At 37.2% G+C, this 144,179-nt stretch overlaps 1 protein-coding gene and 1 non-coding gene across 7 annotated transcripts; both read left to right on the forward strand.

Moving 5' to 3' along the window:
* Positions 1–15,472: 15,472 nt before the first annotated feature.
* On the forward strand, positions 15,473–92,509 carry LOC149072490 (uncharacterized). Of its 6 annotated transcripts, none has more exons than XM_089246765.1 (10): positions 15,473–15,577; positions 25,778–25,850; positions 34,835–34,915; positions 35,413–40,054; positions 47,383–47,455; positions 55,061–55,178; positions 57,696–59,607; positions 64,893–64,994; positions 65,193–65,321; positions 91,623–92,509. In XM_089246765.1, the coding sequence occupies exon 7, from the start codon at positions 58,339–58,341 to the stop codon at positions 59,125–59,127; it is 789 nt and encodes a 262-aa protein (XP_089102891.1). In that variant the 5' UTR covers positions 15,473–15,577; positions 25,778–25,850; positions 34,835–34,915; positions 35,413–40,054; positions 47,383–47,455; positions 55,061–55,178; positions 57,696–58,338; the 3' UTR covers positions 59,128–59,607; positions 64,893–64,994; positions 65,193–65,321; positions 91,623–92,509. The 6 variants fall into 6 exon arrangements, with proteins under 6 accessions (XP_089102891.1, XP_089102892.1, XP_089102890.1 ...); XM_089246766.1 differs by having other exon boundaries at positions 57,696–59,412; XM_089246764.1 differs by having other exon boundaries at positions 57,696–64,994.
* On the forward strand, positions 71,326–71,399 carry TRNAT-AGU (transfer RNA threonine (anticodon AGU)). Its single transcript has one exon. It is a non-coding gene; the product is annotated as a tRNA-Thr (tRNA).
* Positions 92,510–144,179: the final 51,670 nt, after the last annotated feature.

The raw sequence follows: 144,179 nt of genomic DNA on the forward strand, positions 1-144,179 counted from the left end.
TCAGATCCCGTGTCCTCTACCGTTATATCACTCGGTCGTGACTCGGGCTTCTTGGCAGCTTTTGCCGAAGTTCGGGCAGCTGGCTCTGCGGAGGCTCCTACGGTTCGTTCGGGGTTCAGCGTGTGCCGTGGCTGGCCCTTGGTCGCTCGGGTCTGTTTGATAGCTTCGCTGCTTTTTTGCCCCAAGTGTCCTTTCGGTTCGGTAGGATGCTTAAGGTACGTAGACTTGGTTTCCTTCGGCAGTTCTTGCTGTTCCGTAGGTCCAGATTGACCAATCGCGTTTGATTTAGTTATTTTTCCGTTCTCAAGAAAAATTCGCTTTTTTCGGTCGTAATACTGCTTCCAGACACTTCTCGGAATATATGAAAAGTTGGAATATTTTTTCCGGGATTTTCGGTATTCCGTTGGTAGAACTTTTTCGTGTTCTACTTCAGGCGTTGGTAGAACTTTTTCGTGTTCTACTTCAGGCGTTGGTAGAATATTCCGCGGATTTCTAAGTTTTGCAAGTTCTTTTTTGTATGCTTCACAGCCGCGATAGATACTGATATGGTCCTTTCCACAATTGCAGCAGGTCGGGGGATCAACACCTTTGACGTTGCCGCATTGTTTGACTTTGTGCGGGCCCGTACAAACCATACATTTGACGGGCTGTTCGCATGTATCTTCGCTGTGGCCCCATTTCTGGCATCGGTTGCAGATGCTTAGAACAGGTCGGCCGGGATTTCCCCGGTATCTTTCGATCGAGATTTCGATCAAGAATAGATTTTTTAGATCGAAAATGCGCTTCGATTCATCTAGGGCCGGCAGGTCAATTTTCCAGAGGGGTAGAAATTTTCCTCTTATTTTTTTCCTGCGGGAGCGAATTTGTGTGACTGAAATCGGTGAGAACCCTTCATCAATGAGTTCGATTTTGATATCATCAACGGGTGTTGATGCATCGAGCCCTCGTGAAATCACGCTGAGGGCTGGGGCGTCCGGTGTGGATCGCTTTATGATTTCAGTATTGCTGTTTGCAAGATACTGTAGAACCTTGTCGTAGTCGCTCGTGCTGTGAAAGTTAATTTTATACTCGCCGTGAGACAGTTTCACCCGCACAGTCTCTCGGCTGATCTCACGGATTTTTCGAGCTGTTGTCCTCCAGTTACGATCGGCCCGCACCACGATCGAACATTTGCCGCTGCACTCGCTTTTTGGTGCCGGTTGTTCACTACCGTGCTCGTTCGCTTCTAGCAGGGGCAATTTCAGTTCGTTGCTGATCGTTCGCGATTCGTCAGCTGATGCTGGCTCGATTTCATGGGCGGGGCTTCCCTGGTTGACACCTTCTCCGTGGAGACCGTCGGTGCTCCCGTCTGTGTTTGGCTCGCCGCCATCGAGTAACACAGATTCCGTCGGCTCTTCGCAGCTCGGTTCGTCGGCATCCATCAGACGAAGGGGCGGGGCTTGGTCCATGTCTCTTACGCGAGATTGGCTCACCTCCGTCGGCTCGTCTGCTGGGGCGGGACTCTGGTTCTCCTGGGTGGCTTCCTCGGTGAGAACGGGATCGTTGGTCTTTTCACCTTCGTCTTTTTCCTGAATAATTCCGGGAGAGCTTGGTTGTTCAAAATTTTCTTTGGGATTTGGATATTCGCTTCTTTCGTTCGTTTCTTTCGGAGGGTCCGCATTCTCCAGTATTGGTGGTGAGGTGCTAAGATCTTGTGGGACCGCTGGATCCGGGACAGGCTTTTTTCGCATGAACACTGGAATTTCATCCCATTTCCTGGCCCTTTTCCAGATGCGTTTGTTGATCTCATTCACGTAATCAGACCAGATGGCCTCGTTTTCCTCCTCATCAAAGAAGCAGTCATCGCCTATTACGAAGGCTTGGCTAATATTCCACCTTAGCTGCTGCTTGAAGAGGGGGATCTCCGGGTCATCCGGCCTAGCTGTAATGGCTTGGTGGTTTTCCATTGCCTTCCTCAAGAACTCATCACCCGTGCAGTAGAAAACTTCAGTTTCTGGGCGCCTGGTTCTTGGGTGTGATGCTTCCCAGCAGTCATAGTGATCCCTGATGGAGTCAAGGAAAGCGATGGAGGCCCGGTTCAGGTCGGCATTTCTCGCCTTCTTCCGGCTGTATTTCGCTAACAGCTTGTGCCATTCCTCGTTTTCGTTATCCTCATCCAGGATCACTTCGTGCAGAAAGCATACTGGTTGTTGGGCAAGAAGTTTTCGGTCTGCCATTTCCTATGTACAGTTTGCAATCTAAATTATTGTTGTTGGGAATATTTTGTATAGGGATCCGACTGAGTACGGATTCGTGCCTAAGCTTTGCTGTACTTCACAGCATTTCGATTTTCCCTAACATGTGAATTTTTGGGAGCTCGAGCGGAGCGTGCTTGCTTTCTCGTGTCTCACTCGAGGACGCTTCCTTCCGACCCAGAGACCCCTAAGAGTCGCGTGAAACCCCTGTTGAATGACATATTCTCTGCGGAGAGAAAACCAGTCCAATCAAGATCAAAATTCACGTTTGTTACTTCAAGGCCGATAATTTTCCGATTTGTTGCTACCAAATTAGAAAGACAGGTGGCAGCACTTTTCGAACACTATACATGTGTTTCAAAAATAATGATCATTAAATACACGTCACTTTTCGATGCCGCTGTGGTGGTCATAGTGGCAGACTCGCATCGCGAGGACCCGGGTTAGAACCCCGACGTCGCCATAGTGGTGATCGGCTAAAGTAATTTTCTGTGGTTTCCAACTTCGAGGCTCGAATGTGAGCCGATTTCCCCATTTAAAAAAGTCTCGCTGCAGAGAACAGCAGGCCTACAACGATATACTGTTCAATCATTACACTTCATGCATAGTTGAAAAAATTGATGGCAGCACTACGCATAACAAGCATCACACAGAAACAAACTTCACGGAAGGTTCACTACACTCACACGCACATTCCAACAAGTATTAATTCGTTAGAAGGGAATATGAACGAGGTGCATGTCTGGTTTAGTAGTACTTTTCGATGAGCTCCAATCAGTTTATTAGAAACTACTCGGAGAATGGTAATTGAATGAAGTAAAAATTAAGGTTCTTCAAAACCTTTCTTGGGTCGTGAGCACTTTTTATAGTGCTCATGAAAGGAAGAGCAGCTCCAGGGAAACTACGAAATACGCTAAAATTCAAATCGGTATAATTATTCTAATCTTTGAATGTGACTTGATTGGGAGTATAAAATCATGCCCCATGAACATTTAAATGCTTCATATATGGTTTCAGGGGCGTTTTATCATATGGGCCCCTACCCAGTATTTGTGTTTGCTCTCACTATTATTTTCAAGAGTATGTATGCAGATTTGTAGACTTATTGTCAACTAGTTAGAGCCCCCGAAGCATCACTTTTCGAAGGAACAATTATATTTTAGAGATGGCTACCTAACCTGCGCTTTATGTTAAAAATATTTTGTGGTAAAAGAGCTGTTGTCCACATCTGCAACAGACATTTTCGGCTTAGACAGGAGCGATGTTCTTGCTGTCCAGAGATCACCGAGTACGTCGTGCCTAGTCTCAGTGATCTCTGGACAGCTGAGATCATATCAGCTCGATTCCTGTCTCTACTGAAGATGTAACTTTCGAAAGCCCAGATTCTTCTGAACAACGGGCGTTAAGCTCAATATTTTACTTTGAGATGCCTAGTCTACTCTTCTAATGCAACCTATGCAGGATTTCTTCTTGCTCGAGTAGGGTCCGACTGCCTTTAATTTGTCCTTCCAAAAGACATCCTCGTGACATTCCCGTGAACTCTCATCCTGTCGGTTTCAAGAACATTAATCTGACTGAGATCTGCTTCTCAATCTCTTTACGAACACGGACGAAATATTTTGTCCACAGGCCAGTGGGATAAATTTGATCTAGTTCTCTGCGTTTTTCCCCCTCTTCCCTCATCATCGCTAAGCTTTATTGTAACTCTATGCTCCGAAGGTTAGTGATTCCCCCCCCCCCATATAATGTATTTTTCTACTATATACATGTAGGAGAGAAAGAGAACACGTAGGGTGTGGATGAAAAGAGAAATCTACCCTCTTAGCTACTTCTCTATATTATACTGTTTTTTCCTTTTCTATTTATTTTTTTCGTTTCCTTTTCTTCTTTCGTTTTTTAGCGTGTGGTTAAGAGTTAATTGTGAGCTTTGGATTAGGTCTGGTTGTCCATGTACGTCCCAGTTCAGCGCACACGATCTCTAAGGAAAGAGGACTCGTTTCTTTTGCAAGAAACCATACTTGGGTCTTAAGGTCGAAAAATTTCTGGGAATTGATGACCCTCTTCACAAGGCTGCAACTAGATACTTTGTCACCTGGGGCAAGCCGGAATTTTGGCGCCCCTTGCATGTAGAAGAAGCAGTTAAAGGGTGAATTTGACTCCCATTCTGGTCCAGCGTAAGGAGCTCCAGACCCGCTTCCCTCCCTCATTGCGGCCCTGCTACTTCCCATGTTCGAAAACAATTTTGAAATCAGAAAAATTTTGAGACATCCCTAAATTCTGATTTAGCAATCACACGTATACAAAATTTTAGGCACTAATACATATACAAAATTTTCGGCGTCAATACTTTTCTAGTCGCCATGGCGACTTGGCGCTTGTCCAGCCAGGGAATAAATAAAGATGTATATACTGTATATATTTTTACTTCATTTTCTTTTTCTCTCTCTCTCACCCCGCCCAGGGATTTCGGGATTCGTAAGATCTGGAGGGGGGGGGGACCCGGGGGATTCAGGGGGATATACTCTGATTCACGGCACAACTCGATCTATAATATGTAAATTGCTTATAGCGATAGACCGGAGTTTTACTCGGTTTTAATGTGAGAGAGAAATAGGAAGGGAGAATGAATGTATATTTTTACTTGGACTGTGATCAAACTAGAATGGGGCTCAAGGGCAGAGGCGTACGCCATCAACAATTAAATAAATTTTTGTTAATTAAATGCTTTTGGAAAACTGGCACCAACTCAAAATTTCTCTGGAAAAATTCCGTGCTCCCCCATAGATCGGTCTTGGGTACGCTCCTGCTCAGGGGCGGTCCCATTCACTTTGGTAACAATACGTGAAATGAGATTGTAATGATTAGAGCCCGAATTTTCCACTAAAAAATGGCAAAATATGAACTAAAACTGAGAAAATATATGTTAAAGAACAAATAACCACGCAAATAACGTTTTGTAAATGCATCTTTTCTATTTGACTCGGTGCATATTCATTTGCAAATAAATATTCTCATGCAAATGACTTCTACATTTATTTTATTTCGGAATTTCTAGTTACTAGTACTGTAGCTGCTCACTAATAGAAAGATAAAGTTACTCGACAAAGAAGCAAACTACACGTGCACACAAGTAACAAAACATGAATAATGTCAAAAAGTGGACGGATTTTTCTCCTGGGAGATTTTACGTTTTACTTGAAAAAAAAGGAAAAGAAATGACAAGCAAATAAAACACCCAGGCTTCAGGTATGTCCCATTGTAGCTAGAAGTTCCTTGGAGTTGAGCAGCCAAACATCAAACTATTTGTGTAACTAAAAATGTCGAATTTCCAATTCGATGGAAAATGTTGACAGATCCATATGTCCATGGAAGTGAGCGTGAATGCAGTAGTTCAGACTTTTAATTGTTCAGTTGGTCGTCTAAACTGCTTTGATGATACGAAATTCTATGAAAAACGTTTTATACTCTTGAAGAATCACCTTCTTTGAGATCAAAAATCAATTTCATGACTAGAGCTCTGTTCATTCGTTAATATTAGAACGAAATGATCTCAAAGACGTTCCAATGCAGATAAAGCAGCAATTTACAGTAATTTTTTGTCCTTAAAAACTAAAAAGTGAAAATTCGTTTATAATGAGAATTACGTTACAACGAAAATTTTTCTCGTTGTTGTGAGCTGTCGTTATAAAGAATTTTTATTGTGTTATGAGCAATATTAATTTGAAAGATTATAAAAATGTAATTAATCTTCCGTACAACTTGAAAACATGCACTTATTCTGAAAATTCTTCAATTACATACATTTATAGATAGATAGATAGATAGATAAAACCGCTCACAGCCCCAGACTGATGCAAAGCACCTTATTTCCGTTACCTCAAAAGAGGCAGAGTTGTGTCGGAACAGTTAGCAAAGATTTATAGTAGTGGCTCCTCTTGCCCCGTGCTCGCAAGTTTCGAATTACTCTCGTCGTTCTCCCCATAAAGACAGCCATACATACATTTATACACACATGAATTCTAAAAAGAGGTTAAAATATGTAAATACAATAAACAGGACTAATAAGAAATTTCTAAAGAGTGCAAAAAAAAAAAATCAAAAATAAAAAGGCCAATTTCCCGTCCGCCGCTGAGTGACCTTCCATTAAATTAAGTTGTATAATAACCAAGAATGGCCACTAAAGCAGTGTTTTCCAAAGTGCGAAATATCGCCCCTTGGGGGAAGGGGACGATGCAATAGTCCAGTGGGTCGGTAGAAGCTATGGGTTTATAATAGGATCCTATGGGTGGGCTTGAGTTAGGAAAGATGGGAATTTCTTTTTAAAAAAGAAGGGCTATGTGAAACATAAAGTTTGGGAAACTTTTCACTGAAGCAGCGGTTCTCAACCGGTGCTCCGTGTGCACTTCCCGGGAACTCCGCAGCCACTCGAAGAAAATAAAAAAAATCAGTTAAATTTTTGATAAATAAGTAAAAGAGGAGCCTACGGGGTTCCGCCATAGAAATTTTACGCCAAATAGAGGCGACTACTGAAGCATATTTGTGTTTGAGTACAGGTGATCATCTGTGGAGATTTTACTGCAAAAACGTAATGGAATCCTTTCTATACGTCTCCCTATTACGTTTCTGACCTTACTCATTTGTACGACGTTTGGCTTCAGTTGCGATACATTCCTATACATTATCCCTGTATACAGGGCCTAATTTCTGCATGGGCAAATGAAGCCTTTATAACTTTGAGCCCCCGAAATTCAAACAACATACATTCACTGACCAATTAACTCCCAAGTCTTTGGAAAACACCATTTGTATCAATCGAATCACAATTTTTCAATGGTAAAAACGCGTCACTGAAATTTGGGTTTTTCCCGGTTTTCAAAAACACATCATGAAGAAACGTTGTTAGCGGAAAAACTAAGCGGGATCGACTGTAGTTTCTCGTGCATATTTTTTACTGAAAAAGCCATAAAATCTAAGATGATTGACTGGTTCAATGGCTTTTGACAGGTACTGAAATAATTATTGAATGGGCTATGGTATGCGCTGATAGCAAGGGCCGTAACTATGTTATTCTTGCCCAGGGGCTCCGCGGCTACTCGAAAATAATATAATAAATCAATAAATTTGATAAACAAACAAAAAAAAGAGGCCTAAAGGGTCCCGCCATATAAAAAATACATTAAAAAGGGCTCCGTCGTAGAAATTATACACTGAAAAGGGCTCCCGAGTCATAAAAGTTGAGAATTAATGATCCAAGCCATTCTCTTAGGCTCGAATTCGTTCACGTAATCTGATGACGAAAAAGTAGACCAAGTTTGAAACGTATTAATTATTAGCAAAAATTTCTATATTATAAAAGTGACGTTTTATCAAACTAATTTTAATTTTGAGTAATTGTTAATTCGATGACAAATTACAATTTGTTTTTAGTTCTTTTCATTAAATTGTAAAAAATCGGTCTTTTTTAATCCCATTTGGTTACTATACTATACGCTCCGAAAGATGGCGCTCTACTACTTGAAACAGTCTTTCCACAGCGAATTTTGCGCAAAATACCACACAGTAGATTATTTGCGGGTATGACCACGGCACAGTTCCATGTCACACAGGGGACCCGCGGCACATTTACAGATCATCGGTATCACATGATTAAGTTTACTAATACATGTATGTTTGCCTCCCCCAACTGTTCAAAAGTAATTTCTGGCTACGGCCCTGGGTTATGGGGGGACACAGATAGCCGAGGAAAAAAGCATTCAAGTTAATATTGTGGGAAGAAGAGAATACTTTTATAATCCAGCCAGAACCATAGGCGTAAAGTTATTGAAAATGTTGGGGGAGGGCTCAGGTCTCATACAAAAAACTTCATTTATACGACTCGTCATATAAACGAGGTTTCAATCACGCCGCCGAAACAGCGGGTCAACGCGTCGTATAAACGCAAAAATCGTATAACTGAAAACTTATTGAAAATACCGCCCCCCCCCTTCCTCTTCCGTAAACTTTCCCTTGGGAAATCTCGAAATCAAAAATTAAAAACTATTGTAATTTAAAATCATATTTCATAAAATTAAAATCAAGAAAAAAATTGGATTACAAAGAAATTGCACTGAAAACACAGATTGACATAACATTACTGTTTCTTAAATCTCAAACATTCTTATGATATTTTTGATCAGTTTTGAACATGTTTTGATAAAGATTTAAAATTAAAAAAAATGCGTTATTTAAAAGCTCCAACAAAAAACCGTGTGTTATGCGGTTTCTATATCCAAGCAAAACAGTCAATAAAGCATTAAACCCGGCTCTATTGAAAAAAAAATCAGTTTTTTCAGAAAGAACAACGTTAAATGCGGCTGAATAGTTTTTTCCGCATTTAACGCTGTTCCTTCCGAAGTTTCCTCCGTTTTTTGCATTCGAATATTTTTGTGAATATTGCGCTTAGAAAAAAATGGGATTTTTTGGCATCAGGAGAGACAGGGCAACAACTTTTTTACTGGAAGTTAGAAGACAAGGGGACCGTATAAAAATTTGGATTTTTTATTTTGTATTTCAGCTCTCGAAACTAAATGATCGATATAGAGAGCAAAACAAACAAGTATATGATGTTTTACATAAGGTTTAAATAACCTTTTTTTTTCCTGTTAAATCTTGAAATGAATACCGTAAAATATATTGCTTGAGACTTTAGCAACAGTAATGTTATGGTAGTATAATATTTCTTCTCAAGCATAAGATTTTGAATCAAAACGACAGATTTTTTACAATTTTTTTTTTTTGGGAAACGTCTGTAGAAAAAGGGGGGGGGGTAATTTTCGAAAAAAGTTCGTTATACGGTTTTCGCATTTATACGACGTGTCCTATAAACGAGGCTCCATTATTTGACCCAGGCGCCCCCCCCCCACATTTTCGATAAGTTTACGCCTATGGCTTCTTTGTGCCTTGAATTGCATGGTAGGTAATGACATGATTATCATAATGTAACATCATTTCATGTCATCAGATTTGTCTTTGGCATAGCTGACAGACGATACCAATGTTTTCTATTTGCGTTGCGAACTTCTCGAGATATAGCGTAAAACGATTTCGTTACGAACGCGGGCCGCGAGCCTGGTGCCCAGACTATAGTGGTGCCCAGAGTAATAATCAGATTTGTCTCAAAAATACCTATCCACCATTGGCTTTTATTTGCGTTGCGAACTTCCTGAGATACAGCATGAAACAATTTCGTTAGATGCTGGATTACTGGACGAGCCGGACTTGCGCACGGCCGGATTATTGAGAGTTTAGTCTCTAGTGTATTAAAACAAAACTGTACCTTTCAATTTGTTTTAATCAGATCTACCCGTAGACATCAAAAACACTGATAGATTCTGAATACTTCCTGAGATATGAGCGCTTAAATGATTTTGTTACGAAACTATTTGCGAATGCACCCAGTATGATTTCAAAGACGTATTCCCTCCCACGAAAAAAAATATTCCCGTTTGAACAAACCTTGTTGCATAATCCGGCAAAGCTCATCCCAAAAAATGCAGAAACCGTTAAAAAATTCATTTAAAAAAGTGGGAAAATGTTCTGTTTTGAAAAATAAGCTACTCAAATATAAAATTCGTAAATAATATTGTACCGCCCCCCCCCCCGTTTGACTCAGACCCCTAAACCCAGCTGGACCCACCACTAGAATTATCGAGCGGTCATTCTGACCACTTTTTGAACTTTGATTACCCACTACATCTTTATTTTTTCAAAATTTACAATTTCGCTCCTAATTTGTCAAAAGGAATCTTTTGGCATTAAAAGAACATTTCAGTCATTGCATTGATTTTACCGAGCGATCATTTTGACCGCAGTTGGGAATTTTGTTGTTTTTGACCAGATTTTAAACATATACTATTTACGCATTTTTTAGAAAATGAAACCATTAATTTTCGCTTCTAAAAAAAGAATCGTTCATGATTCGTTACATTTCAGATGTAAGCAAATACACAGGGTGTTTCAAAAAAGTCTGGATAATTTTTCTAAAAGGTGGGAGAACGCATTGAAATCTATTTTTTTCGTACAAATACTTTGTCGAAATGTGTATAACCCTATACAAATTCTCCTAGAAAGTGTGGGACTCGCGTGACTATGAGTGACCAAAAGAACGACGTACAGAATTTGCAAGCACGTGAGTGACCAAAAAAATGACAAAGCATGTGTAAACCGGTAAACGATCAAAAGAGTGACCTATGAAGAAAAGGAACCATGTCAGTGAGCAACGAAAAGAGTGACCTAACGCTTGTGTAAGCATGTGAATGATTAAAAGAGTAACTTAGAGACAGAGGTGCATTTTCAGGAGTGAGGAGAGACCAGTGGCGAGTCGAAGAAAGAGTAGTCAAGAAAATTAAACGAGAATAGAACCAAAATTCGTGTAGCCCGCAGGCGCAAGACCATATAAATGTGCCTCCTCAATATTTTTGAGCTGTCCTAATATTTTCAATAATTTTACGCCCTTTTCTCAGAGGAATCGGAAAAGGGTCATTTTTTACTGAACAAAAAAAAGAAAGGAAACTTCTCACACAAACCTTGCATGGCCCAGGTTCTATCAACATTTGTCAGTTTTAGCCAGTGCCCAGGGGCAAGACCGTGCAAAAACACTGAAATTTCGGCTCAAGGAGGCCTCATCTTAAGCACGCCAGTTGATGTTTCAGACTCTGCTACGATGTCGGAGTGGAAGATGTCTCGGCAACTCAACAAGTTCAGTCTCGGCATAGACTAAGGATAAACTTTAGAATATTTATTCTTTGTCTATGGGTATTACAGCTCCAGCGTTTGTCATGTCAGTCTATGAGAGGCTTACGCAGAGACGTATTTACAGGGGGGCTAAGCGGGCTACTCTAATCGGTGATTAAGCCACGCATGCAGCTCGATCATATTCTTCTGCGGAACTTCTAACGAATTGGTACATGTTGGAATGTGCGTGTACATGTTGGAATGTGCGTGTACGTGTTGTGAACCTACGGTGAAGTTTGTTTCTGAGTGATGCTTGTTATGTATAGTTCTGCCACTGAAATCAAATTTTCTAGCTATGCATGACTGTAGTGTAATGATTGAATAATTGTACCGTTGAAGATCTGTTGGGGCTAAGTGGGCTATAGCCCAGGGAGGAAAATTCAGACGGGCAGCAAATTTGAGGAATGGGTGGTTAAGAGAATTAGAATAGAATAAAAAAAAGGCGGAAAAACCATAAATCCGCTTCTAACGGGAGATCGAAGGACTGGTTAGTGAGTGACTACAAGAATGACCTGGAGAGTGCAAACATGTGAGTAACCCTATGCCGCGCACACTCCGGGTGCCTAAGGAGAAGAGGGCCTCACAAAAATGAGATATTGTTAATATTTCCGAAAGACTGTAAACTTGCCAGGTAAAGCCTCAGAAAAATCACTTTGCTCGGGACCGCATGATACTCTAAAAAGGCCCTGGAATGATCACAAGATTCACCTAGAGAGTGTGCAAGTATGGGAGAGACCAAAAGAGTCACCCAGAGAGTGCAAGCATATGTGTGACCTAGAAAGTGTGCAAGCATGTGAGCGACCTAGAGACACTATGAAGATGGGAGTGACCTATATAGAGAGAATGTGTGAGCATGGGAGTCACGTAGAGAGCAAGTAACCACATCAGTGAGCGACCAAAAGAGTGAACTGGAGTGTGAAAGTATGTGAACGACTACGAGAGTGACTTAGAGACAGTGCCATATTTACGGATGGTCAAGAAAATTAGAGTAGAATGAGTAAAGGGCGACAAAACCCTAAACCTGCCTCTGGGCATACGCGGAAGGGGTGTGGCGGGGCACAGAAGGCTCATGCGCCCCCCCCCCCTCCTAAGACGATTGAAAATTAAAAACATCTTTAAATATTTTTATTAATTGAAAGAGAAAATACCCTTTTATATGCTATTTTAAACGGCGAGCACTCGCGCCCGACTTCAGAGATCAGGTCGTTTCGAAATATCGCCATGAAAAAAAAGGAAAAATTGGATCCTTGGGTCACTCATAGTGCTAACCCGAGAATCCGTGTTTCATTTTAGTATATTTTGGGATTATTGCCTGTGCAGTCAAAATGATCCATAATTTAACTTATAAACAAGAAATTAAACGTTTACAGACGTTGCACTGAAAGAAGTATCTATTGATGAAGAACTGATTAATGAAGGTGGTGAAGAATTTTTCGTCATTAAACAGATTAGTGATAACGACTCGTCATCTGGTGTCGAAATGGAATTTGGTCACGGTAATCTGACTTGATCTGGATTTTTTTGGAAAAGATGGGTTGTCTATTCCCCCCCCCCCCCCGTACTTTTCTGAACATGAAAGCTTTGGTTGACGTTTTTTTAACCTACAATCACCAACTCTTCGAAATACAGAAGTCTCGATGATTCGAAGTGCACGAGACCGAAATCACCTCGGATTACTGAAAACTCGGATAATCCAAAAGTAATAGAATGCGACTTTTCAGAGGGGGGTGTTTTTACTCCCATGGGGTCGTAACTAGGACTTCTGTGAGGGTGGAAAACATGATTCTGCCGCCCCCATCCCACTGCAAAATTTAATGCTTTTATAATGTCATTTTTGTACCCCCTTAAAATTTGTTACTCCTAAAACTTTGCAGCGTGGGGAATTTTCCCTCCACCCGTTGGAACCTGCCAATCCCCTACTTGTTTTGCCCTTAATTCAATACGCAACCGGCAATGGGGACTGCATAAGGGATCATTCAAGTAATACGTCAGCATCGATGGAGGGGAAAGGAATTTCCGATTCGCTGACTTTTGATGACAAGGGGGAAGGGGGGGGGGTCTGGATGATGCTTATGTCATCAACCACCCTTTATAAAATTATAAACTATTCTTATGGCATCTTACTCGGTGCACTTATGGTACTTATGGCATCTTACCAGAAACGAGAAAAACTTTTAGCGTATTTTCGAGTGTGGGCACCTGAACTATCCTTCTCCCTATTAATAAGTTCCCTACAGAGCCATTTTAGTGATCTCTAAATGTTTCGCGAATCCCCAAGTGAAATGTTTCCGGGCCGCTTAAGTGCTCTGGAACTGTGCCACGCATTTCAAGGGATCCGTAATTATGTCGCGGATCACTTAAGTAATCTGGGAATGTGACGCGGGTAACTTGAGCGATGTAAAACCGCACTTGGGGCCACTTGAGTGCTCTAAAACTATGCCACATGTCACTCAACGGGTTTCTAAATCTGCCAAGACCCGCTTAAGCGATCTGTAAATGTGCCGCTTAGTTCATTTTTACAAAATTAAGTTTGAGGAGGCAGGCCACATTAGATAACGCCCAGGGCCACATTTGGCCGTGGGTCAAGGGTTTACCATATATGGCTTATAGGGTGGGCCGCAATGAATTTCTTAAAAAAATATATATTTGAGTTTTTAGCCTTCAAATAGCATTGAAATTAAGAGAAATTGTAATTATAATAACAAAGGTTTTTCTTCCGAAATTTTAATTTGTTTAAAAAATATTTTTTGCGTTAAAAAGAAATTCTTGATCGTCTGGGGGAAAGCTCGAGCCCTCTATGCCCCCCACACGTAAGTCTCTGATCCCACCATTATGAGTTAGGAGGTAGGGTTCAGGGCGGACCAAATTTTGCTGACAAGGTGGGGGGTCAGTTTTGCTGACTTGTGTTGGCAGGGGCAATCAAAAATGGCTAAAAATTTGCTGACGTAATACTTGAACGGCCCCTAAAACCCATGGATTGTGCATAAAGGTAGTTGACTGGGCCTCCAGGCTACGGCGCCCGGTATGAATGTTGTTTCAGTTTTTATTTTTTACTCTACGATAACTCCAGGACAATTATGGCCTGGAGACCCAAGTCTAGGGATCAAGACCTTCTCCTAACTGGAATTACTCGCGTTCGTGGGAAAATAACACAAATAGAAACAAAACAAAACTCGACCCCACCCCAATATTTTAAATAACTTTATGCAACCTAATTGCTTAATTTTTTTTCTTTATCATAATACTTTTATTTGTTTGTTTCCAATTCGACACTGAACTGGAAAACCGTGTACAAGATCAACACCATCTTTAGGGTAGATATAATTATTTATAGTGGGTGTTGCGCAATCCCAGGCGTTACAGTGGAACCTTCCCTAACGGACAATCCCCGTTAACGGACACTTTTCTGATCCCCGGTCCCGTGGCATAGGGCTTCAATGTATTTTACTACCCGTTAGCGGACACCTCCAAAAGCGGACAGTAAAATCAGGCAAACTAATTGTTTTTCAAACTCTAATTTATTAATTTTTGCTCATAAATCGAGAATTTGTATTCAACTAAGATTATATGTTTAATCCCAAGCTCGTATTAGTAAACAGAGGCGTAACCAGAAATTTCGTTCGGGAGGGGGGGAGGGGATCAGACCCCTAAGTCCCCCCGCTACGCCCTTGTTAGTAAATATGATAAATCGTCAATTTTTTTAATTATTTAATTAACTAGACATAACTATGGTCCAGGATGGTGAATTCGAATAGTAATTTTGGTTTTGTTGATGCGTGTGAAGAAAGACAGCAATACAAGACTGATAGTTGTTATGAATGTGTTTTCATCATCTTCACTTATTTTAATTAAATTTATTTTTTGTTGCAAAATATGTGTTGTGCATATATCATGTACGGGCGAAAATAACTAATTAGTTTAATGAAGATTTTACTTTCCGATTTTATTTGAGAATTATGCATAATCTCGCCGGGGGGGGGGGGGGTAAAAGTGGTAAAATGTAATGAAATTTAATCAAACTTTCTTTATCTAGACGATTGGTGATTTTGCATAACCCCATATTAAAATGTATATGAACTAATTGCGACCGAAGCCAAACATCGTACAAATGTGAATGTCGTATAAACGAGGTTCCACATTTATTTGCCTCTCCATTAGCAGACATTCCCCGTAAGCGGACAAAAATTTGGGGGTGTCCGTTATCAAGAAGTTCTGCTGTATTACTAACAGGTAATTTTGGCTACTGCTGTGCAGTTCGTCACTGTAACGCTTTCTGAGAAATATTTTTCAAGATATTCCGGGGTTTTTATCAAAGAATTTGCATTATGTCCCGGTTTTAATTGAGTTTTGTCCCGGGTTTTTGATTGCATTATCTGGTCAACAAACTTTTAATGGACTGCGCTGCCAGGTGACATGCTTTGTGTAAACATTCTATTTTTCGTGTGGCAACAGAACATCTCTTTTATGGTTATAGCCGTCCTGCTACAGTTTTTGTTGTCGCGTTATTTTTTATGTTGTAGGGCAGTGGTTCTCAACCTTTGAAAGCCCGCGGCCCGGTTTCATTTATTTTTGTAAGTGGAAGGCCCGGTCAAACACGTGATTAACGGAACATGAATGGGGGAAAAGGAAACGGCAGATCAGTCGCGGCCCAATATGAATGATGTCACGGCCCGGCGGTTGAGAAACTGCTGTAGGGGGACCCCCCCCCCGGATAAATAATGTTACGAAGGGTAGAATTTGAAAAGGCTTGGTTAACGCATGCAAGGTTCGCGTGGCACGCGATTGTGATAATAGAAGAACGAGATTCAAGATGGACTCGAAAAGTAGAACGCGAAGGGAGAAGACGTTCGGAAGGCTGCTCTAGTTTAGCAGTAGTTTTAGCAGCTCATGTAAATAAAAGCGAGTATTTGTTCTCGAATCCTCGTTCGTGTGATTGTCTACCCATGTTCAAGTCCTCGGCGAAGAACCCTGGAGAGATCCGCGCGACGGGACGGGTCTGGTGAGAAGAGGTTCGACGAGTGACCCAGCAGCGCGACGTAACAAAACTGGTGTCAGAAGTGGGATGCTGTAAGGACTTGAATGGTCAAGACAAGAGCATGGAGAAGAACGAGACGGGAGAACAGTTCAAGCAGCTGATGGTCCAGATGAAAGTTAGCATGGAGTCCAATATCGCCGCCGTCAACACATCCATCGCTGCTGTCAAGGAGGATATTGTCAGCGGTGTGAGGCAAACCATCGCCGCTGCTTGTGAAGGAAGCGCCCTAAGTCGAGTGTACCATGGCTCTCAGCGGCATGGTGGGGAGAGTAGACTGTGCAAGGAAATTGAGTTTCCATGCCAGATGGACATCGACCCTGGAGTCACCGCCAGAATCGATTTGGAGAGACCTGGATCGAAGATTCCAGCAACTAATTCTGTACGTGGCACCGTCGTTGACCCTACAGACAGTCATGGGAGAGAAGGTGACTGTGCATGGAAAGTTGGAAGTCTCAGCGAGGTTGGTGTCAGTCACCTATCGTCATGCCGTCTTTGCAGCCGACATCCAGGACACAGGCATCCTCGGACTGGACTTCCTGAAAAAGCATGGACTCTCTTTGGACATTCGGAGTGACCAGTTGTCTACAATGAAAAAACAAAACGTCGTCCTACTTGGAGGTTGTCACGACGAAGTCCTTCAGCGAAAGTGATGGCTGTTCCAGAAGCAGGAATCCCAGACGGGAGCATGGACGATGGTGGAATCGGAGCCGTTCTCTTGAGAAGGCTGGGTAGCTGTAAGAGAAGGATCCAGCATCGTGAGGGAGCATCACGGAGAGATGCAGTTGCCATATCGAGGAAACCATGCCTATGAAACTGCCGTCATTGTCTCAAGGTGGAAAGGAAATACAGGATTGCAGAACCTATTGTGAGGCAGCTACAGTCTCAGGACTTAAGTGATGATCCTTGAAGTAACGAGCGCACTCGAAAGGCACAACTGGAAGATCCGGACGTACGAGTGGTCATACACTGGAAGGAATCCACTGAGAACAGACCAGGGTGGCAAGACGTCGTTTCTTCCAGTCCAACTACAAAGAGATATTGGGCCCTCTGGGACTCCTTGGTGATGAGGAACGGCATGCTCTACTGCCGTTGGGAGTCAGAGGTTGGGAACACTTTCAGATGGCAACTCATCATACCCGGAGGCCGTGTGGAAGAAGTTTTGAAAGAGTCTCACGGAAGTGAGAGTAATGGACATTTGGACATTATCAGGATGCTACGGAGGATTCGTGTGTGATTCTATTGGGACAAGCTCGGGACCGATGTAGAGAAGTGGTGTGAGAACTGTGACACATGTGCCGCCCGAAAAAGACCTCTGAAGTGGACTTGTGGCCGACTTCAACGCTACAACGTTGGTGTGCCATTCAAGAGAGTTGCCTTAGACATCTTAGGACCGTTACCTGAAACCCACGATGGTAACAAGTCTATACTTGTGGTGATGGACTGTTTCACCAATTGGATGGAAGCATTTCCTGTTCCCGATGAGGAGGCCGTGACTCTAGCACAAGTGTTGGTGCGGAATTGGGTGTCTCGATTCGGAGTCCCCATGATGATCTATTCCGATCAGGAACGAAACTTTACGTCAGCGGTGTTCCTTGAGATGTGCAAACTTCTGGGAATGGAAAAGACGCGTTCTACTCCGCTCCATCCGGAATCCGATGGGATGGTGGAGAGATTCAACAGGACCCTTCTGAATCACCTCTCGTTGTTCGAGTCGAAATACAAACAAGATTGGAACTCAAAGTTACTGCTGCTTTTGCTGACCTATAGGAGTGCCGTCAACGAGGGCAGTGGATTCTCACCGTCACAGATGATCATAGGATGAGATCTTTGGCTGTCGAGTGACCTGCTGTTTGGGCGACCGCAAGACTCTCCTTTTCGTATGGAAGAATACGTCGAAGAATTCCGGGAGCACCTTGAGGATGTGCATCAAATCGCCAGAGACAGGATCGACATCGGCCCCGAGAAGATGAGAGTTTGCTACGATGCGAAGGCCCCATCTCACGACTTCAAGGAGAGAGACCTTGTCTGGCTTTGGAATCCGAAACGCAGGAAAGAAGGACGTCCGAAACGACAGGAAGGGTGGTGCCCGAAGCTCCGGAAAGGAGGGTGTCCAAAACAATGGAAAGGAGGATGTCAGAAACTCCACACTTCATGGAAAGGACGTCACCGTGTCAGGAAGAAACTGTGTCCGAAACTTCAGACCTCATGGGATTATGCCTATGGCTGGTTTTTTTTTACTGGCATTCATAAGGTTATCTGTAATTACCCTTAGGAATTTTTCGACTCACTGTTTGTTTCTTTGCACTCGTATCGATTGCCCAACCATGTATTTACAACACATAAACCTATGAATTTCACAAAATATGGGTAAATCTGATATACTATTTCATTTACATGACTTGCATCAAAATATCACCTGAAGTATTGCAGAGCTGTTTTGTCTTCACTGAAACAAAATTTTGTTCAAGTTGGTGAGATTGGATGAAATATCTTGCTTCACCCAATCAAATATTCTGGTGTTCTTCTGCTTTGCTTTTGTGCTGTTTGTCAGTGCATGTGTCTGTAAGGAAATAATTTCTGAGAGTTCATCGCTTTCTGAACTAAAAGTATTTATTAGCTTCCTTGATGAAAAAACTTTTTTACAACCAGTTTTTTTTTTAATAGCCTCATCCAAGTCTAGACTAATCTTTTTTTCTCTTGTTTTACTCTTCATTCTTCTATGAGACTATCAGACTTGTTTCCCAGGTTTCTGCCTAGACAAGATCTTTTATTTTCTTCCTCTTTTTCACAAATCCAAAACATACCCATACTCCCTATCTGGGCCGTCTTCGGGTGTTTTGGACTTTATAGAGTTAAATTTGTCTGGCCCTGGTTTAGAAATACACATGAATATTTCTCCTACACATTTTATATTTCATTCTGAAATCTTAGTTTAACAGCAGTCCTCACTTGACATATCCAAAATTAGGAGATAGGTGTATTTTTGAGCCATCTACTATCGATTGTAGAAACTTTGGGTGCAATTCACAAGTGAAAATCAATCAAATCGCCAATGCTGAAAACTAGCTCAAAATATAAAATCTCTTTACTTCAAAAACATTAGAAAACTATGTTGCTTGAGAGCAACACGGCCACAAATAAAGGGTTAAAATCTTTTCAATCATCTTTGGGTTGCCCCACATGATTTTCCTGAATTTTCATCCTGGGTCAGCCCTGTTTTTGTTGCATAAAATATTAGGTGGGAAACAAAGTTCTTGCCAGAAATTTGTTTGGAAAAAAGGATAGAGAAATAATCTTCATTATCTATAACATTCAACCATCTCTGTTTGATTTTTTGGAAAGGTCGTTCAAAAAAATCAGGAGTTTTCGAGTTCAGAAAAATAAAGATTTCCTTTTTTTCTTTTTCAGAATTATTTGGTTTGCTCTTGTTCAAGTGATTCTGTATACACAAAAATACGGTCACAACCAGAGGGGAGCAGGTGGGTCTGGTGCCCCGGGCCAGATTGGGCACAGAATTAACCCTCTACTACTTCTACATTCAAGGGGCGTCAAAATTCTGACTTCCTTCAGATGACAAAGTATTTAGTTGCTGCCCTGGGTGGAAGTTAGTGGGAGCAAGGTCTGGAGAATATGGAGGGTGGTCCAGAAGCCAGAAGTTGCCAACTCAAGTCCTGAATCTTTATCTTCGTGGCTTCCACGGTGTGCGGCCCATCATTGTCTTGGAGTTAAAGAACGCCCTTGCAGTTCACACGAGCAATATGCTTTTCTGCTTCAAAATTTCATGAATATCATCTGAATAGCCACAGTGTATTCCGGCACTGATTGTTCCTCCACTGGAAGGAAAGTAATAGAAGATTATATCACTTTGAGATTCCACCAGACAAGACAATAGTACCTTCTTGTGTGTAATTGTGCATGTGGCCACTTTTTTTGCCCTTGCACCAGCTAGGTTGTTGAGGACAATGTCCATAGTGTTTGACTGTTGTGGCAAGACAGAATTTATTACGATTGCAGCCCTGAAACACTACGTTTCAATTTCCAGTGTAACCAAATGATGTGACGAATTTTTGATTTTTCTACAGACAATTTACACATCCTGCATTACACCTGAAAGTTGCAAACAACTAACAAAATTTTGTGTACCACTAAAACACACTTTAATGTTTCTAAAACAGTCGTAATTATGTGAATTAGACTGTGTGTGAACACGACTATTGTAGCTCATCTGCTGCCACCTATCATTTCTGACAAGAACTTTGTTTCTCAGCTAATAGAAATTTACAAAACTCCACTTATTGCTGAGTATGTAAAGAGACATTAAATCTGAGAAATGTGGGAAAATTAGCTTCATTATCTCATTGCAGGGTATCATCGTGCATTAAGGTTTCACAGATTGTTAGAAGAATAACATTGTAACTTTTTCGTATATTGAAAAGTCCCACTTTAAAAATGAAATTTTGTCTTCAAAAGTAGCTGTTTAATGTAATTCTTCAAAGTGTAGTTGTTCTCATATTAATTTGAATAACTTTGTTATGTAATGAAGAATGTTTTGCACAAAAGCAGAAATGTGTTGTCTTAAGGAATGTATCTGATTCTATGAGGGCCCCAAAGCAGAATATGGCAAAAAAAAAAAACTGACGTACATCGTCGAACAATCTGGATTAATTTTAAGAAAAGTGCAACACTATTGTGGGAATTTTTACCGCAGAACATTTCCAATCAGCTTTGCGCTCACCACACAATACAAATATTCTGTTTTGAAACTTTGAGTTCCAAGGCCAGAGGGAGTCCACACTTCCTACCATCAAGTCAGTGATTATACTTCCCAGTGGTGGACCTTGTTAACTCAGTGTTCAAGCTGGAGGCTGTGTGGAGCTTTCTCTTGGACAATGACTTATGCACTCGAGGCTAAAGCACCGACTAACAAACGTGGGTTAAAATTTAATCCTCAGATCATGAGTAAGGTAGTGAGTAGGCTACATCAAACTGTCTTCACATACAGTCAAGCGACGGCCAACTGCATATCTTATAATTTTTTTTAATCCATTATATTATTTCGTTATCTCCATTTTTTTAATACATTATATTTTCGTGTTTGGTATCATTCAAAAAGAGGAATAATGTGGCTTTGTATTAAATATCATATAACTGTTATCTACTAATCTCTCGTAACTATTATATTATTTTCAATTATCATATTTTATTGTATATGTTTTAATGACACAAAATTTTTGAAACTTTTCTTTCACATTCTTTGAACGTTTGCTGCTTAACATTTGTTCCTGAGAAATGATCATATCCACCTTTCTTTCCATGGAGGAAGTGTTGCTGTGCCAGAGCTTTTAGAGGACCACACTAGCTCATGAAATCTTTCAACAACTTCTGTTTCTATTTTTCGTATCTTCTCTTCACCTTCCATGTGTGTTAAAGGAAGAAGGGGACCAGTTGCCGCCCTCTCTCAATACCGGCTTTTTTTATCTCAGGCCTTAGTCTGGTTTTTATCTCTATCAACACTTCATTGTCATAATTATAAGAAGGATCTTTAGGTCTTCATTTCATTTATTTGTGTACAATATCTTTCATTATGAAGTTATATATGTGTTTGGAAGGTTGGTCATGACTGAGTTGGAGTTGATGGCTTAAGAGAAGTATTCTTTTCAAAACTCAAAATTTTCTTTAAGTCTAAAAGAAACCTTTCTTGAGTGTGGTATATCTTACAGAAGTTTTTCTTTTCTGTGTCCACAATTTTGAATTTAAAATATCCGTAATTTTACATCATGGTATCGACAAGCAGAAAGACTTTCAGTACTGGACGAAGAAATTGAGGAGGAACTCTTACCGGAATATGATTTGGGAGATATGAAAGTGATAGTGACGAAGTGATTGGTGATCATTCTAAATTGGATACGATAAATAAAAATAGCGATGATTTGAAGGATATACCAGAAAAAAGCTTTTTTGGGAGGACGTGAAATTACGTGGGAGAAAGAGAAAAGTTTGTTGATAGGTTGATGGCTCTGGATAGGTCAAGGAAAAGCTTCATTGGTGAATGATATTTTAGATGCCTTTAAACTAGAATATAATTTTGAACTGTGAATATCAGCAGATTCCCAATCCTTTAGTATCCATCTAATAAATTTTTCATCTTTTCTATCTGGGGCAAAAACATGGATAGTTTCTTTTCCCTCTTATTCGAGAGGGTGCTTACAGTCCATCCCAGAGTTTTTGTCTTGGAAGCTTTGATGCCTGAAAATGCCTCGTTTTTTTGCTCAATATGTTAAAAAATAAAAATATATGTGCATTTAATGAAGATATATTTTTTTTAATTATTTTTTAATTGATGTTGCCGTTTGAATATTGGCAAACCATTCAGTAGATATCTTCCTAAAAGCAAACATCCTTGGCCGAATTTTTTCTCAAAATGTAATTGAAATATAATGTATGTAAAATATGAAATGTAGTGAAAATTCTCTGTTTGGATCTTATGATTGCGGAATGGTAATTGGCTAAAAATGTGATTTTCTAAGTTTTTCAACTTTTTAGTTGCTATTCCTTTGAAACTTCTGGTTGCCACTGTGATCACACAGACCTATAACACATATGTATATATTAAACTTCAAATGCACGCATTGCTAGTTTTGAGGATAGTAGATGCAGGGTTGCAACTGGGAGGGACAGGCAAGTCCTGGCCTGCTTTATGATTGCTTCTACATTACATTGGTGTGCCAAAATGTGTGCTTGCTCTGTTTGAGAAAGTATCTAGTTGTGGCGCTAGATAGCACCATCTACTGAACACAAAACATGCCAATTGCTGGGCGCACACACACAAAGCCCCCTGTTAAGTTTCACCAGCACAAATCTGACAGCTCCTATATTCAGGTGTAAAAATATGTGCCAGTTAAATGGCGACAGATCAGAGTGGTGGACCATCAGGGAGGGAAAAAAATCATTATTTATTCAATATTGATTGGCCGAGGCCTATACAAGAGGATGCGGAATTTATATATGGCGAAAGTGACGATTGATGGTACGAGAGAATTCGGAAATCGTGGTGCAATCTACAATATTTGGTACAAGATTTGATGGTTCCAGTCGATAATAGTTCTTGGGAAAAAGCTAAATTTGTGACAATCTGAAGAGGCAAAGATATGCTGTAATTTTTGGGAATGATTAGGTGTAACAGAGAAATGTGAAGGTTTGATTAGAATATTGGATGTGTCAATATTAAAAACCCCATGGAGGATTTGAAAGAAAACCAAAGTATGAATAGGGAATCAGAAGATAAGTGTCTGAGAGGAGAGAGGGAATATGATTTGCTTTAAATTTGATCAGAAGATATTGAAAGTGCTAAGATTTTTTTTTATGAAATAAAAAATCAATCGGAAGGGAATTTATATATAGATTTATTAGTAAATATATATAAATGTGTGCTTCCTGTTAATTAAAGTAGATCCTGCTTATAACGTTTTTCAAAAAACTGCCATAAAAAACGTAAACAGAAAAACACTTTGAACGAGAAGTCTTAATGAGAATTACTTATTGTTGGGACCACGGAAATAAGTTGTACCAAGTGAAAAAATGTTCTAAATGGGAGGAACGCGTTATAAGGGGATCAACTGTATATTTGTTTTAGATTTATTACATGCGCGGAAATTCCATATGTTAAATTCTCAGTGCTAATGAGCTATTTTGCAAGTTTTCCTTACTAGTAGACAATGAAAGTAAATAAACCTTTAGATAGAACACATGTTTTTAGACATGAATTATACTTGATTCACAGATATCTTCTACCCAGAACATGACCCACCGCTTGGTCTCAAAAAAGAAATATAAGCAGATGATTAAAGACGGCATGCTGGAAGAAAATTCATAGATACAGTGAATTATGGGAGGCATAATTTTTTTCAAGATACTTTTTTTTTTTTTTGAGGAGAACCGACTTTCACTCAAAAAGGAACCAGATTTTTCGAATAACCTGGGCCCTGAGGTAAACTGAAAGTACAGCGGCATCTCTGGTTATTATCATTACAGAATGTGTGATGGTGAGGTGGCCTTTTGTGCATTTGCACCTATACTGTATGTAACACCTAGTATTTTACATTAAAATGTTAAATTTCAAAAATTTTATAGTACTACCTAAAAAGCAAATGTGTGATATGCAAGAGTTGCTTTGCATTAAATATTCGAAAAAAATCTGATTTTTGGCAGCAGTAGAAGAGAAAAAAGTTTTACCAAAAAACTCAAGTAATACTTATGTATTTTCTCTGTTCCAGTCTAGTAATGTTGAGGTGCAAGTGCCATAGTGGTAAGAAGTCTACCACCATGAAGGCAACTATCAGGGGCTGGATTCTCCCCTTGTCCTTAGCAAGGTTTTTCTCCTTAAGCCCTGCTGTTTGTCCTTAATAAAGGAAAGGAGAAAAAAATCTGTATTCTCCGCTCGCTTTTCTTTAAATAAGGAAAACTTTACTTCCTTACTCAAGGACAAAGAGGGTGCTAGTGAAAGAGTGAGGAGACTCTCTCCTTAAGCTTGAAGACAACTACATTTCCCGTAATGGCGGCGGCAATGCGTGCTCTAATGGAAGATATATTCACATTCAAACAATTGTTTTCGTGTTTTTCGATGCTATTAATGCTTGATATATGGATTTAAGATGATGCAAGGAATTTAGGTTAACGAAAAATACAGTAAGGCGGCTATGTGGGGAGTTGCAGCAAGAGATGACAAGACATGCTGTTGAGCGGAAGAGAAGTTAACGTGATGAAACCGAATATTTTTTATTTTTCATAATATTTTTTGCCATGACATATCACTCACTTTGCATGTTAATATACATTAAATTAGTCAAAATTTTTGGGAGAAAAATCCTGACTGACCTCGTTATAAAATGTGCTGATCGCAAGATGATCTATGTGTGTGTGTAAGAGACATATTCGTAAATAAATTCCCTTCATAAATAGGAATAGCATGTATTATAGTAATATATTATGTTTGGCCTACCGATAATGCCGCATCTTATGTTTGTCTCATTAATGCTCATTTTCGGGCCGTCTTAATGACATGAAACAGTTCAAGGCTCTCTAAACCCTATCATGAAAATTCCAATCGTATATTTTGGAGGTAAAAGTTGACATGCAAATGTGATACACACACTCACGCTATGTGCAAAAAAAAAGCACTTAAAAATACCTGCATAAAAATATAATGCATCCTAAAAAAACTACATGCCACCCAGTCAGACCCCCCACTGTATATTTTGTTGAAAATTTATTTAATTCAATGTAAAATGAGTGCCAAATTCTATATTTAATTCGCATACTTTCCTTAATTGCTGCAGGTTCTATATGTATCATGATTTTGAATTTTTTTAATGGCTGCATGTATAACATAGCTTATTAAGCACTTTATTAATGTATTGTGTGAGTAATTCTGTGGTGTTTGGTCAGAACATAACTCCAATATCACATTTTTGAGATATGAGCATTTTCATTGCGATTTGAAAATCAAAAATAAATCATACACAGAAATACAAATAAAAATATCATACATCAGCATGTTTAGCAGTACGCGCATGTTTGCTCATTTATCTCACTTCTAATTAGTTATAATTCTCAAGACTTTCTTTTAGATCAAAAAACTATTTTTTGGAGATATCATGTTCTGACCAAACACCACAATTAATTTTTATGAGTGAAGCTTCAGTTTGAGTGGTATTAATGTTAATATTTTGTACTACAGAGCATGGAGAGTCTGGTGTATTCTAAAGGAAATGACAGGCAGATCTTGTATGATTTTTAAAATTTCTTTAAAGGTAAGTCTAATTTTTCTACATTTTGTTTGAAATTTTTCTGTATCTGACCATTTATAATTTTGTAACATTAAACTCACATAGGAAATAGCATTATAAAGTTGATTGTAATTTAGTTCTTGAAATAATGTGTATTTTATATTTGAGAAGCATGCATTAAGGTGACTGACTACGTGTGAGGTAATTTTTCAAAAACTTAATTTTGGATGAAATGCTTGTTTTCAATTTGAATGTGAAATAAAACTAAAAGACATGTTTTTTAACATATCAGGGTTCCCAGCGACCTGGAAAGTCAGGGAATCAGAAAACGGTCAGGGGAAATATGAAATATTTGTCAAAAGTCAGGGAAAATTCTAAATATTTATAGGATCATTTTTCAGATCCCCAGGGAGAGGGAAAAAAATCCTTATAAGAATTTTCCTCCAAATCCCCTACTGAGAGAAATGTCTTATCAGTTGAAGGGTGGGATTTTACATACTGGAAAACAATGTTGACCAAGAAACAATCTGCTCTCTGAGTAAATAGATGAAGGGATCTAAAGTGGAGAGACCCTCCTTTTTCCATTGTTGAAAACAAAGCCAATATACCAGCTCTTAACTTCTTTTCTATTTCTTCTGAAAAAACATTGTATTTTCTTTTTTTTTTTCCTGCCTGTGGGTGGAGAACCTTTAGGCCCCTTTCACACGGAGCAGACGCGGGTTCGGATCCGCATGCCCTTTCACACGAGCACTAAAGTTCTAAAAAATCTTTGGTTTGAAATTTGTGCATAAAACTTTTCCCCCAATTTTTGTAATTATTTTTCTCCTTCACCCCTGATTCAGTGCTCATAGGCAGCCTAGAGCCATTCCTTGGTGGTTTAATCTAGAGCCCCATAGAATAATCTTAATAGTTTAATCTTAACATAAAGATGCCTTCAGTTCGATCGTCGCAATTAGTCGTCTATTCTGTCTTTGTCTATCTGTCTTTTTGGAAAATATGAAAGAAAAATTCCAAAAACATCCAATGATGTTTTAAAAAAAAAAAATTCAGGAGATATCACAGACTTTGCAAGTAGAAAAGGGGGAGGGGGTGGAGACTTCCAAAATGTCTGTGCTTATAAAGAATTATACAAATGCAACGCCATAACAGGCAAAATGCCCAACGAGATGGCTGAGAAATTTAATTGAATTTTAAAAAAATGTGAGCTTTCGCGGCAAACCTTCATGTGTCTCTTTTAGCACCATAACTCATGCTATGTATGTAGAGGCCACTTGTGAACTGGGTCAAGGAAACACAAAAGGAACTGCAGATTGAAACAAGTTGTCACTATGGAAGCATATGCTGTGACAATGTGACAGGTGATGAATTTAAATAGGGATTCGTCCCGATGTGTACATTTCATCTCAGCATCTACAAAAACCATACAAAATTATAATCACAAAACAATGCAACAGTATAATGCAGTTAGGGTCCTGCTGAACTAATTGTAATTTTTTTTCAAAATGTCAGACAGCCAAGAAGAAATGTATATTATTTAGTCTGTATAGAAGATAGAACTCTGTAGCTTTTAATGAATGCAAAAATGCTCGGAGCAAAATCCACAATAACATAATGGGGAAAAGAAATTTGTTGTAGTGCAACAAAAAAAGGCCACAATACGACAGCAGAAATTTATGAGGCCATGTACAGTGATTGTCAAACTTTAATTTGTTTTTGTTTTATTCACTACAATCAATATATATATATAATATGCCAACGATACATATAAATTGTGACTAAGAAATGACACTTTTTTTTCACCTCCAACTTTTGGAGCATAGGGCTGGAAAATGAAACCTCCCCCTCCCTCCTTATATATCAACAGACTTTTCATGAGCTATTACAAGACAGTATGTCTACATAGCCAGAACTACAGAATTCAACTACAAGAATGTGATGCAAATGAGTCGATGATGAAAAGCTTAAAGACTTGGTTTAATCTTGATATAATTAGAAATATTCGCATCACAATTCTGTCTTAATCCTGGATTATAATATAAAAATTTTATAATTCTTTTACAAATGTAATCAAAAAGCTGATCGGTTGCATTTGCTCGAATGTAACCTAGAAATTTATTGGTTGCATTTTTCAAGTTTTATAAAATAACTTTCATAAACTTTTTAGAGTGAAGTCCCATCCGTAGATTATTCACTTCTGAATTATAAAATTGCACTTTTTTTAAAGTTTATAGACTCAACATTGTGTAAAATATATATGTAAGTATCGGGTGGGGGACACACACCGAAACTATTCAAGTGCTTAGGGCCTTCAAACGTGTTAATCCAGCCCCGAGTGAACGCTGTACATAGATAACATTATTTAATAAAAGTATTTAGTTTTAAAAATTAAAAAATAAATAATAAAAATAATTTTAAATATTGATAGTTTTTAAATAATTTTGAAAATTTAAAAAGAAAAAAATTAAAAATTTGTAATTAAATTTAAAAGTTATTAAAGTATTCAGTCAATTATATTTGTAATGAATTACAGAACGGCTTATAATTTTGGTCCCGTCAGTGTCTGTTGTTGGCAGGTTTTATTATATAAAATTGTAAAGTATAGACAAAAAGCAATTAAAGTTGCTATATCTCCTTCATCTTAGAAGGAAAGGGAAGGATAGACGTATGTGGGTACATCCTATTGATGAACAGGGACCTTCATATGGTGTTTTTAAGGGTATTTATGTCAAATAATTAAAAAAAATTCTGTGCAAAATCATCTTGAAAATATAGCCAAAGATGTGGACGAATTCGACCAGCATCAACGTCGTGTGAATAGCTCCGAATAACCTAATGTACAAAACTTGTATGTGCGGATGCGGAGCCAGCACTTATGTTTTGACATATGCTGACGCCATCCGGACCCACATGAACACTTCAAAGGTGCGGGTTCACCTTTGAAGTGCGTCCGTATATGCCAATTGTTAAAAGTTCTTCCAGACCCGCATCCGCTCCGTGTGAAAGAGCCCTTAACCTTTATATGTTGAAGAATGATTTGAATTCAATTATCTCTGTGTGAAATTTCCAAGGAAACTAGTGTTGTGTGCAAAATCATATGCACACTTTGATTTTGTAAAGAGTGGTGGTGGCGAAATATTAGCATTCTGTCTCTAATGTGTTTTTCAATGGTATATTACCGCAAAATGATATACAGTTGCCACACCCTGTATTCGCATTTCCCGTATTTGTGTTTTTTTTTTCCTTCATTGGATGTTTTTTCAGCAATCGTCGTTTACGTGTTTGGTTTACAAAATTTGAGTTGTGCTTGTTTAGGATGGCTTATTTGTCTAGTGCTAATGATAATGCTCCGAAAACACAAAAAAAAGGAAAAAGTTTACAAAAAAAATTGGATATATTGACTATGCTTGGCAAAAGTAAGTCAATTGCTGCTATTGCTCACCACCAGATTATTTTCATGATATAGATCCCTCTATTGTACGTTCTTCACATGTAAAAAAATTGATAGAGGAAGTCTTGTCAACATACTTGATATGAAGAAGAAACGGCAAACAGAAATCACAATGTTCTTTCAGAAAAATCACCAACAATCAATCGCTGTGCCCTCTTTTACATTCCCTTATACTTTTGCGTCACCCTGCTCTTTTCATGATGTTCAATAAACAAGATAAACAAAAAGAAACTATGGTTTCGGTTATTTGCAGATTTCACATATTTTTCCCAACCCCAGAATGTAATCCCCATGAATACGGGGGAGGGGATGTAATTTAGAGCATAGTTTCCCAACCTTTTTTTGTCCCATCGCCCCCCCTTCAGAAATTTTTTTTCTCCCATAGTCCCCCCCCCCCTCCAACGCAATCTAACCCATAGTATCCTATGTTAGGTTAGTATAGCTATACCTGTAGCTTATACCGCCCCGCTGGAACATTCCATCGACCCCAAGGGGGCGTTAATGTCCACGTTGGGAATCACTGATTTAGAGTGATATTAGATGGTTTAGAATTATATATGCTCGTGACAGTGTACGTGGATTTGGTCAGGAAGAGTCAGGGAAATGATCCAACAGATTTTGCTGGGAACCCTGCATATGTAAACATAAGAAAATGTTTTTTCATTAATATTTTGAAAAAAAATTGTATATTGCCTAGAGTAATTATACGTCTAAAATTAGCATAATTTCAGTATTTATGCAAAACATTGTTTGTGAAATACTACTACTTATGTCAACTTGTTCTTCACACAGTATGTTGCTATAATATTGTTCTGTTCAATGAACTAAAAGTTTTGAATTACAAAAAAATGAAAAAATTTTGAGATATGGTTGTTTACGTGAAAAAAACTTTCTTTAAAAAAAGTCAATATTTTTTAAATTCAAAATCATGTAAATCAAAAAGTTTCAAAGATATTGCTTATATCCTAGTTCATTGCATACTCATAGCTATACAGAACCTCCGGAAAAGATTTATATCTTGTAAAGTTTTGTAGGCATCAGGTTTGCAGCAGACAAGGATGATGTAAATCAGTAAATGCATTAACAAAAATGTTTCACATACACTCCTAACATTCAGAATTCTCCACGTTTGTATGATAGAACTTCCTTTGCTTCAAATATCTCTAATTTAGACTTTCTTGCTCTTTTTTTTTTATTCTGGTCATTTTTGCCAGTGTTGTATGATATCTCGAACATGTCACACGCGCATCGCCCAACCCAGAGTAAATAAACACTAGTTCATCAACTAGGATTCCTAGGTTTCAAGTACAGACAGTATGTCTACATAGCCAGAATTAAAACGCAGAACTGCAGTAGTCCCCAAAAGCATTGTTTGCAGTTCGATAAAAGTGCCCCTAGAGGCAAAATTGTCCAAATCGCACTGTTCTGCAACGTACCATGCAAGCACTTTGAAACAGGGATTGTGCACAAGGACTCATGTATGTTGGTTTTATTACATTTATGCTGTTATTAGAGAGGCCAGCAGGAGATTTCAGTAATTTTATGTCATTCACATGCAGCTTTCTGATGCTTACACTAACTGTCAGGTCCTATTGGACATTATCCACGCGTGCTCTTTATCACTGGAGGAACAATGAAAAAATACAGCTGTAACTGTAGACTACTAATAAACCACACATGTACCTCGTCCATGTTCCTTTGCGGATCTTATAAAGAACTGGTACATGTTGGAATATACGTGTAGTGAAACCTGATGTGGAGTTTGTTTCGGTGTTTATGCTTAGTGCTGCTATCTGTCGCTAGTTTTTCTAACTATGATTGAAGTGTAATGATCAAGTAATGGTATCATTGTAGGCCTGTTGCTCTGTGGCGTGACTTTTTTAATGAGGAGATTTGCTCACATTTGCACCTTAAAGTTAGGAGCCACAAGAAACCAACTTCAGCCGGCCACCACTATGGCAATGGTGGGGTTCGAACCTGGGTACTCATGATACGAGTTCGTCACTATGGCCATTCGACCACCACAGACGCTGTAACTGCATATTTTTTAAATTTCCCACATTGCTACGAATAGCAACACCATAGTAATTTTGTAGTTTATCAATAAGTTTATCGGTTAATTTACCTTTACTACACAATCCTTTCATGGTTTTCTTCAGTTAACTCAAACGTGCACCAACCATCTTCTGAACATGGCCAATGCATTCCAATTTAGGAATGTTAGTTTTGTGTTAAGGAAGGAAACTATTCATCCTTTTTCCAACCAGGGTTGTTTGGTTTAAACCAAGTGGTTTTTATAAAAAAAACCAGTTTGGTTTTTTTCAAAAAATCCAATAAAAGTTGCCTAAATATAGTTTTATTCCTTGAAAAATATCATATTGGTTCATTATTAGCCAAAATGTTTCATTTTTACCACATTTTATATCCTTGGGGTACATCCTGATGGTATATCTTTAAATGACATAAGATTTTATAAGTGGTTTTTTTCAAAAAGTCTCATAAAAGTGGCCAGAATATATATATATTTTTCATATGAAGTATCTTAGTCATTTAAAGTTATATATAAAAGCCAAAATTTCTCATTCTTACAACATTTTCTAACCTTTGGCTACATTCTGATGCTCTATCTTTAGCAAATTCATGAATAAGGATTGCATCACACATCTAAATGTAGTGGTGTATTATCTCACAGGGTTTCTTTTTCTTTTCACAAAGAAGAAGCAGCAGCAGTAGTGACACCATCATGCTAGGGGCAGGTGGTCCTATAATCCAATAAAGACACCAGCTGTCCTTAAAGGACAAAGACTAGTGTACTAGTTGTTACATTACCTCACATACATTTTCATTTTCTTTCCAATAAGAAGTAGCACATCTCCTACTGTATATCTCCCAGTCTTAATATTCAATAGTAGTTTTTTTTATACTTTCACACTGTTAAGCCCAGTTAATCAGGGTTCTACTGAGTAATAATAACAGATTTATGAAAAATAATCAGCTATATACAGGGTGATTATAATTTGAAGTTTTGATTCCATAACTATTCAATAAGAACTACTGGTCAGAATGACTTGAAAATTTGCATGAATATTCCTGAAGCAATGGAAGTTTCTTTCGCAAAAAGAAAAAAAAATGCAAGTAGTACAAAATGTGCAGGTAGATGATGCTGTACTTGGCCAGCAATATAATCTATTTTGTGCAACCACATCATTTTGGCACTTCCACAGCATCAGTGTGTGGATAGAACTTCTATCAAGATGCACATTGCAATACCAGCAAAGCAGCTGCTGAAAACCCATTTTGACAGGATGCACCCCTTAACCCTTTTAACTTCTGGCTGTGAGGGGTACCTCAAAATGTCATAAACAGTGGTCAGTTTGCAAAATTTGGTGAATTGCAATCTCCAGCACATCCCATATATGTTAGAAGTTCCTGAGGAATATTAACATGGGGGCGCGTTTGGTTTAATAAAGCTGAATTACAAGCACCTCCACATCATGACCATGGCATACTCCGATTCTGTTGTTGTCAACCTGAGGTTGGACAACATATTTAACATTTCTTAATTAAGTTGTAGTTATTTGTTCAATTACTTCGTTTTTTGTGATGTTTCCATGAATTATGAAATCGTGGAATGCTATAATTAAGGTATCATTTTGCCATGACTGGCTATCGTTTCCATTCTGCGAGCAAATTTCCCACATGTTGGATGATGTCATTAATTTTACATTTTTAAGTACACTGCTGGCCACCCAAATTGCAACACCAAGAAAGACAAGAGATATCACAACAATATTTATTTTGTACATAACATGTTGACCAAGCATCAAATGATTAAATTTATATACTTCTGTGAAGTGTGGTTCCTGCCAAAATCAGTAGCCAGAGCAGCCGCCATTGTTGGAGATCACCGCTGCCACACGCCTCGGCATTGATTCAAAGAGACTTTGGATGTGTTCTTGGGGTACAGCAGACCTAGCAGCTTCCACGCGTTGCCAAAGTTGATCTGGTGTGGCAGCTGGGGATGTAATCTGGATCAATCATTGAGCAACCATGGACCACATGTTTTCTATCGGCGAAAGATCCGGAGAGCGAGCTGGCCAGGGAAGCAATTCAATCTGGCGATTGACGAAGAACCTTTGGACAATGCGTGCCACGTGTGGTCGCACATTATCCTGTTGAAATATGGCTGTGGGCAAGCCCTGAAGGTAAGGAAGGACAACTGGCTCCAACACCTCTGAGATGTAGCGCTGGCTTTTTAAAGTACCGGCAATGCGTACTAGAGGAGTGCGAGAGTGATATCCAATACCGCCCCATACCATAATACCCGGTGCAAGACCAGTGTGGCGGTGCATAACGCAGCTGTTCACCATCCTCTCTCCACGGTGTCTCCAGACTTGAATCCGACCATCGTGGTGTTGCAGACAGAAGCGTGACTCGTCAGTAAAGACAATTTCATTCCATTGTGCCGTCCACATCCTTCTTTCATCGCACCATTGGCGGCGGAGACGTCTGTGGTTCTGTGTCAAGGGTAAAAGAAGCAATGGACGTCTTGCGGACAGACCACTCTGCTGTAAACGGTGTCGAATGGTACGCGCAGACACTGGATGATGCGGTACAGACTGAATGTGCTGTGCTATGGTTCGTGATGTGGCTGAGCGATCCGTCACTGCCATACGCACAATACGCCTGTCATCACGTGAAGTGGTGCACTGAGGTGGATGCGATCGAACACGTCTGTCCGTCGTGCCCTCCTGCATCCAACGATCACATATCCGCATTACAGTTGTTTGGTTTCGTCCAACACGACTACCGATTTCCCTGAAAGATAATCCACAATCTCGGTAGGCCACTATCCTTCCTCTGTCGAACTCGGATACTTGATCAAAAGATGATCGCTGTTTTCTACGAGGCATAATTGATCGTTTTTTTGAAAAAACCACAAGAAAAACACAATTAATGTACTTCAAATCGTCGACGGCATGCTGGAAGAAAATTCATAGATACAGTGAATTATGGGAGGCATAATTTTTTTCAAGATACTTTTTTTTTTTTTTGAGGAGAACCGACTTTCACTCAAAAAGGAACCAGATTTTTCGAATAACCTGGGCCCTGAGGTAAACTGAAAGTACAGCGGCATCTCTGGTTATTATCATTACAGAATGTGTGATGGTGAGGTGGCCTTTTGTGCATTTGCACCTATACTGTATGTAACACCTAGTATTTTACATTAAAATGTTAAATTTCAAAAATTTTATAGTACTACCTAAAAAGCAAATGTGTGATATGCAAGAGTTGCTTTGCATTAAATATTCGAAAAAAATCTGATTTTTGGCAGCAGTAGAAGAGAAAAAAGTTTTACCAAAAAACTCAAGTAATACTTATGTATTTTCTCTGTTCCAGTCTAGTAATGTTGTGGTGCAAGTGCCATAGTGGTAAGAAGTCTACCACCATGAATGCAACTGCATTTATCGTCATATTTTGTTTAAATTATTCAAGTTTTTAATATTTATTTTACTATTTACTTATTGTTACTCCTTTTTTATTTGTTGTAACACATTAGCGGGAAAAATTTCGTTTAAATAGTTGTGAAAAGGAGCCAAGAACTTCGATAATCATCTGACGATGGGCAAAAAAAAAAAAGGTATGTAGCTATTTGTACACTATTCAATCAGTACATTTGAAATATTTATTTTTTCTGACTTTATTTTGCGTAATTAATTTGAAAGTAGATATGTTCGCTGCTGTTTCGTGTCGAAATTTTATTTCCTCCTGCGTTGAGAGCAGTTTTTATCCACTTGTTTAATCATGAGAGCATATTTTTCAGATCTAATGTATAAACATTTTTTTTTAATATTGTGTAAATCACATTTCTCAGGTCTGTAATTAATTGAAAATACAAATATTAATGTGCTGAGTGACGTGAAATTTAATGAAGGGATAGGCTACTTTTTAAATAAATAAAATAGTTTGTAAATTCAACTTAAACTCATTTAAACCATTAAATTTAAATGTGAGTCATTTCCCTGTGTAAGCATTCTTGCACTATTCAGACTATTTTATAATTCAATAATTTTGTTTTGCCTATATGCTGTATATTATAATAATACTACACCTATAACATTTTACATTTTCTTGTAGGTGTCTCGGTGCTCCTGTGTTTGCAGCGGTAGGTCAAACTGCAAGGGAAGCGAAAGACCGAATGGAACCCTTGTCCTACTGAGGAAGGAACAACAAAGTTACCAATTAAAAAAGTCACCAGAGGAAAGAAATAATGAAAGTCTCGTGTCACTGTCACACTCAATAATCATCTTGTAACTGAGTCTTATAAGTGGTTCCTAGGAAAAAACTCAGTGTACTTCATGGTAAAATAAGTTCATTTATCCTTTGTGCATGAATAGTTGGAACTGAGTTTTATGAAAGCTGCTTGCGCTAATCTCCAGAAATGATATTGTGGACATCAATATTTTATTTCACCAATCCAGCTTCAAATCGCTTTGTGAGGAATTCAAATAAACTGATACTACCCCATGCATATTACTTCAAGTATTGCTGCAAAAAGTAGGTGTCCTAGCATATGTGCAGAATTCAAACGTGAAACATCTAACAGGAAAAGTGTTGAAGTTGTGAACTTCTTGTAATCGAGAAATTGGTTTGATAATGGCCAAAATTTATGTAATTATTATTTTAAGCTTGAAACATTTTATAAGAAAGGTTCAATTAAAAGTTTTACATTAATACAATATTCAAAGGTAAAATATTCAAGGTAAGTCTCTGTCATGACTATCAAAATAATATCTAACGTATTCCTGAATAATTGCATAAAAACTGAAAATGATAACTTTAATGCCAAATCTTCAATTAAGGAATCTTGTACCTTTTAACATGGTGAAAACTATGTGTGTGATCTAATAGAATTATAATTTAATATACTATTTAACCATCGATTTATTCCAAACTTTTTACACATGTTCTTGGTTGTATGTGCTATCCTATGCTGCTATAAAATTTTACATATCTTAGATACTTAATATTTTGTAAATTTTCAAATAAATTGCATTAAAACAGCTTGCATGCATGATAAATTACCATGACATCAATGTGATTGAATAAAAATTGATTAAAAAGTCCTTTAAAAATAAAGGAAACTGTTCAGCATGAAATGAAGCAAAAGGTTAGGATTTCATTGCCTTAATCTTATTTGAAATTAAATTTTAACTGTAAAAATATTTTGAATTTAAAATTTAATCTTAAATAAGATTGAGTCAATGAAATCTCAACCTTTTGCTTTATTTTTATGAATTGAACAGTTTACTTTATTTTTATTCAATTACATTGATGTCATGGTATTTTATCATGCACGCAAGTTGTTTTAATACATTTTTTTTCTGAAAATTCACAAAACATCAAGTATCTAAGATATGTAAAACTTTATACCAGCATAGGATGACACATACAATCAAGAACAAGTGTAAAAAATTTAGAATAAATCGATAGTTTAATATAAATATCATTAAAAATACTATTTGAGTATAGTTTTTCGCCATGTTAAAAGGTATAACACCTCTTAAAAGAACTTTAATTAAAAGAAACTTGTTTTATAGAAGCAATCTTAATTGCATTGAATAGTTTTTTTTTTTAATTTGGAGTATTTTCAAAAAAGTAATAAAAGTGTGTGTGCTCATTTTGATTAGGCGTATGAAAAATTTATAAGGAATATTTTCCAATGTTGTCAGGAGATGTGTCTTTTTAATTTTGAAATTTAATATTTAGAAAAATAATTGATCCCATATTAACATTTTATTTTCAGAATTTTAGTTGAAAATATTTCTAAGTGTTCATAATTCACCATTTAAAATTAAAAACTAAAATTTATAGATGAAATGAGTGCAACAAGAGTAAGACTTATCATAATGTTGTAATATCAGAATTTTGAAATGTTATGTTTTCGAAGTTCCCCTCATAGATTAATAAATTTGAACATTTACAAAAATTTTATGTTTAGAGCAACTAATTTCCCTTTAAATTAGAATTGATAATATGAATGCGTAGAATAAAATGAATAAAAATTAATGTCAGTGAATAAAAATATTCAGTGACATTATTAGTGACATTGTTGTTCTTTTTATTTTTGTACATTGCCTGTGTATCCTTTTATTTTTAATACAAATTCTAATAAGTCATATTATATAAATGAAAATGAAAAGTCACTGAACAGTCGAATGTATTGTCTGATTTTTCAAAAATATTTGCTTGGGAACAAAAAACATCTAGAAATACGTGTTGGCAGAGAATTTGTGAAACCTATCTGTTTTTATAATTATTAAATTACCTCTTTTTTTATTATTCATTAATTTAACATTCAGTGTTTTCCATATACCATACTTAATAATAATTGTAATAAAAAAAATTTAAATTTGTCAATTTTTCCTCCCAATTGTCAAAAAATACATTTTGGTTGCGAGTTTTAAATGTGAAGGTTGTACATGGTAGGACCCGGGTTGTGACGTCATGAAGATATGTTTCAGGCTTGTAGAATTCAAGTATGTTCAGGCCACTAGAATAGGGGAGGCCGACTCGTCTGCCATTTTGTACCTTTCCGCAGCGATGCGCAATGTTATACTACCGTAGGCTCTCTATAAATTCTTCCTTTTTTTATTATTATTTTTAGAGCGTTTCGAATCATTTTTTATGAAATAACTGAGAGAATGCCTTTTTGTTCGGCTTCTGTAAAGTTTAAATTCAGATAAAAAGATTTCCAGCGTGATAAACATATATATATATCTCGATGTGAGAAATAGATGGTGAATTGCATTAGCGTCAAGTTCTCACCGAGAAGCGGAGCTTGTCCGGGAGAAGTGAAATTTAATTATTTTGTGTGTTAAATTTTTTCAAAATCATATTTGTGGTAATGTTTTTAATAAGAATAAGAACTAAATGAAAAAATGGGAATAAAAAAATCGGTGAGAAATAGCAGATGACATTTGGCGCCATAATTTTGTGTTGTGTTTAGGCACAAGAGACTCTATTTTAAAATATGAAATCATTTTCTTTTTATATTCCGCATGGTTTAGAAATGCGGCCACCTCGTTGGGCATTTTGCCTGTTGTGGTGTTGTATTTGTATAAGAAATGATGCATAACTAGAGGATTTCTAACTAATGGAGCTAGTTGAATCTTGAATTAATTATGAATTAATCCTGAAACATTCCTGATCGCTCACATTTTCTGTTCCAAGTTTGGCGAATTATTGCGACATGGCAGCGATCTATCACTGTTTTATTGAAAGAATCGTAACTTATTTTATGTATTGAGGGGAAAATAACATGTTTAAATTACAAATATGCTTATTTTATTATTTTTAAGTAGCATATCAAAGTGAATTCAAATTAATTTTAAATCAGCTCTAAAATCGGGCTTGATTTCTCTGAGTTTTGCTGATTTGGCAACTTATCGCTTGTAGATTAGGAGTGATTGGCTCAAATTGCATCCGCATTAAAAATCAAAATGTAGTGGAATTAAAAATAAATATAATAGACGTAGAATTTTTTTTTTTTTCTGTCCCTTAATTTATTTTACAACAGGCAACAAAATTGTGTTTGTTAGTGATCATTAATTTGTGTTGCTAGCCAAATTTAATATTTATCTTTTTAGTTCCAATGTTCCTAATTGGGAACATCAGTTTCAATAATTAGAAGAAAAAAAATTTCATGAAAGGTGTGAAATTCCAAACTTAATTTAGAAAACACAAATTTCATACATTTCAGCACTTATGCCATAAATTTGATTTTTTTTAAATTGCCCATTTTTGAGGAAGAATAAAATGTAATTTTTTGTTTGTTTTCCAATGCTCTTTCTATGGACATGGGTGGGTTCAGAAAACATGCAAGAAAATTTTTGTTTATAGTTTTTTGATTGGTATTTTTAAACTGAAGGATCAGGGAAGGAAATAAAGGAAAAATAATAAAAATCAATCTAAATCTGAATGATGACTGACCATGAACTTTTAGTACACCGCCAATCAACTGCTTTTACAAGGGGACACCAGTATCGATTGGTGAGGGACAATGCAAGGTTATGGTGTCGCAGGGAATTTTTCTCCAATAGGGTTGTTAATAAATGGAATAGCTTACCCCCGGAGGTAGTAAATTGTAACACAATTGACACGTTTAAAAAGAAATACGATAAACATGTTGGGGTAAATCGAGAAGCTATCCATTCTTAGAATAAGACAACCATAAGTATTCTTTATGGGCATTGTATAATATTTTATCATGTGTATATATTGTTTGTAATTTGTGTTAATTGCATTTTTAATTGGGTTGCTGTGTTTTTGAAACATATGACATCCATATTTTTATGGGCATCTTTTTATCAGTCACCTCGTTGGGCATTTTGCCTGTTGTGGCGTTGTATTTGTATTTGTATTTAGCCATTAAAAGGTTAATTGAATCTGGGGTAGAATCTTTTCAAAAAAAAAGAATCGTCCTCGAAAGACAAGGTTCTTCTTAAAAAGAAAATTGGCAGTATTTTAGTTGTTACAGATCAGTATCTTATGTGAATGTATCACTTAATAATATGTACCATCATTCATTCGTAAATTTCAAGCAATGTGAACTTGTGACATTATTTTGAATTAGGATAAACAAAAAAAGATTGTGTGCTAATTTCATTTTTATTATATCTACAAATTAGGTGTAACTGTATTGTTCACACTGGCAGCATCCATACACATCAAACAGCACAGGATACTGTGCATGAGGAAAGTTATAAAGATTCTAAAGGTGCGTGGGGTTTTATCCGAACATGTTTTTCATTGGTGAATTGGTCTATTACTGTTTAAATTTTGTTTGATGCTTGAAATTTGATGGTAAAATTTTGAAAGCTCAAATTCTGCTTTATTGCTCATGGGCTGCCATAACACCACAACTTAGAAATTGCTAGCACACACATTTTAACATTTTAAAATATTGATGAGATCCCACACTGGTCATTACAATTTATTTAGATCTGCTGATTAGTCCATTTCTCCATTTTTTTTTTCTTTCCCTCTTCTGCAGATGGATCATCATCACACCCTAACATTTCAGAACCCCTCCAGTCATTTCCTCTATCCTCCTCCTGCTATGTGTGGGCATCCCTTCCTCCACCCCTATGCAGTTTTTCCTTCCAAGTTGCAATTCTTATATCTCGTACCTCTTTGCTCCACTATGAGCTCACCCTTAGGCCGTGGTCGATTTGCAATGAATGGCCAAAAGACCCCTAAAGCGTGTACAAGCAGATGAATGGCGGAAGTGGCCTAGGGAATGTGTGAGCATCTGAATGATCGAAAGAGTGACTGTGTATGTACCTAGAGGGCAAAGAACCAAGTCAATAAGCAGCCAAAAGAATGAACCAGAGCGTGTGCAAGCATGTGAGTGGCTTAAAGACATGAACGTATTTACAGGCATAAGGGCCAAGTGGGTTCAAATTCGAGGGATGGATTGTCAAAAAATAGGCAAAAGCTGCAAAATTCATGTAGCCCTCATGTGGCAAAACCATAAATATAATACTACTCTTGGGGCAGTCCCTGAAAAAAGGGGGCCTAGTCAAATACTACTTTTAATTATTGGATCTATATTGAACTATTTTAAGAAATGCGGATAGCTCTGGAATACTTTTGTGTCTGGTACTTGAAACACACAAAAAGAAAAACCAATTTATGTGCTGGAACTGCCAGTCTTCGAAGTTGGGAACCACAAAAAACCCAAATTCAGCCGACCACCACTGTGGCAACATGGTGGTCGGAACCACAATGGTTCCCAACTTCGAGGTGTGAATGCAAGCCGATCTTCCCATTAAAAAGTCTCGCCACAGAGAGCAACAGGCCTGCAACAGTAAAATCTTTAATCATTACACTTCACTTCACTCATAGTTTGAAAAATAGGAGGCGAATGGCCTCTTATAACAAGCATTACACAGACACAAGCTTCACTTTAGGCTCCCAACACGGACATGCACATTCCAACATGTACCGATTCATTAGAAGTTCCGCAGAAGAATATGGACAAGTTACATGGATCGTTTAGTAGTAGTAATCTTCATATGCTTGAGCAAAAGAACAAGCGCAAGCTTTTCTCATAGCTGCCAAGTCTCCCGAATTTTTCGGGAATCTCCCGAATTTTAGCTTCATCGCTCGACCTCCCGAAAAGTTCTTAAATCTCCCGAATTTTTACGAAAATCACAAAAATCTCTAATTGTCCCTAAAAATTCCCTACTTCGTTAAAAAAAAATCCCCGTTCATGAAAACAATCCCTAAGAAATTTCTTGTGGGGTATGAAGCCTCTTTTTTTCCCCTTTCGAAATGACGTCACACGTCGTAAATGGGGAAATTCCCTTTTTAAGGAAGTTTTACAAACCCTCTGATGGTAACAAGAAAGTTGTTTGCCTCATCGTGCAGGGAAATGGCTTAGCAGCCAATAGTCCTGGATAATAATCGAAGATTCTAGTAACGCGCATGTGGTCAAAATTTCTTTTGTTGAAGTTACGTACGTGCGATATAACAAAGCATGAATAATGATAAGCAAAAACATATTTAATCAATTTTAAAGATACTTATACCCCGATGAATTTCCTTTCATCAAACGTTCCAGAAGAGGGCCGACTTTTCCTTTTTGTACAAGTTGTGTTACGGACTAAGCATCGGTCATGGAAAGACTGCCATCATCAGTCGTGAAGTGACAAAAAAAAGTCACAAAAAGTCAGTGTTCTTCAAAAATTGACGGTGTTTTCCTTCATCTTCCGATGATTTTGGGGTCATTCGCGCACAATGTTTGTTCACAGCATTTCTGATTGAACACAATATTTATTTTTACATCATTGAAGTTTTGGCCTCCAATTTCACTTGTTTTTTGCGTAGGAAGTTTATTCCCAAGGGTTTAACTTCCATGTGTGTAAAATCCTTATTTTAATTTGACTTCAGTTTTTGAGTAGGGATTTTAGTCCCTACGCTTTAACTTTTATGTTTGGAAAATCCCTATTTTATTTGGAAAAATCCCTATTGTATTTATTAGGGAGTGGTTTTAGCATAAAATACGGGTTTGCGCGAAAATCTCCCGAATTTTCATTTTCAAAAGTTGGCAGCTATGTTTTCTTATTTCTTCACTTTGGGGGGGGGGGGGGGGAACTTGGTTGGCTCGCCATTGGCTACATGCAAAATGTTAAAGGAATCTAAGTGTAGTTTTCATGAATATTTGTTGAAATATAGTTATACTTTTATACATTAAGAACTTTCAAAGATTAGTTCATATTAGTGTCCTATTACGGGAGTCTCAAATGAGTAATTATGGATATTTACTATTTGTGCATGTACTATTTTTTTGCCATAATTGTTGCAATTTTCATTTACAGTTTTTGGGCTTTTGTGGCTCATACGAAGTGTTGATTTTAAATACAATATATACTTATTTTATTTCACATTTTTTCAAATGAATTGCTGTTAGGTTACACAGCTAGGGGAAAAGGACTAGATATTATCGTTTATGCTCAAAGCTGTAACTCTTATTTACTTATAAATAAAATTCCTTATCTGTTGAAGATTTTTCTGTATTTGTAAATTTGAAGGTTAAATCCCCATGCAGTAGCTTAGTTGTTGAATATTGTACATTTAATTACAATTTCATACAATTACATACAATTATACATTGTATCAAAATATGTGCTGTTTTGAATATGATACTTATAAAGGTGTGCTTCCATGAGATATATATATTATGTTTACATAATTTGTTTGAAAAAGTAAATCAATTTATACCTTGAAATAATTCAACCTGTGTTTCTGTGTGTTATTCAGCAGTTGAAGTATATTCAAGAAAATTCTCGTGAAATGACAGACTAAGTTAAAATTATCGTGAACTGGCAGAAATAAATTTCTAAAATATAGAGGTAGAGATGTAAAATTCTCAAGAATAATCTTCAGTTACCGAAATCTTTCCAGAGAGTATTATTCCTCTCTTCCTGTCAAGAGGATGGGAATATTGAAGTTTGTAGACCACAATATTATATATAAAGTTTGAAAGCAAGAAAATTAAACCAACATGGCTGAACTGCACAACTTTTAAAGAAATGTGAGTGATACAGAATTTAAGTGTATGTACAATGAAGAAAACAGTTCTGTATCTTTTTAGAATGAAGGTGATTATATAAGAATATCTTTATCAAATCAACTTTGATTTAATTTCTTTCGTTGTGAACTTATTTCTGAAAATTTATGTAATTTTAAAATAATTTCTTAAGGTTTTAATCTAAAGGTTTCTAAAATCTTTATAACCAAGCTTTTAAAACCTCTCATCATGACTTGAAGAATATTCTCAAACTAAAAGTTGTCATTGGGGGTGATCAGGCAATGAAAACTGATTTATATTTAACAATATAAACAAAAATTAGTAAAAACATTTAAATTATTTATTAGAAAAATGAATATTGTCCAATTTTTACATCCAGGAGAATATTCTCACCTCATCTCTATATAGAGGCATATGTGTCTTAATGGTGGTCCCAAAGTTATTAATTTTTCCTACCTCTGAATTTTTTCAATGACTCCAAAAAGTTATTTCCTTCATTTAATCCAGTATTTCCAAAGTAGAAGCTAGAAACCTCCAGATGTAGATGGACGTGTTGCTTTTAGACTCGGTCTAAACGTAAGACCATCTGACACGTAAGCACTGCTAATGCAGTGGCATGGCAAAAGAAGGTAACTACGATAAGAAGAGGCACCGGTGTTGCGGCGATAGCCGTTACAAAGGCATCCTTATCCGTTTTGTGGTCGAGAGCCCTGTATAATTTTTATTGTATTGTTTACGTTTTGTGGATGTTCAGTTTAAAAAAAGGACGCCGCACGTCTTGAGTCTGTCTCATTGTCCATATATTTGTCGTTATTGTTTCCAAATCTAAATATACCACAAATGGCGCAGTCAGTTCTCTCTCTACGCGGCATCGTATAACGGAGCTCGGTTTACAGTCTACGCAGGGTCGTGATACGGTGATCGTCTCGGTTTCTGTTCCTTCCTATCACTGGCTGACGGGAAAGCATCTCCAGTTACATTTCAGCATTACGGCGTCTTGCCATTCCATGTAATTACCCAGAAGCTCAGCTGAAGGTGATGCTCAGAGACGTCTTCGTTAGTAGATTATTAGATGAAATCATGCTCGCGCGACCGAATGTTCGAAGATGATCCCGATCTGGATCAAGCACAGTCAAGTAGTACTCAAGATATTCTTCATTCAAAGAACACTGCTTTCAAGTCCGTGAATGAACTCAAGCCATCTACGATGCAAGAGGTAAACAAGAAAGCTAAGGCCAAATTACCAAAGGCTAAAGCTCCTTCTACAATGAAAATACAATGCTACTGATGTGGTGATGAAAATCACAAGGCTCCTTGCAGGAAAAAAAAAAATCTTCATTGTAAACTGTGTGGAAAAAGGTCATGTTCAACAAGTGTGTCGAAGAAATCTAAGCTACACAAATTAGAGGATGTCGATGAGACTTTTTTGTTGAATCACATCAAAAGTGATCATCCGCTGCTTACTGCAGTATTGATTGGAGGTCATCCAGTTGCAATGGAAGTTGATACGGGTAGTTCAGCTATTCTATATTTCGGACAAGCCTCTCGGCAAGACCAACGTTAAATTTCACACATACAGTCAGAATATTATTGTTCCCATGAAAGTTGTCAAAGTCGCTGTGTTGCATACGAAAATCAGCAAATGGAACTGTCTGTTTATATTGTGGAATAAGACTTTTTCTTCAATACTTGGATGTGAATGGATAGGTTCTGTGCGTTGAAGTGGGACCTCATCCACCAAGTAAAAAGCTACAAAAGAAGCTGTTTTGGATCTAGTTAACTAGTACAGAGATATTTTTGCTGAAACTTCGGGGAAAGTATCTAATTACACTGTTAAATTAGTTCTCAAAGAACATTCACAGTCAGTCTTCCAGAAGGCTCGACTGTTCCTTATGCATTACAGCCCATGGTGGAAAAGGAATTACAGCGCCTTGAAGTAGAAGGTATTTTGCAAAAAGTAGAAACTTCTGACTTTGCTACACCAGTTCCAGTCAAAAAAACCAGATGGTTCCCTTAGACCTTGTGCTGACTATTCTCATACAGTCAATCCTCAATTGCAAGTGCCACAATATCCTGTACCAAGAACAGATCTCTTTGCCAAGTTGTCCAAAGGAAAAATTTTTGCAAAAATGGACATTCGCACTGCATATCACAGCATACCTGTTGATGAAGCTAGATCGAAGCTGCTCACATTAAATACACATAAAGGTCTTTATCAACCGAAAAGATTGATGTTTGGAATCAATGCTGCCCCTGCTATCTTTCAAAAGTACATTGATTCAATTTTACTCAGTGTCCACATTGAAGGACTGTGTATTTTATTTGACATTCTGTTAGCTGCTGAAAATGAGCACGAGTTACTCTGCAAGTTGAGAACTGTTTTCCAATGTTTACAGGGAAATGGGTTACCTCTCAATAATCTGAAAATAATGCAAATCTGAAACAAACGGAAATGCAGATTGTCATGATTTCCACTAGCTTGTGAAGAACTGCTTTCAATGGACATTGTTTCATTGCATCACCTGGAACACACGTCAAAACTTCCTATGAACTACAAAGAAATAGCTATCACTTTTTCTCAAGACCCTGAATTGAGGCCGACATTGGAGAAATTACGCCAAGGTATCACTTTAGGTTCAAGAGATAGAAAATTTTCCTTACAAAGTGGGTGCATCATGAATGGACTTGGAGTCTACATACCCAAGAAATTTCAAAATTCAATCTTGGAAGAGCTACATGTGGGTCACCTGGGAATTTTGAAAATGAAAGCGTTAGCAAGGTCATCTGTGTACTGGCCAAAAATTGACACAGATATCGAAAGACTTCGCAGTCTCAGTTTAAAGATTCTTTATCTAAAAATGACGTTCATTACTGGGAATATCCTTCAAAACCGTAGGATTTCATATAGATTATGCTATGTATGGGAACAAGACATACTTACTTATTGTGGATGCTCATTCCAAATGGCCAGAAATTTACATTGTTCCTAACATGAACTCGAAGACATTGATCAGTATTCTGGACTCTTTGTTTGCACATTATGGAATGCCAGGTACCATAGTCTCTGTCAATCAAAGTGCATTTTTGGGGGAAGAGATGCAACAGTTTTTGAAGTCATGTAGAATACACCTCACTTCACCACCTTATCATGCAGTTTCTACAGTATACTGTATCGGTACAAAATCAGCTATGGAAAAGACAGTGACCCGATTCGTCCAGTTGGGCCAAGCATAGCGTTAACTCCAGCGATAAGATAATACCAACACGATGAAAGAACTGAACCAGTACAAGCACCATCACTTCAAGACACTGATGTTCCATCACCAGAGGTGGGAAGTTCAACCACAACACAACCAACTCCTAAAGGACATGATCCTGGGGCTGGATTCGCCCCTTGTCCTTAGCGAGGTTTTCTCCTTAAGCCTGCTGTTTGTCCTTAATAAAGGAAAGGAGAAAAATTCTGTATTCTCTGTTCGCTTTTCCTTAAATAAGGAAAACTTTACTTCTTTACTCAAGGACAAAGATGGCGCTAGTGAAGGAATGAGGGGATGCTCTCCTTAAGCTTGAGGACAACTACATTTCCCATAATGGCGGCGGCTTAATGCCGTGAAACAGTTCAAGGCTCTCTAAACCCTATTATGAAATCATATATTTTGGGTTGACATGCAAACGTGATGCACACACTCTCTATGTGCAACAGCGCTTAAATATACCTGCATAAAAATATAATGCATCCTAAAAAAACTACATGCCACCCAATCAGACCCCACTGTATATTTTGTTAAAAATTTATTTTTTAATTCAATGCAAAATGAGTGCCAAATTCTATATTTAATTCGCATACTTTCCTTAATTGCTGCAGATTGTATATGTATCATGATTTTGAATTTTTTTAATGGTTGCATGTATTACATGTATTAAGCACTTTATTAATGTATTGCATGAGTAATTAATTTTTATGAGTGAAACTTCAGTTTGAGTGGTATTAATGTTAATATTTTGTACTACAGAGTATGGAGAGTCTGGTGTATTCTAAAGGAAATGACAGACAGATCTTGTATGATTTTTGAAATTTCTTTAAAGGTAAGTCTAATTTTCCTACATTTTGTTTGAAATTTTTCTGTATCTAACCATTTATAATTTTGTAATATTGAACTTACATAGGAAATAGCATTATAAAGTTAAGTGTAATTTAGTTCTTGAAATAATGTGTATTTTATTTGAGAAGCATGCATTAAGGCCAGTGGCGTAGCCAGGTTTTGGTCCATGGGGGAGCGAAATTGGGAAAGGCGGCATTTTTTTGTTTGTGCTCAAGGCGCAAACTTAAAATTATGCATTAGTGGAAAGAACTTTGAATTTCCCAATTTTAAAAAAAATCTATATTGTTTTCAGTGGATGTTATTTTTCAAATTAAAAGAGTTGCTTAAAACTCGTTGCTCACGAGTTAATCTAGTTAATTTTTTCTTCTTTTAGACCATAGTTTCCCAAACTTTTTTTGTGGTGTCCCATCGCCCCCCCCCCTTTCTACAGCATATTTCTCTCATCGCCCCCCCCCCCAACTCAAGCGATCCCACCATAGGATCCTATGTTACAGCCGTTGCTTCCATCACCCACTTTGGGGAACACTGTTTTAGACATAGATTTTTTTACGTAAATCTGAATTTTATATTTCCATAATTTGCGTACATTAATTTCTTCCAACCTTAATTGGAATTTTTTTCAATTAGATTTATTCATCTATTAGTAGCCAAAGAGATGCTTCTGCTACAATTATAAACTGTGATATACTCATAATAGGTGTTTACGTAGGAGTTTCCTTTTTGATGTTTGGATTTTTTTATGTATATAAATCTGAATTCCGTATTTGTAAACAATCTCATTTCACACTCCTGGAAACTGAAATTTTGGAATAATTCAGTGTAATTAAGTATTCCAATGTCAATTTCGAAAAAAAAAAACAACTTTAGTATTACCCTAAGAGAGATGCTATTCCTAAATTTCATATAACATGCTCTTATTCATAATATTCATTAAAAGTTAGCAATGTGCCCATTTCTGCAGCACTGAAATCAAAAATACTTCAGAAAAAATTTATTACAAATACACACTCCAAACATGTTTTTTTTTTATTGTGTACAAAATAACATGATCTAAAAAATGTTCATGTGAATTTACAGTCAAATTCAGTTTTAACGAAAAACGTTATAACAAAAATCTCTTTTTAACAAACACTTCTCTAATCTCCCAGATAAGTTTACATAGGAACAATGGAAAAACCTGGAATTACTTTACAATGGAATTTTGTTTTAACAAAGCGCTTTCTCCAGTCTCTTCAAGTTCATTATAACACGATTCAACTATTATAAAAGTGTCTGTAGTTTTCTTTTCTTTCCTTTTACATTACTTGGACATGAATTTCCAATACTTTCAGAATCTATAGGTTCATTTGCATTTAATTTATATTTGTGCAACTTAGAAGTCTTGGGTGCATCATTCCTCTTTTTGCAATAATTTTTCAGAAATATGTTAGTTGATGCAGATATAATTTGTTTAAGAATATAATTTGAATAGTGACCATTTGTACATGTATCAGGAAAACATTCAATGCCAAATAATGTATTAACCGTTGCTTAGATAACAAAATCATAATGGTTCCTGATTTCAAAAAATTCCTTTTCAAACTCTTTTGAGACCAATTTAGAAACAATTATATAGCAGTGCATAACAACTAGCAAAACAGATTGTTTTGGATATTTTAATCCACCCCTATCAAGATTTTTAATTGAATCGTACTGTTCATTAAATTCTAGAGAATTATTGAAGGTGAGGTTGAATTTACAATCAGTACACTTCAATTTTTTTAAAGTTGCATGCACACAATAGCCTGCAATATAAGTTAGCGCAGGAAGTGAATTATCGAGATCTGTGAGCTCCTTTTTAGAAACAGTGATCTGTTTTAGAAGCAAATTCTCTGTATCTGGAAGTTTCACAGAATCTGGTTCATTGATTTGAATACATATTGATTGATTAAATTCATTGTTTGGAATAATACAATATTCGTCGAGAGGAGCTAAGGAAATTTCTGTTTGAGAGTGAGAGACTTGACAGAGGCATCAAAGAACGAATCCTCAATTTCATTTCAGTTTCATAGACTTGAACCAAAGACACATTATACTGACAACCTGCAAGTTTTCAGTATTGACCAAAACATTCTTCGAGGGAATCAGTTTGGAATTTGCCTGTTAATATGCATTACAACTTCAATTCATCACAGCAATATTTTACAATTTCTATCATTGCATATGTTGTATGTTGCAAGGCAAGAAAAGTTTCCTTGGTTAGAAAGCCAGATGTGCAATTTGCACTTTTCCAATAATCTAACCAATCTAAAAAATCATATAAAAATTTCATTTTCTCATCATCTGGAGATGATGTCAAAGGTTCCTGAAACACGTTCCTTTTACATTTACCTTTCAGGACTGTGCGAACGTTCATTATGTCAAACCACATACATATTAACGTTATGTAATTGGCTGTATCTTTGTGGTTTGCAATGGCATGAATTTCACCACCGCACTTCAGGCCTTCAGAAACTGTATAGTTAAATATTTTCAAAGCCAAGCGAACATTTTGACGTTCAAAATTATTGGGGCAAAGAGCTTCTTCTGTTAAAGAAGGGGCAAACTTCACAATATTGTTTGCTTCAGCTTCATGAAGCTCTTTCAATGCTAAAAAGGAAGGTGTTTTCAACAATGTCTCTCCATTGATGCCCGTTGGTGGAGCTTTGAAATCTGGGAAATACGTACATTTTCCTGTATTCTTTTGGTCAAGCCAATTATTTCGGATACATTTTAATATATGGACAGAATCAATAAGATAAAACAGAGCACGAAGAAAATCTAAAGGGTGTTTATATACAATGCTTAGTTCTGGAGGGCTACAGAAATATGAAACAGCCTTTCGGTTTATAGCATTATTATCTGAAACAACTCCTATAACTAAAAACCCAATAGTTTCAAGACCAACAATTATTTTGTTAACATATCAATATAATACAGCAGCAGATATTGTTTTCACTGGCAGAATGTGTATTACATCTTTATAATTAGACTCAATATTCTGAATCATGAAAGCAAAAGCTGAAGATGCAGCTTTTTCATTATTATATGCCATTCCTAAATACTCCCACCTTTATAGTCTAAATATGATTTTATGTGGATTTCATCCATCAATAAGTAAAACATGCTTATCTTTACCACCAATCAATGCAAATTTTTCTTTAGCATAAGCCAAAAAATTTTCATCATTCTGTTCAATTTTAGGATTTACATCATACATAGAACATAGCTTTGTCAGGGTAGATGAATGTGGCAAAATAATATAGTTACTGCTGCGTAAGAATTTGTACGCATGTGGAGATATAGAAAATAATAGGCAACATAAAATTAAAAAATTTCCACTGTACCTGTAATGGTTTTTGTGACAAATTATCAATTTCAATTGCTCATAAATAAATTGAATCATTTCTGTATTTACATTCTGCTCAATTAAATATTGTTCGAGTGTTCGAAGCATATCACAGATTGACTGAACAAGTGCTGAAGCATTTTGGCACATTTCATTGATGGAGTTTTTAACATCGCACAGAAACTTATGTAACATATTCACATCAGCTAGCTTTGTAGGTAATGCACACTGATTAACGCTGGTCAGTTTGCAATCTTTATGAAAAGCAGTAACCATCAAGTTTTCATCTACAACAACTGGAGAAAGTATTATCGGAATTGGTTCTGCTTGGATGTGAATGAAAATTTTATTTTCTTCCTTCACAAGAACATCCCAATCCTTAGGAACGGGACAGTTTTTCAAGCAGTCTTTCAATTCATTTAAAAAGAACTATAGGAAATTTTTTTATTGTAGAGCTCTTCTTCTGCTTTGCTTTTCTCTAACGCAGCAGCGATTTGCTCACTTTCAATTCGAGTTTTTTTTCCCAATGGGCTTTCCCTGCTGGTACAAGGTGTGGACAAATACAAGGGACATCCATGGAAAACACGGGGGAACTGCACCATATCTGGGCCGAGGTTGAGGAAGGCTAGAAACAAGGCATTTTCCAGTCTTTTCATCATAATACGACACTTTCCTTTCAATATCCTCTTCGATAAAATGCAGCTCGCAAACCTGAAAAGAATTTGGTATTCAGATTTTGGCTTTACCTATACAAACATATTTGAGTGAGAAACAAAAAATCCTTCAGAGAACTAGTAATTGTAACAAGTGACATTTAATGCATGTAATAAATTATCTATAGTTATATTATTTAAAAATTAATACTATTATAATGAATATTTTGTTACAGTACAACAAATTTCTATTTTATTAAAAATTTACCATATCTTTAATGTTATTCGAAGAAATCTGACTACCAAGAAATAATTTCTGAAGCAAATTAAGGAAAAATTTAATTTTAACTTTGGAATAAGAATTTGTGAAATATTGTGAATTGTAAAAGCTATAAATATCAGTTCTAACAATGTTTTTAAGGATGTATGAAAAGATGAAATATCATGCAACTAACTAATACAAAATTTCAAAGAGGCTCCCTGTCCTCAGGCCTATACATTTGAATAGAACAACTTTGTGATATATAAATACCACCAAAAATAGTACTTACTCTGGAACTTGAGGTTGGTTCGAAATCCTTTCGCGGTATGGCTTTGATACATTTCCTTTTCAGATTCTCTTCTTTTGGAAACCGGAATACTGAAACCTTAGGCCCAGTTTCATAATTGCCCTTGCAGTTGGCAACACAACACTTGAAAGGCATGTTGTTATTCTGCATGAAATGGAAAGATTGAAAAAAAATTAAATTTCACATTTTAAATTAGAAATTATGAAATGTTGTGAATCTTAAAATGTATGAACAATTTATTTTCATTGCAAGTCATGGCTTACAGCAGAGGTTCTTAACCTGAACTGTGTGAAAGAATTTCCAGAGGCAGGATAGAAGTGTATAAAACTTCAATAGAAATTAAAAGCATAGTAACTATTCGTAAAAGTATCATGAATAGGTAATGATGTAGCCATGAAAAATGTAGATATATGCTCGTATATAATATCCCAATTTTTATAATGTAAAATATTCATAAAATTTTTATAAAACTTACATATATTTATTATATTTTATTTATTTTTTATTATATATATTTATTATATTTTATTTATTTTTTATTATATATATTTATTATATTTTATTTATTTTTTATTATATTTCATTTTTTATTATATTTCATTTATTTTTTATTATATATATCATATAGATTTTATTTTATATTTTAGGTATGTATATTATTTATTATAGGCCTATATACAGGCCCATCATTTGGGGGATCAGAGTGGGGCGCTTGCCTCCCCTTGGCTTTGAAAAATACACATGTATATATACAAATATATATATTCATTGAGTACATGTTCTTTGCCCCCTCCCCCTTTGAAAAAGTTGAAATGACAGTTTTGCCTATATATGATTTATTTTGTTACTTCAAAAAAATTTTATGTTGTGAAAATGTTTTATGTTTCAAGTCATTCAAAATAATCCAGCAATATTGGTAATTTCTACAAATTAAAGAATTAGAAATATTTGATATTCAAGAAATATGGGAATCTATTTTTAGATTAGATTCATTCATAAATACTTTGGGTTCTAAAAAAAAAATTATTTTTTAATTTTAATGCATTCTTTTTTCTAAAAGTTTTAAAAAAATATTAAGTATTAGAGATATATGAAGCTTTGTACTGTCACAGGATAGCATATATAATCAAAAATATGTATAGTAAATTTGAAATAAATCTATGGTTAAATGATATTTTTAACGATATTTCTACCAGACTTTATTTTTTTCACCTCGTTAAAAGGCAGGAAACTCCTCATGGTAGGCCTATTGCAAGTAGTACTGTACTTACAAAAACAAGCAATATTTTAAACAAGTAACCGTGTTGTTGTCTGAAATTCATTTAAAAATATACAAGCTTAAACGATTAATTTAACGAAAAATTCAAAATATACTTACTCTGAAATTAGAGATTGATTCAAATTTTCTTCATAACCATGCTGTATCTGAAATATCACACAGCATCACCATAGATGGTTTCTTCCTTCCCTCTGCCTTCGGATAGTCACGTGACCACGTCAGCTGTGACGTGTGCAGGGGCTTTGTATATAGGAGGTAATACTGTTACTCTCTGTGGCGAGACTTTTTTTGATGGGGAGATTGGCTCAAATTTGCACCTTAAAGTTAGGAGCCACAAGAAACCAACCTCATCTGCCCACCACTGTGGCAATGGTGGGGTTCGAACCCAGGTGCTCATGATACGAGTTCGTCACTATGCCCACTTGACCACCACAGACGCTGTAACTGCATATTTTTTAAATTTCCCACATTGCTACGAATAGTAATACCATAGTAATTTTGTAGTTTATCAGTTAATTTACCTTTACTACTCAGTCCTTTCATGGTTTTCTTCAGTTAACTCAAACGTGCACCAACCATCTTCTGAACATGGCCAATGCATTCCAATTTAGGAATGTTAGTTTTGTGTTAAGGAAGGAAACTATTCATCCACTTTCCAACACATGCCAATCATGTTAAATTCCTCAGAGAAATGTGTATATGTGGTTCAGTAGTAAAGTGGAACCTTGATAACTCAACACTCTTATAGGATCGAGAAAATTGCCCACTTAAGCAGGTGTCAAGTTAGCAAGGTTTCCATTTTATCTCACCTTCAGTGATTTTTAAAAACTGTATGTATGTACCTGTTTATAATTATTGTGAATAGGCATCTTTAATTAGGCAGAGTAATCATATTTTGATTGTCTGAAGATCTTATAATGACGGACTCGCGATGCGAGGATCCGGGTTCGAACCCCACAGTGGTGGTCGGCTGAAGTTGGTTTTCTGTGGTTCCCAACTTCAAGGCGCAAATGCGAACCGATCTCCCCGTTAAAAAGTCTCGCCACAGAGAGCAACAGTCCTACAACGATAAATCATTCAATCATAACACTTCACTCATAGTTAGAAAAACTGGTGGCAGATGGCAGCACTACACATAACAAGCATTACAGAGAAACAACAAAAACTTCACGTCAAGTTTCACTACGCGTACACGCACATTACCGCATGTACCGATTCGTTGGGGGGTTCCGCGGGGGTGTGGGTGGGGTGCAGTAGTGGTGTAGTAGTAGTAGTAGGTAGGGCCTCCAAAAAATGGCTCGGGGATCCATGATGTTCTTAAGTCAGCCACCTCGTTGGGCAATTTGCCTGTTGTGGCGTTGTATTTGTATTTATCTTTTATCTCTGAATGAGCAGTACAATTGTCCAAAATAAGCAAAAACTTACTCTTTCTCATTTAAAGTGAGGTTGGTCTAGCTTTCCCAAACATCTCCTGCTCAAAAAGTTTCAGAAATCATTCACCCTACCCAAAGATGTGAGAGAATCTGACACATAATCAATTGTTGAATGAACATTGAAAAAAAATTTCTCGAAACTAATCAACAAATGAGCAATTTCTAGAAACTATGCAGAAAGAAAATATGAAGAGGAATGTGTGTGAAGTGCATGTATGGTTGTTAGTAGTGTTCCATCACTATGGATACATTGAAATATTATTTGCAACTATTTAAAATGATTTTAGGTTTTTGACTTTGCTGAAGTGAGGGAGTTATAAAAAGGAAGAAATTACATTTCTGTTGACGACATAGAACTCAGTGCTCATGAAGTGTGCTGATGGATTTAATCCATGAATTTCTCAAGTAAGTTGAACCTTCATTTTTAACTCTGTCATTTTTATGACACACACACAAAGCTTACAATATTCATTAATTTATCGATTTACCCACTTCCTCCATTCAAGATTAAAATGCTGAATGAAATGACCTTTCAGTGCTGACTTGGAAGTTGATCATCATGTATATTCATATGTAGCATGATCATATATGTGCATGTGAAATGCTTTTGATGATACTGTGTACAAGTGTATCTAATAAATTTATTCATGAGTTGTAAATAGGTATTTTCTGTTTGTGATTGCAATTTTTAATTCTAAAAAATCTATGGATGTTACATTATTGCAGTGAATTTAACGCAACAAACAGTTGCATAGGAAATTCAAGTGTATTTTTAACAACTGGATGGAATAAATATCAAGTTAATTTATCCAAATTAGAGTTACAATTTATTTTTTGATTAGATGCAGCTGAAAAAACAAAATAAACAGTTCTAAATAACTTTATTCTAATAACTTGTGTGTAAATACATTATAACAGATGTAATTACATAGTTGATAACTTGCTTGTTATGTTTCAGTACAGTGAGGATCCTACCTAAGAAACCTCTGGTGAATACATTTCCCTGAGTGAGAGATCACACTTCTCTCGAGAATATAGTTTTTCCAACTGACCTGCTGATATTGCAAGGGCGCAATTGTACGTAGCATTTGTTCAGGAATATGACACATAAATCCGAATGGCTTTAACATTGACATTAAATTCATGGAATTGGAAAATGTTCAACATCCCACCCCGATGATTGAACATAACTGCTGTGTCAATCTCTAAGTGGTTATGCTATGCAGCATGCGTTACATTTTTTTAATGAATATAATTTAGGTGTCTTTGATTCCCTTGGGTTTTTACCTAAGAGGATATATACATCTCTTATTAATTTCCTCATACTTCTTTAAGGTTTTTATATCATAAATGAAACTCAACATTCTGATTTTTAAAAAAATCCGAGTAAAACTAACAATCATGTAGTAAAAAATTTCTATTCAAAAAAATTGAATCTAAACATTTAGTCACTTTCGTGGATATTTAATTTTTTTGTTACGTAATCATTTAAGGCCGGGAAATGTTTGAAAACGAATGTTTGCTAAGTATCTCACCCGCAAGGGTTAAAGAGATAAGCTGTTTAAAATTTAATGGAAATAAAAAAATATACATAATTTTCAGGAAAAAAAACTAATATGAGATATCTAATGAAAAATTTTTCTGAAAGAAACTACTTATTCAAATGAAACCTAAAAATTAACACGTAAGAGCAAATGCGCATGTAAAAAAAAATAAAAATGAGGGGGGGGGGGAAATACGCGCGAAATTAATGTAAATAAAGCAATTGTTGCACTAATGTAGAAAAAACATTGATTTTCGATACATATAGTTGTAGTTGTAAAATTTTTGCTTTACATTAATTGGTCAAACGATGAGCTGAGCCGAAGAACCGAACCGAAAGACCCGTTTCTTCTCCGCAACCAGTCACTTGATCCTAAGGAGCAGGGGAGAATGCATCTCGGGGAATTCTCCTTGAAACTCTCTGTTGAGCAGCTCCTTAAGTTAAGTACAAGCGCTGAGCAGGCGTTTTCTAAGGACAAGGGAAGAATCCGGCCCCTGTGTTGAAGTCCCCAGACATACCATTAGCTTTGCGACGAACCCGAAGAAGTATAAAACCTCCAGACAGGCTCAATTTGTGAAAGGGGGAGGAATATGATGTATCTCTATTATGATATATTGATTGTATCGATTATGTTGTCATCATAATTATTTACTATCATTTAGTTGCAAGTGTGTGGCAATACAATGTTTTGTTTACATTTTGTGGAGGAAAGATGTTCAGTTAAAAAACTGACGCGGCACGTCTTGATTCTGTCTCGTCCATATATTTGTCATTCTTTGTTTCTAAATCCAAATATACCACAAAAATGAAAAATCAAGAGATTGAAATTATTTTCTGTTATAGGCAGGTTTCCATTTTATAGAGATGCACATAAAAATATATGCAGTGATTTATTTCTATCGTTTGCAAACTTGTTTTGAGAACATCACCCTAATTTCTATAACAAATTAGTATTAAACAAGAGACAGGCATATTATTTGAATTTTTTCATGTTTGTGGTTCCAAATAACTATACCTTCAAAATTTCATATGTAATGTGCTAATAGTTGAACTTCAACATAAAACATTCTCCTGAATAGCAATAGAATGAACTTTTGTCGAAAATGAAATTTTTTTTAATGCAGTGAAATCTCTCGATATAACGGTATTCTGCAGACCAAGAAAAAATATAGTTTTAGAAGGATTATCGTTATCAGGGTTTCCCCTAAATGAGAATTTCTGCCCGCCTATTCTCTGGAAATTTTTATGATTTCCTGTTCCCGAAATCGCGAGAATTCAGGAAAAATACTGTTGCAACACAGTATTACTCTTGCAATGGAATATAATTTTTTTTTTAAACAATGGGAAATATTGTTGAAAAATGAATTAATTTTTTCTAGGATTGCTTGGACAAGAAATAGAGAAAAGAAAGATATATGGGAGAGCTTCCAGTTTCCAATTCTTAAAACTGTACAAGTGTTGTGTCTACTATAACATCCCAGCACTGAAAGAACTGTGGTGTCTCACGCAGACGACCCCCCAAGAGTCGGGTCAACGACCTCGAGTGTGTCACGTGATCCCGGGTACTGGAGACGACCGTCTGGAAAACAGCAGAGCAGAGAGTCACTGCACACGAAAGCGTGAGGTTCAAAAATTTCTATGTCTGCCTTCCTTTTAATTAACCCAGATTATCATGTTTGTGTCGTCGTAATAAATGTTTATTAAGAAGCTGTGGCTCTGTGTGGTGACTCCGCAGTGGTGACCAGCGACGTTTAGGAACATTAACCATCAAAAAAAGTCCATCTTCATTGAAGATTTAATCTCATGCATTTTCGGAAATTTTCTTCTTTCCGAGCCTCCATTATGTCTGTGGTTACGACGATTCGATTCTTCCCTCAAACAGGCCCCTGAAGAACAGACCCCTCTCGCCCACGCATCATCGTCTGCTATTCTTCTCTTCTGGTGTGTGACCTCCTCCTCCTCTCTCTCGTCTTCTCTTCTTTTTTTCTCTCTCTCGTTGGAGCTGAGCGATGGCGGAAGAAAATGCTCAAGTTTCGAGGATTGGACTTCGATTACCTCCGTTTTGGAAATCCAATGTCCAACTATGGATGCAACAGTGCTTTTCAACTCAGTGGAATCACTAACGATGACACGAAGTATGCAGCCTTGGTCTCTTCCTTGGACGGAGAATGCTTGTCTTTCGTCTCGGATCTGATATTAAATCCTCCGGCAATCAACCGCTATCAAGCCTTGTCGGATCACCTCATAAAGGAGTTCGCCGCGACGGAACATCAAAAAGTCAAGGAACTTTTTAACGAGCTACAGCTGGGTGATCAAAAGCCAAGTCAACTGCTGCGAAAGATGAAAGAACTCTCCGGCAACAAAGTCACTGACGAGTTCTTGCGCACCTTGTGGATGCAACGCTTACCGCAAAATATTCAAGCAGTGTTATCGGTTTCCAGTGAACCATTAGATCAACTTGCTGTCCTAGCCGACAAAGTGGCTGACGTCACTACCCAAAATTACGTGTGTCGAATCCAGCCATCGTCGTCATCTCAAATGCAGTCGACTCCAGATCGAACCGATTCGACATCAGCCATCGAAACGCTCACCAAACAAGTAGCAGAGCTAACGGCTACAGTGAATCGACTCTCTAGAGGGAGGTATCGTAATAGCTCCCAACAGCGACGAGCTAGGTGTTCAACATCTCTTTCAAGTCGAGCACAGGATATCTGCTTCTATCACAACAAGTTCGGTGAGAAAGCCCGCTACTGCCGTCAGCCATGTAAATTCCAGAAAAAAAACGACGACCTTCCATCATCGCTGGTATGATGGAATCGGGCAACAAATCCAGCAGGCTCTTCGTGAGTGACAGAGTTACGGGTGACCGTTTCCTTGTTGACTCTGGCAGTGAAGTTTCTGTTATCCCGCCTAAAAAAAATTCGTCAGCACTACATCCAAGTTTCCATTTGTTCGCCGCAAAGTGTGTGGTGTCTCACGCAGACGACCCCCCAAGAGTCGGGTCAACGACCTCGAGTGTGTCACGTGATCCCGGGTACTGGAGACGACCGTCTGGAAAACAGCAGAGCAGAGAGTCACTGCACACGAAAGCGTGAGGTTCAAAAATTTCTATGTCTGCCTTCCTTTTAATTAACCCAGATTATCATGTTTGTGTCGTCGTAATAAATGTTTATTAAGAAGCTGTGGCTCTGTGTGGTGACTCCGCAGAACTATGCAAAGAGCCTGACCTAAAGCCCTTTTTCCTCTTCCATTTTATGACCCTGTTTGAGGAATGCCACAGATGAATACGAGGTAAGATCTGAAAAGCATTATTGCCTATATATGATTACTGTCTTTGATGATTTCTTTGATTAATTTTACTTTCCTGTCCACACCACAATCACAGACTATTTCGCAATCGTAAGTAGAGAGACCAAAAATGTGAAGAAAACGAGGATTCCTAGGGATTCCTTATTTCCCTGATATAACACCTTGTTTTTTAAGCAATCATCCTGACAAAAAGATCAGTACGGAATGAAAATAGGCACACAAAGATCTGTAGCAGAACACCCAGTGAAAGAAGAGTGATTCTGGTATTTTTCATTTTCTTTTAAGTGGGGTGATCTTTGTCTGCTTTTTAAATGCTGAAAACACTATCATACAAGTGGGAGAATAATTTACAACTCTCAAACGTTTGTAGAGAGGGAGGGAGAAGAGTGCTGTCTTTGAGTATATTTTAGAGAGAACTACACTTTTTAAAGGGGGTTAACCAATAGTCTTTAAAAGGCCAAAAATCAACATTGTTAAAATTTTTTATCACGACTTGAGATTGCATGGAACAACAAGTCAAAGCCTTTGAGGAGGGGCTTAATATCCCAGGAGTGAATATGATGCAAGGTGAAAATTAAGGGAATTAATATTCAAAAACAAAATCTGGAGTAAATTCTCTAATTTATTCCTAATTATTAATTATAAATTCTGTTATTTTGTGCAAAAAACATATGATCAATTAGTTTTATCAAAGAGGCGTGAGTAACAATTTGATCAGCATACTTATGAAATTATTACTGCGGAAAGCAAATGTGAAATTAAAGCTATAAAGAAGGTAGGATATATATGTATTTTTTCTTTGCTCAGTCTGAATTTCTATATGGCAAAGGCACCATGTCACGAAAGTGAAATTTTACAGAACAGGTGTTTAAAGATTTCTTTTAGTACAGTATGCCTCTCTATGAAGCTTGTTTGTTTTAATATATGTTATTTATTGAAAGAGGATTGTGTCCCTATATGTGTAGTGACACGAAAACACCACAAATTAATAGCGTTGTGTTAATATTGACGAAAGCAGACATATATAGTGCCCATTATTTCTGACGTACAGGTTTGGAATATTCAAAATAAGAAAAAAAGGTAAAATGTCATTTGATAATTTTAAGAAAATTAGAAAAAAATTCTCCCCCAAAGAAATTTTTAATTGCTAACCTTGAAAAAACATTTTGAATCAATAGAAGAGGTATTTATATCAAAGTATCCAACTATGTTTAAAATCTCATTTTGGAAGAAAAAAAATTTTTTTTTTTTGAAAGCCAATTTTTTGTGATTCTTAATCAGGCTTTGTTTTGTTTTAATGACGCTTAGAACCAAAGTTGCATGCATTTATATCAAGTTGCGTTTTTACATCAAGTAATCTGTGAAGGGAAATTTTAAAGGCATTTTATGAAAAGAATGTTATTTCTGACATTTTAATTGAATTTGAAACACGATTAAAAACACATTTGAAAGACCTGTTTACTGTATCATTGCAAAATTTTAATATTATACTTTGGTTTATAACCGTTAACAATAAATAGCAAAATCTAAGGTGTATTAAATGTATTTGTCTAATTGCAATGTAACAATACATGATAAGTGGCAATTAAAAAAAATTCCCACATCAATTGAGGGAAATGAAACTTTCCTTGGACGGATCATGCTGATCCCTTGGGAATACGTGAGAAGGAAAAAAAAAACTTTTGCCAACATTTGGGATTCGAGTTGGGAAATGAAAACTGCGTGTAATTGAAGTTATAGGGTGCATAAATGAAATATTTTAACATTAAAAAGTATATAGAATAATTGAGGTCAAACCTCAATGTCATTTAAATGAGAAAGTTTTATAAATTTAGAATCGTGTGTAAAAACCAGGGTTGTCAAATTTGCTCCCCAGGTAGATACCCATTTTTCCCTTGGACTGGGTTTTTTTTAACCTAAAACCGTTTTTTTTGGGGGAAAATTGTTTTCGAAATGTTGCTTTCAGGTTAAAGTTTTATTTTAAGGTTAGTTTATATATTCCAAAAAATTATTAATAGTGCAGTGTTTAGAATATGTAAATTTTGAGGTATTTTTAAAAGGTTTTAAACAAAATAATTTCTTGGAATCACAAACACTTTTTTTTTTTTTAATTCCACCTTTTTTTATGTACGCATTTAGGTGCGAGATTCACATATTAAAATGTTACAAGAAACCACAAACAAAGTGTAACTGTGAAGATATATAATATATGTATTATACCTAATATGTAATATACATATTCAAAGAAATTATTGCTTATTTATAATACACAATAGTTTTTCACACACACAAATCCTTGTATAAATAAATTGAAGCCTCTGTGAAGAAATAAACCAATGTATGTAAACTGAATTTTCATTCAAAAAATATTTACATGTTTGCATTACATTTTTATACAGGTACATCAGACTTTCATAACTGAAATGTTGAGAGACAAAAATAACATTATCTCATAACGAAAATAAAATAACTTTGTGAGATTCTTGAATTGAACATTGGTAACGAGCACCTTCAAGTGAAACAGAACAAAAAGTATATTTTTCTCCAAAAATAAGACTTAACCCGAAAATAAAGCTTAGCTTGATTTTTCAAGATGCTCATAATATGAGCCCGACCCGAAAATTGGCCTGTTAAAATTGTCAGGTAGATGAAGGCATTCTGTAGGTCTGCTGCTCTACATGACGGGTTGTCTTGTATAAAGTGATATTAATATACAACAATGTTATTGACATTTGTATTTAATGATAATTCGGGTTATTTGGTAGTTTAAGTTGCCAAAAATGGCTAATTTGGACAAGTGAAAAACACCTCCAGAATAATGAATCCTCTGAATGACTGCTATCTCCTCCTCTTAACCAGATCATTTTTTAATTATTACTGCTCCTTTAAAAATATTTCTGAATTTAATTTAATGAAGTAGGGATATTCTTTAACAGTGGAGAATTCAAGAAAAAGAGAAGCATGTGACTTCAGCTCCTGAAAGTTTGGGTTCGATTTTAAAAAAACTTTATGGTTTTGGTTGCATAGCTAAAGGTTTTATTTTTGGCGGATCAGGACACATTTGAATACATTTTCTGCAGGGTTTGAAAAATTTGGAGAAACGAAAATTCAGGCACCATTTTCATTTCTCCAAATTTTCATTATCCGAGTTCATTTATTTTACCACAATCTTCTTGCTGCAGTTCTGCATACAACTCAAGGTTCAGATATAATTATGCAGAAGTGAGTGCGTTTGTGTCTGAACAATGATTCCCTTGTTGTATGATCAATTTTGTTAATCAAATACATAATTTAACGTGCACCAAAAATGTGTATTTAGACATAATATAAGATGTACACATGAAGGGTGTACATACATGTTTAAATTAGATATTTTGAGGTTTTGGGAAATAGAAAGTTCAATTTTTTTCAAGAAAGCCAGGTTTTTTACAACCCTAGTATAAATGGGGTTCCAATGTAAATAACGTGATTTCCCGTTGCTGATTCCCAAAATCTCCGAAACGTCGGGAATTTGGAAACCCTAATCGTTATATTGAGAGGCGAAATTATCCTTACGTGTGATTAAATTTATGCTGCTGTCATCATCTTTTCTACATCACCACTGTTAATACCATCAGAAAATGCATTTTTATGTATTTATTTGCCACAAATAATCGTATAATTAATTTATTACAAAAGTTCACCAAGATGCATTGACCCTGTAAAAAAGTTTACCGCATTGCACTTCTGTGTCTTACACAGAAAGTAGCCATACCAATAACTTTAGTTTTCTGTGATTTTTTTAGTACAAAATATTGATATCAGATGCCTTCAGAAGAAGGAAAACTAAATTCAAAACAATTTTTAGGAAAATATAGAGAAATATCATTATAGCGGTTTCAAAAATTTCCTATAATTCTTATTATAGAGAGATTTATTGTAGTAAAGGGTACCCTGTTATATCAAGTGTCGTTGTAGCGATGTTTCAGTGGATTTGAAATAAAAATTTAGAAATTGCGTACCTTTTTAACATTGTAACACTCAAATTTTGTTTTTTTACGTCTATGAACTCCATTTACATGTTTAAATTGAATATGCATTTCTTGTTGCTGTGGTGGTCATCTTTACACTGAATGAAAATCTCTGCAGTAGCCAAAACAGTGTCGCTAAATTGCAAACAATAATCCAATTTCCCTTGCGTATTACTCTCCCAAAATTATGAAACTTTTTCCAAGAAATTGTGTTTTGGAACTAACACAAATGGACGACGGTCTTCGAACCCGGAATAACAATTTTCATCAAATAGTGTTTTCTAACAAAAGTCACCATTACCATCATAAATAAAATGCCAAACAAGCTTTTACTAAATTTCGAATAGTAAATCAGCTTCCTCTCAAGCTCGACCCTCAAAACCAGGCTAGATAGATAATAAACATTCATCGTTTTTCCAAGACGTGAAAGAGTTTGCATAACAAAAAAAAGATCGGAATGACTTAACTTTCCTCCTATTCAAAGGACATCCTCAACTTGCACTTGGCAAAAAATTCTTTCCATTTTAGCAGGTTTTGTATCTACAAATAGACTAAATATGCCTTCCGTCTCTGCTTTAGACAGTTCCTGTTTTAAGAAACCTCTTTATGATTGAAAAAGCATTAATTATTCGCAAGACTATATATTTGTTCCATTTAAGACAGGTTTCACTGTATATATAACTTTTTTTGGCGCCTCTAGTTATTTGGCACCGGTCGCACAGCCCTAAGACTGCCACTGTTCGCACCTCTTATCATTTGACTCTCAGTGTAATTGTACAGGTTGCGCTGCTCTAAGACCGCCACTGCACACAGCCTTTGCATCAATGTACCAGCTTCACCTGACAATAAAATAAGATAATTAAGTCTTGAATCTGTCTCAAACTTAGCATTTATTTTATGTTTGCCTGTGATGTTAACATATACATAAAGCAGCGGTTTCTCAACCTTTTTTGACTCGCGGAGCCCTTTTAAATAAAAAAATTCTATGGGGGATCCCCATAGGCCCATTTCTTAATTATTCATCAAAGTTACTAATTTATTTTTACTATTTGAAAAATATTTATAATTTTTTGAAATTTTACTGGTTTTTTTTTCATTTTCCTTGAGCGACCGCGGAGACCCTGGAGAGTGCACAAGGAGCCCCAAGGGCTCCTCGGAGCACCGGTTGAGAACCGCTGTCATAAAGTATGTTTGTAAGAACATTGATTGCTGTTACTCAATTCTGTCCACTTCTATGTTTTATTAATTGGCATCAAGGAGACCAGAACTTCCTGCTTGTGTCTGCAGTGAGCTTCGACGATACGATGCTGGATGATAACAAAAATTGTAAAATGAAGAATCATCTGATAAGTCATCACCGTAAGTTGCACTGATGTATGCAAATTATAAATTTGGCTATAATTTTTTTCATAGAAAAGTTTGTTTATTTTATATAAATCTTTAGCTATGATGATAATTAAGATTTTTCTCATTCTTCCCTTTTTATTTAGTATCTGACTTTTATCCCTCTTGATTATCATATAATATTTGTACTCTGATATTTCTATTTATGACTAGAAAGTCCTGAACCTTAGCAAAGATCATAAGAGGACATGAGCAACAAAGAGAGCTATTTGATGTCTAATGCCAAGGCACATCATCCACTGACAGGGCATCCTCAGAAATATTGTAATATCTGTGGAATGAGTAAGTTCTTATGTAGATTCAATGTCTCATGATTTTGTCAATGAATGTGATGGTGCTTTCAATTGTTAATTCTGGGAATATGTGAGAAGACAAATTTCCTTGCTGTGTGGCGATTACCTGTTTTTATATTGACTGTGCCTGTCATTATTTGATGGTGTAGCAAAATTCTCATAATGTGTGGATCTCCTCTGTTGTACCGTTTACAGTACATTCCCGGTTATTTTTTGTTACTCAACATAGAATTAACATTTGCGAATGGCAACAATGAAATACGCAATTTTCTTTCCACTAATAAGATTTATTACATTAAGTTTTTACATTTTTTTTAGAACTTTTAACCTGTTAAAGGAGTAAACATAAATACAACAATTTTTTAGAGTTCTTAACTTCAGTAAATATTACACATTAATTGATTATCTCTAACCGATCTGTCAGTTTCTCATCGTTTCCAGAGACGTTTCCATCTCAACGTCTCTTTTCTTCAACAGCACGAGTATCACCGGCGCGTGTCCCAGGTTTATGGTGACATCAGCTCAGCCCTACTGTCGTGAGCGATATTTCCTTTCTTCACGTGAAATGTATACAACCAGATTTTCGGACAGGTGATGGGTCTGTGTCCTGGCAAGACGTCTAGCACTCCATCAGGCTCATGCTATTTGAATATGGCTGACAGGAACAAGAGCCTGAGGTGGCCCTAAGCCACTATATCTGAACTCGATTAGATAGTGATATGACAAAAACATGGAGATTGAAGGGTGCTACCCAGCACACACCTATTCGGGGCGAAACGCCTTAATGACTAGATAGTTTTATGTGTAATTTTTGTCTTTCTCAGCACACTGGCGAACTTTAAAGGGAATCTTCCCATACCAAGATCCAATCAGACAGCAGGATCAGTAGCCTGTAAAAACTCAGCCTATTTGAACAGTAAAACTCATTTGCATATCATACGGAATAAAACGCTGTTTCAACTTTTGACGTGGAAATTGGCAACATAGAAGGAATAAACATTGAAGACCTGGCCAGGGTCTGCAACACTAAGCCTATTGCACATTGATTTTTATCATGCAGCTATTAACCGTAAAGTGTGGTCAGCGGCCCACAGATGGCATGAAGATAAAAACATTGCACATTTTTCTTGTATAATTATATTGCAAAACATTTATCACAATTTAATATTGCACGATAATGTTTTCATATTCTTTATACAGAGTTAGATGACAACTCTGCGAGATCCCCACCAGCGATACACTGGACCCTAAGATCGGGAGAGGAAGGCAATATGACAAGCTCCAGGATCCCCCACACGAGTGTAAGTGAAATTTATGTGGGGCATCGGTAGCCCGACCACTGGTCCCGTTCTCGTCCGACAGCCAGGAGACCCTACCCCCTGACTGCCAGACTTAGCGAACATAACTGGCCCGAGCTGGAATGCCAACGAGTACCTCGGGTGGTTTCTGGTAACTGAGAGGTTCCTGAGGCCTAAACTAGAATTAAGAATTAATTTGAAATTAAAGACTTTGTGAAGGATCCTAGGTCGTCATGTTACACTGTGTCCAATTCATTCCAGCGCCAAGCCTTGCTTTGTATTTTTCAATACTTCCATCATGTTTGTACTTCAACTTTAGTACCTGCTTACAGCCAATCAGCTTTTTGCCTCTTGGTCTTTCAATGATTTGCCATACTTTTTCATGAATTAAAGCATCATTTTCATTGTTCATGTGATGTTTCCATTGCGGCCGACGTGGCCCCATTAAATCTTCAGAAACAGTAGGTTTATTCTCGGCGTCATCAACCAGCTGCACTGCTTCATTATCTCGAAGAGTTTTTGTTTGGTATTCTTTTTCATAGCCTTCCTCTTTTCGCCATTCCACCATACCTTGGACGACCCAGTGCTCATTTGGGATGCTGACTATGTTGGTTGATAACGCATATCTGACTTCAGTCATAATATATGACTTGTCAACAATCACACAATATAAATTTGTTTGCAAAATTCACGTAACGCACGAAACTACATCAACATGTATACACTGACTCGCAACAACTATATCTCCATTTTTCCTTCTTCTGGTCATTTGGCGCACATAATCTGCATAGAATTTTTTTCATTCATATTATCAACACACAAAAATGTTGACGATAGCTTGAAAGCTAACTTAATGTTGCGTGTTTTTGTCATGATTTGTCATTCAAAACTGGGTAGGTTTTCATTTCAAGTCAATAATATAAATTATCTCAATTATTTTAAAATGTATGGTAAATGTAGAAGAATCTACACAGAAAAATTTCTATCACCTGTTTGCAAACTGTTATCAAATAAATAAGAAAATTTATACTATCAAATAATAGGACAGCTGGAGAAATTGCGAAAAAATCTGGGCACTGCCAACAATTTTTAGTTGCTAAAACAAATTTTACCTGAAGAAAAAGGTCCAAAATATATTTTTTTTTTACTTTTTCAGTGACCTTCTTTCATGTTAGCAGATATACTGCTTATAGATTCCAAAATTTTAGGTGCCAATACCAATTTTTTAGTCATCATGGCGATCTGGCGCCTGGGATTTGTCCACCCCGTAATAGAATATCATAGACTGTTTGGTACACTCTTATATCTAGTCTGTTTTTATCTAAATAAAGTTGACATTTCATGATTAATATGAGAAATATATACACATATAAAAACCTTAATTGAAATGCTTTCATGAAAATGTCAAACTAACAAAACTAGGCAAGTTTACATTCCCATTTTTCATTCATATACATTATGTCGAAGGCAATTTGAAATGCGCTTTAAATGTAAAAGAATCTGATAGTGACAGTTTTAATCACTTATTTGATGTATGTGAGGATATTTCGAATGAATTGCTAGTTTATGTTGAAGACAAACAAAACAATATTTTTGTAAAAGAACAAATCCATTTGATTAAATATACTTGAACTCTACTTAACTGCTCTACATATTTTATAATTTTGTGTGTGTTCGCTTCTTCACTCAATATGTTCCCATGCATACAGATATTTATTAGTCGTTAACCTACAGTAATTCCTCATGCACAAACAAATTACTTGAACAATAATTTCTGATAATATTGTCAATCCTAGTGCAGAGCAATCTGATGATCAATCACTACTGTATGTAGAAGTTGATTACTTGAATGAATCAGACAAAAATTGAAGCTTCTAATAGATGAAATTAATCTCAAACTATTCCTTGATTTTAAGGGGGAGGTGCTACGAGAGTGCCACATATTTTGAATTGTGTCTGAAATAACTGAATCAACCAGAAAAATTGTGAAATTTCTTTATATTATCCCTATTTTGAAGAGGGGGCATCAAAGAATGTCAAATGTGTTTCAGTTGCAACGTTGAGAAAATTGTATGATGAATCAAGAAACACGAATATTGCCATACACTAACTTCCATATATTAAATGGGAATTTTTTTATAAGTTTTATTACTTTTTGTGCGAAAATTATTTCTAATATAATGTTTGTGGCAATTTTCTACAAATTTTATCAATTTTTTTGAGTAAATATTGAAGTTTTTGTAATTTAAAGTTGAGTGTTATGTTCTTTGCTTTATTTTGAAGTTATCAGTTCAACTATAAGAGCTGTTGAAAAAGTGATGTTAATATAAATTAGCATAAGATGAAATATAAATTTTTGTCTAGCTTTGCAAATAATTATTTTGTATGTATTTTTTAAATATTTTTCTGAACAGAATAAGAGAGGGGAAGATATTGCAAAATTTAATTTTTCTTTTTTCATGATTAAGGTAATAAGTTGGAATTAAGAGCAAATACTTTTTTTAATTGAAAAAAAAACATCAGTGCAAGCAACCGATTTCATCGTTTGTTTATATCATGAACTTCAGAAATCTGTAAAAGAAAATTGATTCAGTTGGCTTGAAAAGTAAGATATTATGAAGGAAGAAAAATGATCGTCCTCGCGATCAGCCTCCACTCCGTGACGTCATGACTCCAGTGTGGAGGCTTTCTTATCTATAGGGGGTGTTGTCTATATACCGTAAAATATAAGACATTGCTGGTTGTGGGCAAAATTCCTTTTTGCAGATGGAAAGGGAAATTGAGAGGGCTATATAAAATCTATTGAAGTGATTTCACGGGAGGGGGGGGGGAATATAATTTAACATGAACGAAAATGTCCAGTAAGTATCATTCAGGGAAGCATTGTTTAAAAAATGGTAATTCCTGGAGAATAATTGGATAGCAAATGATGAAAAATACAGAAATTTCCCATAAAATATGAGTAAATATGATTAACTTATGTTGGGGGTTTTTTTTTATTATGGCCATAAAAAAAAATTTGTATATAAAAGTATGTTTAATGGATTTTTTTACCCTTAAGTGGTTTTTAAAATTTTCCTAATCACATAACTGCCACAGTGGAAATTGCTAAACCTAGAAATTGCAACCTATTTTTGAGAAGAATATTTTTTTTCCTGATCTTGTTTGCTAAAAAATACTTTCTCCCAACAATAATAAAACAAGGGAAAAAACTGTTTTCTGTTATTTATGCTGTATAAAAATAATCGTATATAACCTCAAAGGGAAAGAGGAAAACATCCTTTCTCTCTACGTTCTGTTATTAGACTTTGAATCAAAGCTGACTCCGCCCGCTGGTAGTTGATTGACAGGATGAGGGGGAAGAAAAACATGTTATCAGGAAAAAAAACTTACAATAGTGTTTGGGCTTTGGTTTGCCGTTTTGAGAGAGCTTTAAGAAACAGACCTTGGGATTGTCGCTGTAAGGATTGAGTAAATTGCAGGGGTTTTGTAAGAAAGTTACACACATACACACAGGGTTTTTATTTTCTTTAGGGTAAGCAGGTCTGTTGTAAGTAAGAAGTCCTGTCAGTCAGCCAATCTTCTAGTGGTGAGGACACGCAGCAAGCTTGCTGTTGAAGCAATACCAGATATAGACTTATGTTGTCATCCATCTTGAACTTCTGGATCAAGCTCTGAAAATCTTTGCACGGGATCTTGCTGCTAATGGCCTGATCATTCTCATTCCTTCTGACTCTAGCTTCAATTCTCAGCTTCTCAAGCTTATGGTTCATCTTGTGTCTTTTATGCTGAGCTTCCATCTTGTCCTTCCAATACTGTGCTTTTATTTTTTTTCTTCATTGGTCTTTCTCCTTTCTAGTGATGATCATGTTCAACATTTCCTTGCGAACTTCTTTATTGTAGCACTTGCTCCCCAGCGTAGGTGCCAGAACCTGGCGACTGAGGCCATTTGAGCTCCCTCCCCAAAAAATTCATGAATATACAATGGAGCACGCCATTCCACCTCGTATGGGCTCAAGTCCTGTATATAAGAGATGGATGGCAATTTTCAGCCCCCTCCAATGTTTTCTTCATGTTGGCGCCTTAGCTCCCCAGTATCATTCTTTTCAAGTGTTATGACCTTGTGCTCCACCTGCACATTCAGACCCAACTCCTCCCCTAACAACTTTGAGTTGAGTCTCATCTTCAAGTATGGCATTGTACTCTGTAAGTTTGACTGCAACCACACAATTACTCTCTGCTTTTCTTCATGTCAGGGCAACACACAGCTTTGATTTCTATGAAGGACCATCTCACAATTCGATGTACCAGACGACTTGTTTTCCTTGAAGCTTGGAATGGTGCAACTGATCCTGTCAACTGCACCAGTAATATCACCTCTTCCCCTTTCATACAAAGGTCCCTTACAATAATATGATTTTATAGCAAAATCACTCGGGTAATACACACCTTCCAAAAAGAACAACACTTTATTCATTCACAAGACAAGCCATCTTGCATATGCTGAGCTGTAACTGGGATTTTTTAAATATGGGCAGATATCGTGTCGTGTGTATCGATACTTTTCTACCAAAACACCCTTTGGTAGGCCATAGGTTGTGGATCCCTGCTATATGGGCTCTTGTCGTTTGACCTGGGCGACTTTTGTTCTTGTTTTTAGCTATATTGTTTTTCTGTTCTGTTTCATAAATCTGCGGCACTGTGGCTAAGCTGGTCAAAGCGCCTGTTTAGTAAATAGGAGGTCGTGGGTTCGAATCCCACCAGTGCCTTGAATATGCAACAGAACATACTTTAGTTTCCCTTGTCTCTTGTTTAGTCCTCATTTGTGTAACTTTTTTTTATGGTTTTCATAGGAGCATCATGATAGGGTTGATTTATAGGGAAGTTCACCCACAAGAATCTCCATAATTTATTTTGTTTAGTCTAAAGTTACTCAAGACACATTATATATATAACCACTGTTTTAACCAAGACCACCCACTAGAAGTTTTAAACAGACATAGCTATCCATCTTGTTGTTCTTGTTAACAAGAAAAAACATACACACTTGATAATATCGGAATTGAAGTTGTAATTACATAAATAAAAGAATATTTTTTTACAACATGACTTCAGCGAACCATGTTATAAACAATGGCACACATGCAGGGCTTGTTTTATTAGTGATGTTAGTTTGTTGGAGTTCTGTTATGTAATTATCCAGGACCCTCATTTGGGGGGGGGGCTGGCTTTTGAAAATACATTAAAAATGGTATATATATATATATATATATATATATATATATATATATATATATATATATACATACATTAAGTACATGTGCTTTGCCCCCCCCCTCCCCCCCCCCCTCCGGAAAAAGTTGAAATGACGGCCCTGTAATTATCTATTTATAAGGTCGTGTAAATTTTTCTTTGCTCAAAAACAGGCAGCCTACCAAGCCACTGAGTCATCTGCGTTGCTTGTCCAGTAACTTACAATCCCATCTATGTATATTATTTGCAAGCTCAATAAATCACATGAGTGCAAGCCCATTCCAATCTTGTTCATTCTAGTTAGAGCCATCCAAAAGAATACACTAGATTTTCTGGGTTTGTACTGTACATTTTTTTTTCTGGGGTGAGGGGGTGTCATTTTTTACTGAAATAACAATAAAATCTCAGCCCAGTGCCCCCCACTTTGTCTACGCCATTGGTGCCATCACACTTCACATTCTTGAGCTCATATTCTGAAACACCTGTGTCTCGAATTTCATCTGCATTCGTTGATTTTTTGCTGCCGCTAGGGGCTTGTATACTGCCCAAGTTGTTTTATGACCATCCTGTGTATAATCCATACACATGGGGAGACTAGCAAGACTTGTACAAACCATGGGGTCGACTTCATTATTTTTTATTTATGAAATATGGAATTTATTAGAAAAGTAATGCAAGGAGCTTTTTTGAAAAGTTCTTGCTAAAGAACCTTCCCCCTTCCCTCAACACAACCACGAACAGCCTAATTTATGTTCTAGTATCTAAATCGATTGTTTTCTGTCTGAATCAAAATTGCTAGCTTGGGGTAAGCCATAAGTGTAAATAAGTACAAAGTATACAAATGGATGGATACCAAGCGAAGATAATTGGAAAGAAAAGTCACATTCCTCTGTGGGGAATCAAACTACCAACCTTGTACTTTCCGAGCGCGTGTTCTACCATTAAACTACAGAGGACTGACATTTTCTTTCCTAAGAACACTGTTCCTTTTAGCTGAACGGGACTGTGCAGTAGAGAGCGTACTAACTCAGCAGCAGCTCGTAATGAAATTAGCCTCCAGGTGGCGACATAGGTCAAAATGATGAACCTCTGTGCTAATTGTGCCGAATGTACATTGTATCCTGTATGTTCCCTATCGCTTCTAACATGCCACCTTTCCTTGAAATAGAATACCCGACACACTAAAAAAAAATCATTATTGCTATGAATTGGTCTTGAACTGTTTCATAATTCAACCTTTTCAATCTATTTTGTTTCTACTTCATGGTTTCTCCCTCCTGTCCTTTCACCGATAATTCTATTAAGTAATTCTTTTATGAATTCTGGCTGAAGTTACAGATGGGACGAATATGGTTAATTTTGGGGTGGAATATCAATTATTATTTTTTTAAAGCATTAAGATTATTAATAAAATTGGTTTTAGGTCCTTGCGCCAAAAAAATCAAAATCCAGTCCAATCCAAAATTTGTTTTAAAAGAAAATTAAGGATAGTTTTAAATGATTGAAATTGATCTAACATTAAAAACTGGCACACTGATTTAATATGATATTGGTCCACCAAATATTTTGTGGCTAAATACTGGCTTTTATTGAAATTCATTACAGTTTAAATAAAATTGGTACTTTTAGTTTTAAATTCAAAATAACATTAAGATAAGTTAAAACTATTGAAATTCAAACTATTGACTTTTATCAAACCATTTATTTTTTAATTAAATAATTAAAAACATTTCTGTGTCATGATATTGATAATCAAATTTAATAAATTGTATAGTACATCATACCTATTCTTTCTGATTCATGGTTTCTCACTGTTCTTTCACTCAGCGATGTTTCTTGGGTATCACCAAAAGCAGGATGAGAAGCTGGGGGGTGGGGGGGGGGAGAGGTTATGATTAAATTATTGTTGGAACAGGGTTGGCAAAATTTTTATGGAAAGGGGGTCGTGCTTAAAAAGGTTTCAGGACCACTGCTCTAAGGGCAAAAAAAAGTTAGCTGTTTTGTTAGCATAGTGTTGTGGATCAATTCCCTTGCAGACAGGCATCAGCAATGTTTTAGACATGTGGGTGCACATGTCTTAGGCCCTCTGCATATGGAGCGATTACTGGGCGAGCAAGTCAAGCGGGGAGTCGCGATCGATCGCGGCAAATTTCCAACGATACGGGTGATTACACGATTCATAAGATGGGCATCCGTTAATGGGCTGATTTTTTGCGCCAGCGAACTGGATGTTTTTTCGCCTTTGCACCCGTGCTCTTCCTACTTTCTCACCACTTCTTCCACCTGTTCTCTGCCTTGTAATTTTCTTATTTTGTCCAATAAATAAAAGTATCATTTCCTCGCGTATATTCTATTTTTCATTGTTAAATTATGGAAAGTTTTAGCGACGAGGAGGCTATGCTGTTTAATGCTGTTTTTTCCCAAATTTCCTCATTTTTTCGAATTTGCATATCTTGGTGAATATTGCACTTAGAAACGTAAAATTATTTTAAGTTGGCATCGGAAAAGACAGAGCAACAACTTCTCAATCGGGTTCTTTGGCACACTGGGACGGTATAAAAAGTTGTTTTTTTAATTTTATAGCTATACAACCCCTTACAACATGAATGACATATCTGAGTTGGACACGTGATTTGGATACTTTTTCTAGTTGGGTATGTCTCTAAGGTTAATGGCTCACCAGTAAAGTGTCATACGCCCTGTTACACATGCAGCCTCCATATACACGTAAAAAAATAGCTTGAGATGAAACACAGTCAACTCTCATTTTAACAAATACCATTATAATGGGAAAAATATGGCTTTAACGAAAACTTTTCTAATCCCTCGGATAGGTTTACCTAGGAACAATATAAAAATCTGGAATTCCATTGTAACGAAATTTTGTTATTACTGAGTGATTTCTCGGGTCTCTTGGAGTTCCGGTCTAATAGGGTTTGACCAAAGCGTATTAATAAAGGGTCTTTAATACGCTTTGGGTTTGACTGTATTTCCCCCAAAAAAAATCTGACATTTTTGCAGTAAAGTAATTGAACTTCGGTAATTTGATCTGAAAACAGTCCTTCTTATAATGATTAAGTCCTTTTTACTTTTATAAATTTAGGAAGGAAACAAAAGGAAGAAAGGGTAAGGGAGAAAAAGAAAAATGGCCAAGACGGGCTCGGTTGTGCGTAAATGCCTTGAAATTCCACTTGTGCGCATGGGGATTCGTGCCTCACTCTCAGTTTTATGACGAAATTTCACATTTATGAGACGTTTGACTACAGGCACGATTAATCTCTATATCTATAGCTTTCAATATTGAAGTATTTCATTTATACGAAGCACAATTTCAATTATTTGACATTTTCATTTTGATTCGAACTCCAAATCTTTGGCATTTACCCATGCTCAGTAGTCTATGTTCAGTATAAGAAGTATTGCTTTTATGTGGGCCTTGTTGTACCTATGAAAAAAACAAGGAATACTGTGGAAAGATCATATGGGGTGTGGAAAAGAAGATTCCTGTGTTTGTCCCTAGGCCTGCGCTGTACTTTGGAGAATGCAATGGCCATCATCTGTGCTACTAGTGTTCTTCACAACATAGCAAGGTCAATGGGGGACATAATTTTTGATGATGCTGATACCCACTTTGTGCAAAGGGAATCTGAGCACGAAACTATAGCGAACAATCAGCAAAGTATCTCTGGCAATGCAAAGAGAAATACTATTTTGTGCTATTTTTAATTACTTTTTTATTTACATATATTTTCACTGCATGTTTTTTTTATATGTGTATTTCATGTTATTGCCATGTTTTTTTTACATTATGTGTATTTCTTTGTTATTGTAATAGCTTTTTTTAGTCTCCTTGATGGTTTTTCACTGCATGGTTTTTTTTATTATGTGTGTTTCTTTGTTATTGCAATGTTTTTTCTTTTCATAGTCCCGTTTTCCTAGCATTTATATGTGTAATTTTTTAATCTCAAGTATAATTTCAAATCAGACCAACTTAGATTGCTGGTAAATATCGGGTACTGGTCAATTACAGTCAAACCTCATTAATAACTCACTTATGAGAGACCAAAAATATGACCTCTTAAACAGTATGATTCTTTAAACAAAGTAAGCCATGGCTGTGATGATTCCTGTCTAATTATTCTTGCAGAAAAAAAACAAATTTTAGTTACTCAAACGATTTCAGTCATGAAAACAGATAATAGAGTTTTCCATAATCATGTAGTGTGCGTATTGGCTACATTATTACGCATTTAGTAACAAAATAGTACTTTTTTTCAATTTTTAGAAAATTTTCAGGTTTCTCCGCATGTTTATGGAAACCAATGTAATGTCCCATTATATGGCAGTATTCACATCATAAATGAAAAAATATTTATGAGTTTTAAAAATGTGGAATTGTTAGTTTATGTTAGTTAGTCTAGCTATCAATGTTTCAGCAGGGAGTAATCAGGGCTGGACTAATCTGTTGAGGCACACATGTGGGTTTTTTTTTTTCAAATTCTCACCAGATACTGGCACATAGAATGCTGATTCGATCATGTATTATTTTCAATTACATACCTGCTGGTCATGTAAATTGTGTGGAGATTTGTCCAGCCATGATTGACATTTGGCAATAACAGTAAAAAAAAAAATTTAAAAACCACATACCACTTCATTTCGCAGGGTTTCATTCACTCCCACTTCATCCACAGTCGTTAAAGGCACTGCAAAGGAGCATAAATGTTAGTTTTGAAAGAAATTTCAGCTACGTTTCAGTTGTAAACAAAAGCCAAATTTGTATGAAAAAGTTCTTACCTTCTAAAATTTGATGATCCATGTACTAATGATCACTGTCTCTAGTGTTGACCATAGCACTTTTACAAGCGCCTATGGTCAGCACCCTCTCCTGCAATGGTGTAACGATGTCTGCTTTCGCTACACCACCTCCAGTTTGGAATTTTTCAGCCCTGTCAGCTGCCACAGCTTTCACAGCATTTTTTTTTCATATTTTGGTAGAGGTCTTTCAGTTGTTTGCTCGTCCTAACTTCGACCCCAGTGGTGCTATTGAATTGTTCTGTGAGCAGCTCCCAAGTTTCCTGCTTTTGCTGGTTGAAAACCACATTTGTCTTCTTGTTTTCTACTACGTGAGCGTACTCACCAACCAAGCTCAGCAGCAATTCCTTTTCGAAAGAGCTGAAATTTTTTCTTGATTTCAACATTATTTCAGCGTTGAAAGCACTTGCGTGAAAAAGAAGAAAAATAAAGCACGTGTGTGTAGCCAAAAAAGCACGTGAATGTGTGATGAGCGGAAAAGAAAAAAAAAATTTAAAAAGATTTCTTTTTATCACGTGATTTGCTCTGGCGAATCAGCATAGAGTAATCATCATCGTCAGTTACCCATAAGTTCATTAACCTACTAGTGGCTAAAAATCCGACATTCCCTAGTGAACTCGACCAATCACAGAGGAGCGGAAATGAGTTACTCTCGAACCGTAAATTTAGCGGCATAAACACTGTAAGAGAATTGTAAACAACAGATTGAAACCTTCCGAGCTGGTGAGAAGTTGAAATAGTTCCAGAAGGAAGTGGTTGGGCCGTAACTATAGACCGTTCAAGTATTACTTAAGCAAAATTTTATGGATTTTTACCTCTCCCCCAACCCCACTTGTCAGCAAAATCAAGTAAACTGGACCAAAACCTTCTAGATTAGTACCGTTATTAACCAAGGAGGCTTCGGTTGCCCTCCCCATTCTCGAGAGATACGCGGGTGGGGGATATAACAATATATTGTATAATGTGTACCCCCCTCGTGACCTCCAAGAGATAAAATTTGAATTTAAAAATTTAAATTCAAATAATTTTAATGAAATATCGTATAAAAATATCTACTGTTTTCATTAATTTCTGTAAATTTAAAATGTTTTTTGAAAGCTTGTGATGAGAGGAAATATTTTACCCTTCCCCCTTTAAAGGTAGGTCCTGTGTAAGCCCCCCCCCCCCCCGGCCCCTCTTTACTTCTCTTGTTGATCTGAAGCAACCTAGTAGAATAGATCGGGATTTCAGGACATTGCACTGCTGAGGTGAGCACCTGTACCAATCAACAAAACAACCATCAATTGCCATTGCTCTTTATAATATTTTACTAACATCTTTTGGCAGAAAAAATAAAAAAATAACTTTTTGATTCCTTAATAGTGCATGTACATTTTGAATGCTCAGAAGAGCATCGATCAAGTTGGTTTCAAAACCCCTTTCATCTAAACAATAACAACCACCCCTTTCATCTTCAATGCATGGTTTGCTGAGCTGTTTACTAATATGTGTAGCATATCTAAGTGCCCTGTGAGTTTCATTTCAATAAAATGTCAAATGTGGTCAAAATCTGGTCCAATTACTGATGCATCATTTTCCAAATCACACATCAATGCTTTGATTAAAAGGATGAAAAATGATTCTATTAAAAATCTATATCAGTGTGATGAATGCTCAATTAACAGAAAATTTTTGATAATTATGTCTTTATTAGTATGAGATACTGTATTAGATTTGGTTGGAAACGAGGACAGGACTGGTCTGGAACCCTGGGTGCTCAACCAGAAGGGGCGCCAAATTCACTCTTTAACTGCTTCCTCTACATGCTAGGGGCACCAAAATTCCAGCTTGCCCTGGGTGGCAAAGTATCTAGTTGCAGCTCTGAATGAGGATACAGTACTGTATGAAGAAATTCTCTCCAGAATCACTTTTGTTTGTTGAAACACAATTTCCCATAAGTTTCTATGGAATATTTGATTTATTTCAGGTATGGCTCAAAATTTAAAATACCAAGGAATGATATAAAGACGATAAAAACTGACCAAACGCTAAAATGAATAGCTTTGAGAGCTATAAATGAGAATTTATAGGAGTATAAGATACAGATCTTTTTATTTTAAACTATGCACACAAACACCAGCTTTATTCTACTTAAGCCAGTGTTAACACAGTCGAGTGTGTAAGTGTCCGCCATCCATTTGTGTTTTGGTACATCTGGAGAAAAGATTACAAAAAAGGGGATGTGAGTAAATCAATGCTCGAGTGCCATTCTGACAATGATTAGCTTAAATTCATCTCATGATGCAGCTGATTTATGTCATTGCTTGCATTTGTATCAAAGAAAATGTTCATTAATCGCATCCGTTAGCCAAGGCAGAAAAACTATGAAAAAAAAAATTATTAGCCGAGGTACTGTAGTTATATATCCTCGATAAACATATATTCAATTTTCTTCAAATCCGATTTGAATAAAGCCATGCCAATACGTTCTCATCCAAATGCTTAGATAATCTTCATTCCAATCCCTCCCTTCCTTGCTATTAAAAGCAAATATAAAACCCTATTTTTCTTTATTGGTGCTTACGTAATATTTGAACGGTTGTGAGAATAATAGAAATGCACAAATAATTATACACAGTGAGAGGGAAAAAATTTTTGAACACAAAATTTTTTATTAAGTCGTATGTTATTGAATGACGTTTAACATAAATAAACAAAGTTGCACACACTATGTCATAGTCCCAAAGGCAATTAGAAATAAACATGATTTTATATATTTTGAAATTAAATTTTTTTTTTTAATTGCTGCTTGTATTTCCATAGATTGAAAATGCTATTTTTCATAGTATTCTGTAATACTGTGCAGATGTACGCGGTGTTTTGAATTTTTATACATTATAGAATAAGCAATTTCCTGATATAGCAGTGAGGATCAGACCATCAAAATCAACATCGAAGATAAACATATATATACAGTAGATAAACAGATATAAACTGTAGAATAAACAATTAAGATAAGGCCATCAATAAGGCATTGCAGACACAATTGTACAATATTAAAAATAAACATGATCATGAATTAAATTTTTAATATTATAGACCGTGTTGCTCTGCCCAAAGAGACCTTTTTTACCCTTTCAGTGGCAATCCTGAGATATCTCGTCAAAGCTGATCTGCTTTATTTCTGTCAGCCCGAAATATTTTGTCTTCTATAAAAATGCAGTGAAATTGTTTTTACAATAAAATGTTTTCCATTCCCCTCCAACCAATCAATTACTACAGTTTTCAAAATTATAACCAGATCTAATAATCAAGAGGTCCCCACGAGGCCCCCGGTCAGTGTCTGGTGGGCTCATGCGTTGAGACGGCACTGGCACCTCGTATACCTAGCTATAGATAGTGTTGACCACGGCTGCCCGTGTAAGTTGTGCTAGCAAGGGTAAATCGCGAAAAAATAGTCAAATCCCGTTTTAACGAATACCGTTATAGTGAAAATCTCGTTTTAACGAACACTTTTTTTTAATCCCCAAATAAGTTTACATAGCCACAATGCTAGGTAACCTGGAATTCCTTTATAACGAAATTTCGTTGTAACGAAGTGATTCCTCCGGTCTCTTGGCATTCGTTATAACGGGATTCGACTGTATAAATTAAAAAAATTCATGCTGATTTTCCTGCTAATATATTACAAATTTTTATCTCAAAAATTAGCATTCAACATGATCGGCATTTTTTGGCAGTCAATCCTCAGGACCTTCCCCCCCCCCCCCGTTTCGTAGTTTAGGCATGGCCTACACGCGCCCCCTCCCTTTGCGTTGGTGTCTGCCTCAAAGAGAATATATATATATTAGGGGCCCAAAAATTCATATTTACCCTTGGCTCTGTCAATCTCCCGGCATAAATTAAGTCTGGAAAGACGCTTGAAGAGATTTTGAATTATACATATATTTTTCTTAAAGCGCCATCTAGTGAGCTGTTCCATGAACTTCAATATGATTATAATTGCTTTAAATCATCAAACAATTAAACTAATTTTCTCTTTTTTTATATAAAAAATGAAAAAATGAAATGTTTTTCGTTCTTATATAATGAAAACATTTTATGCATTATTAGTTTTAATTAACTTTTATTTTTCAACAAGGTATTGATTATCTACACGAAATAGTTTTCTTTCTTAAATGTTTTCTTACATGAAGATAATATTATAAAGTTAGGCTTATAAACGGCTAACCTCATTATACCGAGTTAAATTATTTCGACGGGTAATTCACGGTCTCTACCACTCATACGGGAGTGCGCATAAGCACAGCCAACCCTGTTTTCAATCCTGGATCCATCTGTGTAAATTGAATTTTCCATACTGTCCTTTTGATCTTCATTCCAGTCGATCTTCTTTTTCTCCCACGGTGGTATTAGAGCTGGCATATCTTCTTCTATGTGCTCTCTTTTAACAATATTTTGATTAATGCATATTTGTTCTCCAAGTTGAAACAATTTGTAACGTTTCAGCAGGTTTTGAAGCGTAATTTGTATGGGTGGTATCCCAGTAAGTACATTCAATGCTTCATTGGAAACCGTAATATAGCATTTTGAGATTACAATTAAAGCTTTCCTCTGGATAGATATTAATTTGTCATCCTGAGTTCTTGTATTCGTGTACCAGATTTCGTACCCATATATTATCATTTTCTCCAAGCATTCCAAATAATTTTTTTTTAGCACTTCAGCTTTGACACCCCAAGTGGCCCTTGATCTTTGAACAATTTCTTGCGTCTTTTTGGCCATTCCGCATTCCGGCCCTGTCTGTTGCTGCTAAAATGCCCCTGCATAGAACCAGGGGCGGTCTTAGGGCGAAAAATAATGGGGGGGGGGGGTGCCGAAACAAGGTACACTCATTGCCATAAAAATTTGCGCACCAAGAAATAATTGTGGGATCGAAACGAAAGTTGGCCTGAAGGTACATGTCGGTCAGATATGCAAATGATTAGAAATGCAGCGTGATTGCGCATTGCGTAATGCCACTAGAGGGCGTTGAACTTCGTTCTCCTTGGAGTATAAAACAGGTAAGCAGAGCTTGCTGGAGTGTATTTAATCGTTTGCGAAGGAAATGCTGAGGTAGACATGCCGTTACGCCGCCGTCGAAGACCATATGAGCAGTTGACTAACGCTTAGAAATTCTAAGTTTTTATATTTTTGACATTATCAGCTAATCAGAATCAGGCTACTGTGACGTTATAGAAACATCACCGTATGTGTAAAGTGTACCTCCTGCTGTTACGTTTGGCAACTTATCGCCAAACACCAGCGTCTATTAACGATTTCGCTTTTATTTTGTCATTGCGTCTCGTTTGCTCACACGATAATATTACAATGATATAATTTAACAATACTATAATACTATAACGATCATAATAATAATGATATATTATATAATAATAGTTATATTGACATGCAATAAATACAGTGGCTTGCCGAAACACAATTTCTATGTTTGGTTTTCTAATGAATCTATTATCATTATGAATCAATAAATGATAGCTGGGCGCTCGCTTCGCGAGCCGTTACTATCGTCAACTTGATGCAACTGAACCACATTTGGATTAAATCAGAAAAAAATGAAAACATTTTTTAGTGATTCAATAAACGATAACTTATTATACGGGAGTGCCCCCCCCTTCGCCTGTATCGCCAAGTTCGCTGTTTGGGAACACCCCCCTCCCCCCACTCATTCCCGTGCATCTGACAATTGGTGGTGAATTATAATATAATAAATCATATTTATCCCGTGCAACGGTTAAAAGAAAAAAATTAAATGTAATAAGAAATTAAACTTTTCAAACGAAAATGTTAGAAAAAAAAATTGGATGATTACGAAGGGACTCGAACTCATAACCTTCGTTTAAAGCGTCCCGTGAACTTCAAACTGCATCAATCCAGGTTATCGAACTGAAGCTAAATTTAGAATATCCATTATTAAATGTCGCTAGGAAATATGGTGGCGCCAAATGGATCAAAAGTTACGGTAGCCTCGCGGTCTACTGTGACGTTTCTATGACGTCACAGTTTCTTGACTCTGATCGGCTGGTAATGTCAAGAAGATCTGATCTTAGCAGAATTTCTAAGCGCTACAGAGCAGTTGTCAGAGTTCGATAGGGGAAGAATCATCGGGATGATGGAAGCTGGGTGGTCAGCTTGGCGATTAGCTCGTCAACTAGGCCGTTCTGATTTTACTATGAGGAGGTGTTGGGACCAGTGGACAGAAGAGACGTCATTTACACGGCGACCGGGTTCAGGACGCCCTCGACAGACTAGTCGTCGAGAAGACCGTCACATCATCCGAAACGCACGCGTAGAGCCAACTGCCTCATTGGCCGCTATCCAGACACAGGCAGCAGCTTCACTACGGGCCCCTGTGTCTTCCCGAACCATCGCAAGGCGCCTGGCTGAAGGACATCTGGTATCGCGGCGCCCATTACGTGTGCTGCCAATGACACCCACCCACCAACGTCTCCGTTTGGAGTGGTGTCGAGCGCGACGGGATTGGACTGCAACGGAATGGAACCAGGTCGTCTTCAGCGACGAATCGAGATTCAACTTGAGCAGTGATGACAACCGTGTTCGTGTGTGGAGGCCCCGTGGTGAACGCTTCAATCCTGCCTTCGCTTTACAGCGACACACCGCTCCCACAGCTGGTGTCATGGTATGGGGTGCCATTGCTTACGATACACGGTCACCCCTAATACTGATCCATGGCACAATGACAGCCCAGCGGTACGTCCATAACATCCTTCAGCCACATGTGTTGCCACTCATGGCAGGGCTCCCAGGAGCCATTTTTCAACAAGACAATGCTAGGCCACACACAGCAAGGATGTCACAAGACTGCCTCCGCCACATTACCACCCTTCCCTGGCCTGCTCAGATTTGTCACCAATCGAGCATATCTGGGATGATTTGGGACGGCAAGTTGGACACCCTACGAGGTTAGTCGAACTAGAGGCGCATCTACAGCAACTGTGGAACGAGATGTCTCAGGACATCATACGGAACTTGTATGCCTCAATGCCCGCTCGTATCGCATCGTGCATTCGCGCTAGAGGGGGTCCAACAGAGTACTAAAACTTCTGTTCATCTGTACTTTTTTCTGCAATAAATGATCCTTTTTCTTGGATTTTCTAATCACTTACTTATATCAACGTAGTACTTACATGTGTAATATTTCGTTTCATTTTGACTTCTTCTTCTGTGTGCGCAAATTTTTATGGCAATGAGTGTAGAAAAATTAGATTCACATAAATAGAAAATAATCTTTAAGGTATTTAAAAAAAGAAAAATTATTGTACAAAATATACATGGAAAACAACAGCGAAGAAAAAGTTAAAGGTGTAAGTACAGTCGAATCCCGTTATAACGAACGCCGAGAGACCGGATGAATCACTTCGTTAAAACGAAATTTCGTTATAAAGAAATTCCAGATTACATAGCATTGTTCCTATGTGAACTTATTTGGGGGATTAGAAAAGTGTTCGTTAAAACGGGATTCGACTGTATATACTGTATATAAAGACGATTTTTTTTAAAGGGAAAAAGAATCTGAGCAGTGCACATGGGGGGGGGGCGGGGCGTTCAACTATTCCAGCGTCTACTGTATACTAATTTCGGTGAAGATAACAATGCAAAAAACTAGCTTTTTATCTTCAAGCCCGTCCCGGAGAAACTGGACAGTTTGCTTCCACTTTTGTTGTCCCTGTATTCATGGGAAAAATAAGAATTGGAGTCGTATCCCTCCATCACCCCATTTTGCCGGGAGCCCCCGCCCTAGTTTCAGGGGAGTCAAGAGAAAGTTGTGGGTTTTTTTCTCTCTTGAGATTTTTTTTTTGAGTTAATGGCCAGGCACAGTGATGGTAACTCGTGGGAAATTTTCCATATTCGTGGGAAAAATTGGCCAAAATTGGTCCACGAGGGAAATGTCATGGCGTTTGTGGAAAATTTTGAGAGTTAATCAAACAAAAGAATTTTTATTGAAAAAAAATTATAAATGCAAAACACAATGCTTTTCTAGTGTTAAATAATACTTGACTGCATATTTCCACCGATAGATGACGGGACAATTTTCGGAATGTGTGGGAAAAATGGGTTCAGTTCACAATCCCGACTGACGAAATCCCGACAAGTCACAATCCCGACAGACGAAATCCCGACACGGTCGAATTTAAAAATTCAATTTCACCGTATAAGCCGCACTTCGCGATTTCTGTCGGGATTTTAATTTCTCGCGGCGAGGGGCGTTGGGGCGCCGATGAGAATGATAAATTGCGATCAAATAAATTTTTCATTCTCATCGTCGCCCCAACGCCCATCATCGCGAGAAATTCAAATCCCGGCAGAAATCGCGAAGTGCGGCTTATACGGCGAAATTAAAATTTGAAAATTTATTTGATCGCAATTTATCATTCTCATCGTCAACCCAACGCCCCTCGCCGCGAGAAATTTAAATCCCGACAGAAATCGCGAAGTGCGGCTTATACGGCGAAATTGAATTATTAAATTCGACCCTGTCGGGATTTTGACTTGTCGGCATTTCGTCTGTCGGGATTATGACCCACACCCGTACGAAGTACAGATGATATTGGATACCAAAATGAAGAGAAAAGTCACATTTCCCTCTGTGGATGTGAAGGAATGTGACTTTTCTTTCTAATTATCTTCGCTTGGTATCCAGCAGTGATGGTAACCTTGTCAAGCAAAATTTCCCTTTTGACTATATTTTTCCCGGCAACCTTGCTTGACAAGGTTACCATCACTGCTGGATACCAAGCGAAGATAATTAGAAAGAAAAGTCACATTCCTTCACATCCACAGAGGGGAATGTGACTTTTCTCTTCATTTTGGTATCCAATATCATCTGTACTTCGTACAATTAGTGGAGAGGTTAATCGTTCCTTTCAAACTTTACATAATAATTTTATCAAAAATATTTACATTGGAATAAACTGTGTTGCATAATCCGATAGAGCTCATCCCAAAGATTCAGAAACCGTTGAAAAATGAATATCGAAAAAAAAAAAAAATGCAAATGTTTCTTTTTGAAAATAGGCTTCTCATAATTACATTACCAACTTGGCCATATTACCATCTCAGACATTTTAGTCTATATTTTAACAATCATTGTTGCTACACAATGCCGATACAATGTGAACTTGTATAACTACATTTCTCATGAATGCATAACTTACATGAATAAAATATGGAAAGTTGCACAACTCTGAAATCAGTCATTTTCAACTAAATATGAAATACAGTAAAACCTCAATAAGTCGTCACCTCAAGGTATCGAAAAATTACGACGGCTTAAGCGGAGTGCCGTCAGTTTTAATGTGCAATGTTGTGAGAATCGTATAAATTTAAAATAATATGACATTTATTAAAGTATGAATCAAAATAACAATATTAATAAAATTTATAGATTGCGAAAAAAATAATAGCCACTTTTTACCTTTTTTATCTCTTATTACTTAAATTATTGTGTTAAAATGTACTGTACACTTTGATTTATACTAGTAATTTTAAATTTCGACTAACAGAGCAACTGTTAGAATATAGGTAGCTTTTCTTCATAATAAAACTCTCTATTGCACATTAATTTTACATATACATCAATTTTAATTTTAAAATTTAAATGTTTTAATTCTTCATCAGTAGTTCATGATGCAACTACAAAGTAATCTCGAACACTTTTAACTTGGTGGAGGGGCCCTGGGCAGGGAAAAGTAAACAGAAGACCTCAACTTGGGAAAGAATGTCTCATTTTTTTCAACAAAGATATTTTGTTTAAATTTCAAGCCCTAAATTTAGTAGAGCCAATGCAGAAATGAGATCTAGCTCGAAGCATATAGCAATGCTGTTAACACACAAGCTCTTTTTTTATACAATAAATAATGTATAATCATCCTAAAAATAATTTGTTCCTCTTTCACAAACGTTTTCATAGTGGCGAGTTAACCGAAATTAGTGACGAGTAAACGAGGGTTTAATAATATTGTTGTCTATGAGAGCTGGAAGGGCCTGAATAAAAATGACGACTTAACCGGAGTGACGACTTATTAGGGTGACGACTTAACGAGGTTTTACTGTATATAGTAGTGACTATAAGATTTTTTTTTTTTTTTTTTCACGTATTCCCAAGGGATCAGCAGGATCCGTCCAGGGAATTTGTTAGTGTTAGTAGACATCCATGCCCAAACCGGGATTCGAACCCAGACCTGCACAGTGAAAGGTTAGCTCCCTAACGACTCGACTGCCAGGCGGCAGTACACCCAGATTACGACCAGAAACATTTTTCCATCCATTACAAACTTTTTATTATAAATTTCTGTGTTTAAATACGTTTTATGCTTATTTTAACTTCCTGTTTTTACTTTTTTTTGAATTCTTAATCAATTTTTTATGCAGCATTTTTATGTTGTAAGTTTTTTTAATACATCTCAACAATATTCTTACATGTTACTGCAATTCAAATGTCATATATATGATGATGAGATATCATGAACAAATCCGTGCTATGTTTTTTTATCGCAATTCTATCAATAGCCATAATGCAAACATGTCATTTTTTATCCATTTCGCATCCTTAAAATCTTTTTAATCATATAATCTGCTCCCTGCCGTTAAAAAAGCATAATATTTATTGTTCCAAACAGTTTTCAAGAATATGCAACGAATTTCAAGGCGAGTCAAGAGTTTTGGCCACGTTTTCCATTAAACGCACCACTGTACGACGCCTCATTCTTGGTGAACTTACCTTTGAGTGTGAAATTGGCGCAAAGATCAATAAATTCACCTCGTTCACAAGCAGTGCGGAAAAAAAAATTGTTTTCTCTTGCTCAATCAAATGGTGAGACAACGAACCCAATTGAGATTCTCAGTAGCAAGCGATGGAAAGTACATATCTATTGCAATCTTCCAATCTTGATAAGCGTTCCCAAATCAGGTCTTTCAGCTTATCCAAAGGTGTGTGAGGTTACTCTCGCTATTACTACGAAGGTTTCGACAAATGGCTGATGCGAAAAAATAAATCCAAGAAAGAAAATTCAACTGGCCTTGTGGGGAATCGAACCCACGTCTTCTCACTTGCCTTGTGAGAGCCTTAGACCACTAAACCACAAAGCCAACAAATCCTCTTTCCTTGGAGCTCGTGTGCGCTGAACCAACACCATCTATAGCAGAGAGCCTCCACGCGAAGCTTTGACGTCACTGAAGTTCATATCACCTGTAGTCATTAGATATAGCAGGCCGCGACGCTTGCGGAATCTTTACCTTTCTTGGAGTATATCCAATGACTACAGGTGAAATGGACTTCTTCAGTGACGTCACGAGCTTCGCGCGGAGACTTGCTGCTATATATGGTGTTGGCTGAACGGGGCCTTACATGGCCAGCCAAATCTAACTCAGGCCATAGCTCACATTGCTGACACTGCCACCAGATGGCGACATATTCGATACGTCTGTCATGCATGAGAGTAATTAATTCCGCTTAATTTATTTTAAGGGTTAATATTTTTTATCTCCATAATATATATCGCGGCACACCGGTTGGGAAACACTGTTTTATTTCACCTACCGAAAGTTTCGGACATTGCGCGAGTGTGTTATGAAAATTTATTATCTGTTTCAAAAGACAAATGGTTAAATTCTGTGAGATTTTAATTTCATCAAAAAAAAAAAAAATTAAATCAAAAATTGTCAAATATGTCATTTCTCACAACTCGCACGTTATTACCACCTTTTGTTTTATTCCACTAGATGGCGCTTTGTGGTCTTCGTTAACGAAAAACGTTTAAAACGTCATTTTGGTAGAAAACATCGATTTTTATTCTTTTTTTTTATGCAATCCCCCTTTTTCCGAGATTGCAAAACAGGCCTTGTTTTGTTTTTATGGCGCTTAGAAGTTACGTCCACTTTAAAGTTGCGTTTTTGCAGTAATTTGTGAATAAAAATTTTTAACGTGTTTTACGAAGAATGCTATTTTTTGACATTTTAGTCATGCATGAGAATAATTAGTTCCACTTAATTTATTTTAAGACCTTAAGTGGGTTAATATTTTTATCTCCAAAATATCTCGCGGCACCTTAGAGTGCTGAATGAATGAACGCCAGGGTCTCTGCCACCGGACTTATCCCGTTGCCGAGATCTCTTCCAGCCCAGCTTCGTGGCAGAGTCTGGAACAAAGTGAGTGTGTACACCTAACAGTCTGAGTGTGTACACCTAACAGTCTGAGTGTGTAGCTAGTGTTGTGTCTGATATTTCAGTGCTGCCATCTATACTTCAAATTGTGAGTGAAATGTAATGATTGAATATTTGTAACGTTGTAGGCCTGTTGCTCTCTGTGGCGAGACTTTTTAACGGGGAGATCGGCTCGCATTCGCGCCTTGAAGTTGGGAACCACAGAAAACCAACTTCAGCCGACCACCACTGTGGGGTTCGAACCCGCATCCTCGCATCGCGAGTCCGTCACTATAACCACTCGACCACCACAGCGGCACCCTAGAGTGCTGGGGCACACCGGTTGGGAAACACTGCTCTAGTCCATACATGCTCAATAGGGTGGAACGAAAAAGGGTGTTTTTTCACTTGTTTTGGAAATTGATGTTGCCTTAGTGTTCAAAAGATGACTTTCTAGGTTTTAAGAAGTTATACCAAAAAATCTAGGAAAATATTTTGAAAATTAAGAAATTCACAATTTTACTAATTTTTACGAATTTTAATCACTAATTAGTTAATTAATTAATATTTTAATTAGCATCTGGATCGTTGTGATTACTAAATTACAAGCTTTCAAATTTATAAAAATTAGAAAATTCACATTTTTACTAATTTTCATGAAAGTTGCGAAATGTCAGCTTTTACCGAAGTGCTTGAGGAAAGTTCATTTAGAATACGTTGATACAATCATGAGACTTACCTTGAATATTATACTGATGTCAAACTTTTAATCGAAGCTTTCTTATAAAATGTTCCAAGCTTAAAATAATTACTTAAATTTTTGCCATTATCAAACCAACTAATTTCTCGATTTCAAGAAGTTCACAACTTCAACACTTTTCCTGTTAGATGTTTCATGTTTGAATTCTGTACCATACGATAGGACACCTACTTTTGCTTACCCCTTTTGCAGCAATACTTATGTAAATGCATGTAAGTAATATGCATGAGGTAGTATCAGTTTATTTGAATTTTTCACAAAGCGATATGAAGCTGGATTGGTGAAATAAAATATTGATGTCCACAATATCATTTCTGGAGATTAGCGCGAGCAGCTTTCATAAAACTCAGTTCCAACTATTCATGCACAAAGGATAAATCAACTTATTTTACCATGAAGTACACAGAGTTTTTTCCTAGGAACCACTTATAAGACTCAGTTACAAGATGATTATTGAGTGTGACAGTGACACGAGACTGATTTCATTATTTCTTTCCTCTGGTGACTTTTTTAATTGGTAACTTTGTCGTTCCTTCCTCAGTAGGACAAGGGTTCCATTCGGTCTTTCGCTTCCCTTGCAGTTTGACCTACCGCTGCAAACACAGGAGCACCGAGACGACCTACAAGAAAATGTAAAATGTTATAGGTGTAGTATTTTTATAATATACAGCATATAGGCAAAACAAAATTATTGAATTATAAAATATTCTGAATAGTGCAAGAATGCTTACACAGGGAGATGCATTTTAAACCATTAAATTTAAATGTCAAGTTGAATTTGCAAACTATTTTATTATTTATTTAAAAAGTAGCCTATCCCTTCATTAAATTTCACGTCACTCAGCACATTAATATATGTGTATTTAATTACAGACCTGAGAAATGTGATTTACTCAATATTAAAAAAAAGTTAATATATTAGATCTGAAAAATGTGCTCCAACGATTAAACAAAACTGCTCTCAACGCAGGAGGAAATAAAATTCCGACACGAAACAGCAGCGAACATATCTACTTTCAAATTAATTATGCAAAATAAAGTCAGAAAAAATAAATATTTCAGATGTACTGATTGAATCGTGTACAAATAGCTACATACCTTTTTTTTTGCCCGTCGTCTGATGATTATCGAAGTTCTCGGCTCCTTTTTACAATTATTTAAACGAAATTTCTAAAACGAAAAAGCAGTAACAATAAGTAATAGCAAATAGTAAAATATTAATCGTGGTTGTTGCCCTTGCGATTGGAAAGGAAACAAAACGAAAAATGTGGCAGGCACTGCAAATGCCTGCAAAAAAGTCATTCAATTGCCAGTTTCCCACTCTGATTTCGATCAATGCACTGCTGTCATAAATACAGCGTAATACTCAATACACCACAATACATATGTGATGCACCATGATAGGTAATACAGCACGATAACTAATGCACCACAACACTCAAAGCACCACCATTGGCAATAAAGCACAATACTCCATCCACAAGCCCAATATTACGCAACGCACCACAATACGCAATAAGCATGTTATGCACTACAGTACGTAATGCATAACCGTATGCAATCAGCGAACCATCGTAATAAGCTATTTATAACAATACGTAATGCAGACTTCCCATCTTGCTCACTGGCATCCAAGCTGCCGAGCAAACAGGAGGTACTGTTTGCCCAGTTGCATATTGGACATACTCGCATTTGGTCACTGTTTGGTGCTCCTTGACCATAAAAATTAATATCCAATCCTTTTGTATAAATAATTTCCTCCTGACTCTTATTCCAGCCTTCAACTATATCTGTATCGGGCTTATTACATGTGACATATCTTATGCAAGGATTAATTTTTTTTCGGTATAAATATGAGATATAGGCAAGTAATTAAAACTTCATGCATACAATAGATTCATTCTCTTGGCAGCATACTGACGTGTTCTATTTAGTAACATGAATATTTATTTTGCTTTTGTAGGTTCCTGCAACAGCTGATGTTAATGGAAGGAAATCGAAACTAAATTTTCTCAGCGATGGAATTTCCCAAGATGTTGCGTTGCCATAGGTGGGAAACATAGAACCAGAACGTGGAGGCGCTTTATGGTTATATGTATTTTGACTATTAAAAAACATAGTATAATATTGTTTGCAATGGTGGATGGAGAAAATTGTTTCACGTATGTAGATATTGGGGGGGGGGGGGAATGGCAATACCTTCTATAGCAGAAGGCCTGACCCCGACATTCATGATGTCATCGAAATCCGTCCTAGAATCGTTTTCCAGCACACTGTAATGCCATATAAAGTATAATATATATAATGAGTGTTATATATTTTACCCACCATTGCTATATTTTTTTCTTATTATAAAAAAAAAAGGTTGAATTAGCTAAGAATTCAGCACTCGCGAATAGACGAGTTTATACTTATAATTCAACATTATTTTCAATTATCAATTAGAGCCAGAGTTTTTACGAAAACTTGTCAAATGGTAATTTTTTCAAATATCAAAATTTCCCCAAGAGAATTAATTTTTCGGAATTTTATTTGTTGATTTTATCCAAAAAAATATCCATTGAATACCAAAAGAAATTTGACACCAATTCAACTTCATAAAATAACCTTTATTTTTCATTTAGACAGACATTGAAAATATGTAGTGAATATTGCATGTCATTTAAAAAAATATATATACAGACTTTTCACGTAATGTGTATCTTATTGAAAGGAAGAAAAAGGAACCAATGAATAAACAAATATACTTTGCTTTGCTCCTTCCAGAAAATTTTAATGTAAACTATGGATTAGATATAGATGATTGCACGATTCTCATTCGTACACAAATGCATAACATTCTATGCTAAGATGCGATTCAAGTATAGTAATAAAAATCTATTTCACAAATAGTTTTTTTCTTCAATGTCACCAGTTTCTTCTTTGCATAAAATTGTTTTATTATTTATAACATCTCTGAAAAATTCATTTTTATTCGAAGATTCTTTAGAAATAAGCCAGAAAAAAACAATACGTAGATTAATTGAGAATTATGTTATGAAGCAAAGTGTGATCTATGTTCAAGATAATAAAATATGAACCTGATAATATTTATATAGGCTGGGGAGCAAAATTTCTGTCCAATGTTTTTCACTACACACATGGAATTACACAAGTAGTAAAACTTGCTAGTGAATTGAAAAACAATCTTTAATTGAACATTTGCATTTTACATAAATTCAACATCATTTTTCAGTTTCTCAGTCATAATGTGATTATATAGAACATAACTAACAACTACAGGAGTTGGACATGACAATCCCCCTTTAACCAAATTTCGTATGATTATGAAACTCCCATCGTTTAAACACATTTCTTTTCAGTAGTTAGATACTCTTTCCACTCTGAGCATTTAAGTTTTTTCATCAAAGCATGTAAGCAATATATATATATATTCAGACCTTAATTCCTTCACAGAAAATTAGCATCAAAATTAATCATAACCACAGTCATTTATGTATAACTTCTTTTTTTTTTTAAAAAAAGGGAGGTGTAAATGTACGAGTAATGAGACACTTATTTCGAAGATTTAAAAATAAAAAATTAATTTAAGGGGAATTAATTTTCAGCTGATAATAATGATGGATAAATGTTTGACTGATATTGAAAAGTAATTGAGTAAATATTATTTCAAGTTTGGGAGCTAACTAATCAAATGTTTTAAGTGGCCCATTACTTATACATTTACCGAACTTGATCAAAACACGCAAGTTTCCTCTTTGCACATTTTTCATTCCGAATTTCCCCTTTTTTCTTTGTCACCAAATCATTTATATTCATACACAGATTTTTAAGTAAAATATTAGATGAAATCCATAAAATTTGTTGAGCAATATCAGCTTCCCTGTGACCATTACAACATTCATACATTTTACAACATACATTTCCTAAAATTTCAAACTCTTCCAAGGTGGTAAAAAATGTGTTTACAAGAACTTCTCTATACTTTGCTCTCAACATAAATTCAACATCATTTTTCAGTTTCTCAGTAACAATTAACTACTACAGGAGTTGGACACGTCAAACCCCCTTTATCCAAATTTTGTATGAGTATGAAACTTTTGTTTAAACACATTTCTTTTTCAACAGTTAGGTAGTCCTTACATTCTGAGCATTGAAGTTTTTTCATTAAGGCATGGGAGCAATATCCGCTATGTACATGAACACTTTTAAATATTTAGTGGCTGCCTTTATGTCATCATCTACTATACAAACATTTTCACCTTCGCATTCACTCAAATTAACTGGAACATCATGTTTCAGTGTGAATGTTCCACCTATAAGCGGAATGTCAGCCGATGCCAAGCTTTGCACTCTGTTTCTTTTTGCACTCGAAGACCTGCCCGAGAGTGACATTGTATTGAGCACCGGCTAATTGTCTGTATTTGCCAAACCTAGCCTCCAAATCATCCGTTTGGATTTTTCTAGGCAAAATATATACAAATCCCAATTCTTCTATACAGTATTTTGTTAATTCCAAAATAGCTGTTGTTGTCTGTTCGAGAGCCTCGTGAGTTTCCTTTGAGAGCCCTCCCGTTAGACAATTCATTGCTTTCCAACTATTCAACCACACAAGGAAATCTTCTAGAAAATCAACTTTTTCATCATGATCTCCTTGCATAGAGGTCAAACGAGTCATTTCTGCCTTTAAAAGCACTTTTTACATTCATTATCTCCCACCACTTTATAAATAATAACTCTGATAAATTCAGCAGTATCAGTAAAATGAGGGATATTTCTGACTGGACCCAATATATTTAAAGCCTCGCATACAAACTTATTGAAGACTTTGAGTACAAGTTTGACGTTTTGTCTCTCTAAATTAGAAGGTCCGAGAGATTTCCATGTTAGCCCTCTTGCATATGAGACAACATTTGCAGAGTATGTCATACAGTTGTCTCAATGACGCAAAAGATGCTGTACAAAAATTGTCAACTGAAACATCAAAGTTCGGGTAAAAATAGCACTTGCCATCATTTCTTTGATTCAACCAGTTATTTCTGATATTTTTTAACAAATGCACACTATCTATAACAAAAAATAGTGATCTGGATGGACACTGAGGATGGGGATACACATATAAATTCTTATGTGGCTTTGTGAACAAGCTCATTGCTTTTTCTATTGATAACATTGTGACAACACCAATAAATGTGAAACCGATATTTTCTAAACCTAAAATAACTTAGGATAACATTATGTAACAATACATGATTAATCTTGAACACAGGTAAAATATACACAACTTCTTTAAAAGGGGACATTAGGCTTGAAACCATAAACACAACAGCGCTCTTCGCAGCTTCTTCTGTGTTGAAGGCCATGCCAACAACAAAAACTCCCTTATAATCAAAGTAAGGTTTTATGTAAATTTCGTCAACAAGAATAACAACTTTTTTATCTGCATCAAATATATTTTGTGCTCCGGCTTTTATGTACATCAAGAAATTTTGACTCATCTCCTCGGTTCGGTAGTCGGTGACTAATTTTCCTCAAAGTTGATTGATGAGGGTATCATTTTATTGCTAAATCTTATAAATTTGTACGCATGTGGCGAAATTGAATGTAACAGAGTAGCAAATACTACGATGTCATTAGAGTATTTCAAATTGTTTTTAGCACAAAGACCAATCTTAATTTGTTCCTCTACAAAATTTATCAGTAATTCATTTTCATCAGTATTCAAAGATGACAGAGCATGATTTAAGAAATATATTTTAGAGGAATTTTCCTCACACATGGGATTCATACTTTTGAGTGTGTCTAATATATCAATTAAGTCATTGAAATTTGTCAACTTATATGGGAGGGTAAATTTTGAAATTTTTTCCAATGCGATACTACTTATATAAACAGAAACATCAAGATTACTTACAACCGCTGAATGCGAAATCTGTGGGTATGGTTGTATATCCAAATGATAAACACAAAATTTGTCACTGATTCGACACTTCATAAAAATTGTCAAGACCAAATGCTCCGCCCCGTGATGCGAAGTACTGTGGGTGCTCGAGCACCTACAGCACCCCGGCTCCGAAGCCACTGCATGGAACTGTGCCGTGGTCATACCCGCAAATAATCTATGTGGTATTTTGCGCAAAATTCGCTGTGAAAGACTATTTCAAGTTTGTAGATCGCCATCTTTCGGAGCGTATAGTATAGTAACCAAGTGGGATTAAAAAGACCGATTTTTTTAAATCCCAATAAAAAAAATTCAAAGACAAATTGTAATTTACCATCAAATTAACAATTACTCGAAACTGAAATTAGTTTAATACAACGTCACTTTAGTAAGAAGAAGTTTTATGTTATGAATTAGTATGTTATGTAAATTAGTCAACTTTTCCAACACCGGATTACGTGCACGAGTCTAAGCCTTAGAATTTAATGGCTTGGATCAAATTTCCGAGTAAATTCATAGTTTAAACATTTGTTTTAATGATTAGCAATTTCTGGACTACACGGATATAACGCGGGAACGAGTAGTTTTATGTGGGGATCCATTTACCACCACTTCCCAAAATATTAATTAACCTGAATATGCTTTATTACTTTACCTCCGAATTCCTTTCTGTGTCTTCATAACCCAGGACCGTGGCAAGAAGTTACTTTCGAAGATCAGGTACAAAGCAGACATAATGATAGTAAACTTAATCGTGTGATACCATACGACCCACGGCTGGACAAACCTATACAATAGATCACGTGATGATCTGTAAATATGCCACCGGTTCTCTGAGTGATACGGAACGGTGCCAAGACCGTAAAACTGGTCGTACGGGTCCCCCAGGTGTTACGAAACTGTCCACGATGCTCCCCTGGATAATATGGAACTGTTCACGACATCCAACAGGTCATACGAGCGATCTGTAAATGCGCCGCTGGTCTTCTGGGCGATATAGAACTATGCCGCGACCGTCTCATACGAATGAGATGGATATGGAATTGTTTTCAACGTACATTAGGTCATACGAATGCAGGCAATTTTTTCTCTAATAGGGTTGTTATAATAAATGGAATAGCTTACCCCCGGAGGTAGTAAATTGTAACACAATTGACACGTTTAAAAAGAAATACGATAAACATGTTGGGGTAAATCGAGAAGCTCTGTCCATACTTAAAATAAGACAGCCACAAGTATTCTTTATGGGCATTGTACAATATTATATGTGTATATATTGTTTAAAATTTTTGTTAATTGCATTTTTAATTGGGTTGCTGTATTTTTGAAATATATGACATCCATATTTTTATGGGCATCTTTTTCTCAGCCACCTCGTTGGGCATTTTGATTGCTGTGGCGATGTATTTGTATGATCTGTAAATACGCCGCGTGTAACCTGGGGGATATGGAACTGTTCATGACGTGCAATAAGTCATACGAGTGATCTGTAAGTGTGCAAACTGAGGTTTTTTGAGGTGGGGGGAGGGAGATCTACCTCGAACAACCGGACCAAGTGCATTGGTTTCCTAGTATATTTTTAAGAGAAAAATATAAAATGTGGTTGCGGTCCTCGGGCCTTTCAGACCCTTGATTTTCAAATCATGTGTGATCACGGTTTCTTACAAGGGAAGAGGCAGTGGCGTAGCCGGGAAGCAGAGAGATCGATTGCTTCCCCCAATCGAAATTTTACCTACATTGGCGCCTATTTTTCTAAATGACTTTTGATCTTTAAAAAAACTTGAAAAATATTGACTTTTTCATTTTTTTTTACCTTCGTTGACTAAAATGATGAGTAAGGGGGGAAAAAAAATATGCGTTCATATTTGCGCTTCTTGCAGTTTCACAGTAATTGGGTTTGTACCAACAGGGCTGTCTTAAGAGTATCATGTGCCCCCGGGCCAAGTGGTTTTTCGGGCTCTACTTGGTAAATCCTATAAAATCCTCCTTGGTAAATATAACCTATCCACAGGGCTCCCACTCGTCCTACTTTTCCTAATTTTTGGTAAAATGTCCTACTTTTGTCCCACTTTCTCGGTTTTGTCAAATTTTTGTTTTACCAAATCCTATCGACAAAATTTGTGTAATTGATTTTAATTGAGCAGGAAATCATTGATATATTGCCAAATATATTACAAATGTTTGAGAATGCAATTAATGATTCTGCCAATAGCAGAAATTATATCATTTTTAAGGTTATTTGAGGGGGAAGGGGTGTATGTGGACCATTTGTTTGATTAATTTCGTATTTGCTTAGTTTGAGGGTTCAACAAGTATAGTAGTCATTAAAAACTAATGTCTGGATGGAAAAATAATTTTGTATTTATCACTTCATGGTCTTGTACAGTAACTAACATTCATCATTCAAAATTATGGTGCAAATAGGTGAAACAACAGTTTGCATTTCAAAGCAGTTGGATACATAGGCCTATTCTAGGTTTGGTGATTCTGATGCTACCCCCCCCCCCCCCAATAGCATTCAGTTGTCTTCTGTATTTTTAAGGCATAAACAATATTTACAATGCTCAGCAAAGAGCTAGAAATGAAAGTGCTTCATTTGTCAAAAGCAATTACATTGACATTGAACAGTAAAATGTGAAGAAATCCCTTTAAAAAATGATGGACAACGCAGTAAAGCTATCTGGTTCGCCTTGTTTCATTTACATCGGATCTTGTAATCTACACATTTTGCACTGTGCTTTTGAAAGTGGTCCCGAAGGAATTTTATTAAAAAAAGTCAGCGTTTAATAAAATACTCATTCTTAGAAAACGTACATCTTCAAAATTTACTGTGCATTGTCGAAGAAAGTTGACAAGCTCTGCACTTTGGAAGACTTCAAAAAAGAATGTAATGTATATGAGGAGAGAGAGCAAAGAATTATCTGTGGTTGCTAGTACAGTGTTTTGGCCAAAAATCGCCTTTGTAACCAAGTCATTTGTCATTTTGCTTTGGCTTGAGTCAATCTTATAGGAAACTGAAATAATGCTAAGAAAAAAAAAAGTAAATTCAAAGTTCAAAAAAAATTTTTTTTAATTATTTAAATTGGTTTTTTTTTTTGCAAAAAAAAAATTTTTTTAAAGGATTTGTTTCCATTATGCTATGATTATGTTGTCTAAGGGTGTTACCCTCCCCCATCCTACTTTTTAGTCCTGCGTTTTCCTACTTTTTCTCATTTTTTGAGTGGGATCCCTGCTTATCTCTTATATATACAGCCTATTTCATTTATATTTTTAAATATTCTTTTCTCATTCACTTTGTCACTTTTAATTTCGAAAATTTATTTTAACTAGGGGTTATTAAAACAAAAATTATCTTTCAAGAACATTAAAATTACTCTAATCATACATTTATTTTCAGTATATAATTATAACGCATCATATTGTTATATAATGTAACACATTCACACTCGTACCCTATTCAGTCATGAAATATTCAAGTAATAAGTAAAAGTTTCATTTCTAACATTCCTGAAAAACCTTTTATAACCTTATCACACAAAAATGTAAACACTTACATAATATTTCAGGAATAAAATGAATTTTTCAAGAAAATTGCAATACCTCATCTTCAGTATTTTTCTAAATTATAAGAAATGAAATTTCTTGTAGCGTGTATATGTAGTAATTTAGAGTACGTAAATGTATGTTACATGTGACATATGTGTAACCTCTTCGCTCCAGAAGTATACATATGTGAATCTTCATTTTTTAAAGTATTAAATAGTTTTTAGAATGATTCTTTTTTCAAGTTAACATCTGAGGTACAAATAGTGACTTCAGTTCTTAACTCAGATGGTTCTAATAAATATATTGACTGAAAATTAATTAATCAATTAATTAATTGATTTTTCTTGTTTGAGTGCAATTTCACACATACAACAAACACAAATTAATCAATAAAAAAATTTCTTTTCCGTAATAGTTTTATCTCAGGCGTGAAGAGAGGTAAAAATACTATTTTTAGAGGTAGTTATACATTTTTATGCAAAACTGCCATTCTCTAGAGCATAGTTTCCCAACCTTTTTTGTCCCATCGCCCCCTGCGTTTTCATTACATTCTATTTAAATAAAATATTTGCCATAAATTCCTCATTCTGAAAAGCATGTTTTCTTCAAGTTGAGCGAAACTCGAATAAACTCACTAGCTCGCCAAATCTTGCGGAGACGTATATTTCAGTTAAAAGTTAATAAAACTCATTACTTCAATCATTTATATCAAAAATTCTATTAAAACATTTAATAATGGCTCGTGACATTCGAATTTTACCAAAACTTGGAACTTTAATTGAATTAAATCCAAAAAGGAATCGTTAAAAACTGAGACTACGTCAGAAATCCATTGAATCGTCAATTTAATATTCCAATTTTTAATTTATAAGAAGGGGAATAAGCAAAAAAAGTATTCCCTTGTGAAAGAATACTGGGCCCCCCCTTTCCTATACCGTTCAGAACATCCGAAAGCTGCACACGTGGTGACCATTCTAATGAAAAATAAGAGTACGTGTAGATCGTCATACGAACAGCCATAAGGAAAGCATTGCCAGAGAGATTCTCTGACCAGCCTTTTGACCGGAGTCACGTGACTCCGATCTTTGCTTCACATTGTAACCCCTCGCGCTCTCTATATTGCAGCTTTCATAAAACTCAGTTCCAACTATTCATGCAGAAAGGATAAATTCACTTATTTTACCATGAAGTACACTGAGTTTTTTCCTAGGAACCATTCATAAGACTCAGTTACAAGATGATTATTGAGCGAGACAGTGACACGTGACAGATTTCATTATTCCTTTCCTCTGGTGACTTTCTTTCAATTGGTAACTTTGTCGTTCCTTTCTCAGTACGACGAGGGTTCCATTCGCTTCCCCTTGCAGTTCGACCTACCGCTGCAAACACAGCAGCACCGAGACACCTACAAGAAAATGTAAAATGTTATAGTATTTATAATATTCAGCATATAGGCAACAAAATTATTGAATTATAAAATATTCTGAATAGTGCAAGAATGCTTACACAGGGAAATGACTCACATTTAAATTTAATGGTTTAAAATGCAAGTTGAATTTGCAAACTATTTTATTATTTATTTAAAAAGTAGCCTATCCTTTCATTAAATTTCACGTCACTCAGCACATTAATATATGTATATTTAATTACAGACCTGAGAAATGTGATTTACTCAATATTAAAAAAAAGTTAATATATTAGATCTGAAAAATGTGCTCCAACGATTAAACAAAACTGCTCTCAACGCAGGAGGAAATAAAATTTCGACACGAAACAGCAGCGAACATATCTACTTTCAAATTAATTACGCAAAATAAAGGCAGAAAAAATAAATATTTCAGATGTAATGACTGAATTGTGTACAAATAGCTACATACCTTTTTTTTTGCCCGTCTTCTGATGATTATCGAAGTTCTCGGCTCCTTTTTACAATTATTTAAACGAAATTTCTCCCGCTAATGTATTACAACAAATGAAAAAGTAGTAACAATAAGTAAATAGTAAAATAAATATTAAAAACTTGAAGAATTTAAATTAAATATGACCATAAATGCACGTGGCGTGCTTCGTTAAAAACATCCAAAATAGCCACGCTAAAGGCGGATACACACTACTATGATGTGACGTGTAACCACGCGACGTCAGATGGCTCGGGATCATATCAGACATTATATGGTGTGTACATGGCTGCAGCATTGTGGGCCATTTGTAGCATTGCTCCTCTTGCTCTGTCAGCATTGAACTGTAGGAACCTGATCACTTGTTTTTCTGGTTCCTCTAGTGTCACCATAATTAGATTTTTTTTTTTTCAAACCGAGCACAACTCGGGTCTATTGCCATAAGCAATTTACTACCTAGTGAGTACCATAATTAGATTGCAAGATCATGTATTTGGGTATAATTATTATTCTTACATGAAGCCATAGCCTTTGCAGATTTGGTTAAAATTTACTTTTTGTTAGCGTCCTTTAGGGGCAAAGATTACGATGCCCGCGTGCTACGCTCAATTCGATTTCGGGAAGAAGCGGATTACCGTGTCTGACACAGACAAGTCAATACCTCCTAGGTACTACGTCTAAGCTATCTGGAGGTACTGAACAAGTCAGGTAAGTGGTTGGGGCGGTATTCACAGACATGTTTTAAACTCTTCATAAACCTGTTCTTTCTCCTCTCACTTGCCATAGCCCTTCTCTCTCTGGGGAGAAAAAAAGATTCTCTTCCGGTATGTATTTTTCTTGGATTAAAAAAAAAAAACTTGTGTTTTCACAATAAATGTGATAGAAAATCGGGAACGTAACTGAACTGGGGCACTGTCCCAGGGCTCCGAGCCAAATGGGGCCCACAAAAATTTACACTAACCAGGGGTCTGTTCATCCAAAATTTAGGTCCGTTTACCGGAACCTTCGCAAAATTCCGGATCAAAAAAACGAACCCTTCACGAAATAAAAAAAATAATGAATCCATAAATTTGAAATTTCATTTCTTTTGCGATAGATCAACTAGATTATTTCGCTTCCTACAAAATTACTCATTTTTCACAAAACTAACGACACATTTCACAAAAATAAAGAAAATTTTCACAAAAACAAATTCAGGGTTTTGCACAACCCTGCAAAAAAATCTGGGCAGATCTCTGCTTATCCCAAATAGAAGTCTGCCCCGGGCCCGTAAAGGCACAATAAGGCGTTATAGGAAAATGAGTTTTATGTCAACCGCAGCTCACTTGCCCAGTTTTACTGCTGCTCCCCAGAATAGTTAAGCAGTGCTGTCTTAAGGCATGGGCTCAACTGGGCACCTCAAGAGGAAAGGGGACCTCACAAAAATGGGATCTGGGTGAGATTTTCGAAAAATTTGCCTAGTAGAGCCTCAGAAAAATCATTTGGCCCGGGGTCCATGATGCTCTTAAGACGGCTCTGTAGTTAAGTGGTGTTTTCAATTATAAAAGTACCAATTCAAAGCAAAAAGAGGCACAAAAATCAATATCTTCATCTCGCCGGGACGGCCCTAGAAGCCACGGCGCACACTTTGAAAAATATACATCACATCACTGGATTTGATGGCTCACATTAATGATACATTTATTTAATTATCTCAGATGGTGGAGATGAAATTAATCTATTATATCATATCATGGGTGCCCAACTTCTTCTATTCGAGGGCCAATATAATGTTCAGTTGCTGCATCCACCCCGATGTATATGCCACGGTTCAATGTAAAAGCTCGGAGATAAGGTGAGATGGGGTGAAAGTCCGAAAAATAATGTAAACGTTTTTATTTGGGACTCATTACTAAGTCAAAGTCCGTTTATATTCAGTCAATAAACCACCGTTAACTTATTAGTTCTTGACGCTTATTAATTACTCAATAAATATAGTAATTGAGAAGTTCAAAATTAAATTAATATTAATTTTTATTTATTCTCAACATTAAAAACCCGTTTTGAAGAATAAAAAAACGATAATGAACTTATTAGTTTTCCTAAATGCTGCTACGTGTCCAGGTTTAGGTTCACTTGTACTCAAGGCTATTAGTTAGGGTCTCGACATCTCCAGAGGGGTGCGGGGTCATGATGCAATGCGTGGAGAGGCAGATCAGTGGACGAAGCGCACTCGGCACCCCGTGCGTCAGCGCGAGCCATCGTAACGAAATAAGTTTTACTTTCTTTTTTTTTAAATACTTATTACTATTAATTCATTAATAAGTGTTATTCACACTAGTAATTATAACTGTTGAACAATTATTAATTAATCAAGACGGGTGGGGAACTATTAAGTTAATGATGTTAAATTAATTCATTTATATATAAAACGGGCTTTAACAGGGAGTAAATTAATTATTCGCATCAATTACTTAAATAGCGTCAAAACCTCATCATGGTGGTTATTTCGTTTAATTCATTATTTGTTTATAATTATTAAATTATTATTCATAAACTAATAACCATCAGGAACTAATAATAAGTTCATGGTGATTAATTGATTCATTTAAGGTCTGACGATAATTCTGTTTATAGCAGCGCCATCTGTTATGCTTCGTAATGGTATGAAGCCATATATATTTAAGTAATTGGTTGCGTTCAAAATTACATAGTATGCATTCTTTTAATTTTTTAGGTCTGTTACTTATTCAATACTGATATCATATAAATCATATTCTACTGAAAAATTCAGAAATATAGATAAAATTTTAACTTCTGAATATTTTATAGGTAATATTTTACATATAATTCTACCATTTTTTTTAGAGTATCGTCTTTTGAGATGTCCCTGTATCCCATTAAAACTCAAATGGTGTTCCCATTAGGGTTATTTCAAAAATTGCGGTTGTTAGTCTTGGCTAACTGTACACTACAGTTCGGCTGGTGCGGTTAATCTTATCAGCAAGCGTGGAATACACACTGCTGTAAGCAACCGGGGTTTTTTTAATTTATTTATTTAAATACAAACTACAGGCAAAAGCCCAGTTACAGTTTGCATATATGAATACAAGAAAAACATATATATATACAAAGTTCAAAAATATACATCATCTGTATTACTACATCTCAGAAATCGGTACAATGGAGAATTTTTCAAAACATCAGAACGATATGGAGGAACATAAAAAAGATTACGACATCTAAGATTGATTCGTGGGCAATAAAAAGTAATAAGGTTTATAATATCAGGTGCATCAATATCAGAATGAATAATTTTTACAAAAAACCTAGTAAGGGCCCAGAGACGGCGAGTTTCAAGGGAATCATAACAGAACGATGAGCGAAGTATTTTGTTTGATAAGTAGTGATTATATGACTGATGTTTCTTAAAATATACATAGCGTAAAAACCTGTTTTGAACACGTTCAATTTTAACTATATTAAATAAGTAATGTGGATTCCAAATTATGCTACAGTATTCCAAAACAGATCGAACATAGGAATTGAAAAGTAACAAAATAGTTTCAACATTGTGAAAAAGCTTACTATTACGAATTGTAAAACCAAGACTTCTGGATGCTTTAGACACTATATAATTAATATGTTGGTTAAACGAAAAACAACTGAAATATAACACCTAAATCCTTCACACAATCAACCCTTAGAAGTAATTGACCATCAATACTGTAATCGTATATAAGTGGAGAATGCCTCCTGCTATAGGTAGTATTGATATTACACTTATCAATGTTTAAATACAACTTATTATTTACACACCATACATGTCACGTGACATCTCGGGATTAGCTAAATTATTTTCGCCAAGCTGAAGTTGGCTACGATTATCATGCAAATCCGTGCTCATATAAGTTGCATTGCAGTAAAACCCCTCTTTTAAGGCGCGTTTACACACACCGTTTTATCGTACGTTCTGGGGTGGACCAAACCGGTCTGAAAATCGTGTCATTTTTTGGGGGGTGTCTACACGCAACGATTTTTCAACCGTTTTATCTTGCGATCCAGCTTGTGACTGTTGATGGATGTCCACAATGGAACACGCGCTCTTGCTATTCACTCTTTACCTCCTTACCAATTATATCAGTTGCAGAAGAGCAGGAAGAAAAATAAAAAATCGCAGGTCGGAGACATAATTTACTATATTAAAGAATCGAAGTGGAGGGAACATAATATAAAATCAAAATACAAAAAAAAAAAAAAAAACATTCACAAAAAACGAAAATTACCCAACAAAAAAACGTTGGTGCACTGCCATGGGTGGAGATACGCCTGGGGGGGGGGGGATGCACTCCCCCCCCCCAGCGTCAAAATTGAAGTCGACAGATATAATGTATATGCGTATATATGAATTGACATCATGCCCCCCCCCCCAGACGTCTCCACCTATGCGCAGGCCAAGAAAAATACGTACAACTGAGGTCGGTAAAAGGCAAAAAGTGCCCTGAAATATGTCTTCTGATACGTGGATTTTATAGACTCCTTTGAATGGACGCAGACCATTTCAACTTTCGGGGGTCACCGAGAGATGTGCAAGAAGTTTGACCGTTTTCTTAGTAATTGTTTACTTAATCCGAGGTGGCCTCGGTCCGATCCTCCTCGTATTATCGAGAGACTACCGTAACTCTCTACTTGAGTTAAAGTACCACTTTCAGAAGTTTCTCGATAAGCAAAATGGATTATGGCGTGCAAAACATTTCGTACTGCCCTCAGCCCGAAATTCCGTATCTACATATATAAAAAGTTTTTAGGTGCCAATACTGAGAGATCAAAAAAGGTTTTTGACCAGTTCAGCAATTGCAGATCACAAAGTTATAATTAAAAAAAGTACTTTATTTACACAGCCAAACACGGTTAAAATGATATCGAAGATTCTGCGAAATTTTTTTGGCACAAACGATTCGTCCTTAGTAGACCCCGGAAGTTCAGGCAAAATGCCATAAATGTTTTTTTTTACTTATTTTTAAACTTTTCCGGTAAAAATGCCTTTTTTGAAATTATCGTGCCATAAATGCCTATTATAACAGTTTTAAGTTTATTAGTGAATTTCAGAGGCATAATCTGTAAAACTTGAATATTACGGGCATTGAAAGCTTCAAAAAAAAATCGTTCTTTTTAAAATTTCACAAATCTCAGTATTACTTATCGTCAGAAAGCCGCCCTCTCCAGCCCCATTTAGACGCAACTAAGTGATCTGAGAGATTGGTGTTGGCATGTATTAATTTTGCTTTGACCGGATGATATTAGCCGTGAATGATTTTCTTTCAGATGAACGCAGTCCGTGTTAGAAAAGCGGAGGAAAGTTAGAAATTTGTTTCTCCTCACAGGCTTCATATAATGTCTCGCTCAGGCATTGGACTGCGTTGTATGTGTATAATGGACCGATGATTGTCCGCAAAGGTCTTGGATTGAATTGGCAACATGGCTTATGGAAGGCGGAATAGGAGCAAACAGGGCTCTGGGGCCCATGTTGTTTGGCTTTATTTTTTGCACCGTAAATGCGCTGCAAACAACCATGGTTATTTATTAAACATGCACATTTAAAATCGATTAAATTGACTAGAGTTCCCCCTCATGGGTGTGTGACAGATGCTGTCATGCAGGGCCCCACGCTTGAAGTAGTCTTGTATACGTAGTAATATAAAAATATTTTTTTCTTTTTACAAAAATAGAACACGATAGCCATGTTTCAACTATAGAAATGACAATGATTATTCAAAATGATACGACAAATAAACGAGAATCATTCGCAACTCGAGATAGCTCCACAGATCATTATCCCTACCGACCCCGCGTCTGGTAATCGTGGCCCTGGAATTAGCCTAATCCTGACGGTCTAGTAACATTCTATTTTTGACTTGAAATCCATTTAACTTAAATAATAATGCAGTTATTATACATTGTAATTAAAATAATAGACGGATTAAGTACAATCGATTTTTAAGCTATTTTTTGGGCCCTTAATACCTTAATTTTTAGTTATTTGCAGTTTTTTTCATTACAATTATGTCTTTTTTTTGTGCCTATTTTATTCATTTTTAGTGCCTTTTTGCCTGCCTATTTCGACCATCTTTAGTGCCTAAACTTCCGGGCTCTAGTCATTACAAGCGAGGCTGACGTACTTGATAATTTTTTTTGATAAAAAATGTAATCTGATGCAATCAAATAATGTAAATAAAGTGTTCATTGACCATAATTGATCTAGAACAATACGCTGAATTGGGATCATAAATACGATGCATCACCAATTTTTGCTAAAAATGTAACCAATTGTAGGTAGAATTATCGAAAATTGGGAAAAATGGAGAATTTTCTTAAAAAGACATGCCATAAAAACAAAAGAAAGAGTGACAAAAAAATGAATCGTTGTAACCGAGGGCGTTGAATTTCTTCGACGTTGTAAGCAACGTTCATGAAAATTCTTCTGTATGGGAATTAGTCATTCCGCCAAGAATTCTTGTTATAGCCAAATTGTCATTAAAACCGCGATCGTTATAAATAAGTCTGACTGGGAAAAATAAATTCAGGAAATTAAAATAAAATGCAGTGGATCCCGCTTATAACGTTTTTCAAAAATGGGGGGGCTGACAGGACTCTATCCCTGGGGATCGGAACAGTCAGTTCTCATCAGTTTTTGCTTTTTCACGCTATTCTTTAGTTAACTACAGAAGGGGCCCGTGAAAAATCTGACTTGGGGCCCACAAAAGAGACTAGCACCGCGGGATGAAATTGCAAACATTTACCTTGGGCGCACTATTGGTACCTCCAGACCAGATCGCAATTACTCCAATGAGAGGGAAGGTTTTCAAGAGGAAAAAATGCTATATTTCTTTTGTAGTATCCCTTTTTGTAGTGTCATGAAGTATTTTTTCCTTGGTTAATGTAGCCCTGTTCTTTCTTTAATGGCAGAAAGAAAAGCCAGACTTTTTTCAGGGGTAAAGAATGTGACCACCTGCCACATATACTCTTTTCCTGTTTGAAATAAATTAATGCCATGCCTAATAACGCCAAAAATGATATTATAAGGGCTTCAAACTGAAAGCCACCTTTCACAATGAATAATAGTTTAATTGGAAAAAAAGTTAAATTTTAATTGAAAATTTCCAAAACATCTGCTGAGAAAGAAAAGGATTTCTTTTAGAAGAATTGCGGCTCCTGAAATTTTGCGGCCCCGTGCGACCGCACTTTTCGCACCTTCGTAAGTCGGGCCCTATATATATAGCTAACACAATTTTCAGACGGTTCCGAAGAATAATGACTGTCGACAGTTCAACATACCCTCATTTGAAAGGTGCTGTAAAACGCGGAATAACTGGGACATTTTCTTTTCCGATTCAATCAAATGCTTGCGGATCATTGGCTGCGTTACTGAAAGTGTGACGTCATTGACTAAAAATAGGGTTGCTGTAATATTGGCGATATTAGTTTCCTTCACCTCACATTCTGTCAAAGTCCCGTTTTTTTTCCCTGATGACGTCACGATTGCAATTGGCGAATTGAAGGGCTTCTCAGAGATTTAGGGTTGCTCTAAATTGGAGATGACGTCAGAATGAGATTGGCGAGCTTTAGGGTTGCCCCTTTTCATTTGATGACGTCGACCACGTAATAGCAGATCCCTCGATTGACTCCTCGTTGCTAACTGAACGGCAAGTTCAAGGGATGATTTATGAATTTTCTCCCTACTGATAATAACGTAACTGGGCTGCCTCATGTGCTTGAACTAGACCAGCCCCTACGGTATATTTTCTCATTGTTCCTCGACAGTTCTTCCTCCTCGAACTTCATTTAATTATATTTTGTCCCGTTTTTCATTTAAACCATTTTTTGGGAGTGAAAAATCGGGACTGAGACCCCCCCTCTGGGGCCCCCCAGGCCTCCCCTATCGCATGAAACTTTCCGAAATTTTGTAACACAAAAGTATTGTATTTGTACTTTCTTTTTTGTCCGGAAAAACGAGTTAGAAGTGTTAACTTCCATTGTTTTTCTTGTATTTAGAATTTTTTTGAATGTCCCGTATTTTTATTTTACTTTGACCATCTGTCCCGACTTTTTTTTATCGCATTACCGGGACCGTATTTATTACTGCTGATAATATATGCAGGTATTTTCTTTATACGTGTTGTACTTCGCACGCAAATTTGTCAAGACCGATTATGACCGAGAAATTGTAGTCATAGTTAGAGATTTTCTATTGTATTTTGTGTGTACTGGTTTCTAACCGTTGCTGGGAATTCATGGGGGCTACAGAAGACATTTGCTTTGCTCTTCGGACTGGCCGGATGCCCTGGATGACAACTACTGTTCTCTGGCAGGTGGCCTGCTCCCCAGACGGACGGTTTGGGTAGGAGGCTGGATCCTAACTAACACGAGGAGGATTTGAACATGTTAGGAATCAATTATCCGGTGAAATTTCAGCAAATCACTGAGAAACAGAATAACATCTCGGTGAATGTTCTCGGTTATGAAGACTGTGAAGTTTTTCCCCTACGTGTTATAGAATCCCGGTGCTCACGCCATGTGAATTTGCTGTATTTGAGTAATGAGACTACGAAGCACTATGCGTGGATAAGAAACATGAGTCGCCTGCTGTCCCATCTGACGAAACACAACGGTGAAAGTTATTATTGTCTATATTGTTTACACGGGTTTAGTTCCAGTGAACTCCTAAAGTGCCATAAGGGGGAGTGTCAACCTCACTGTCCTCAGAAAACATTGATTCCTACGGAGAACGAGAAATGGTTACGATTCACGCAATTCCATCACCAACTGAAAGTACCATATATAATCTATGCCGCTCCACAACCCGTGCGGGTTTTGATATGTAATAGTCGGATCAAACGGGAAGTGTCTCAAACCTCCCTTCGTTTTCAGGGGTCAGAATGTTGCTCGGGAGTTTCTTCAGATGATGTTGGAGGAGGATCGGGAGCTGCAGGAGAAATTGAGTGATCATACCACTTGATATGAGTGAGGGGATGAGCAAAAATTTCGAAGCACCACAGTCTGCGACGTATGTGGGAAACCATGACCATTTAACCGCTGAATTAACCGTCACAACCTCCTGCTCTCTTCAGCTCCCTTCGGTAATTGATTTTGCCCTTGTTAAAAATTTTAACAATGCTTTCTCTATCTCTTCGCCTGAACTTATTGACTCTTCCCATAACCCGATTTTAATTAAACTTAATTTCCTGATCACACGAAAAATACCGTACATACAGAAAACTGACTGGGAGATACAAATTGTTTTTTCGGGTTCGAAGACCGTCGTCCGTTTGAGTTTGTTCTCAACGTTTCCCCAACACTAGTGGTTGGCATCATCAGGAGAATTGATAAACTGGATCAAAGTCAAGTTTTCCGGAGTCCACATGTCTCCACATCTCTCGGCCAATCAGGTTCTACCAGCATAACAACTGTTTACAATACGCTGCCAGCCATAGAATCAACTGACCAATCGCAAAACAATAGTGTAGTTCAAGCCACTTATGTGCATAAACACAACCTGAGACTCCGGAAAACTTGACTTTGATCCAGTTTATCAATTCTCCTGATGATGCCAACCACTAGTGTTGGGGAAACGTTGAGAACAAACTCAAACGGACGACGGTCTTCGAACCCGAAAAAACAATTTGTATCAAATGATGGCCGCGAAAACCTTATAGACTATTGACTGGGAGATGTTTACACGTGAACTTATTTTGCTTCCAGAAGTATCGATACCTGATCCGTCAGAAGGTAACATTGATAGAAACATTGCTTACATCACTGATGTAATCTACAGCGTCATCTTTCGGTCCACTACTAAGGTAAACATTAATGAGCATCAATTTGGCCTTTCTAAGGAGCTACTTAGGAAAATCAGGGATAAAAATAAACTTGAAGAAATGGCAGAGATTTAGACTAGGTGCAGATAAAACCAGACTCTCCCACCTAGAAAGAGAAATTCGAGCCGAGATTAAGGCATATGCTCACGAGCGTTTTAATTTTTTTATGAGTGAAGTCAACATTGCAGACGGCTCCATCTGGAAAGCGCTACGTATATGCAAACCGAAACCAAACCCAATACACAGTATACACGGGAGTACTGGCGGGGTCGTCTTCACCCCGACAGAAATTGCAGAAGCCTTTGCTGATACATTCGAGCAACAATTCACCCCAAATGGCCTGCAAGACAATACTGTTAAAAATACCATTCACGACACCATTTCAGAGTTTCTTCGGCTCAGCCCCGCCCCACGCACGGCTAGCAACGAGGTCTCGCCCACTTCGATACAAGAACTTAACGAAATAATCAGATACCCTGTAGCAAAAAAGGCCCCTGGGCATGATAGCATCTCTAACCATGCCATAAAAGCCTTTCCCCCGAATATCGGAGCTTCTCTCGTTAACATTTTCAACGCCATGCTGTCAATTAATTATTTCCCAAGCATCTGGAAAAATGCAGTAATAAAGGTCATCCAGAAACCCAACACAGACCCCCTCTGCTCCCAGAATTATCGCCCGATAAGCCTCTTATCAAACATGGGTAAGTTGTTCGAGCGCATTTATATAAAACGTCTTAATAATTATTGTGAGAGCCACTCAATTATTCGTGCGGAGCAGCATGGGTTTATTAAAGAACACTCATGCGTAACACAGCTTCTCCGCACCACTGAATTCATTATGGACTCGATCAACAACAAGGAATATGTCTGCGCCTTGGCCCTCGATTTCGCACGGGCATTCGACAGAACAAATCATGACGCGCTCATATTTAAGCTGATTAATATGAATTTCCCCTCAAAATTCATAAACTTCATTAAAAATTATCTACATGGCAAATCCTTCACAGTAAAAATTGGAGACGCCCTTTCCTCTATCAGGCCCGTAAGGAAGCGTATTGGGCTCTACTATTTTCACTTTATATAGGTCAACGACTTCCCCTCCCCTCAACGAGGCATTATAAGCCAGTACGCGGACGATGTCCTCATATCCGCAAACTGTAGCGACGTCCAAAAAGCCTACGAAAACCTACAGGAAACAGTTGACGACATCGAGGACTACTGCCTTGATTCAGACATCGCATTAAATCATGACAAATTTAGTTTCATTTGGTTCCACAAGAGAAAAAACACCCCCCCCCCATGGGCCCAAATCACTACCTTGAACTAGGACGTGCCAGGCTGCCCCCGAAACAACAGATAAAATATCTTGGCATTTTCTTTGATAGAAAGTTAAATTTCAAAGCCCATACAGAATATGTCAGAATGAAAGCTACGAAGCAACTTGGAATGCTCAGTAAGATATTTTTTCCAAACAGCGGTCTTTCGCTAAAGAATGAAATACACTTGTATAAGTCAGTGATCAGACCTGTAATCACATTCGCTGCCCCTGTTTGGGCATTTGTCACCAAGATAAATGTGCAAACATTAAAAGTTTTCGAGAACAAGAACTACAGGAAATTCACTAAAGCAGGATGAGAAGCATTGATATACGCAGAGACCTGCAAATTAATTCATTTTTTGATCATGTCAAGGCACTCGCCGAATCCCAGTACGAAATTATTCGTAACTCGGAGCATAGACACCTCTCGGAGATAGTAGATTATAACCCAGCGGTTATATGGCGGTATGGACGACCGCAGAATGTTCTCTTCAGAGCTTGGTAATTTGTATAGTCGTAATTAGTGTAAATAATGTAAATATTTGACTATTTCCCATTTTAAATCTAAAATTTTCTTTTTCCTTCTTTATATAAACTGCATTTCATGTCTAAACCAAGACTAAGGGGAATATTTTAGATTTAATCATACCGCTTATTATCTCTAATGACAACTCTGACCGAGAGATGGCGACACATTTCCTGTAAAGACAGCTCAGCTCTGAAGCTCAGAATAACGAAACTAATTGAAAAAGAAACCATCCTTTAGTTGGTCGAAAAATTATCTTAAAACGAAACTAGATGGCGCAAATTCTCGATTTATTCCTATTTTATTATCTTACCTTTAATTATTTTTAAACGGCCCTCACGGGGACCTTTCTGAGGTTTTTTTATTACACAACAACCTCGTGTAATGTGATGGAAAATTGAGGAAAAATTTATACATCTTGGACTTGCTTCAAACAACCCAAAACCTGGCCATTTAAAGTGCATAACGTATAATGAGACTCTCTTTCAGCTCACAGCAATGACATTTTACCTTCAAAAATCTGTTAAAACAGCTTTTAAATCCCGATTTAGACTTAAATTCTTACACCACAATTACACACACACGATCCAATATAGGCCACGTACTTCGTGGCCCCCGACTAAGACTGGTAGAGCGGCCATAAAAAAATTGTGCCCCGGGACCAGCGAATCAAACGCAATTCAGCTCAGCTTTCATTCATGTCTATGCTATCTCGACGGGTGAAGCGCTTACAATATTTTCTGCAGGAGGCCTTTCTAATGATGGTTCTGCCTGGCTAAATCCTTCAGTGAAAATACTGTCTCGCAAATATCGCATTCGCGGTTTTAATGGAAACAAAAAAAAATTATATATATCCTTATAAATTGCTAAACTCAGATAATCTAGCTAATCCATGTGTAATACATCGACACTTGTTTCAGTGAAGACGAATACTTTTTAGAGTGATGGGGGATATACGCGTGCGTTTTACTCGGACCGGAATATAAAAAAAAATCCAGTTCATCTGTTTATCGACAAATCCAGTCATTACAAAAATGTAAGGATATTGTTTACTTTAACTTATGTTTTCTACATTTATTTATTTATTTATTTATTATCATGAAATCATGCTAATATATCTCATTTTCTATGCACCCTAAATATCTTCTCAAACTCTCGAATAAACATGAAAATAAATACGTATAGGCATTGTAATAACAATATGTTAGGTCTTGGGCTGAGGCATTGAGCGGTTTTTCCCCGACACTTTTCAAATTTTTCAGGACGCAGCTGTGAAAAATTACCCGCCAAATCGCTTCATCCTCTTGTTCAGTACACCCATGTAGAGATCGTATCTTAAATGTGATTGAATACATTGTTTTTAAATTTTTCTTACCGAGATCGAGAAAGTAAAAGTTGAACAAGACATAAAAATCTTATATATTAACGACTGTTATAATTTTCACTCGGTCTCTCTGGCGAAAGAAGTGTTAGAAGATTCCAACGATTGAAAATTAGTGTGTTGTGAACAAAAACGACATTCTCCCAACTGCCCAGAATATGAACCCGCCTTACCTCGAAGACGACCATGTGAAGAATCGCGAGGAAAGAAACCCCTACTACTGTGCGACTGATTCCGATTATTTGTGCGTGAATTATTAGTCTGAAAACCCTGTCTATGACTGCCATCTCGTGCAATATGACCACGATTTCCACAACTATAACATACAACGTGCCTAGGTGCCTGAAACGTTCTCTGGGTAGCCTGTAGCGACTGCTGTTGTCTACGTACAGTATCGACAACTTGTAATTTTTGCACCTGTTCTTGTAAAGATGAAAGTTTTTGCATCAAAATTGAAATCAAAGAATCATTAGCAAAGATTCTGTGTACATCAGGGTCAGACGAGGAAGACGCAACCCATACAGGTTTAGAACTTGTCTGCTCAATGCGATAAGCCAAATCCATTGCTGCCGGAAATGTCTCTGGATTCTGAACCGTCATTAATGGTTCCATGTGTGACAATACCCCGGTCTTAAATCTAGCTAGAAGCAGAGAATACCTGTATTGTTTAATAGCTATATTCTCATTTTCCGGGGTCACCGGTATGGCTCGCCTGGCCAGCGATTCGAAACAGTCTGCAAAATCCCTAACATTTTCAGTTGGTAGTCGAGTTGTAAGTTGCGGCAAAAGGATCTCGGGTGATACGAATCTATCCAACAAATATGTCTTAAACTGTGTATGTCATAGGATGAGTAATATGTGTAGACTACTGAATATGTGTGAGTATTGCATCTGTACATTTCTGTATAACAACCTTAACATCGTCAGACCGCCCCGTCAACTCCGCTGCTCTGTCTATGCGAGTCAAAAATTCAGCTAGTCAAATTCAATTGGGCTGTACCATCAATATTTGGGATGCTGTTATAGGTTCCGACAATTAAAGGGAATAAATTAAATGAATTAAAGGGGGGTCCTCCGCCATACCTCCAGTTGACTGTCGACGTCCACCACGTCCTCTCACCAAATACTATCAATAACGGAGCAATCAAATATGGGAACGTCAATATATATATTTTTTCCTTTTTTATAATAAACCCCACAGGTGCAAGTCCAACTTGTCGTGTACTATCCCTAGATAATGGGGAACACCCAAAAAAAAAAATAATTTTTCAGCACTTCACGACCGCAACAAATGCACACGTGAATAAAACAAACACAAGAAATCACATAACCAATGATCCAACATGTAAAATACATACAATTCCAAGAATAAAAATGAAAATAAACGCGAGAAAAAAAAATATTACACAGTAGGACCCTCCAACATAAATACACAAATATTTTCCCTTAACTCAATAGTCTCGGTCGGACAGTCCAGGTGTACTGGTAAAAAAAATCAACACCCTTTACGTGTTAGCACGACACCATTTGTTATGTTGCACACTTCTCGGCACACAACACGACACAGGGTCAATAACATCTACAGACATTCCCGTTGTGTATACCTGCAAAAACCAAACCCAGGCCACCGGATAGCAGACCCAACCTATGGTTACAATGACTAGAGTCAGTAGATAAAACCATTCGGAGAACCTAGTAAAAGTATTCAAATAACAGATTTTTATTTTTCGAACGTTTAACAAATTTATGAGTATAATATAATTAAGATTGATCGCATGCGATAAAAAAAATAAATATTAACATAAAACAAACTCCAAACGATTGTTGAGTCAGCTCAGTACACTACTGTCCGATAGAGCGAAACAAACTAGGAGAATCCAAGGTGAAACTAATTCACGCAGAGTCCATTACACTGACATAGAAAAAAAATTAGCGACCACTCACTACTTGTGATTTGCACTTCAGTCAGAGATTCCTGGGAAGCCTGTTAGCTACCCGCGCTCCGTAGGCACCGCCTGTAGACATCTCCTGTAGCTCTGGTCATCCATGGCACATCACCTCGAGGGGCGACATGATCTCGAGCATAATCGACGGCCCCTTTTCGGAACTTAGAACTCTGTTACGGGAAAACTGGAAAAAAAAAAACCAACGTCTCTCAAATATCCCATCTCATCGCGTGACCAAGCTACCGCTGTCATTCGAGGAAAGAAAAAATTTGAACCTCAACGAGAAGGGAGATAAAACTAAACGTGTCTGCTAAAACTATCCCGGCTCTTTTTATTCCCAAGCAAGACAAAGGGACCAATGGGAAGTTAAGCCGATTTCTAATTTGCATACTTGAACGTTTTTTATTTAACTTTCCATTTTTGGACTAGACGACCCAAAGTCGAACATAACACCAAGTCAAATTAGTGGTGCAGAGGGTACACATGGTGTTTATGAAACGCAGGTTCCGTATAAACACTATTAGGAGAGGAAACAACAGAGACAAGTAATCAAGAAAACGGTTAATACAATAGATGCCATGGTCACCCTGAAAGCCTTGTTAAACAGATGTGTTGTTATAAAGGTTCATATGAGGTCTGTTCATTTGAGTTCGGTATCTGGAGTGGGGTCCAGGCCAAGCCCCCTCATTTCCCATTCACCGTTTCTTACAAGACAAATATTTAATTTTCTTTTGAGAAATTTAAAAGTCATAAAAGTAAAATACACACAATAACGTAACACAAGCAGCAAGTTATTTTCAATTAATTTTTTTTTAGTTTCTTTATAGCAAAATATCAATTGCATATTCAATTAATTTATACATCTGTTTAGAATTTAAATTGATTCCTTTAATCGTAGGTGTATTATTCACAAAAACCCGGATATCATAAACTGTATTGCATTTCGTGAAAAACACGTTATTACCGAGAGGTTCGGAACGTGAACAGTTTCCCCCAAATTGGAAGTTTTTCTCGTTCTCGTCGTACGCGAGCAATGCCAGGCTGGATAAAGTTAGTATAATAATTATGAGCACAACCGATATCAAGGCTTTTTCACTCTCGTCAACGATAAAGCGCGTCTTTCCCGTTATTACTGCGTGATACATTTCTTTTGATAAACCTTAGTTTTTATGTACGTGGAAGGAAGGTTGATATCACTTAGGGCATTCAAAAATCCTTTCTGGGCGGGGAAAACTTTCTTCTTTCCGGAGCTGAAAACACTGGACATAAGGTCGATTATGTTTGAAATTGCGATTTTCCGCCCTTTATATACGAACTCTCCCTCTGGTGTCCATCTCACGATTCGCGGATGTAGTTTCATGTGAGATAGTATTTTCTCTACTGCCGGTCTGTTGGATTTTGGAGTTCCTAGAAGAATCACATCTTCGAGATTCGGTTTCTTTTCCATCACTTTCTCAGGCTTTTTCTTCTCTGCGGTTTGTTGGGGATTGGTCAACGACTTGGACTCTTCTTTGTTCTCATCTTCCTTTTCTTCAAATTGAGGTAGATTGCTCTCGTTAGCCGATATTCGCTTGTTCAGCACTTGTTGATATAATTTTATTTTAATGTAATCAAGTTGTTTGCTTTTCAATATTTTTTGCATTTCTATGTCCATCTCAGAGAGGTAGTGTTCTGGGATCGTATGACGAGTGGCGCGTTCTTCTGGTATGATAACCATTTTCTTGGTGAATTCCATGTTCACTTCGATATCAACGAAGTTATCGCACTGAATGCTTGCGGAAGTAAGGCACTTAGAAATCCACTACCTTTCTGTGTTAAAATCCTACGTTTTTTATACAAGGGTATTTTTCGGTTTGCTAACTGTCGGAGAATCGGTTTGTGTTTACGGAGCTTTGATTTCTGTGCAGTCGTGACGGGGATGTTACCTTTCAATAAGCTAAGTGCTGATTCGCAAACAGTTTTTATAGCCGTGGTCGGAATTTTTTTTAAAAGTTTTAGTCGTTCACTCTTAGGGCAGGCGCATAGAAGACTTAACACTTGTTGCTTCTGCACCGAAATGATGCCGAATAGCGGAAGCTTGTTGCATGCTCATTCATTTAACCAGTTTGCATAAGCCACGGCTTTGAGGAATACGCAGTGTTTACGATGGCAGTGAAGGTCGCGGCATGTGTGAGGTAATTCCCTAAGATTTGGGCATGAAATTTCATCTAAATTGATCACCTTCAATCCATATTGACTCTCGAACATGCGACACTTGTTCAATCCTTTGACGAACAGAACTTTGAATTTTCTTTTTAGAGTAGTTAATTCGGTTTCCAGGAGCTCCCACGGGAGACTGCCCATTTCCCAAGGAATGTTGTGTATGTTCCTCGTAACCCATCGCACTTGTCGTCGATCTCTGGATGATAAACAGTTAATCCCTTTAATTCATTTGTAGACACCGTGAAAAGTTTCACATGTTTGCAGACAGCAGTATGCGCGTTCTTTAATGATGAAAGTCCCATCACTGAGCTCGAAACCCTCCACGTCTATCACGGTGGTCATCTTGGAAGTAATTGAATTCTTTTCATCGTCGCGGTTGATATATATGCTGCAACTGAGAGGGTAGTATATTCGCTGGACATTTTTTCCTCCGTTTCTTGACGTAAGTCTATGAGGAGATAAGAATAAGCCTCCTTCGTTGCGTCGTTATAAGCCTCCATGAAGAATTTCAAATTTGTTGGATATAACTGTCTTCCTAAATGAGTCACTTGATTCACATCCCTCCAATTCATCAACCATGTTTTTAGAGCCTATCGAAAAAGGCGAGATGGAATCCATTATTTCATCGCTTCCTTCGAAAAAGGTTTCTGGAAACGACGGTATCTGTCCTTATGTCATCAAACAAACAGCAAAGCAAATTTCTGAACCTCTGACTTTAATCTTTAACCTCGCTGTTTCTTCTAGGACTTATCCCGATCTAATGAAAATATGCTTTTCAACAATATAAATACTACCGGCCCACGACGCTGGAATATACTACCTACCGCTTTATAAGAGAAATCAATAGCCTACGCATATTTAAGAGCCGTCTAAAAATCTATTTAACACAACAGTCATCAGATGTATATTTCCTTCTTTTTCCTCATTATAACAGCATCAATCTATGTTGTTTTTTCCCCCGACTTTTTCATTTTGTTTTCCTGATTGTTTTTGCCAACGCTTCTAATCGACCACGGAGCTCGTCAGGACATTTCTATGCCCTTTTCTTCGTGGTTCGACTGTACATGTTTAGTTTTTTTGTTATATTGTTCAATGCTCTCACCTGTATCAATAATCATACGTGTTCTATAATACATTGTAATATTTTCATGTACGGAAAAATAAATTGAAATTGAAACTAAACGGCACATGAACTGATCACAAGTTACCGACTGTGCAGTTCTAAATAGCTTGAGTGACCCGCGACACATTTCCAGATGACTTGAAAGACCTCCGGCACATTTACAATCCACTTGAGTAACGTGCGCACAGTTCCAGAGCACTTAAGTGGCCCACGGCAAATCTATTGTTCACTTGAGTGACCCACGGTACAGTTCTAGAGCTCTTAAGAAACCTGCGGCATATTTATAGATAATTTAAGTGACTCGGGATGCAGTTTCGCATCACTTAAGTGGCCCGCGATACGTTTTAAAGCCAATGAAGTGTCATGCGCTCTCCTGAATCTTGAGCACCCTTGTACTAGAGCAGAGGTTTTTCTTCAAAAATTAAAGAAATTCTACTTCATTTTTTAATCGAACAAATTCTTCCCAAAAATTTAGAACAGTGCTCTCCTTATGAATGGGTGGTTACGAATCGTCTTGTAGGCTACCAAACCTATATTTTGTACGGTAGGTATTCCTAATTATAATAACTTATTCATTAATAATTATTATAATTTTTCTTAATTATGATAATTGACGATTCAATGGGTTTTCTGTTTGGATATTCGTCTTTGGGGCCATAATTTCTGTACGTCCCATAAACGTACGGGATTCGGGGACGCCCACATAGGGGGCATACATTGTATATCCATGATTTCCTGGGGGACTCGGCCCTTTTGCAAAGTTTATTGGGGGGGGGGGGGGCAAGCAGCCTAAGCTTTCGGGTTCTAGTGCCCACGATGTAGATAAGATGAACTTCTATCAATATACGTACATATATAATCTGCATTGCGATAATCGAATTTACAACACAAAAATGAAAACGGTTTCGAATTCATAAGAGTGGCAAGATGAACATTGCTAAAACGAGGGCAGCTGAACAATTTTTTTTTTGGGGGGTGAGGGAAATTCTCATGTCCCGTCAATGGTCGTCAAAACTCGCAGAGTGGCACGCACATCGAAAATTATCGTAATTGTGGCACGGCTTGGGAAAAGGTTCACCACCCCTGTACTAGAACATAGTTTGTACGAGGGCCGGGATGTTGATGAAATTAGCATTTTTTTTGGCTTTTGCAAGCTTTCTGCTTTTTTTCCATTGTTAGGGCATTTTTTTGGCATTTTCACAATATCTTTTCACTTTGTAAATTTTTTGACAATTTAAAACATTGAAAAAAAAGTATGAATACTGATTTGCATTGAGCATTTATGAAAGAATATGCTTGAACTTCATGGAAAATAAAAGATGCTTTTTGGTTTCCTAACCTCAAGCATACACCGGATTTTTCTGGTGGGGCGGGGGTCCATTTTTTGTTTTTTACTGCAGAAAACCCAATCCTCCCCTCCCCCAGTAGGTCAGTCATAGCCCCTACATCTAGCAATAGGGGCCCTACGACCAGTTTCTTCACGGGCCTCTTAATAGTGATTTTCTTGTGAAAAAAGAAACAAAAAAAATGATAATAAATCAGGCCCGCACCCAGTCATACGTACCCTTGTGGGGGCCATGCAGCCTCACGGTTCCTATCCGATTCATGATTTATAACTGGTTTTTTAGAAAAATTGTTATTTTTGATGAAATCTAAACGAGAGAGGACAAATACACTTGTGAGAAGAAAAAGTTGCATAAAATTTTGATGCAGTCAAAAGTTTTCCTTTCGACATTCGATTACAACCTGTTTTTTCAAGGAACTCTTTGTTTTATAATTTTGATTGCATTTTTTAGTCAATTTTCAAGATCTTTTAGGACAACAGCATCCGGGCCTTGGTTTGTACCCAGAGGCGCATTTAGTTTTGCCGCCCTAGTCATTCACGTAATCTAAGATCAGTTAATGACCTGGTTCGTCGCTCTGTAGGTCACTCGTTTGGTCATTCACATGTTTGCTCACACTCTAAGCCACTCTTTTGCTCAGTCACACGCTTGCACGCTGTTTTGGTGACTCCCATGCTTGCACACTCTTTTGCTCACTCACATACTTGTACACGCTCTAGGTCACTCACTGACCTGATCCGTCGCTCTGTAGGACACTCTTTCGCTCACTCACGTGCTTAAGAACTCTTTCGCTCACTCACGTGCTTAAGAACTCTTTCGCTCACTCACGTGCTTAAAAACTCTTTCGCTCACTCACGTGCTTAAGAACTCTTTCGCTCACTCACGTGCTTAAGAACTCTTTAGGTCACTCACTGACCAATTCCTTGCTGTCTGGGCAGAGGTGGAGTTATTGAGTGACATAAATTTCGCCGTCCTTCTCCGATCTAATTTTCTTGGCCACTGAATCCTCAAATTTTCCGCTGCTCTGAACGTGCCAACCTGGGCTATAGTCCCCCACTCCTGTAAATACGCCATTGCTTGTACTAGGTTAAAAGGTAAGAGAAATAATTCCTCTAATCCCATCCTTTTGCTGAGATAATAAAGCATCTAGTGATTATGAAACAACCAAAAGTAGGTAATTACGTGTGAAATTCGAGAAATGACACACAATATTCGACAACGTTTGAAAAATATAATTAATTTAAAAAAAATTAAAAATTTTTAAGATTTTTTAAATTAAAAAATTAAAAGCATGACTTCCTGTAATTGTCACATGAATAGGATGAAGAAAACTTCACATTTTCTGTGTAGAAAAAATTAGAAACTAATCAAGCAAGTTAATAGGGTGTTGATCTAGTAAAATGAAACAACCAAAAGAAGGTAATTGTACGTGTGAATTTTCAAAAATGACACTATTTGACAACTTTCCATTTCAATTTTTTTTTATTTATACAAATACAAATACAACGCTACAACAGGCAAATTGCCCAACGAGGTGGTAAGAACATCATGGATCCCCGAGCCATTTTTTGGAGGCCCTACCTACTACTGCTACACCACACATGCACCCCGCCCACACACCCCCACCCCCGCGGAACCCCCCAACGAATCTTTAATCATTGACAAAATCAACGTGACCGACCATCTTTTTTTTGTCACTTTTCTACAAAATAGTACTGGAGTGATCTTTAATAACATTATTTGATAGAAAGTGTCTCTCGAAATGGTGCAAACAATAAGTGAAATTCATGTAATATTCGAAATACGATTGCAAAAAATTATATAAATGAAATAATTTGTTAATTTTACTGTATATTCAGCTCATGGGCGGAGATACGGGGGGGGGCACCTTTGATCCCCAGTGTCAAAGGTGCAGTCATATGATCTAATGTATATATATCAGTGATTCTCAACTTTTGGAAGCCTGCGGCCCGGTTGAGTATTTATTTTCGATTGGAAGGCCCGGTTATAAACACGACTATGGGAAATAAATGGGGAAGAATTAAAAGATGAATCACTCACACGGGGCCCGGTTTGACTGATGCCAGGGCCTGGTACCGGGCCGCGGTCGAGAAATACTGGCATATATGAACTCGCATCATCATGCCCCCCCACAGACTTTCAGGTCTATCTCCGCTTATGATTTAGCTGGTGATGATGCAAGTTAGGAACTAAAATTTAAAGGATTGTTACTGATGGGTGTTGAGAAATGACAAATATTGGACATTTTTTCTTTAAACAATTTTAACTTTTTTTCATCATTGACTAACAGAATTTTAGCATTTTTTTCTCTAAAACTAAAATCTTAGCTTTTGTTTGTTATTTTAAAAAGGTATTAAAGTTTGAATAAAAGTTATTTGTAAATAACATATCTAAGTAGTTCGTTAGGAATGAAATTGTTAATTTCTCCGAATCGTTTGGAGAGATTATTGGCAGCTACAATAAAGAAAGCACTATACAAGTTATGATCAACCAAGGGCGTAGCGAGGGAGGGGGTCTGCCCCCTCCCCGAAATGTGAGAAAATGACCGAAAGAAAATAGATCTGGTAATCTTTTTCCCTATCACTTTGGTCCCCCCGGACGAAATTTCTGGCTACGCCCCTGTGCTCAACCCAGTACCGTCTCAGCAGTATAATGGGCCCCAGGCCAATTGATTTTTCTGAGGCCCTACCAAAAAAATTCTCGAAAATTTCAACCAGATCTCATTTTTGCGTGCCCAAGTGGGCCCATGCCTTAAGACGGCACTGGCTCAACCCAGGCCCCACTCGAGTGATCCGCGAACATTCCCAGATCACTTGAATGACGTTCGTAACTTTAATAATTCACTTGAGTAACATGCGGGCAGTTCCAGAGCAATTAAGTGGCCCGCAATTCATTTACAGGACGCTTAAGTGACCTGCAACGCTGTTCCTCAGATATAACGTCAATATTCGTGGTACGGACTGGTTCATATTCAAAATAATGGGAATGAGTATTTTATATATCGACGTTATATAAAATTCTCATTCGATGAAAAGCAACCACCTCGGATATAACAAGTTTTTTTCGTCACTTTTGTTTCGCTTAAAATGTTTTCTCAGGAAATTCCTAAAATTTACAGCTGATCAGATGCAATGAATTTCCGTCTATTATCTGATTTATACCGAACGTTGAAAAAAAAATTTTCATGTTTTACATTCCGACTTGCTGATTGACATGGCCACTATACGAGACATTACCATATTTTGTCCTTCCCGACTATTTCCCATTAGATGCCCCTTTTTTTTGTTAACGAACTGTGCTTTAATTCCCAATCTCTACCAGAATCAGGAATGAAGGTAATTTGCGAAGCTTATGAATTTTGTTATAGTGAATGTCGCTATATAATGTTAATCCCACATATTTGCCAAGTTCATTTTTTCCCCGTGAAATACACTCATTGCCATAAAAATTTGCGCACCCAGAAGAAGTCGTCAAAATGAAACGAAATTTTACACATGTAAGTACTACGTTGATATAAGTAAGTGATTAGAAAATCCAAGAAAAAGGATCATTTATTGCAGAAAAAAGTACAGATGAACAGCAGTTTTAGTACTCTGTTGGACCCCCTCTAGCGCGAATGCACGATGCGATACGAGCGGGCATTGAGGCATACAAGTTCCGTATGATGTCCTGAGACATCTCGTTCCACAGTTGCTGTAGATGCGCCTCTAGTTCGACCAACCTCGTAGGGTGTCCAACTTGCCGTCCCAAATGATCCCAGATATGCTCGATTGGTGACAAATCTGGGGATAGAGCAGGCCAGGGAAGGGTGGTAATGTGGCGGAGGCAGTCTTGTGACATCCTTGCTGTGTGTGGCCTAGCATTGTCTTGTTGAAAAATGGCTCCTGGGAGCCCTGCCATGAGTGGCAACACATGTGGCTGAAGGATGTTATGGACGTACCGCTGGGCTGTCATTGTGCCATGGATCAATATTAGGGGTGACCGTGTATCGTAAGCAATGGCACCCCAGCTGACTATGACACCAGCTGTGGGAGCGGTGTGTCGCTGTAAAGCGAAGACAGGATTGAAGCGTTCACCACGGGGTCTCCACACATGAACACGATTGTCATCACTGCTCAAGTTGAATCTCGATTCGTCGCTGAAGACGACCTGGTTCCATTCCGTTGCAGTCCAATCCCGTCGTGCTCGACACCACTCCAAACGGAGACGTTGGTGGGTGGGTGTCATTGGCAGCACACGTAATGGGCGCCGCGATACCAGATGTCCTTCAGCCAGGCGCCTTGCGATGATTCGGGAAGACACAGGGACCCGTAGTGAAGCTGCTGCCTGTGTCTGGATAGCGGCCAATGAGGCAGTTGCTCTATGCGTGCGTTTCGGATGATGTGACGGTCTTCTCGACGACTGGTCTGTCTAGGGCGTCCTGAACCTGGTCGCCGTGTAAATGACGTCTGTTCTGTCCACTGGTCCCAACACCTCCTCATAGTAAAATCAGAACGGCCTAGTTGACGAGCTAATCGCCAAGCTGACCACCCAGCTTCCATCATCCCGATGATTCTTCCCCTATCGAACTCTGACAACTGCTCATATGGTCTTCGACGGCGGCGTAACGGCATGTCTACCTCAGAATTTCCTTTGCAAACGATTAAATACACTCCAGCAAGCTCTGCTTACCTGTTTTATACTCCAATAAGAACGAAGTTCAACGCCCTCTAGTGGCATTACGCAATGCGCAATCACTCTGCATTTCTAATCATTTGCATATCTGCCCGACATGTACCTTCAGGCCAACTTTCTTGTTGCGCAAATTTTTATGGCAATGAGTGTATATTCTAGCAGACTGTTTGATTTTTCTCAAATATTTAGAAATCACATTGAATGATTCTGGTGACATTGTTGGAGTTTTTCATGTATATATACATCATTTTCCCTAAATGGAAATATATTACAAAATATGCTGTGAACTTATGTTGTAAAACATTGGTAATTTTTGCAATTTGTGGCAAAGTGGGTCACTTTAGTGAAATTGAATTGTTTAATATTGTAGATATTGAGAATATATTTGCAATCGACGAGATTTATTTCGAAAGTAAGTGTAATCTGATGGGGTAGAAGATGTTTTAACCCCTGAAAACTGTTAACAGTATATTGATATTGTTTTGTATTAGTGAGAATATTTTATATATAAAGGGTTATATATATAATTAAAAACAAAATTACCGGTGGTTGTTTTTAAGCAACCATTTTGCCATTGACTGATCAATATCTCTACCTAAGTAGAGAAACGAAGAAGACGAGAGCTCAGTGCTCGGTACCTCGCATCAACTAGCAACGGCAAAAATTTAGGTCTAAGATATAACCCGTGTACAAGGAATGTTGTCCATAAAAGGCTGTTTTTGACTATTTTCCTGGTTTTTTTTTCTTTTTTTTTGTAGTATTATATCTGGATTTTTTTTTTGGTTAAGCCCATTTTTTTTGGTTTGTTATATCCACAGTGTATGTTTTAAGCAGGGTATAACAGAGATAAAAATGTATAGACGTGAATGAGCCAAATTTTAAGGATTTCACATCCGTATTTTTTTTCCACCGGTTATGTTATAAGTGTACCGATTGTATATGCAACTTTTTTTGAATTTCGGAAAATGTTGCTGTAAAAACAGCTGTAAAATATATTTTTTTTAAATGCGAAATTTTTGATATAAACCATTTCACTTATTCGAGTTGTTGTGTTTTTGTGTGTGTGTGAACGAAAGTGAAATTTTTCATTTGGAATTCGTTATTGTGAATAAATGCGAAATTTCTGATTTAAAAAAAAAAAAAATTGCGAAATTTACGTATCCCTAATCATGACAGTTCAGAGGTTCTCAGGAAGCCATGCAATTAACACTCCGAAGGACAGTCGAAGTTGCCTCGCTCCGGGGCAGTCGTCTTCTAAAGATGCCCATGCCACAGGCTACTATGGCCATGGCCCCACAAAGGGGGGGGCTGACAGGACTCTATCCCTGGGGGTCGGAACAGTCAGTTCTCATCAGTTTTTGCTTTTTCACGCTATTCTTTAGTTAACTACAGAAGGGGCCCGTGAAAAATCTGACTTGGGGCCCACAAAAGAGACGAGCACCGCGGGATGAAATAGCAAACATTTACCTTGGGCGCACTATTGGTACCTCCAGACCAGATCACAATTACTCCAATGAGAGGGAAGGTTTTCAAGGGGAAAAATTGCTATATTTCTTTTGTAGTATCCCTTTTTGTAGTGTCATGAAGTATTTTTTCCTTGGTTAATGTAGCCCTGTTCTTTCTTTAATGGCAGAAAGAAAAGCCAGACTTTTTTCAGGGGTAAAGAATGTGACCACCTGCCACATATACTCTTTCCCTGTTTGAAATAAGTTAATGCCATGCCTAATAACGCCAAAAATGATATTATAAGGGCTTCAAACTGAAAGCCACCTTTCACAATGAATAATAGTTTAATTGGAAAAAAAGTTAAATTTTAATTGAAAATTTCCAAAACATCTGCTGAGAAAGAAAAGGATTTCTTTTAGAAGAATTGCGGCTCCTGAAATTTTGCGGCCCCGTGCGACCGCACTTTTCGCACCTTCGTAAGTCGGGCCCTATATATATAGCTAACACAATTTTCAGACGGTTCCGAAGAATAATGACTGTCGACAGTTCAGCATATCCTCATTTGAAAGGTGCTGTAAAACGCGGAAGAACTGGGACATTTTCTTTTCCGATTCAATCAAATGCTTGCGGATCATTGGCTGCGTTACTGAAAGTGTGACGTCATTGACTAAAAATAGGGTTGCTGTAATATTGGCGATATTAGTTTCCTTCACCTCACATTCTGTCAAAGTCCCGTTTTTTTTTCCTGATGACGTCACGATTGCAATTGGCGAATTGAAGGGCTTCTCAGAGATTTAGGGTTGCTCTAAATTGGAGATGACGCCAGAATGAGATTGGCGGGCTTTAGGGTTGCCCCTTTTCATTTGATGACGTTGACCACGTAATAGCAGATCCCTCGATTGACTCCTTCGTTTCTAACTGAACGGCAAGTTCAAGGGATGATTTAGGAATTTTCCCCCTACTGATAATAACGTAACTGGTGTGCCTCGTGTGCTTGAATTAGACCAGCGCCTACGGTATATTTTCTCATTGTTCCTCGACAGTTCTTCCTCCTCGAACTTCATTTAATTATATTTTGTCCCGTTTTTCATTTAAACCATTTTTTGGGAGTGAAAAATCGGGACTGAGACCCCCCCTCTGGGGCCCCCCAGGCCTCCCCTATCGCATGAAACTTTCCGAAATTTTGTAACACAAAAGTATTGTATTCGTACTTTCTTTTTTGTCCGGAAAAACGAGTTAGAAGTGTTAACTTCCATTGTTTTTCTTGTGTTTAGAATTTTTTGAATGTCCCGTATTTTTATTTTACTTTGACCATCTGTCCCGACTTTTTTTTATCGCATTACCGGGACCGTATTTATTACTGCTGATAATATATGCAGGTATTTTCTTTATACGTGTTGTACTTCGCACGCAAATTTGTCAAGACCGATTATGACCGAGAAATTATAGTCATAGTTGGAGATTTTCTATTGTATTTTGTGTGCACTGGTTTGTAACCGTTGCTGGGTATTCGTGGGACTACAGAAGACATTTGCTTTGCTCTCCGGACTGGCCGGTTGCCTTGGATGACAACTACTGTTCTCTGGCAGGTGGCCTGCTCCCCAGACGGACGGTTTGGGTAGGAGGCTGGATCCTAACCACACGTTTTCCTAGTGACGGTCGCGTTGCTTTGTCCATCAGTTCAATTGATCTTTGCAGGCCCCGTGAAGGTGCATAAGACCTCCCCCGGATGTTCATCCTGACGTACGGCTCTTGAGCCTTTTTGTTTTTGGATTAATAAACGACCCTCCGGGCTTCGTCTCTGGGGTCGTTGGCGCCTCGGGGCCGTGCGACTTCTCCTGGCCTGTTTGGGTGGGCCTGTCGGCCGGCTGGGGCGATCTTGCTGTGGCGTAGGATGCGCCTGCCCCGCTGCGGGATGGACCGGCCCGGATTGGGGCTTCGGTGCCGTCTCGCTCTTGGGATCCTTCTGGGGGGGGGGTATTTTGCTTTTCCAGCGCACCTCCGATACGTTAGAAGTTCAATAGAATATTAACGTTTATATATAAAAACGTATTATATACATAACGTATTATATAGAATATTAACGTATATCTTTCTGTTGACAGTTCAGCTTCGATTTCAGTTCATTGACGTTTTCACTTGTGAACTCAGTTGAAAAAATTTAGGTCTAAGATATCACCCGTATACAAGGAATACTGTCCATAAAAGACTGTGTTTTTGACTATATTTTCCTGGGGTTTTTTTTGCAGTATTATATTTGGATTATTTTTTTTGGTGAAGCCCATTTTTTTTGTTTGTTATATCCACAGCGTGTTTTAAGCAAGGTATGTTAAAACAGAGATAAAAATGTATAAAGAGACGTGAATGGGCCAAATTTTAAGCATTTCACAACCGTATTTTTTACCTATCGGTTATGTTATAAGTGTACCCGATTGTATATGCAAATTTTTTTGATTTTCGGAAAATGATGCTATAAAAAGAATTTGAAAAATAAGGTTAAATTAATAGAAAATACATACTTTTTTTTAAATGCGAAATTTTTGATTCGAACCGTTTCATTTATTCGAGTTGTTTTTCGTGTGTGTGTGCGAACGAAAGTGAAATTTTTACATTTGGAATTCGTTATTGTGAATAAATGCGAAATTTCTGATCTGAATTTTTTTTTTTGCGAAATTTCGATTTTTTTTTTTTTTTTTTTTTTTGCACAATTTAATAAATGGAAGGGAAAGAAAACACAAGAATGAAGAGAAAATCGGCAAAACGCGCTGCGCACGACGCATTTGACTCCTCCACAAGCAGTCGGCCAAACACGCCCGACGTAAAGCGCTGTTGTGAGGCGTATTGCTCTCTATAGGAAAACAGTCGTGCTGCTTTTCTTATTGGTTAGTGAACGGCGTGTCGCGCTGTGCGAATCACGTTGCACTCGGCACAGGAAACCTGCTCCTAGGAAAACCCGGCTTTAAAGGTATAGTTTATAGTATATTGTTTGGAACGAGAAAATTAATTCGTAAAATCAAATGTTGACTGCATTGCATGTATTTTAATTGTGTATTGCACGTAGTGGAGATAACACTGAAATACAAAGTAATTCCAAATTCAATCTACATGTGTTTATTAAAAAAGATTTACAGAAACAAATTTAAATAAATGGAAACAATGCAGTTGACGGAAAGGTGGATGGCTTTTTGTCCAAGCCCAATTTCTTATTCTTTGGAATGTTAAACAAGGATTACTGCAACACAAAATTAAGAGAGACGTTATTCTCACAAATACATTGTCAGTTGGAAGTAGTAGGTCTTTTGGAAGAAGGCATGGAAGACAAAAAATTGAAGGCAGAAATCAAAGGGTTAAAAGATGTGTAGCAATATTCATGGAAAAGCATATATATAAATAACAAATTAAATAGTTTACAGAGAGATAAAATGACTTTTTACTCAGCACATGAAGTCACAGGGGCACTGGACTCGGAGTTTTGGATCTGTTGCTGGAGCATGGTGGTTTCTCTTTGTGGCAGACAGCGAAGTTCAGCTGCCACGTGCTTGCCGAATGCTTCGTACGGCTCGTCCTCGGCTGCCCGCTTCGCTATTCTTTCCAGCTGTTCAACATCCTCTGAAATTTCAGAATGTGGACGTTTTTTACCCTTCCTCATAGGAGTTGGAGCTATGGGTGTCAACACTGACTCATCGAGGTCCCCTCCGTCCTGGTTTGTGATATCCACGAGGCTGCAGACAGCACCAGCAAATGGTTGCTGGTTGCTACATGGAAGAACCTACAAAGAAATAGCAAAGAATTTATATAAATATAAAATGAGGGGAAGGCATAATGCTTTTAAAGGTTCCGGTGGTTCAGTACATCAGCAATCGAAGAGATGAATGAAAAAGTGAAAAAATAACACTGTTCGCTAGAGCAGTGGTTCTCAACCGGGGGCCCTAGGATATTCCAGGGGGGCCACGAATAAATTTGTGACATTAAATTTTTTTAGTCACTCTGACTAAGAAAATTTAATTTCAAACAAAATGCATAGAATATATTTTTCGTAATTTTTTCCCATTCAAGTAACATTAACATGAAGAAGGAAATAAAAAAAAGTGGTTCATGTAATCTCTGTGGTTTTACGACTTGGGGGTGACAGTAGGCCCTGACACAAACTATAGAAGAGGTTAAAGCAAGATGGAGTAACTGTAAAGACACAGAAAATTGTGTGTGTTCAGATTTTTCATTCAAAGAGGGCTGCCATAAAGGAAGCAGACAATGATTTATTGACCATTCATTGAAATTCTTTTGAGTGCTGGAAGTAAATGCAATCCAAGAAGTAGATGGGTGAAAAATGAAAGCTTGTAAAAAAACCCATCGTTTTCATGCAATTACAGATGGATAGCCATCTAGTTTAGCACAAAGTTACCTTAAGTCAGCACTGAGTGGTCTCATAGGGAATATATTTATAAAAATCGAATAGAGAATGATTGCTCTGGGGTATTTTTTATGAATTTTGAAAGGGGGTGCCAATCCATTGCCTCTGCTGAAAAGAAATAAAGTCGAATTCAGTTATAACGAATTCCAAGAGACCAAATCATACATGAGAAAAAATACCCGCGAAATTATATTTTTTAGAACTACATTGCTGTGATAATGTATTGGGACAGGGGCGGCTTAAGCGAGGGTGCAAGGGGTGCGGCAGGTTGCAAGGGGCAGCAGCGTAGACTTAACCCCCCAAAATTTAACACAGTCAAAATTCACGACATCACGCTTTTGAGTCATACTATACCTCGACAACGGAAACGTTGAGAAAATAGACAATGCCACTGATCGTAATACCAGAAACAAGAATGTAAGCTATCTGGGCGGCTCGAGACAAAATCTGTACTTCGTGGGGCCCCTTCTACAGTTAATTTATAGAGTGAAAAAAGCAAAGTTATAAGGATTTAGTCCCGGGCCTCAAGCTGGAGCCGTGTCAGCCTTACCCTTAGAAGATCATGCCCCTCCCTCACAATTTATCCAAACAATTCCTAACAAAACATTTTTTTCGGCCCTTCATTTCGGATTTTGCGCCCCTCCAGAGCCGACAGTTTGGTTTTTTTTTGGCCAATGGAATTTTTTTTTTACCCATTCACCCCGGATTTAGCATCCTCTTAAGCGGTGCCCCGTGTGGCTGCAATGGGTCGCATGGCCAAGCGCGACCCCTGTACTCTATTACAAAGGCCATGTGTGCATTTTTGTTCCCCCACCCATGGCCCCCACAAGAGCCCGGGATAATTCTCATAATTTTTTGGCTTCTTCAGGCTATAAATTAACTATAGAAGGGGCCGTGTGAGAAATCTTACTGGGGGAGGGGGGGCCTGCAAAAGATCCCAGCCTAGGGGCCCATACCCTCACTCAGAATTTGATCAACAATAGTCAAATGAAGACAAAGGAAAAATTTGGTTTTTCACTTGTCCTTCCCCTGGAATACCAGAAACACCTTTGAAAAAATTTTCTTAATAAAAATTACCCCGTTAAATATCATCTTCACAGGATAAGTGATGATGGCTCACAAAAATAAGTGCTCTTTCAAGGATTAGGTTATCTGGCATTTATTAAGAATGGTAAAATAATCCTAGAACAAAAAAAAAAAAACTTTCTACTTCAAAAGCGGGACGTATGGGCACGCAAATTTTGCACGGTAAACAATGATGTGCGGCTTTCTTCTGAAAAAAATTAGGTTTATCTACAGGTGCCCTATCAGCCTCCTGGCAGGGTTGCCAGTAGGGGCGGCACATGAGGTTTCGCACCCGGGTGGCATGTAAGCTCGAGCCGCCCCTGTATTGGGACTTCCTCCAAGATTGAACCACATCTTTAAAGTTTTTTTAATCCATACTGTAATGCTTCCTTTTTACTGGCCTGCAGTATCCTAAATAATTTGAATGCAATTTTCCTATCCTGCAAGAACACAATGTTGTGGACATTAAAAAGAGGGCGTTCTAAAAGGGCGAATGACCACATTTAAAGCAATTTAAATCCGTTTATTAGAGACTCGCTGCATCTGCTGATTTCTAAGAAAAATGGCATAAATTCTCACGTAAGTCTTCACTTTGAAATGTCCATAACCCGCTCAATGCGTCTCTTTGTATCTCTCAACCTAAAATTTATGGTTTTTAGTGTTGATAATACGCATGCAAAACCAATTCAGCGACGCGTTTTCACAATCTGCGAAAACTGCTTGGATTTGATAGTTGGAAATGATGTCTAAATGCCAAAGATTTGGAGAGTTCGAATAAAAAACAAAATGTCAAATAATTGAAATTGTGCTTCGTATAAATGAAATATTTTAATATTGAAAGCTATATATATATATAGAGATTAATCTTGCCCGTAGTCAAACGTCTCATAAATGTGAAATTTTGTCATAAAACTGAGAGTGAACAACGAATCCCCTTGCGCACAAGTGGAATTTCGAGGCATTTACGCACAACCGAGCCCGTCTTGGCCATTTTTCTTTTTCTCCCCACCCTTTCTTCCTTTTGTTTCCTTCCTAAATTTATAAAAGTAAAAAGGAAAATTGCTGAAGTTCAATTATACTTCAAAAATATCAAATTTTATTTTGGGGGGAATACAGTGAAACCCAAAGAGTATTAAAGACCCTTTATTAATACGCTTTGGTCAAACCCCACAACACCGAAACTCCAAGAGACCGGAAAAATCACTTCGTAATAACGAAATTTCGTTACAAAGGATTTCCAGATTTTTATATTGTTCCTATGTAAACTTATCCGGGGGATTAGAAAAGTTTTCGTTAAAGCGATATTTTTATCCTGTGTGCGTGTTATAATGGTATTCATTAAAATGAGAGTTGACTGTATTTCGTCTCAAACTATTTTTTTACGTGTATATGGAGGCTGCATGGGTAACAGGGCGTATGGCACTTTACTGGAGAGCCGTTAGTCTTAGAGACATACCCAACTAGAAAAAGTATCCAAATCACGTGTCCAACTCGGATGTGTCATTGATGTTGTAAGGGATTGTATAGCTATAAAATAAAATAAAACAACTTTTTATACCGTTCCCGGGTGCCAAAGAACCCAATTAAAAAGTTGTTGCTCTGTCTTTCGCGATGCCAACTAATTTCACGTTTCTAAGTCTATTTACTGAGATATGCGAAAAATTGAGGAAATTTAGGAAAAAACAGCATTAAATGCGGGTAAAATGGTTTCCCCGCATTTAATGCTGTTTTTTTTCTTTCTTCGAATATCTGTGAAAATTTGAACTTAGACACGTTGAATTTTTTTGTCGGAGACCAGGAAACAACTTTCCAATTGCGTTTTGGGGCATAGGGTGTCCGCATAAAAAGTTAACATTTCTATTTTAATAACTCTGTAACCCCTGGCAACATGAATCAAATATCTGAGTACTACACATTATTCGGGTACTTTTCCAACTGGGAGTATGCCTCTAGGACCAATGGTTCGCCAGCAAAATGCCATATGCCCCGTTACCTATGCGCCCTGTATATGAAATATAGTACGGACTGTTATGTGAAATATTGTGTTGTATTTAAGCCAACACGCACGTTGCTTCGTTCGCCTGCGAGAGAGCGGTCACATTATGAACCAAAAAGCCACTTGAAGGCAGCTTCTCATCCAATGAAATATCAGATTTTCACCGTATCGAAATTGAAGTCAACAAACTGATAATTTTCTTATTTGAAAATCTGATTATTTATATTTTCCGATGGGCTTCAAATCCTGATAATGAATCATTATTATGTTCACACGAACAGTTTTGTCACTGCGTACATGATTTCTCTGGAATGAATGGTTCAAACAAATATTCAAAAAAATTGCACACGTATTTTAGTTAATTTTTTTAAATTCATAGTAGGGCTACAACATGAACCTATATCCGTGATACATGTATTATTGTTGAAAACGATGCGAGAGGTTGAACTTCAACTTCAATTGTGATTCATATTTGTGTGGCTACTCCCTCATTACTACTTTTATCCGCATGAAGAGAATAAAATTAATAAAACTGCTTGCTACCACTTTTTGCGATTTTTATCATTATAAGAATGCGTATTTTGGAAGCTACAACTGGCATTTCTCAATGAAACTATAATCTTTTACACAAAAACAAAACTAATTTGGAAATAATACAAATTTTTCATTCAGTACAGTAACTTGATGACATTGTGCCGTCTTCAAGCACAGAGTTTACATTGATTAAAAATATTTTTTTTTTTAATTGGACTGACACAACACATAAAATATACAAATCAAACTGAGAAAAACACAAAACAATAAACTTCACAAAAAGTAACATTACGATGATACAGACCCTTTGTGACCCCATGGGATTTATTCTATTTTTACTGTATTCTATTATGTTTATTTTGCTTTTTCGTTATTTTCATAAATTAAAAATTAATCAAATTCAATTCAAAAATATTTATACTTCAGACAATTTTTGAATAACTATCTTCTAATGGGAAAACGGGGGGGGGGGAGAGAAAGGAAGGGGGAGTAAAAAATTCATGTTCGCAAGGGGGCCACAGGAATGAGAAATGGTTGAAAGGGGGCCATGGACAAAAAAAGGTTGAGAACCACTGCGCTAGATCATTTCAGACGATTATTGAGTGCAGGGTGGGGATACCATCGTAATCTCAGGAACACCCTCTACAGAACTGTACTGTATCGACAGATTGGGGCTCCCATCTGGTTTTCTTCCCCCTCTGCTCGGCGCCTGGCAAAGATGGACGTGATTCAAAGACAAGCTCTAATTTATATCACGCGAGCGTATCGAACCATGGCCACCATTTGTTTTACAGATTGCAACTGGTAACCCCCCCCCCCGGGACTAGCTATAAAATCTTTTGAGATTTATGAAAATTGGAAAATTCGCAATTATACCGATTTTCACGAATTTGAATGACTAATTAGTTAATAAATTATGATCTTAATTAGCATCAATATCATTGTCATTAATAAATTACAAGCTTTCAAATTTATAAAAATTCGAAATTTTACTAATTTTGACGAATTTGAAGCACTGATTAGTTAATAAATATTTTAATTAGCATCTGGATCGTTGTGATTACTAAATTACAAGCTTTCAAATTTATAAAAATCAGAAAATTCGCAATTTCACTAATTTTGATGAATTTGAATGATTAGTTAGTTAATTATGATCTTAATTAGCACCAGGATCGTTGTGATTGTTAAATGACAAGCTTTCAAATTTATAAAAATAAAAAAAATTCGCATTTTTACTAATTTTCATGAAAGTTACGAAATGTCAGCTTTTACCGAAGTGCTTGGGGAAATTTCATCAATTACCTCGAATTGCCGTACAGTTCACAGCGACGGGAACAATCAGGGATCTGCTGTTACTCTGACGTCAACAAATGAAAAGGGGCAACCCTAAAGCCCGCCAATCTCATTCTGACGTCATCTCCAATTTAGAGCAACCCTAAATCACCTTTATCACCTTTGAAAAACCCCTCCAATTCGCCAATTGTAATCGTGACGTCATCATAAAAAAAAACGGGACTATGACAGAATGTGAGGTGAAGGAAACTAATATCGCCAATATTACAGCAACCCTATTTTTTGTCAATGACGTCACACTTTCAGTAACACAGCCAATGAACCGCAAGCATTTGATTGAATCGAAAAAAAAAATGCCCCGGTTCATTGATGACCCTGAACTACATTTTGAAGTGAATTTTTTTAATGTCATTCTCTGGACCAAGCGCAGATGTTTGTTATGGAACGATTTGAACGGGATCCGGAACTTTCGCCCCTGGAACGTTTCGTCCGGGTTACATTTGGCCCCCGAAAAATTCACACCTGACATTTCACCTGCCCTGAACGTATGAGTGATTGACTGAATGAGTGACCGTGTGAGTGATCGAGTGTGAAATGAATTGTAGGAGTGCGTTAGTGACCGTACAAATGACTAAGCGAGTGGCAGAATGACTCGCCACGTGAGTGACCGTATCAACTAGTGTGCAATTGACTTATTAGTGAATGACCGTATGAGTGACCACGTGACTGACCGAATGGCCGTATGAGCGATCAAATGAGAGACCAAGGGATTGACCGTGTGAGTGACCAAGGGAGTTACCGAGCGATGAAACTTTTGAGTGAATGAGTGACCAATTAAATGCTTGTGTAATTTTCCAAGTGAGTGATTGAGCATAGGAGTGACCAAAGGAGAGACTGAGTAATTAACCGTATGAGTGACCGAGTGACTGACCGCATGAGCAACCAAGTGATTAACTGTATGAGTGATCAAGTGAGTTATCGAGGGATTGACCGTGTGAGTGACAAAGGGAGTTACTGAGCGATGGAACATTTGAGTGAATAAGTGACTGACCGAATGAGTGACTAATTAAATACTGGTGTAAGTTTCCTAGTGAGTGATTGAGCGTGTGAGTGACCAAGGGAAATACTGAATGATTGAGCGTATGAGTGACCGAGTGAATGCTTGAATAATTTTCGGAGTGACCGAGTGACTGACCGAATGCCGTATAAGTGACCAAGTGAATGACCACATGAGGGACCGAGTGTCTGACCGAATGGCCGTATCAGTGGCCAAGTGAGTGATCAAGGGACTGACCGTGTGAGTGACCAAGAGTTACTGAGTGATGGAACGCATAAGTGAATGTGTGACCAAGTGAGTGACCAATTGAGTGGCTGCATGAGTGTCCAAAACATTGATAAAGTTAATGACCGTATGATTGACCCAGTGAGCGATGATTGACAAAGTGAGCGATTGAGTGATTGACAAAGTGCGAGGGGGGGAGTGTCTGCAAAGATGATCCTCCTCATCCCCTCCCTTTTTATAGGTGGTTACGTAGCACTGAGTGACCAAGTGACTCACACTTTAATGGATCCTAAGAATTTGGAATTTTCAGTTGAAGCATAAAATATTTTTCCCAAATTTACGTTGCTGCGAAATTTTCCAATATAAGAAGAGGTATTACCGTCTCCTGAACAAAAACATTAAAATCCCCACAAGGTACCTTTTCCCTCCCCTCCTAGATATCCAGATGGGTTTAAATGAAACCTTCATACTTAGGTTCACCATGCATCATCGAGGAGAATGCAGGAAGTAGCAATGCTGAATACGGCTTATCACTAAATTTTGCCAAAAATTGCAATTTATTGCACTTATATGATCACTCACTGGGTCAGGGCAGGTGAAATGTCCGAGGGATAAATTTTCATTAAATTTATTTAATTTCATTTTCAATTCACTCGATCACTCATGTATTCACTCACTTGGTCACTCATGCAGTAACGGGAAGAAAAAATGTCACGAATGAATGTCCAACTCTCACTTGATCACTCATGTGGTCACTCACTTGGTCACTTGTACCATCATTCATATGTTCACTCATACAGTCACGCGTACGATCAGGGCAGGTGAAATATCGGATATAAATTTCGGATTTACTTGATTACTCACTGAGTCGCTCATATGGTCACTCACTGATATGGTCAGGGCAGGCGAAATTCTCAGGGCGAAATGTCCGTGGACTAAATGTACCGGGGTGAGATGTCAGGGGCGAAATTTCCGGGGCCCAAATGAACCAGGGGCGAGATGTCGGGGACGAAGGTTCCGTGAACCGATTTGAACAGATGAAAAGTTTTAAGGAAAATTTTGGTTTTTTGTTTGAAATATCGCATATTGAAAATGAAGAGCTCTTAAAATCATGCCCGGTGGGATTGTACGTATATCTTTATGGGAAAGTTAAAAGTTTTCACATTTCCAGGGGCCCTTGATGGATCTCATTGTTTTCTTGCTGCTTTAACGTTGAAAAATTTGCGAGAGCGGAAGCACAAGATATATCCAGTCTGGGGGCTCCATAAAATTTGCGAATTCGGTCACGGGTAGTTGCATGGGTGGTCCTGGATTTTGTTCGTTGGTAAAACGAATACAAATGAAAATATTTCATGGCACTCGCAGCGGGGGATGACCGACAAGCTTCCAAGTCGGGGCCCCATGTTTACAGGTTTCATTTCGGGGCCCTGGATGAATTTTATCGATTCTTTTTTGTTGTTTAACATTATAGAATTTGCAACACATCGGTAGCACGAGATATATCCAGTGTGGGCGCCACTAAAATTCAGCGAATTGAATCTGGGGACCCCCATGGGGAAGTTTTCTGGGGGTACTTGATGAATGTCAGTTATTTTTTGTTGCTTTATTATTATTTTTATTAAAATTCGCTACTTCAGTAAGCTGGTGCTTTCACACGTCCCTTTCCCCCTTTCCACAGCACGCTGATGAAGTGGGACGAAATAAACAAGATATGTTGTGAAGAGAAGTGGGGAGGGGTGTTGGCCGACAAAGGTGGCGGTGGGGGGCGGAGCCCTCCTAGTGTGGATATAAATGTGATGTCGCAATAAATTTTTATCACAAATTATCTAACAAATTAATTAGAACAAGTTCGTTAGTAAGGGAATTAATTACAAAAATCATATTTTTGAAAATTATCACCTGTGCCTAAAAGTGAATATTTGATTCAGCAAACTCCTTCATAAAAAAAAAATTCTTGCCAGGAACCGTCGCTGAATTCTACCTCAGAAATGCTGTATATACACTGGTGTAAGAAATTAAGAGAATTTGCAAGACTTGGTGGATTATCTCTAGAACTACTGTACCGATTTTAATGAAATTTGATATGTACATACATTGATACAATACATAACAAATAACTATTCAATAATTGCAATACACACGCGCATGATCGTGTGTAACACTTGTTGGAGTCGAAAGGTATGAAACAGCGGTTGCAGAATAAAAAAAAATGGGTTAATAGGGGGGTATGGTCCCCTCTTACAGATATACAGGTCTCGCAGCGTGATTTCATACTAGAAATAAGACAGTTTATCATTTCCTGTGGCAATTGGTGCCACTCGTTCAGCAACGCTGTTTTCATTCCCTGGATGGTTCCCGGAGGGGGGTTGCGAGTTGTAATTGCCCTCCCCAGAGCGTCCCAGACATGTTCTATAGGGTTAAGGTCTGGAGATCTGGCTGGCCAATCCATCCGGCGAATATCCTCACTATCTAGAAAATCGTCGAGCAGAAGAGCGCTATGTGGCCTCGCGTTATCGTCCATTAAAATGAACTCAGGGCCAACTGCACCCCTGTAAAGGCGAACATCGGGCTCCAAGACCTCATCCCTATACCTCACACCAGTCACAGTGCCTCTTTCAAAGACATGGAGAGGTGTGCGGCCATCCAACATGATGCCTGCCCAGACCATTAAACCTCCTCCGCCATAATGGCCGATTTCGCGGACATTGGAGGGTAGGTAGCGGGTCCCTGGTTCTCTCCATATGAACGTACGGCGAGAATCGGTGCTTAGGCTGAACCGGGACTCATCAGTGAAGAGAACGGTCGCCCATTGATCGACTAGCTGTCCATGAAACCAGGGCCCTCTTTTTTCCCATGTCTCCATGTGGGCATGGCACGAGGCCGCATGATTTTCTATTGTAATTATGTAAGCTGAGTTTTTCCTTTGTTTTCTCCAGCTAGTAAGTATGAGGCCCCAGAACATATCGTATGGGGGAGATGATACAGGTGATCGTCGTGTTCAGGGAAATAGGAAAGCCTCCTCTGCGGTGTCATGTTACAGAATTCCACACTTGAGTAAAACTTTAGGGGCGATGAGGAACCTCAAGAAGTTTGAATTTTGGGGGAAAAAATGAGGAATGACATTTTTCCACATAAAGGCATATTTTAAATTCTATTACAATGGCAATTTCAAAAGTTTTTTTTCGTTCCACCCTAATGCTCAACCCATGGCCCGCGAGACAAATGCGGTCTTTGGAGTCATCTGATATGGCCCATAACCTCAAACTTTATTTTGTAAAAATGAACTATGATGACTAAAAATGAATTGAAGAAACACATAACAAAATTCTTTAAGTGACATATTTCAGAGATCATTTAAGTGACTCGCGGCACAACTACATTCCAATTAAGTGAGGTGGTGCACTTTCTTTCATACCGAGCACAACTCAGGTCTATCACCATCTACGGGCAATTTACTACCTAGTGAGTTGTGCCGGAAGTGTACCTAAACAGTCTGAGTGCGTATGTAGCGTTGTTTGATTTTTCAGTGCTGCCATCTATTTTTCAGAAGTGAAGTGTTATGATTGAATTACATTTGTACTCTTTGTAGGTCTGTTGCTCTCTGTAACGAGACTTTTTAAAGGGGAGAACGGCTCGCATTCGCGCCTTCAAGTTGGGCACTTCACCACTGTGGGGTTCGAACCTGGGACCTCGCGACGCGAGTCTGTCACTATGACCGGCCACCACAGCGGCTGTGGTGGTACACTGTTCCATATCACTCAAGTGTCTCACGGCGCATTCTTACTTCACTAGTGACCCATGACACTTCTCGAGATCATATAAGTGACGCTATGGCATTTTCCCAGACTACTTGAGTGACACGCAACACATTCCAAAACCAATTAAATGGGCTGCGGCAAATTCCCAAATCATTTGAGTAGCTCGCGGCACCTTTACGAATAGCTTATGTTCTTCAAAACAATAAGCATCCCTGCTCTAGTTCTTGCGTAATCGTCTTAATTTTTTCTCTAGCTCCCACTCATTCTCTCCTCGTTTTCCTATGATGGCCACTGGGCTTTGACAACGCTGCCTACAGCCAACTTGGTTTCGTTTTCCTGTAATTGCCATTCGGCTGGCAATGCTGCCTATAGGTAACTTGTTTTCGTTTTCCTATACTTGCCGCTGTACTGACAATGCAGCCTACAGCCAACTTGGTTTCGTTTTCCTGTAATTCCCGTTCGGCTGGCAATGCTGCCTATAGTGTAACACCGCGAGACGCAGACGGTTTCTCGAAATAATAGAGCCGCCGAAATGAAGGGAACCGGCGAGTTCCGAGAAGCAATTCTTCTGAGGAACCATGTGAGAAGTCGAGGTGAGATGGAGAACGAGAGAGGGAATCTGGTGAGATGATTATAAACGATCAGGACTGAAATGGGTCCGAAAGATTTGGTGGTGAGTGCCGTATCAATATAGTCTGGGAATTATCTCTCTCAGTAACTAATTTAATTTTTATTTTTATGGAGATAATTAATCATTTAACATTCGGCATGTTAAATTCATGTATTTGCGATGGTACTACAGTGAAACCTGGTTAAGTCGTCATTTTTCTTCAGACCTTTTCAGCTCTCATAGACCACAATGTTATTAAACCCTCGTTTACTCGTCGCTAATTTCGGTTAAGTCGTCACTATGAAAAAGTTTGAGAAAGATCAACAGACTATTTTTATGGCTCCCATTAAAAAAAGAGCTTGTTAACAGCATTGCCATATGCTTAAAATTCACCATAAAATCCTATATACCCAAACGGAACAGTTTAAGTAACGAAAGTTACGCTGGCGAAGTTCATTTGCATTATAAGGTTTTTGGAACGTTGGAGACTGTTCAAGCAAGATCTTATTTCTGCCTGGGCGCCGTTGGGGGGGGGGGCATCTCCGGATTGATATGTCAAAGGAAATCAAATTACGTAAATCAAAGAATCAAATTAATTAAGTTAAAGTCAAAGTGCAACGCGGGCACGGATAATAAATAATCATAGAAAGCATGGATTCTACTAATTTAGGTCTTGAAATTTAAACAAACTATCTTTGTTTAAAAAAATTTGGCATTCTTTCTCAAGTTGAGGTCTTCTGTTTACTTTTCCCTGCCCAGGGCCCCTCCACCAAGTCAAAAGTGTTCGAGATTACTTTGTAGTTGCATCATGAACTACTGATCAAGAATTCAAACACTAAAATTAAATTTGATGTATATGTAAAATTAATGTGCAATAGAGTTTTCTGTTATGAAGAAAAGCTACTTATTCAAACAGTTGCTCTGTTAGTCTATAAATTTAAAACTACTAGTATAAATCAAAGTGTACAGTACATTTCACCACACTAATTTAAGTAATAAGAGATAAAAAAGGTAAAATGTGGCTATTTGTTCTTTCGCAATCTATAAATTTTATTAATATAGTTATTTTGATTCATACTTTAATAAATGTCATATTACTTTAAATTTATACGATTTTCATAATATTGCGCATTAAAACTGACGGCACTCCGCTTAAGCCGTCATAGTTTTTCGATAACTTGAGGTGACGACTTATCGAGGTTTTACTGTATTAATGTGTATCATAATAATATTATGATCATAATTATGATTTATTAACAACTAGCTATAATACCCTGCGTTGCCCAGGTTTTCTCAACATACTGGGAGCACTGAAGAAGTGACAAACCATTGTAAAGGAATAAACATGTCTGAGGCGCATTATTAGGGAACCGCAGTAAAACAAAGTAAACATTCCGAAAGTCATTGTTGAGGCCCAAGAACCACTGTGGCCCGACAATTTCGGACATATGTGACCTGTTTTAACGAACTTTTATAGTAGCCTATCGTTCAAGTCGGGTCCTGTTTCGTTTACGAGTATTTGTAAAATTTGGTAACGATTGATCTAAATTTGTGGATTTGTAGAGAGAACATATACACAGACAGACACACAGAAAATCAATTATATATATATATACTAGCTATAACACCCGGCGCTGCCCGGGTTTTCTTCAATGAGGCTTTTTGGATCACGTGATATCTTCCTCTTTCTTTGAGGGACATGCAAACCGTGTCTAAATTAACCAAGATGGCGACTTCCTGCTCGACTCATGCAATGAACAAATCTAGATTTGTTTGTTTTTCCTTTTTTAAGGGGCGCTAAGTATTTCGATCCCCCCCCCCCGAACTTCAAGTTTCCATCCTGCCTGTTTCAGCTTGCAAAAATGCTTAATTAAAGCTGTGGACTTTTTTCGATGTACTTTTTACTGGCCCATAATTAATTTTAAAATATCCTAAACTATATGAATTTATGCAGTTGAATATTAAGACAATACATGGTCATTAATTTTCATGCTTGAGAAGATATAAATAAAAAGTTGAAATCAATGTTATTGCATGAATATCCAACTCAAAAGTAGGTCCGGCTGATTACTTCATACTTATTTTCCCGGGCTTCGTATATGTCTAAGCGAACTCAATATTTCAAAAATCGAGAATTCAATACAATTTTCAAAATTATTGATGTAGTGGAAAACCGCACTAAATTTTCGCATTTCCACAGTAAAATCGGCAATTTTAACACTGATTTCAATGGGGATCATCCTTTGCCTGACCGTCAAAGTGATGCTGATTATGATTATGGCATCTATTAAAAAAGTCTCATTACTAGGAGGATTGAAAAAGTGTCAAACCATTACAAAGGCATAAACTATT

Source organism: Pholcus phalangioides, unplaced genomic scaffold, assembly GCF_987345545.1.
Source record: "Pholcus phalangioides strain wild (caught in Gottingen) unplaced genomic scaffold, Ppha-v1.0 ptg000017l_1, whole genome shotgun sequence".
Lineage (NCBI taxonomy): Eukaryota > Metazoa > Arthropoda > Arachnida > Araneae > Pholcidae > Pholcus > Pholcus phalangioides.

What these genes read in the sequence shown, in the direction of transcription:
- LOC149072490 (XM_089246764.1), top strand. Translation starts at nt 58,339, where the DNA reads ATGCTCAAGTTTCGAGGATTGGACTTCGATTACCTCCGTTTTGGAAAT.